General features: G+C 41.3%; 1 protein-coding gene across 8 annotated transcripts; it reads right to left on the bottom strand.

The window, feature by feature from the left end:
* Window positions 1-8,356: 8,356 nt before the first annotated feature.
* On the bottom strand, window positions 8,357-102,666 carry LOC132384801 (signal transducer and activator of transcription 1-like). Of its 8 annotated transcripts, none has more exons than XM_059956316.1 (25): window positions 102,453-102,666; window positions 92,387-92,521; window positions 89,342-89,486; window positions 83,401-83,499; window positions 74,755-74,841; window positions 69,574-69,652; window positions 68,471-68,553; window positions 62,536-62,687; window positions 58,284-58,442; window positions 57,751-57,843; window positions 50,312-50,374; window positions 48,989-49,009; window positions 42,900-42,993; window positions 42,753-42,800; window positions 41,428-41,511; window positions 37,586-37,684; window positions 36,337-36,472; window positions 33,536-33,588; window positions 31,021-31,115; window positions 29,346-29,485; window positions 22,479-22,673; window positions 21,109-21,166; window positions 20,311-20,375; window positions 19,896-20,000; window positions 8,357-12,630 (listed from the first exon to the last, which is right to left on the bottom strand). In XM_059956316.1, the coding sequence occupies exons 1-25, from the start codon at window positions 102,485-102,487 to the stop codon at window positions 12,611-12,613; spliced, it is 2,343 nt and encodes a 780-aa protein (XP_059812299.1). In that variant the 5' UTR covers window positions 102,488-102,666; the 3' UTR covers window positions 8,357-12,610. The 8 variants fall into 8 exon arrangements, with proteins under 8 accessions (XP_059812299.1, XP_059812300.1, XP_059812303.1 ...); XM_059956317.1 differs by having other exon boundaries at window positions 92,387-92,518; XM_059956320.1 differs by having other exon boundaries at window positions 102,458-102,666.
* Window positions 102,667-111,366: the final 8,700 nt, after the last annotated feature.

The following is a 111,366-nucleotide window of genomic DNA, read 5'->3' as shown; positions in this document are numbered from 1 at the left end:
TCCTCCTCATCTCTGTTCTAAAAGGATGCCCCTCTATTCTGAGACTGTGTCCTCTGGTCTTAGACCCCCTCCTCACCACAGGAAACATCCTCTCCCCATCCACTCTATCGAGGCCTTTCACCATTCGATAGGTTTCAATGAGGTCACCCCTCATTCTTCTGAATTTCATTGAATACAGGCCCAGAGCCATCAAATGCTCCTCATATGACAAGCCATTCAATCCTGGGATTATTTTCATGAACCTCCTTTGAACTCTCCACAGTTTTACTACATCTTAAGATAAAGGACCAAAAACTGTTCACAATACTCCAAGAGAGGCTCCACCAGTGCTTTATAAATTCTCAATGTTACATCCTTGCTTTTATATTCTAGTCCTCTCAAAATAAATACTAACATTGCATTGCCCAAGGACTCCTTTGCATCTCATTTTTTTGTATTTCCTCTCCATTTAGAAAAATAGTCAACCTTTTCATTTCTTCTACCAAAGTGCATGATCATACACTTTCTGACACTGTATTCCATCTGCCATTTCTTTGCCCGTTCTCCTAATCTAAGTCCTGCTGTAGCCTCTCTACTTCCTCAAAACTACCTGCCTCTCTATCTGTCTTCATATCGTCTGCAAGCTTTGCAACAAAGCCATCAGTTCCATCATCCAAATCATTAACATATAATGTAAAAAGAATTGGTCCCAACACAGACCCCTGTGGAACACCACTAGTCACTGGCAGCTAAACAGAAAAGGTTCCCTTTGTTCCCATTCTTTGCCTCCTTGCCAATCAGCCACTGCTTTATCCATGTTAGAGTCTTCCCTGTAATACCCTGGGCTCATAGCTTATTAAGCAGCCTCATGTGTGGCACCTTGTTTGTTTATTCATTTTATTTCTTATACCCAAGAGAATAAAAGTCTTTATGTTGCGTCTCTGTCACAATGTACAAGCAATAAGAAAGGGAAATGTGGGAGGACATTGCCCAAGCACTAAAATCGTATGCACAATTGTCCTGTATATATGTATGTACATTCGGACACAATGTACAGTCAGATATACAATCAGATCAATGTGTATTGATCAATCTGTTGGCCTGGTGAAAGAAGCTGTCCCATAGCCGATGTTGGTCCTGCCCTTAATGCTGTGATACTGTTTGCCAGATGGTAGCAGCTGAACCAGTTTGTGATTAGGTGGCTGGAGTCCCTGGTGATCCTCCGGGCCCTTTATACACACCTCCTGCTGTAAGCATCCTGAATAGAGGAATGTTCACATCCTCAGATGCGCTGGGCTGTCAGCACCACTCTCTGCAGTGCCCTGCGATTGAGTTCCCGTACCAGGCAATGACACAGTCAGTCAGAAGGCTCTTGCTGGTGCCCCTGTAGAAAGTCCTGAGGATCTGGGAACTCAAGCCGAACTTGTTCAGCTGTCTGAGGTGAAAGAGGTGCTGTTGTGCTTTTTTCACCACATGGCCAGTATGTACAGTCCAGGTGAGATCCTCAGTGATGTGTACACTGAGGAACTTGAAACTACTCACCCTCTCAACTACAGTCCCATTGACATCAATAGAGTGTAGACTGTCTCTGTTCCTCCTGTAATCCACGATCAATTCCTTCGTTTTCTCGTCATTGAGGGAGAGGTTGTTTCCTTGGCACCACTGTGTCTGGGTGTTGACACCTCTTTCATCATTGTTGGAAATAAGGCTTATCAAAGCCATGTCATCTACAAATTTGATCAGCAGATTGTCAAAGGCCATCTGAAAATCCAAGTACACATCAACTGATTCTCCTTTGTCTATTCTGTTTGTTGTTTCTTCCAAGAATTCCAACAGATTTGTCAGGCAAGATTTTCCCTTGAGGAAGCCATGCTGACAATGGCCCATTTTGTCCAAGTATCCCAAAACCACATCCCTAACAATTGACTCCAACATCTTCCCATCCTCTGAGGTCAGACGAACTGGCCTATAATTTCCTTTCTTCTGCCTCTCTCCCTTCTTGAAGAGTGGAGTGACACTTGCAATTTTCCAGTCCGCTGGAACCATTCCAGAATCTAGTGATTCTTCAAAGATCATTATTAATGCCTCCACGATCTCTTCAGCCACCTCTTTCAGGTGACTTAACTACCTTCAGACCTTTCAGTTTTGTCTAGTTATGGTAACTTCACACACTTCATGCCCCCTGACACCTGAAATTTCCACCATACTATTAGTGTCGTCCACAGTGAAGACTGATGTAAAATACCATTTCCTTATCCTCCATTACCACCTCTCCAGAATCATTTTCCAGCGGTCCAATATCTCCTCTTGCCTCTCTTTTATGCTTTTTGTATCTGAAGAAACTTTTGGTATCCTCTTTAATATTATTGGCTAACTTATTTTCATATTCCATTTTTTCCTTCTTTATGTACTTTTTTAGTTTCCTTCTGTTAGCGTTTAAAGCTTCCCAATCCTCTAACTTTTCACTAATTTTTGCTCTATTATATACACACCTTTGGCTTTTATGCTGGTTTTCTCATTAGCCGCAGTTGTGTCATCTTTTCTTAAGAATACTTTTCCCTCTTTGGGATGTATATATCTTGTTCCTTCTGAATTGCTTCCAAAAATTCCAGCCATTGCTGCTCTGTCATCATTCCTACCAGTGCTCTTTTCCAATCATTTCTAATGCCTCTATAATTGCTTTTGCTGCACTGTAATACATCTGACTTCAGCTTCTCCTTCTCAAATTTAGGGTGAATTCGATCATATTATGAACTATCTTAAGGTCACTAATCAATTTCAGTTCATTGCACAATAAAATCTAAAAAGCCATCTTGTAGGCACTTGAGTCTCCCTCCTGGGATCCAGCACCAACCTGATTTTCCCAATCTACCTGCCTATTGAAATCCCCCTTGACTATTGTCACATTGCCCTTTTGACATGTGTTTTTCTATTTCCTGTTGCAACTTGTAGTCAACATCCTTACTACTGTTTGAGGGTCTGTATGCAACTCCCACGAGGGTCCTTTTTACCCTTGCAGTTCCTTAGGTCTATCCACGATAATTCTACACCTTCCGACTCTCTGTCACCTCTTCCTAATGATCTGATTTCATTTTTTAAAAACAGAGCAACACCACCCCCTCTGCCTTCCTGCCGGTCCTTTATATACAATATGCCTCTTTGGACATCAAGTTTTAAACCACAATTCAGTGATGCCTACATCATACATGCCAATCTCTAGCTGTGCTACAAGTTCATTTACCTTATTCTGTATACTGCACACAAATACAGCACCTTCAGTCCTGTATTCACCCTTTTTGATTTTGTCCTCCTTTTACATTGCAACTCATTCTGTTGACTGTAATTTTGCCCTATCAACAGCATCTCTTCACTACACATTGCCTCTGTTTATAAACTAGCTGCAGTATACTTTATCTTTGGCACTATCGTCAGCCTTTCCTTTTTTCTTGTAATTTTTTTTATTGAAGTTCATCATCAAACAAAATTTCCATAAGATGTATTTCAGATACTGTACATATATATCATATAGTCATATTTGCCACAAATATCCACATAATATTTATCAGAGGTATACACTTATAGAAAAGAGAGGAAAGAAGAAACAAGCAAAAAGAGAAAGCTATGTACAAGTAGGGAGTGATCTTTTTTTTACACCATATTCATTGATTTGTGAGGATAAAATCAGGCCTATGAGGCATTATGTAGTTAAACCATTTTTCCCAGTATGAATCAAATTGTTCCAGCTTATGATTAACAGATGCTGTTATCTTCTCCATTTTGTAAATGTCCATTGTAATTTCCATCCATGTATTTAAAGTTGGGTTCTCCTGTGATAACCATTTCCTGATAAGAGTCTTTTTACCAGCCACCAACAGTATATTCATTAAATATTTATCTCTTTTCAACCATTCTTGAGGTATATATCCAAAATATATGGTCTTACTCTCTAAGGGTATTTCACATTTAAAGATGACTTGTAGGGTATTGTGCATCCCCCTCCAATAGTTCTTGATAACAGGGCTGTCCCAAAAAATATGATAATAATTTGCATTTTGATTTCCACAATTTCTCCAGCAGACAGGGAGGTTACTATCATAATGGGATTTCTGAGAGGTTGTAATTCCTATGATACTTTCGAGAGAATTTTCCCCATTCTGATATTTGGTCTGAACAACTGAACCCATTGCCCATGCCTGCATGGTTTTAGGCATTGAATCGCTGCCATATGATTGGCTGATCAGATAATTTCAAATTAATGGGTTGAAACCCTGGACAGGATGGGGATGAGCAGAATAAGACCATCTACTCAACTTTCCCTACAGAAATAAGCCTCTGTCTGATCCCATTTCCCAAAACAGTGACTTTAGAGATGACTCCATCTTGCCTGCTGTTCAGACTACACAGGTGCGAGAAAAGCCCATTTATGGATTTATTCCTTGCAAAAGGAATACAACTTTAGTGGTCACTTTATTAGGTACAGGAGTGGAACCTCAGGTGATCTTCTGCTGTAGCCCATCCACTTCAAGGTTCAATGTGTTGCATGTTCCGAGACGGTCTTCTGTGCACTGCTGTTGTAACTTGTGGTATTTGAGTTGCTGTCGACTTCCTGTCAGCTTGGACCAGTCTGGCCATTCTCTGACCTCTCTCATTAACAACGCATTTTCGCCCTCAGGACTGCCGTTCAACTGAATGTTCTTTTGTTTGTCGCACAGCTCTCCAGACTGTTGTGTGAGAAAATCCCAGGACATCAGCAGTTTCTACCAGACCATCTGACACAATCATTTCACAGTCAAAGTTACTTAGATCTCATTTCTTTGCCATGCTGATATTTGGGCTGAACAACAACTGTACCTGTTGGCCACATCTGCATGCTTTTTATGCATTGAGTAACTTCCATATGACTTGGATGGCTCAGGGGCAGGAATGGTTACTTCGAGAGCTAGGGTCAGGGAGGAAAAAGAGGTGGGGGCACGGCACTATTGATCAGAGATAATGTCACAGCTGCAGAAAAGGAGGAAGCCATGGAGGGATTGTCTACGGAGTCTCTATGGGTGGAAGTTAGGAACAGGATGGGGTCAATAACTCTACTGGGTGTTTTTTTATAGACCACCCAATAGTAACAGGGACATCGAGGAGCAGATAGGGAGACAGATTCTGGAAAGGTGTAATAACAACAGGGTTGTCATGGTGGGAGATTTTAATTTCCCAAATATTGATTGGCATGTCCCTAGAGCAAGGGGTTTAGATGGGGTGGAGTTTGTTAGGTGTGTTCAGGAAGGTTTCTTGACACAATATGTAGATAAGCCCAAGAGAAGAGGCTGTACTTGATCTGGTATTGGGGAATGAACCTGGTCAGGTGTCAGGTCTCAGTGGGAGAGCATTTTGGAGATAGTGATCACAATTCTATCTCCTTTACCATAGTATTGGAGAGGGATAGGTACATTCCAATGAGAAAGCGAAAGGATGGTAGGGTACAGGAATCTTGGTGTACAAAGGCTGTTATAAATCTAGTCAAGAAGAAAAGCTTACGAAAGGTTAAAAAAAACTAGACAATGATAGAGATCTAGAAGATTATAAGGCTAGCAGGAAGGAGCTTAAGAACGAAATTAGGAGAGCCAGAAGGGGCCATGAGAAGGCCTTGGCAGACAGGATTAAGGAAAACCCCAAGGCATTCTACAAGTATGTGAAGAGCAAGAGGATAAGATGTGAGAGAATAGAACCAATCAAGTGTGACAATGGAAAAGTACTGTATGTATGGAACCAGAGGAGATAGTGGAGGTACTTAATGAATACTTTACTTCAGTATTCACTATGGAAAAGGATCTTGGCGATTGTAGGGATGACTTACAGTGGACTGAAAAGCTAAGAAAAGCATCAAGTTGGATAAGTTACCAGGACCGGATGAGATGTACCCCAGGCTACTGTGGGAGGCGAGGGAGGAGATTGCTGAGCTTCTGGCAATGATCTTTTCTGCATCATCAATGAGGACAGGAGAGGTTCTGGAGGATTGGAGGGTTGTGGATGTTGTTCCCTTATTCAAGAAAGGGAGTAGAGATAGCCCAGGAAATTGTTGACCAGTGAGTCTTACTTCAGTAGTTGGTAAGTTGATGAAGATCCTGACAGGCAGGATTTATGAACATTTGGAAAGGCATAATCAAGTCAACTTTTATTGTCATTTCGACCATAACTGCTGGTACAGTGCATAGTAAAAATGAGACGTTTTTCAGGACCATGGTTTACATGACACAGTACAAAAAGTAGACTGAACTACATAATATAAAAAACACAGAGAAAGCTACACTAGACTACAGACCTATACTGGACTGCATAAAGTGCACAAAAACAGTGCAGGCATTACAATAAATAATAAACAGGGCAGTAGGGCAAGGTGTCAGTCCAGGCTTCGGGTATTGAGGAGTCTGATAGCTTGGGGGAAGAAACTGCTATATAGTCTGGTCGCGAGAGCCCGAATGCTTCGGAGCCTTTTCCCAGATGGCAGGAGGGAGAAGAGATTGTATGCAGGGTGCACTGTCCATTCATCATGCTGTTTCCTTTGCGGATGCAGCATGTGATGTAAATGTCCGTGATGGCGGGAAGAGAGACCCCGATGATCTTCTCAGCTAACCTCACTATCTGCTGCAGGGTCTTGCGATCCGAGATGGTGCAATTTCCGAACCAGGCAGTGATGCAGTTGCTCAGGATGCTCTCAATACAACCCCTGTAGAATGTGATGAGGATGGGGGGTGGGAGATGGACTTTCCTCAGCCTTTGCAAAAAGTAGAGACACTGCTGGGCTTTCTTTGCTATGGAGCTGGTGTTGAGGGACCAGGTGAGATTCTCCGTCAGGTGAACACCAAGAAATTTGATGCTCTTAATGATCTCTACCGAGGAGCCGTCAATGTTCAGCGGGGAATGGTCGCTCTGTGCCCCCCTGAAGTCAACAACCATCTCTTTTGTTTTGTTCACATTAAGAGACAGGTTGTTGGCTCTGCACCAGTCCGTTAGCCGCTGCACCTCCTCTCTGTAAGCTGACTCGTCGTTCTTGCTGATGAGACCCACCACGGTCGTGTCATCGGCCAACTTGATGATATGGTTCGAGCTGTGTTGCAGCAGTGATTAGGAGTAGTCAGCATGGCTTTGTAGAAGGCAGGTCGTGCCTTACGAGCCTGATTGAATTTTTTGAGGATGTGATTAAACACATTGATGAAGGTAGAGCAGTGGATGTTGCATATATGGATTTCAGCAAGGCATTTGACAAGGTACCCCATGCAAGGCTTATTGAGAAAGTAAGGTACCCCATGGGATCCAAGGGGACATTGCTTTGTGGATCCAGAACTGGCATGCCCACAGAAGGCAAAGAGTGGTTGTAGTCGGGTTATATTCTGCATGGAGGTCAGTGACCAGTGGTGTGCCTCGAGGATCTGTTCTGGGACCCCTATTCTTATAAATGACCTGGATGAGCAAGTGGAGGGATGGGTTAGTAAATTTGCTGATGACACAAAGGTTGGAGGTGTTGTGGATAGTGTGGAGGGCTGTCAGAGGTTACAGCTGGACATTGATAGGATGCAAAACTGGGCTGAGAAGTGGCAGCTGGAGTTCAACCCAGTTAAGTCTGAGATGGTTCACTTTGGTAGGTCGAATATGATGGCAGAATATAGTATTAATGGTAAGACTCTTGCCAGTGTTGAGGATCAGAGGGATCTTGGGGTCCGAGTCCATAGGACACTCAAAGCTGCTGCACAGGTTGACTCTGGTTAAGAAGGCATACGGTGTATTGGCCTTTATCAATCGTGGGATTGAATTCAGGAGCCGAGAGGTAATTGTTGCAGCTATATCGGACCCTGGTCCTTGGAGTACTGTGCGGAGTTCTGGTTGCCTCACTACAGGAAGTACATGGAAACCATAGAAAGGGTGCAGAGGAGATTTACCAGGATGTTGCCTGGATTGTAGAGCATGCCTTATGAGAATAGGTTGAGTGAACTCAACCTTTTCTCCTTGGAGCGATGGAGGACGAGAGGTGATCTGCTAGAGGTGTACAAGATGATGAGGCATTGATCATGTGGATAGTCAGAGGCTTTCTCCCAGGGTTGAAATAGCTCTAGCACGAGAGGGCACAGTTTTAAAAGATGCTTGGGATGGGCTGCCAGTGACGGTGGTGGAGGCAGATACGATAGGGTCTTTTAAGAGACTCCTGGACAGGTACATGGAGCTCAGGAAAACAGAGGGCTATGGGCAACCCTAGGTAATTTCTCAGTTAAGGACATGTTCAGCACAGCTTTTTGGGCTGAAGGGCCTGTATTGTGCTGTAGGGTTTCTGTGTCTATGTCTATATTTGCCATTTACTTTTAGTTTTGGTTCCAGTGATAAACGATACAAACAGCATTGAAATTGGTTTATTCTACGAATCAAATTGTGAAAAATACAGCAGTAGTATTCAATAAACCGAACAAAACAATAGAATCACAATACATGCAGGGACGTACTGCATAGCGTTGGTCAACTGATACTTTAAAATTATGACAGCTTTGCATTTGCCTTCATAAAGTCACACTTGCTCTGTGTTATTGGAAACATGGTGGACATTACTACTGAACATAATGAATTTAAGCTTAGAGGGTGAAAGAGGAGAGTCCTAAACTTTAGAATGCACTTCATTCTCCCCCACCCAACTTAAGATCGCAACTGAACTACTTGAGAAGCTCGACAGTGTATTAGGGAAGAATGCAAGTGGAATTCGGGTCTGCAAAGATCCCAAAATATTATGTCCTATAGAAGGTTAGCTGCGCAATCTGGATACAAAAACAACTTCTTGAATTGATCACCCAACAAGGTACAAACACCTTATGGAGCATTAACTATATAAAGCTCCGCTGAAACTGAAGGGAATTGTATAAATCAAAAAAATGAGTACATCAGTCATTTCCACAACAGCTTTCAATTACATTTAAGGTAACCTGCAATGAGGTCAGTGTACCAAGGTACATTCAGTTGCTTTAAGTATCCCATCTAATTTGCAATGTATTGAAAGTACAGAGTGAACCAAACTTCAAATATTCCAGTGAGCAACCCATGGAAATGTATGTTTATACTTTAGCTGTGCTCCATGAAGAGAGTTTAAAATTAAGCATCTGTTGTATCCAACCGATATCCTTGTAGTACTTACAGTGTACAATTTGTGGGCAGTGCCAGTGGTATTAACGGTTTTGCTGCTCTCTCAAATATCCTAAGAATTCTGATTCACAAACTCTTCCCTACATCCATTTCCACAAATAAGTCATATGTGCCAAGTGACCTCCCTATTCGTCCCACAATTGTATGACTTCACACTTATGTGCTGAACAGTTGCCAATAATTTGCCCATTTTGAAAGTTTATTAGTATCCAACAATTTTTTTGTCGTCCTCTTCATTAGTAACTGTTTTCTCAATATCACATATATTTCAAGTTGTATACTTTTGACTCCAGAATCTAAACCACTATTGTGAACAGTGGTGGCCCTAGCACCGATTCTGGTGGAATACACCACCACACATTTTCTTCCAATGCACTAAGATGCCCTTTATTTCTGCTCTTTGCATTCTGGTTTTAATCATTACTGTTACTCAGTACCTTAAGTGCCCTTTGAAAATAGAGATGAATCTAAATTTCAATCCAGTTAAATCTGTTTTGTATAGCATAAGGAATTAAGTGTTTAAACAATATCCACGGCTTCTAAAACAAGAATTTAATCCTTGTTTTCAGGATAATCAAAGGTTATTGCCCCAAAATTCTGGAGCAGAGAAACTATTGCACAATTATCAGCCATATTAAAAAGGTGACCAACTTAAAAGTGCTTTACAGACAGTAAAATACATTTGAAGCACAGGCACTGTTCAGATACAAGAGATGTGGTAGCCATTTTGTTCAGAGCAAGCTTCAGAAAGCTGTGCCATAATAATACTATACACCTTCTTCAGAAGAGTAGATTGTGAGAAAAATATCTGCCAGTACACCAATGATAATTCCAATGTTGTTCAAGGTAGTCTCATAAGATTTCTCACATCCATCTCAGACAGACAGAGCTGTGGTTTAACATCTCTTCCAAAAGGTGGCCACTGTCAATGCAGTACTCCTAGAGCACAGCAGTTGGAATGCCAGCCTGTTTTTTTTTTGGTGTGCAAATCTCTGGAGTAAGATGAAATCGACACAGAGCCGAGAGTACTACATATTCAGCCGTGGTTAGGACTTGGAGCTCCTTATTAATTAAAACTTCCTAACTCAGAGGTACAGCTCAAGGACTTTCCAACTCTTTCCTCTTGATCTCAAAATCCGAGCGCATAATTCCTGTACAGATCTGTTTCTAGGATTTCTTATAATCTATCATAAGACATGATAAAGTAATGAGTTTTAAAAAGGAACAGAAAATGTGGCCCTTACTTTTAGTATGAGAAGCTCATCAATGCTGCCTTACTGGGTTTTAATCTCCTAAAACAAGCCTTAGGGTTGAATATGTATAAGCAGTTCATAAAGTTCATGTCTAAAGACAAGCTCTCTTGTTTCTACACAGATATTTCCCCCTACTGTCATAGATGTACTAATGGAGTGGCCACACTAATTCATATGTTTTGGACATATCTAAGCCTTGAAAATTTTTGGGAAGACGTATTTCAAACCTTTTCTGTACTCTTCAATGTCAGTTTTAAGCCCAATCCCTTGACTACCATGTTTGGTATTCTTGAAGATAGTATTACAAAACTGAAGCCATCTAATTTGCCGGTATTGGCCTTTATGTCTCTTATGGCCAGCAGGGTAATCTTGCTCAAGTGGAAGGAGGCTGCCCCGCCCAATGGCTATCTGAAATTATGTTGTGCCTTGATCTAGAGAAGATTCATTGTTCGATTTCTAATTCTAAACATGATTTTCCAATGTTATGGGGACCCTTTGAGTTATTTACATAATCTTTGGACTGTTATTAAAGTATGGTTCTGAGCCTTTATTATTATGTGGTAAGGTTGTTTTTCCTGTTTTTTACCCCTCACCAACCAGCTCATTTTGGTAGTGGGGGTAGATTTTTAAAAAAAATAAAATAATCATTTTACTTTATTTCATAATTCAATCTTTTTCTATATGATTGATCTGGAATATGGGATACTGTGATTTAAATGTGATGTAATTCATATTACTTGTATCCTAATTAATTTTGTATTTATATCCATGCAATTTATATAATATTAATAAAAATATTGAAAGAGAATATGTATAAACAGCAGCAAAGGACACTACCTCTCTGATGGTACTATTAGCTTATGTGGAAAAGAGCTTTTAAAACACAGGTTTGTTGTGGAATATCTGTAACTATCCGTATAAGTTGAAGGAAACCTCTTCCAACACATGCAAAGAAAACTCTGTACTTCTGTCATGAGCCTAGTTAACCACCAGTGAACAAAACCTAGAACTACATTTGGTGGTAAATAAAGGAAATTTATGTTACTTAGACATATAAAGTCTTTTGAATTCCCTGCTTTCTTCTTCACTTACCCCCCCTTCACAAACAAACATCTTTGCATCCATCCATGGAGGCAAATGGGGCCTCAGGTTGTCATATCATCCAAAAGACAATATAATGTTCCCTTAGTCGAGGGTTAGTGCCCAAGTCCTGAACCAAGAAACAGTACAGTTGAGGCAACTGTGCATCAACCATAATGCACATGTAGGCACACTGGAGAAATGATGGCAAAAGTTAAAGTTAATGGTCAACAAAAGCTAGCAAACCCACAAAGCAGTGAAACCTGCAGTGACTGTAATAAAAAAGCATCATGTTTCCCTCTCCCCAAGACCGATCCTGAACCACGATAATTGTGGGCAAATGACATTCTCCACATCTAAAGTGTAGTGCAAAAACAAAACATACTGAATGCACCCAACCCAGACAAAGGTAAGTAACATTGTTTAACATTCACAATTATTCCTACGAATGTTTCTACAAATGCTATCGCCATATGGGGTACTTATTCATTCAGACAGTAATTAAAGTGTGGAATGAGCTGCCTGAAGAGGTGGATGTGGATGTATTGTAACAAAATTTAATAGAGTTTACATAGCCACATGGATGAGAAGGGCAAGGAGGGCCATGATCCAAATAAATGGGACTAGGCTGGGGATCAGGCTGGCATGGACTAGATGGGCTAAAGGGCCTGTTTCTGTGCTGTAGTGCTCTAAAGCAATGGGATCTGGGTGGGGAAGGACATTAAGTTTAGTGTTGGTTTTGATTGAGGGCAAGAGGAAAGCGGTAGGGGCCTGCACTCTTTCTTTGTTGTCAATACTTCAAGATTACACCAATCCAGATAAAACCTCCCACGTCATGAGAACCAGATAGTACTCCGCTGGAGGCAAAAACCCTCCTTTTGTGCATCATCAGTATTAGCTTGCTTTACATACAATATGGATTACGTACTTTAAAAGTTTGCTTACAGCAAGAACAATCTCAGAATTGAGCGCATATTGGAAAGAAGTTTTCTATAACATAAGAGCATTGAAATTCGAAGAGGTTCCACATCCTAACATCAGAAACCATTACACTGAAGACTTATTCTGCATCAGAAATAGATCTCTTGAATGCACTATGTCACCACTCAATCTTTCAGGAGTCAGTGTCAAATCCAATCCATGAAATCTGTTGGGACGGAAAAGAGAATAAAATGAGAAAGTGACAAGAAAGATGTTTCATTACTACTAGAAGCAGAATAGGGAGAAAACTATCCCTCTTAAGAGGAACCTGAGAAGATCAAAGTAGCAACTTGCCCTGGGAAGGAAAATTAATTTTGTGTTCTTGCTCATAGTATGCTGAAACAAATTTGACATAGTATCTCACTAAAATATTTCCAAGTCCCCATCTATCCCTGTCCTTCTTAAGGGATGTTCATTAAGGAAAAGGACATTATTATTAGTAAATACCTCGTTCTTATTCCAGGTCAGGTTAAGGATAGTTAAATGTGTAGTAAAGCACACTCAACTCCACTATGCTTCAGCAGCACCCCATCAATACACTGCAATGGTTTTCACTTTAGCCTCATTTTTATCTGTGCAAGGTTATCATACAGTACAAAATGAGCAATTTTTGATCAAAACATTTCACACTATCTGTACAATTCTCAGTAAAATTTCAGAAGATACAATTAAAGTGCTGTCAGATTTTTTTTTGAAAAGAAAAACAGCTAATGTTCCCTTTTTCCCCCATACCCCCACCCCAAACAAAACTACAACCAAAATTGGTTGAGCAGACTTGATGGGTCAAATCACCTAATTCTGTTATGTCTTATAAAAATTGACTGGACCACTTTAGTCACATTAACCGAGCTAAAATATGACTGAGGGAGATCATAATGACTTCCTAATCCCAATATACTGAATAAAAGCTACAATTCAACAAGCAAACCCAGTGAATCCAACTCTTATCGTCTGTATGCCCATGATGACCATGACTGTACAAGAATAACTTGCCATGAAGATGCAAATTATTACAAAAGAACAGATCTTCTATCAAACCCAGATCTGATTCTATACACTGATAGCTCCTCAATCTTAAGAGAGGAGCTCAATGGCTGGATGGGAACTGAAGTGCTGACATCAGGAAGCATGGCTCCTGATGCCTTTGTGTAACAGGCAGAAGGAAGATCAGTTAATATCTACGCCAATTCTTGTTATACTTCTAGAGTTGTTCATGACTTTGGATTCTTATGGAGACAAAGAGGATTTCTTACGGTTATAGGAACCCCAATCAAGAATGGCATAGTACAAGAGCTTGTGTATGGCATACAAGTGATATCAGAAGTTGCTGTATTCAAATGTAAAAGCTATCCCAAAATGCCTATAATGCAATGCCACAGAAACTGCAAAGAGGGCACCAGAGGAAGGAGTAAGAGAAATGAAAGTACCACGAAGAACATCTGCAGTGAACCCAACAACTGGAATTATGGAAATGAAGTTGAACTCCATCACAGATGGACATACAAGATTGGGCCATGCTACTAAGCGTGGGCTGGAGTTCAACTCTATTCGCAAGGAGTCTGTATGCCCTCCCCACAGAATGCGTTAGTTTCCTCCAGGTGTTCCAAAATTGTACTGGTTAGTAGGTTAATTAGTCATTATAAATTGTCCCACGATTAGGCTAGGAGCTAAAATCAGGGGCTGCTGGGTGGCACAGCTCGAAGGGTCTATTCCATGCTGTACCTCAATAAATATTCTAGAGATGCAAGCTCAATCCTCTAGCCAGGAGAAGTGGTTTAACTTCCTACGATTCTCCATCCAGAACCAGTGATGAAGCATGGAGACAAGGCATTAGTCATAGACTAGTAGCTCCAACTACATTGCTTCCTTATCTGCCATAGCAGATACACTCCCTAGGACACACTGGATTCCACTGCCATTAGGAAATCTGATCATCTTCTGCAATCCAAAGCTCAGTACACAAGCTTGACAAACATCTGAAAGATGCAATGACATGCCAGTAAACAAATCCTTGAACAGCAGAAAAGCTACCACGGTTAAATGCTCCTGCCCCGTATGGTCAGTTTTCAAGATGTGTGGAAGCTATTCCAGCAAGACAGCCATTGCCACACACACAACAAAAACTCTGGTGAAGAACTAAATTCCTAGATGGGGATTGCCATGTCACATTGACTCTGATCATTTCCCTGGAAAGAACTATGTCAACTGATGAAAAATGAATGTTTCTTTTGTCATTGCCTACATCATCCGGAGCATCAGAACAAGTTAAATATATGAATGTAACCAACATGAAAAATATCACGGCAGTGCTCACTCAGAACAGACTGAAGAATTTGTGCAGTGAGGCTTTATGGGATGAACTGAAGAATAAGAAAGGTATGACCATGTTAATCCAGCTATATTATAATCCACACAACAATGTGAGGGATTTAGAGGAACTAATTTGCAGAGAGATAGGACACTGTTTTAAGGAGCATTATAAGGTTGTTATAGTAGGCAATTTTAACTTTCCACATATCGAATGCAACTCCCATACTGAAAAAGGACTGGGTGGGATGAAGTTTGTCAAATATGTCAGGGAAGTTTACTTAATCAGTACGTAGAAGTCCCAATGAGAGGGTGTGCGATACTTGATTTGTTATTTGGGAATGAGACAGGGCAGGTGACAGAAATCTGTGGGGGAACACTTTGCATCCAGTGATCACAATGCCATTAGTTTCAAAGTAAATATGCAAGAAGATACATCTGATCCATGGGCTGAGATTCTAAATTGAAAAAGGCCAACTTTGATGGTATCAGAAAATACTTGGCAAGCGTGGATTGAGACAGGGTGTTTTTGGTCAAAAGTGTATTTGGTAAGTGGGAGGCCTTCAAAAGTGACATTTTGAGTGTACAAAGCTTGCATCTGCCTGTCAGAATAAAAGGTAAAGTAACAGGTGTATGGGGACTTGGTTTTCAATAGATATTGAAGCCCTGGTTTGGCGGGGGGGAGGGGAAGAAGAGAAGTGGTGCATAGCAGGTACTGGCAGGTAGGAACAAATGAGGTGCTTATGCAATACAAGAAATGCAAGAAAACATTCAAATCAGGAGGGCTAAAAGAAGGCAAGAGGTTGCCTTAGCACACAAGCTGAAGGGGAATCCCAAGGAATTCTACAGATGAGTTAAGAGCATAAAGATTGCAATTGGTCCTTTGGAAGATCAGAATGGTAATCCATGTGTGGAGCCAAGAGAGATGAGGGAGATCTTAAATAATTCTTTGCATCTGTATTTATTCAGGAGACACACACACAGGGTCTAGAGAAGTGAAGCAAAGCAGCATCAACATCAAAGGACTCTATATAGATTACAGAAAAGGTGTTGGCTGTCCTGAGACAAATTAGGGTGGTTAGGTCCCCAGGGCCTGACAAGGTAATCCCTTGGACCCTGCGAGAGGCTGGTGTAGAAATTGCTGGGTTCTAGCTGAGATACTTAAATCATCCTTAGCGACAGGTAAGATACCAGAGGATTGGAGGGTAGCCAATGTTGTTCCGCTGTTAAAAAGGCTCTAAAAATAAACCAGGAAAAATTACAGGCTGGTGAGCCTGACATCAGTTGTGGGAAAGTTATTGAAAGGTATTGTCAGGAATCTGCCATCCGATTCCTAAATGGACACTGAACCCGTGAACGCTTCCTCACTTTTTAAAAAAAAACAACTTTTTTTTCTGCACCATCTTTAATCTTTTCAATATACGTATATTGTATGAAGTATACTGAATAAGATTTACTTTATTTTTTTCTATATTATGTACTGCATTGAACTGCTGGTACTATGTTAACAAATTTCACATCACATGCCAGTGATTCTGATTCTATGGGACCAGACATGTGAGTATTTGGATAGACATGGACTAATTAGGGTGAAAGGTGAAAAGTTTAAGGGAAACATGAGGGGAAACTTCTTCACTCAGAGGGCTGTGACAATGTGGAATGAGCTGCCAGCACAAGTGGTATATGCAAGTTTGATTTCAACGTTTTAAGAGAAATTTGGAAAAGTATATGGATGGTAGGGGTATGGAGAGCTATGGTCCTGGTCCAGTTCGATGGGAGTAGACAGCTTAAATGGCTCAACACAGACTTGACGGGCTGGTTGCGAGTTGTATTTTTCTATGACTAAGTATCATGAGGAAGGCATACCTCTATGGCTCTTCCTACGGTCTTACATAGCATCAGAGCAACTCCAAGCAAGAAAACTTGAGGTGGTAACAGGGCTTCCTGTGTTACTGCTGGGAGCCCTCAATCTCAGAGAGGCTGACATACACATTGAGCTATTGAGGTCACACCCTGATTCCTGGGGAGTGGGTCCTGATTAGGACACCGCACAAGGAACTACTGGTAGCTGAACAGGAAGGTCCCCATCAAGTGTTTTTAAATACCAACTCAGCAGTGAAGGTAGAAGGTTAAAGCAAGTAGATATACACTGGCCACTGCAAGTGAGCTAAAGTGGTAGCCAATGACGACAACAATTACTATGGTTAACATTCTAGTAACCTTTTGACCAAGTGCTTACAGTGAACAAATCACTAACTAGCCAAAAGACTTCAAGCAAGTCAACAACGCCAGGACATCATGAAGCTTATTCTAATATATTATTTGTTCTTATTTTATTTTTGCCAATTTTCCCTACATACAATGAGTACTAATACGCCTTATTAGAATTTATGTAATTTTTACTTAAGGCGATCACCAATAGAATAGTTCAAACCCACATAGGTGCATCTTATCTGCATAACCATGACACAATCTTATGAATACTTTTAAGAATATATAGTATACAGTATACCCTTTGATATTTCCTCACAGGGTACTTTTTGATTTTATACTTAACATACATGAAAGTTTTTCTGCCTCTGAATTTTCAGATGTAATGATTCTAAATGTGATGAGGAATCAAAGGGAGGAGATTGTTAGATCCAACTGTTTAATTTTTAGATTACAATGTTTGTTATTTTCTTTGCAGTTTAACAATTGAATGGTTTATTGTACATAATTTTATTTTTGAATAAAGTATATTTTGTTTTAAAAAAAACAATTGTTTGCCAACACCTGGTGCTGCTGGCAGATCATCAACTCGGTGCCTGAAACTTGGTCTACCAGCACGTGGAGATGTCCGTGGGAGAATGCAGCCGACTGACACACTCTCGGCTGCAGGAGTACGTGCTGAGGGAAACTTGGTGCAGCCACCACAAGGGCCTGGTGGGGAAGGACCACGGTTTAGGGTTCCTCTCCCGCGGGAGTGGGAGGGGTCGGGTGGCAGGGAGTTTACTACTCAACAATGGTGCGTAAAGATGACCCAACATAGTACCATGTGAGTGGCTGTAAGTGTGGAAATGTACAGAATGTAGAGGAAACGTCTGTAACAGATTGAATGTCATTGAATAGTTCACTGTAATTTTATTTTTGAATAAAGTACATTTTGCTTTCAAAAAAAAACAATTGTTTGCTTGCATTTTATATAATTACTTGTATACAAGTAACCGCTCACTATGCTTCCTGGTGGTCATTGGTTAATACGTCCCCTGGTAGCTACACTGGTATATAAAACATAGAACAGTACAGCACGTGAACAGGCTCTTCAGCCCACGTTGTGCTGAGCCAGCTTAAAAAAAAGGTAAATCAAAACCACCCCCACCCCAAAAAATGAATCCCTCCTCCCTACGCAATGTCCATATCTTCTTCATATACATGTGCCTATCCAAAAGACTCTTAAAAGCCTCTATAATGTATTTGCTTCTACCACCATACCAGACAGTGCATTCCAGAGATCCACCAGAGTAACCCCTCACTCAAATACATGTCCTATGGTATTAGACATTTCAACACTGGGAAACAGATACTCCCCATCTACTCTATTTATACCGCTCAATCTTATAAACCTCCATCAGATCTCCCTTCAGCCTCCAACACTCCAGAGAAAACAACCCAAGATAATCCAGCTTCTCGATAGCTCATCCCCTCTAATCCAGGCAGCATCCTGGTGAACCTCTTCTCCACCCTCTCCAAATGGTCAACATCCTTCCTATAATGAGGCAAACAGAACTGCACCAGATGTGGCTGAACCAGAATTGTATAAAGTTGCAACACAACCTCCTGACTTTTGAACTCAGTGCCTCGACTAATAAAAGCAAGTATTCCGTGAGCCTTCTTAACCACCTTGTTGACCCGTGTAGCCACTTTCATGGAGCTGTGTACTTGGACCCCAAATTCTCTCTGCTCACCCCACTTATGGGTCTAGTCTCCTGGAAAATTCTGGATGCTTTCCTTGGTGCTGCATTATTTGAATAACAACTTTCTCACTGGCTTACTCTTACATACAAATTTGAATGGAATTTTCCTTATGTACAGGGTGTCCCCGCGTTACGAAAGAGTTTCGTTCCTACGTCTGTCTTTAAGTTGGATTTGAACATAAGTTGGAACAGGTACATATGGTATTATTTAGCGTCAGTTAGTCAAACATTTGTCTTTGTATATAGTACATATTTTACCTTTCTATGCAGATAAAACACTTAAGAAATGTATGTATTTCAGTAATTAAACCACTGCATTGCTTAGTAATAATTGTAGCTTTCATCAGGGCAGGGCCTTTCAAATGCTCCATTGTTCTTACTTTATCCTTTAAAATTGTTCCGATCATTGACCGACTGTAGCCTAATGGTTTTCCAATGACCGATGGCATTTCACCTCTTTCCAATCTCTATTATTTCCACTTTATTTTCAATCATGATCTTTTTCCCTCAAGGGAACAGCGGGTGGTGGGTCCAGAGCTCCCCTGGGTCCTAAAGTCCACCCACACTGAGATAGGTTAAATGGGAAAATAAGCGGTGCTGACTGGAAAGGGGGGGGGGGGCATCAGGGTGAATCTTACTAAGAAAAAATTAAGCCAAATACAAAGTTACACACTCACAGTGTTAACAGCAATGCAATCCCATTTAAAATGGTGGACGAATTTTTAATAGGCTTTCTGTCAGGCCGTTCGGAAGTACGAGTTGTTCCTAAGTTGGGCGTTCGTAACTCGGGGACATGCTATAATATAAAAGAGCTGATTGAGGCCAGCACCATCTTAGTTCTTATATCTTTTGAATCTCCTTCCCTTCAACTTGTAAACCTTTATCACTCAAAATGCTGGAGGAACTCAGCAGGCCAGGCAGCATCTATGGAAAAGGGTACAGTTGACATCAGACCAAAACAGATGCTTTTTTGGTCTTTTCCACAAAAAGAAAAGACCATAGATGCTTTTCCATAGATGCAGCCTGGTTCTGCTGAGTTACTCCAGCATTGTTTCTTGGATTTCCAGCATCTGCAGATTTTCTCTTGTTTGAGACCTGTATCACTGTCCATTTTCAACTCCTTTTGTTCTACAAATGCTTAACAATTATGAAGCAAAAGGTATTGCACCTCTCTCCTGACTTCTGAAAGAACCCTGGATTGAAACATCAGGATCAATTGACAATAGAGAAACAAGATTGGGGTCTATTGTATTTCTCTGTTCCCTGTAAATGCCTGCAAGAAAAAAAATCTCGAGGTAGTAAAATGGTAACACATATGCACTTTAATAAATTTACATTGAACTTTAAAGCAAATTCTGTATCATCCAAGTACACAAAATATTTCCAGTCTACAGTGACATGATGTATCTAGAATTAAATTGTCTAATTTCAACTTAAAGGATAAAAGGGGCATTGGAAGAGTAGGGAAAGACAAAAAGGTAGAAAATCATGTCACTATAGTCTCAGCAAACATTACATGGCTTAAAAGAAAAACTCAACAAGAATGAGAACATTTAGCAAGGAAGAAACAAGTGATATTTTACCTGGCATTGAGAACTCCTCCTGAAGACATTCATCCATCATTCCAAGAGAAACATCACTAGGTGGCCTACAAAATGGCATGGAGAACAAATGACTGAAAAAACTCTGGTTACATTTTCTTTGTAATTTGAATGCATCTGCTTTCATTCCCAATGCTGCCCGCAAGGAGCTTGCACGCTCTCCCCATGACCACGTGGGTTTCTTCTGGTCTCCTACCATGGTCCATAGACATACTGTACCGGTTGGTAGGTTAATTGCTCATTGTAAATTGTCCTGTGATTAAACTCGGATTAAATTGGGGAATTGCTAGATAGGGACCGATTCTGCACTGTGTCGCAATAAATACACATATAAATAGACAACTAATAGCAATTGAAAGCAATCTGAAAGATTTCCTTCCTTCACTGTGGAATGCAGTGACCAACAATTAGTAGGTGGTGGGTTCAAGTCCCAATCCAAGATCTAAACTTAATTGTATGCAGTGATTAGATGGTATGTTAAACGGGAGCCACCTACCCATTTTGGTGGATTCCAATGTACAATTCTAATGAGGACAATGGAGTTTGTTTGATGTCCTTACCAACATATTTTCCTCAAACAGTAAAAACTACCAAGTTAAATAGCCAATCCATCGCAGTTTGTGGGGCATCAATACAGCATTTAATGGCAGTTCCATTTTCGGATCGTAACGTTGTCACACAGAGCCTTTCCCTTCCCCCAAGCATCCTTTCAATGATCTACCAAGGACTTGCAATCACATAGATGCCTTAGTCAGTCATCAGAAATGTTTTTTTTCTTACCTTTCCGATACCACAATTAATCGGGTTCTCAAGTATTTGTTGTGCTTTAACTGCAGCTCTGAAAAACAAGACACATTATTGCAACAATTGCAACCAGAAATGCAAGAACTCTTGATTCTGTAAAATTAAGAGAATTTGGTAAAATTATTTCTCCCCCACTCCACAGTCCCACACAATTCAAATTATTATAAAACATACATTATTGTGTATACTTAGTTTCCACTGCCTCTCCCTTAGCCAATTCCATTACTTTCAACTTGCTATTGTAAGAAGTTCCACCCATGCATTGTGCAAGTCCTAGCCTTTGTACTCCTTGTAAAACACATCTCCAACTAATTTCTATCTGCCATTGCTCTGCTCAATTTACCAGCTGATCAATGTTGTCCTGCAGTCCTAGGATACCCAATCAAAGACCAGAGTTGAGGAAATATTCCCCAGGCAAACCAGGAAGGGTTTTGTGATGAGCAAACCAAGCTAAGATGGGGTCCAGAGTTGACTCCCTGTGCACTGTGCTGCTAATGAGAGAGAGAGAGAGAGAGAGAAGGGGGGGGGGGGGGGAAGAGAGGCATCCCGCACAGATATGAGAGAGAGAGTGACATGATTTACTATTATGGCTCCTTGGCTGATTGTTTAGCTTTGCTCCAAGGACACTTTTGCCTGCTTGTAAGATTCTTGCAGAGACAGTGAGGTGGAGCCGGTTTGATGGGACAGCCGGTGTCCAGCAAGTGATGATAAAAAGCAGGTCTGCTAAGACACAGGCAGACACACCACGGGACACTGAAAGAGCATAGTGCACCCATGTGAAGGTGGGAGTTTGGAGGATCGATTCAGGGGGAGTCGATCAGAGGCTCACAGTGTGTGAAGGCAGACCGGTGGAGGGCTTGTTTGTGTGTCCACCCTTGCCTGAAGAACAGTCATAGTCACAGTCGGTGACCGCAACGGGAAGACAACGGGAAGATCAACGGCAACAGCATCACCTCTCGCTCTCTCTCCCCCCAATGGTACACCAGCAACTACCTCGACCTAAACTGAACTGAACTCTTCACTATCGTAAGACTATCCATTTACCCTAGACTTTGAAAAAGCTTGGTTCTTGATTCCTATTTTCACACTTCCGTATATATCATTGCTAACCTGTTTTATATATATTTGCATTTTATAGTACTGTATTACTTAGTTTACTAATAAACACTATTAGTTACAGTAATACCAGACTCCAAGGTGTATTCCATTTCTGCTGGTTCGGTAACCCGGTCACGAGGTACGTGACAGTTTTTAAAAATATTATGTTTCAGACAATCAAAATAGTCTTTGCTATGGTTTCATTTGATTATGGTATCAAAACTATTGTTGCTCATGAACCAACATACCTGAACCTGCTTCAGGCTCCAGATAATATTTCCCAAATGCCTCATCCTTGGGAATATTTGGGTACAGATACAGCAGAGGGTGCTCAGGGACATTCTCATCTGCTATTACTTTGTAAAATCGAACAATTTCAGATAGAGAAATGTTATTCAGGTGTGCCTTAGTGTATGGTTGAACAGATCGAATCTTGGATTCCCCTGCAAAAGATATAGAATAGACCTCTGCATTAACAAGCAGAACAAAAATGGTTTCAGAAGTTGCATGAACCACATAAGACCACAAGAAGTAGGAGCAAGATTAGGCCATTTCACCATTTTCTTTAAACCTGAACAACTTGTAAAATCCCTCAACTTCTACAAATCTATTGATCTCACTCAGTGACCGAACCTCCTGCATAAAGAACTCCAAAATTCCCCACCCTCGGGATGAAGATCTCCAGATCTCTCTGCCCTGAACAACCTACCCCTTATTCCAAGACTGGTTATTCCCCAGATTGTAGACTCCTCAGCCAGGGAATGATTCTCCCCACATCAAGACCATTAGATCACAGCTCATTCTTGTGAACTCCAGCAAGCACAGTCCTTGACTGTCCAAGCTTTCATCCAATAGCAAACTCCACTCCACATTCCAGTAATCAATCTGGTGAACCTTCACCGCACTTCCCACAGTACAAGTACATCCTTCAGGTTCAGGAAAGGAAAAAGGATGCAAGAATCGTGGCCATGGGCCATCTTCTCAGGAGAAGTGCTTCAGGAAAACAAACCCAGGAAGAGGTTTTGCACAATTTGACAAAAAGCAAACATAAAATAATAATAAACAGTAAATATAAATGTAATTCTATCAAGACAATGTTGGAATCTTCAGTGAGACAGGAGCCATTTATGAGAGAACCTGAGTTACTGCCTGTTTTATTATCTGACAGATATTACACTACAAATTGCTCATTGTATTTATTGATTTCAAAATTGATAAATGCAAATACAATAGATAAGGAACAGAGTGATTAGTATCAGTAAAGTTCATTATGTAAGGCCTCAGGGTGAAGGTGGTTAGATTACGAGGGGCAAGAAGTAAACTGAGAAAAAGTTGGAAGGGGATGTTATAGGTGAGATGTAGGAAAGGGAGGGGAGAAGAGAAAATAAATAAATAAAGGCAAATCGATTTTAAAAAATGGAAGCAGGGAAGAATGCTACAGCTTTGACACCCTGGGACAGAATGAAAAGAATAGACCAAGGAGTCTATTAGACCACTGACCACAGAACATGGAGAGGAGTAGTAACATTAGGACAGCAAAATGAAAGGAACAAAAAAAATTGCAAAGCAGTAACCATAGTAACAACAGCCAATAAAGGGCAGTAGTGACACACTAAAGCAATTAAGATAAAAAGAACATCTGCAGGACTCAGGATGTAAATTAATCTCATTGACTCACTCAACTGTTTTGTACGCTGCTTCCATGTAATTCATCACAATCTATATAATCATCATATAATCAAGTATAATAAAAGCTAAGCCAATGTGAAATTTAAATTAGATCTACCTCAGTACAATGGGTACCTGCACACCATAAGTTCTAACTGTGCTTCACAGATGGAATAGAAAGGATTATTAAAAGTTCACCCAATCTTCACCTCAATTCTCCAAATAGAGTTAACTGATAGTGGGGATATAATTAGTGGGGCTAAGGAACATCTAACAAGCTATTTGTAGTTTTTTTTTAAAAAAAAGTTGTATCACTGTAATTGAATAGCAGAGTGTTTATCAACACTGGGATAAGATGTTCAAAGTAAATTTATCAAAGTACATGTATGTCACCATATACAACCCTGAGATTCATTTATTCATTGAGATACAGCATGGAATGGGCCCTACCTACCGTTCAGCAATCCTGATTCGATCCTAGCCTAATCATGGGGCAACTTACAATGACCAACTGACCTACCAACTGGTACATCTTTGGAATGTAGGAGGAAACTGGAGCACCCAGAGGAAACCCATGCAGTCATGGGGAGAAGGTACAAGCTCCTTAAAGGCAGCAGCAGAAATACTCGTGGGAATACTCAATAAATCTATAGAATAATAACCATAAATAGAATCAGTGAAAGACTGCCCAACTTGGGCGTTCAGCCAGAGTGCAGAAGACAAATGCACAAATACAAAAAGAAACACTAAAAATAAAGAAGTAACAATAAATATTGAGAAGATGAAGAGTCCTTGAAAACAAGTCCATACGTTGTGGAAACATTTCACTGATAGGGCAAGTAAAGACGAGTGAGGTTATCCCCTTTGGTTCAGGAGCCTGATGTTTAAGGGGTAATAACTGTTGCTGAACCTGGTGGCGTGGGTTGTGAGACTCCTGTACCACTGTGGTGAACTACATGTGCCTGTCTGGACACGCCCCCTGCTGACTGCTCCTGTGGCTCCTCCCACAGGCCCCGGTATAAAGGCGATTGAGGTCTGATGCTCGGCCTCAGTCTCCAGGATGTAGTATGATGGTCACTCACTGCTGGTTCCTTCTTCCAGTCAATAAAAGCCGATATCTCCCCTTTACGTCTCAGAGTGAGTTACTGATGGTGCATCAACCACCTTCTTGATGGCAGCAGCAAGAAAAGAGTACATCCTAGATGGTAGGGATCCTCAATGATAGATACAGCTTTCCTGCGACAGCATTTCATGTATACGTGTACAATGGTTGGGAGTGCTTTACCCATGACAGACTGGGCTGCATCCACTCCTTCGTGTAGAAATTTCTGTTCAAGGGCATTGGTGTTTCCATACCAGGCTGTGATGCAGCCAGTCACCACCACACATCTATAGAAGTTTATCAAAGTTTTAGATGTCATGCTGAGTCTCCGCAAATTCCTAAGAGAGGCGTTGTCATGCTTTCTTCGTAATTGCACCTGTGTGCTGGGCCCAGGACAGATCCTCTGAAATGATAACGCTGAGGAATTTAAAGTTGCTGACCCTCTACGACTCTGATCCTCCGATGAGGACTGGATCACAGACTTCTGGTTTCCTCCCCATAGAGTCAATAATCAGGAGCTAGGTCTTCCTGACATTGAGTGACAGGTTGTTGTTATGACACCCCTCAGCCAGATTTTCAGTCTTCCTCCTGTATGCTGATTCATCACCACCTTTGATTCAGCCTCCGACAGTGATGTTGTCCCCAAACTTAAATATGGCATTGGAGCTGTGCTTAGCCACACAGTTGTAAGTGTAAAGCGAGTAGAGCAGGGGGCTAAGCACACAGCCTTGTGGTGAAACTGTGCTGATGGAGATCATGGAGGAGATGTTGTCGTCAATCCAAACTGACTGTGGTCTGCAAGTGAGGAAATCCAGGATCCAATTGCACAAGGGGGCACTGAGGCTAGGGTCTTGGAACTTACTGATTAGTTTGGAGGGGACGACTGTATTGAATGCCAAGCTGTAATCAATAAAGAACATCCTGATGTATGCATCTTTGCTGTTTAGATGCTCTAGGGTTGAGGAAAGAGCCAATGAGATGGCATCTACTATGGAGCTATTGCTCCAGTAGGCAAACTGGAACAAATCCAAGTTGCTTCTCAGGCAAGAGTTGATATGCTTCATCACCGATCTCTCAAAACACCATCACTGTGGATCTAAGTGCTACTGGATGATAGTCATTGAGGCAGGTTACCATTTTCTTCTTGGGCACTGGTATAATTGAAGCCTGCGTGAAGCAGGTGGGTACATCAGTCTGCAGAAGCTAGAGGTTAAAGATCTCAGTGAACACTCCAACCAGGTGATCAGTACAGATATCCCATCAAGACTAGATGCTTCTCAAGGGTTCACACTCCTGAAGGATGCTTGCACGTTGCCCTCAGAATCTGAAATCACAAGATAATTGGGGGCTGTGGGAGTTCACGATGGTTCCTCAATATTTTGACAGTCAAAGCGAGCATAGAAGACATTGAGCTCATCTGGAAGCGAAGCCCTGTTGTCTCTCATGTTGCTCAAGAAATGATTGTATTCAAGTCCTGTCATAGCTGTCCAGCAGGGTGGACAAAGGCCAGGCAGTGGAGGTCATTTACTCGGATTTTCAGAAGGCGTTTGATAAAGTGCCTCACATGAGGCTGCTTAGCAAGATAAAATCCTATGGCACTACAGGAAAAATACTGGCATGGATAGAGGAATGACTGACAGGCAGGGGGCAGCGAGTGGTAATAAAGGGGGCCTTTTCTGGTTGGATGCCAGTGACTAGTGGTGTTCCTCAGGGGTCAGTATTGGGACTGCTACTTTTCACATTGTTTGTCAATGATTTAGATAATGGAATTGATGGCTTTATGGCAGAGTCTGCAGATGATACAAAGATAGGTGGCAGAGTAGGTAGTGTTGAGAAACAATGTGGTTGCAGCAGGACTTAAGACAAATTGGAAGAATGGGCAAAAAAGTAGCAGATGGAATAGTGTTGGGAAATGTACAATTCTGCATTTCTGTAAATGGAACAACAGTGTGGACTGTTATCTAAATGTGGAGAAAATTCAACCATCAGAGGTGCAGAGGGACTTGGGAGTCCTCGTGCAAAACTCCCAGGAGGTTAATTCAAAGGCTGAGTCTGTGGTAAAGGCAGCAAATGCAATGTTGGCATTTATTTCAAGGGGAATAGAATATAAAAGCAAGGAGATAATGCTGAGTCTTTATAGGACACTAGTCAGGCTGCACTTGGAGTATTGTCAACAGTTTTGGGCCCCGTATCTCAGAAAGGATGTGTTGTCACTGGAGACAGTTCAGAGGAGGTTCACAAGGATGATTCTGGAAATGAAGGGGTTAACACACGAGGAGCATTTGCAGCTTTGGGCCTGTACTCACTGGAATTTAGAAGAATGTGGGGGTTCTCAATGAAACCTACTGAATGTTGAAAGGACTAGATAGGGTGGATGTGGAGAAGATGTTTCCTATGGTGGGGGTATCCAGAACGAGAGGGCACAGCCTCAAAATTGAGGGATGAATCTTTAGAATAGACTCAAGGAGGATTTGTTTTTAAGAAGTCAGAGAGTGGTGAATCTGTGGAATAGTCTGCCACAGACTGCGGTGGAGGTCAAGTCTGAGCGTATATTTAAGGGAGAAGTTGATCGCTTCTTGATCGGTCAGGGCATCAAAGGATATGGCAAGAAGGAAGGTGTATGGGGTTGAGTGGGATCTAGGTTCAGCCATGATAGAATGGCAGAGCAGACTCGATGGGCTGAATGGCCCAATTCTACTCCTATGTCTTATGGTCTTAAGACCAAATGATTTTGTGGAGCCACACTCGTCTACAACTGCTTTAATAAAGTCTGTGACAACCATTCTGTACTTATTCAGATCCACAGACAAGTTCTTGAACTTGGCCCAGTCCACTGACTAGAAGGAAACCTATAGCCACTCCTCTGCCTCCTGCGACAACCTTTGTTGTTCTAATCTTTGGCAATTTTCTGTTTAACCTCTGCCTGTATGCAGGTAGAAAGCCAGTCAAGCGATCTGATTTACTGAAATGTGATTTGGGCAAGGAACAGTAGGCATGCCTTATCTTAGTATAACAGTGGCCTTGTGTGTTGGGACCTCTGGTGCTTCAGGTTATATGCTAATAGTTTTCTTCCAACAAGCATAGTTGAAGTGCCCACTATAATTTGAAATGCATCTGGATGGACTGTTTCTTGTTTGGAAACAGCATCATGTAGTATCACAAGCACTTGATACTCCTTGGCCTCTGGTGGTATATAAACCGCATTCAGGATTATGGAGGAGAACTCCCTAGGTAAATAGAATGGATGGCATTTGACTGTTAGGTGTTCAAGGTCAGGGGGACACTGGTTTGACAAAACCACCACATTGGAGCACCAACGAGAGTTCATCATGAAACACACACCTCCACCTTTTGCCTTTTCTGATCCAGCAGTTCAGTCTGTTTGGTAAATCGAGAAGCTTTCCAGTTTGATTGCTGCATTTAGCATGCTGGGAGACAGCCAAATTATTCTATGGGTAAAGTGTACAAACACATAATTGTCTGCCAACTAGAGAATGTCATACTAACATTGAACTTGTACAATGGGGAATAGGCTTCTAGAGTGATGTTGAATAGACATGGATAAAGATGGAACTATGACCTACATAAACCTCAAAGCCCTAATTGCTTGTCTTTTAATTTTAAAACAAGCCTTTTCTTTCGAAGACATGACACCAGATAAATCTGATGTGAAATGATGACCTCAAAAGAAACAGCCCTCCCTCATTTACCTCAAGAGACAAGGACTCTCCTTGTCCCACTCCCTGAAGTTTTCTTGCTTTTCTTTTTAAATCTTTTTATTAATTTTTAAACAAACATAAATGAAACATGAATACAGAGAGCTTGAGAGTACTTAGTTAATAGTTTAAATAAACATTCAAATAGATGATAATCCATATATAACCTCCCAAACTCATAGTAATTACGAACAAAGGAAGTAAAAAAATAACCCCCCCAAAAAAAGAGAAAAAACACTAACCAACATGGGCCATTGCATAATGCCAGATATATATAGTAGTGCCAATAACTCCGAACCTCCATCCAAATAATTAAGGACAATAAAAGTGAGGTTTAGGAAAAGACAGTTTAACTCATATGAAAATGTTGAATAAATGGTCTCCAAGTTTCTTCAAATTTAACTGAAGGATCAAAGACAACACTTCTAATTTTTTCTAAGCTCAAACAAGAGATAGTTTGAGAAAACCACTGAAATATAGTTGGAGGATTAATTTCTTTCCAATTCAATAAAATAGATCTTCTAGCCATTAATGTAACAAATGCAATCATCCGTCGAGCTGAGGGGGATAAACGACTATTATCCGCCATTGGTAAACCGAAAATTGCAAGACGTTTTGATATTATTTACCATTGGGTAAATGCTCCACCCATGAGAAGGTGATACCGCCGTCCCTGCAGCTCTCGCTGAAGCGAAGCAGGAAAGTGCCTGTCGGCTTGTGTTTCAATAAACTGCGCTCTCTCTTCTTACTCAAAAACCCAATAATGTTCCTGGAAGACAAAATATACAAACTGGTATCAGCTACTTCAGAACAGACTTCTCAGAGTTCTGGGCAGGATGGAGGTGACCAATTATGATGTCATACATCTTGCCGCTTTGCAAATAAAATTACCTGATCAAAACTGCCCAGTCAGTATAATGAAATATATGGATTATTTTCCACTTAACTAAGTGAGTTATTTTAAGCCTGAACCACAAGCCAACACACTGAAGCATTGTTAAGTACTTTGACAGCACCGTTCTTTCCTTTGGTGGATTTTGTCTAGAAAGCTGAATCTGCAGTAACACTCAAGAGAACAGGACCGTGGACCTACTCAACAACAAGCGTCTCCCTTTAAAACCTCAGTCCAATTCAAAACTACTCAATAGGCAAGATAGCATATTACCATAAGTAAAGCAGTGGACGGCTATTTGGCTTCCTTTTCCCTGCTCAGCTACTCATGAACAGGGCTGATACTTCCCTCTTTGCCGTTTTCCTGCACCGTCCCATTCCCGCGATTCCCTTCACACAGAACAATCAGGTTATCCACATGCCTGGAAACCTAGGATTTGAATAGCTTTCAAATCCTACAGAAAGCAGGCTACAAAAAGTGATGGACACAGCCAGATTCAGAAACAGTTATTACCTTACAACCATCAAACCTCTGTCCTGGCGTGGTAATTCTATTCACTGTTACTCTGAACTGATTCTAAGACCCAGAGACTCACTTTCAAAGACTCCTTACAACTCATGTCTCATCATTATTTTTATTTGCAGTTTGTCTTCTTTTACACATTAGTTGTTTTATCAGTCTTCAGATGTTTTTGTATAGTTTTTTTGTAAAAAAAAATTGTAATTTTTTTCTGTAAACACCTGGAAGATAAAGAGTTTTCTATTTTGATAACAAACTTACTTTGAACCATTCCTCTGAAGGAGCATTCAGTATTTGACTGTAACCAAGCTACCAGGCATTACTGAACTCCTTTTTACCATCTGATAGAGTATTACAGCACAGAAACAGGCCCTTTGGCCCATCTAGTCTGTGCTGAACTATTATTCTGCCTAGACCCAATGACCCACACCTGGGCCATAGCCCTCCATACCCCTGGTATCTCCCCCATGTTTTGCAAATTGTCAAAATCAGCTGATACAGGAGGCACTCAAGAGCTTCTGCTGGGCTTCTTCACAAACATGTTAACCTACTTCTTGCTGGCTTCACTGGCCACCCATCTGCCCCACCACAGGCAAGAAATGTTATTAAGTTCTAGCTGCCTTTACACCTGGATGACCAATCTAAACCAGTGTTTCAACTTCGCACCAGTCCAATTCACAACATCAGTGCAGCAGATCAAAATGTCTTGCCTAAAGGCACAAATTATCTATTCCCCAAGCTGCCTAAAATATAGCAGTCCCCTAGCCGGTGTTAAGTTACAAGACCACTTCAGCTCATCAACCACAGGCATATAAACCTATTTTAATGCTTTGAAGTAAAAGACATCGTAAATATCAAAGTTATGAGAACACTATACTGGGAGTGAATATTACCCATCGTTCCAAATATCCTCCAGGCATTTCTTAATAAGGTCCAGGATCCCTTGCAACCAGAGCCAGAAGGAGAAGTTCTGATTTGGTAAATTCTCCTATGATGGAAGACATCAAAAAGTGTTTAAAATGCTAAGAATAAAACCATAGAATGATACAGTATACAACATTAATTTATATAATTATTTGTCACATGTACATCCAAACACTGAAATATGCTATTTTACATCAAATCAACAAGAACTGTACTGCGTAGCTCACAAATGTCACCATATTTCTACGTCCACAACTCGCTAACCCTACCCACAAGTCTATGGACTGTGGGAGGAAACCCACACAGTCACAGGGAAGAATGCACAAACTCCTCATGGACAATGGCGGAATTTGAACCCCAGCTGGCGCTGTAAGGGGTTGCGCTAACCACTACTGCACCGACCAATTTTATACAAACTTAGTGAATGCTTCCACTGGTGTGGAAATCTAGGTCTTGGGGTGGGGGAGGTCTCCATTATCCTGAAACTTGGGACAGAGACAAAGAAACCTTTCTAATCTTTGTTCGTGGTGAGACTTGGAATTCTCTGCTCCAAAGAGCTGTGCTGACTTGGTCATTGAATATATTCCAGTCTGAAGATTTCGGACTTTTGGGGAATTGAGGGTCACCTGAATCAGACAGGAAAATGGGCCAAGGTCAACAATCAGATCAGCCAGGCGGAGATGTGTGGACTGTTTCTACTCCATTACGTTCTTAATGCAATAACTGATCATTTGGTCCTCTGTGCCTGTAGCAGCTTTTTGAAAGTGCTGTCTAATGAGCCCAACTCTTCCTTCTTTACCCCATTGCTCTGACAATTTTATTCTCAGGTTTGATGACAGAACTATCCGGATGCCATTCATTTGTATTGTCTATTTGACTGTGAATGGGGCAATGTTATACACAGCATACTACACACCCCTGCTCATAAATCACCAAATTTAATTGTTCTGCTACTGGCTGCTGCGCTTCCACATACCATGGCCTTGAGCTCTGAACTCCATCCCAAAACTTCTCCACCCCACTCCTTTGAGGTGCTGTGCCCTTGACCACCCCAGAGTCACCAGCCCCAATAAGCATTTCAGTGTCAAGTTTTATTTGGTAACACTTCTGCAAGCATTCACTACACATGAGCAGCCAAGGAACCGAGGGAGCTTTCAAGGGCTCTTCAACTTGTGTATTCAATATTTATTACATTTATTATCATTCTTTCTTTCCTTTTATATTTGCACAGTTTGTTGTGTTTTGCACACTGATTGAACACCCAGTTGGTGCAGTCTTTCATTGATTCTATTATGGTTATTATTCTATTATGGATTTATTGAGTATGCGTGCAAAAAAAATTTCAGGGTTGCCTATGGTGACACACATGTACTTTGATAATAAATTTACTTTTAACTATCATCCCCTCAAAACTAATTAATAAAACCAAAACCTAGGCTCAGTATCTCCTTGTGCAATTTGATCCTCAATTTCCTCACTTGCCGACAGCTCCAATGCCATATTCAAGTTTGCTGACAACACCATTGTCAATAGTCAAATCAAAGGTGGTGATGAAACAGCATATTGGAGGGTTGTATATGGTGACATACATTTACTTAAGATAATAAACTTATTTTGAACTTTGAGCAACATTGTGGGCTGTTCCTGAGCTGTTCTGTACTGTTCTATACAGTCTGCCCAAACCAATGCTTACTGCTCTTTAGGCTGGGGTATCAAGAACTAGTGGCTATTTCAAAATAAAGACTTTAGTTTATTGGTCATGTACACAAAGATGCAATGAACCTCATACTAGGTTCACATAGTAAATAGTATACATGGTGTTGGAGTGGGGTGTAGAATTGTTACTTTTCTTGTAGCTTAACTTTCCTATGTTTGCTTATAATCTTTATGCAATCACCTGTAGAATTATTAGGTTTTTTTCCTAGTAATAGTAGTATAGCTAATTTTTTTATTTTTGTTTAGAAGCTTGGGCTGTCCCAAGCCAGTGGGTGCTGGGATCAGATGTCCATACAAGGAGATATGAGGGCTGGTGAGTCAGTAAGCCTAGAGTTTGGGATCCCGTCATCAGCTAGTCCAGCGGTCAATACCCAAAAGGTCTATCCCAAAGGTTTATCAGAAGTCCGTAAGTCAAGGGTTGTGGAAGCTCAGATGCTGAGTATATTCAAGATCAAAATTGATTTGACTTTTATATGTCAAGAGAATAAAGGAATGTTGGGTTAATCCTGGAGTGTTCTGAGGTGAAAGGTGATCTTATTGAACAGTGCAACATACTTCTTGCTTTTATGTCTCATGGTCCTTTGTTGAAATTAAGATAATAATCAATTAAAAACCCTATCAAGAATAGAGATGGGCTGATGAGTTGTTATTGTAAAGGTCCAGAAAAGTGAAGAAATTGAATATTACTTGCTTTAATTGCTGAGTCTGGAGTGCTGGCATTGGCAAGTTTGGGTATAAACAGTTCAGAGGTAAATTAGAGACACCTACCTTTGAAAACTTTGCCCATGTAATGCAACAATCTGCATAGTTTTCTTGAACCCCTAAACAATCCAAGGAAAACATAACACAAAACTGAAAACAGAATGGAACGCCCCTTCAAACCGCTGAACAATGGCATATTTTGTCATTTTAGCTGAAGTTTCACCATGGAACAATCTTATAAGAAAGCCACCCATTGGTCATCTCTCCAATGCCCTCTGTCCTGCTCTTTCCCCAGAGTCCTGTACATTTTTCCCTTGTAACATTTATCCAAATCCACGGAAATTGTTTTATACAGCTGTAATTTATCCAACCATGTGCAACTCTGACCAGCACACTGGACGAAGGATGTGGAGGCTTTTCAGAGGCCGCAAAAGAGGTCCACCAAGATGCTGTCTGGGTGTGAGTAAAATAGCCAGGAGAGATTACACAAACTTGGGCTGTTTACTCTGGAACATCAGCGGTGGGGGAACAGCTTGATAGGAGTACATAGATAGGGTAGATAGAGAGGGTATAGGCACAAGGCAAGAAGTGGGGGGGGAGGAGAGAATGTTACAAGAGATTTACAAGGCATGCTCTTTTATATATTGACAGTAGTAGGTGGTTGGAAAATGCTTAGAATAATAGTCCCACCAAAATGAATAGTTTTGTGAAGTCAGAGTCAGGATCTGGACATCAGTGCAAGTTCAGGATTTATTCACAATCTCTTGTTGCTCCAACAAAGGTAATATTGAACATTTTTAAAAGTTTGTTACAACCAAGTAGCTTGCTGGGTCACTTTAGAGGGAAGTAACTGAGAGACTGGAGCATTACAGTAAAAATCTGATAATCTACTGTCTGATTGTTTGGAAATCTCAATGGATCCACATCTGGCAAACTGGATGCTTCTGGTTCACTGACTCAACAACCATCACCTAGTGACACTCACATCTACTGTGATGAGGTTCTTTGAAAGGTTAGTCATGGCTAGAATCAACACCTGCGTAAGCAATACCTACGTCAGACTGCTGTTTATTGATTACAGCTCAGCATTCAACACCATCATATCCTCAGTACTAACCAATAAGCTCCAAAACCTGGGCCTTGTAGTGTATTCAATATTTCAGTAATAATTGATTAATCTTGTAAATATATTGTTTGATTAAGCACCCTTTGTTGCTAACACAATTCATTGTGGTTTATATGTAATAAATATGTAAATGGCATATATCATTGCACCATCACGTCATAAGTGAATGTGTCACTAAAAAAGGAAAAGAAAAACTAAGTAGACAATTATCCCAACTCCCATATTTTTCTTCCAATTAGTTTCTGGAGTTACAACACATAATAGGCCTCTGTACATCCCACTGCAACTGGATCCTTCACTTCCTCACCAGGAGACCAATCAGTGCGGATCGGAAATAGTATCCCCTCCTTGCTGATTATCAACACTGGCACATCAAGGATGCATGCTTGGCCTGCTGCTCTACTCTCTCTACACCCGTGACTGTGTGGCTAGATAATTCTAACATCTATAAATATGCCCTCAACACAACTGTTGCTGGCAGAATTTCAGATGGTGACGACAAAGCATAGAGGTGCAAAATAAATCAGCTGTTTGAGTGGTGTTGCAACCACTACCCTGCTCTCAACATCAGTAAGACCAAGGAATTGACTTGACTTCAGGAATGAGAAGGCGAGGGAACATACACCTGTCCTCCAAGGGACCAGCAGTTTCAGGTTCTTGGGTCTCAACATCTCTGAAGATCCAAGCTGGGTGCAACACATCGATGCAGTTACAAAGTTATGACAGCAGCTATATTTCATTAGGAGCTCGAGGAGACTTGGTACGTCGCCAAAGACTCTAGCAAATTTCTACAGATGTATTGTGGAAAGCATTCCAACTGGTTGCTTCACCGTCTGGTATGGAGAGGCCACTGCACAGGATCAGAACAAGCTGCAGAAATTTGTAACCTCAGCCAGCTCCATCATCGACACTATCCTCCCAGCACAGAGGACATCTTTAAAAGACCATGCCTCAAAAAGGTGATATCCACATTAAGGACCCTCAATACCCAGGACATTACCTCTTCTCATTGCTACCAAAAGGAAAGTACAGGAGCCTGAAGAGACACACTCAGCGTTGCAGAAACAGCTTCTTCCCCTTCACCATCAGACTTCTGAATTGACAATGAACCCATGAACAGTATCTCACCAAATTAAATTTAAAACAGAGGGAAAACTCTATTTTAACATATACTATTTATAATGTACAGCTTTTTTTTATTATACATTGCAAATATACTGCAGATCCATAACAAAATTCATGACATATGCCAGTGATATTAAACCCAATTCTGGAAAAAAGAATCCAGATTAGAGCAACAGAGACACCAGAGTTTATTAAGAGTTGGAGAAGATGACAGAGATATGGAGAGACAAGGTTATGGAAAAGTCAAAGCTTTGCTCAGCCAAGGAGCCATTGTAAGTCAGCAGGTACAGGACTGATGAGTGAAAGGGACATGGTGAGAGTTTGTATTTGGGCCAGCAAAGTTTAGGATGACCTCAAGTTGATGATGAGGAAACTCGGGAGACCAGTTGTCAGGCCACAGAGTGAGGTGCAAGCAATTGCTTTTTCTTCCCCCTCCCCCCCAAACAATCCAGCACCTTTAACGATCATAATTCTTTGATTACCAAATTCTCAGATCATCATGGTTTGTTCAGAGATCTCATTCAATGGATTATTAACTCAAGCCTTCCAATTACTTGTCCAGAAACACAACCACTATCTACAACCCTTATCCTAATAAAATTAACTGTCAACTCACCGAATAATTTTTCTGCCAACATGTTAAGCTGTTCAGAGTCCAAATGTCTCTTGGTGTTTGAAGAAAACTGCCAGCTCAGTGCCTCTGAGAGCTGACTCCATGGTGCCAATGGAGGTTTCGAAAAGAATGTAATATTCTATGAGAGACAGGAACAAATTTCAACTCTCAAATTCTTCCTACGGAGCTTGCAGTCTTTGCAGAAAAGGACAAGCATTGGTATTTTATACTTGCAACATGTGAAATGGAGGCTGATCAGCTATTTAACCCTTCACACCCAATCTACTGCTTCAATTCCTCTTTCATGCTCAATCTCCCAATCCCCTAGGTTGATTTGCAGAAACTATTCTATCTTTCAATTTTCTCAATGATCGAGTGCAGCCGTCAGATTCATTTACATCAACACATAGTGAAATGTGTTCATAAACGACACAACCCAAGGTCGTGCTGGGGGCAGCCCACATTCATCATCACACATTCTAACAATTCACAATCCCCAAGTGAGGTCCTAACATCCCTATCCTGATACTCCAGCCAGCCAGAGGAAAAATAACATTGCAAATTTCAACAACAAAAAAAAATGGGAGCATCTTTACCAAGTGGACAATATTTTCCTGATTTGATTCCTGAAGTCATAAGCTCCATTTCTAAGGTTGCATATCCTGACTGTGGGTGTAACAGGGAATAATGAAACTGCTCTGCAGCCCTGTGAAGAATAGGGGATGTTCTTGTAGCAAAGTTATAAAGGTTAACTCTGCAGTGTGGGCATTAAGCAAGGATACAAACTGACTCAAGTCACAAATTGCAAGTTAAATTGAACTATAGTAAACTTAGTTACCAGTCAAGTAACCATCTCGAACCCAAAGGCAAACTTTTCCCATTGTACACAAGATGGAACTGTACAGAGCTTAAGAACCATGAGGCAGTGAAGGTTGGCATCACGAAGGCTCATCTCATACATGTGGGAGAAACAGAGAGATAGAGACTTGCAGTCCCCTCCAGAAGTATTCTCTCTTTTACTACTTCATTAACCTTTCATTCTTGCTTCCTACAATATATTCTTTTATGTAATTCTAATAAAATAATTTTTATAACCTTTAACATGTATACAGTGCCTTTCTTGTTTGTGAATACCTCTCACTGTCAAATCAAAAAAGAACAAGGAACAAATTTTAAAATACTTTCATTACACCACCCCAGTTGCTTCTCCCACCCCCAACTTGGTTGAGAAAACATTGTAAAAAATCCTTACCTGAAGATCACTGCACAGCATGTTGTACCAAACCACTGAAGCCCAGCCGTTAAGGAGTTGGCTGGCATTTGAGATGACAACAACAGGTAAAGTGCAAGTCTGTCAAAAACAAGGTAGATTTTAATGTAATTGCAGAGAAGATAAAACTACTTAACCTTTACTGCCGTGAAAGAAAGGTAAATAAATTGCAATTATAAAGTGCCAATCACATCCTGTGTATGTTCCAAAACTTTTGTAGTCAGTAATGTAGAAAACAGAGCAACCTTTTTTTTTGTAGATAAGGTCCCCCATTCGGCAAGCTAATAAAATACAAGCAAACAAAACACGTAAGGTGCCACAATCCCAGTGATGCAGTAGATGGAGCCACTACCTCACAGGGCTTGTGTGTCACTGTAAACTGCCCTGCTGGGTAGGAGCATCTGGGGAGAAGGTGTGCAGGGGGAAGGAAGTGAACGGGAAAGAGGGAAGAATGAAAATGCAGGATTAATGTAGGGTTATTTACATACGTGGTTGGACAGTAATCATGGGGAGCTGAACCAGAATCCATACACGACTCAAACCACTCGCAAGTACATTGCCCTTTGGAAGTTCTGTTACTTGTAGATTAATCGTTGATTCTTGTTCAGCCCAAAAACAAGCTCCTGTTGTTTTTTTATTTAAAAAAGAGCCACACATACAGAGTACTGGAGGAACTCAGGAGGTCAGGAAGCATCTATGGGTGGGGTGTGGGGGGAATGAAAGAAGTCAACATTTCAGCCATTCACTAGGACTGGAATGGAAAAGGGCTTATGGCTTCTGTCTCTTGCCTTTCCAGTCCTGTTGAAGGGTCTGAGTCTGAAATGTCAACCATTTATTCCCTTCCATAGATGCTGCCTGACGTGCTGAGATCATCCAGTACTCTGTATATATTGAAAGTTTACAGCACCTACAGAACCACTTCTGTTTATTCTTTTTTTTTTTAAAACTGACTAGTGTAGATCAGAAACAAAAATCAGCTGTTCCAGGCAGATAACAAGAAGTGAAATAACGTCAACCTCACGGGCAGGCATTCTGTGCACTTTTGCTGATGGTAAGGAAGAATCTGATGTAGACAATCTACATTGTTTTGCACAGAACTGTTAGAGTGGACTTGGCCAAAATCTTATTGAAGTAATTCTGCCAACAAAGTCCAATTTCAACAGGCAAGATCAGGTCCCACAACAAAAGTAACTTGCTGGATCACAACACTTTCTCCCCCATTACACCGTCATAAAGCCAGTTGAAGCACTGAGTATCAGGCAGGTGTGAGGGAAGTAGCTAGGCAGCTGGATGGATAGCTCACTACAGCTATGGCAGGACAAAACTGAAAAGAACAACTTCAGCAACTCTTTGTACCTCAACTGAATGGAAAAAAATCATGACAAGTTGTCAGCAAACAATGAACTTAGTTCTCAATGTTAACTGAAGAACGAACATAACCAAGGTAAAATATGGGAGGCATCGTGACTAAAGCCACTGCCTCACAGTGCTAGAGACGCAGGTTCAATCCTGACCTCAGGCTCTATCTGTGGGGAGTTTGCACATTCTCTGAAACCACACTCCCACATCTCAAATTGCCTGCAAATCATCTGATAGAATCTGCTGGACAAGGTTTTGATGGGAACGTGGGGGTAATGGAATGGGAACAGCGGGTGATGGTCAGTGGGAACAGATGGTCGGTTTCCCTATTGCACATCTCCATGAATGCCTGAAATTTGTACAGTCAAATCACCAACTGTTTCTGTCTTTTCAAAATTCCTTCCTCTTTTGTGCTCCTGGCACTGCTGTCAAGGCCAGCATTTACGACCCATCTCTAGGTTAAGGAGAATATGAATTACTGCAGTCCCTCACAACGCAGTGTCACAGAGCCAGTCACAGGATTAGGAGCCAGTGACAAGGTACATTTCCAAGTGAGGGCAGTGCACAGCAGAGTGAAACCTGAGGTGATGGTACTCCCATGCACCTGCTGCCCTCATCCTTCTTAACAATACAGGGGAGAGGTTTGGGAAGTGCTATGGAGTAACTTGGGAGCATAGTCCATTTTGCAGAAGACACACACTGTATGCCAGAGGCTGTATGTCAGAAGAAGCATTAGGGTGGTTGATTAAGCATCAATCAGGCAGGTTGCTTCATACTGGGTAGCACGAAGCTTCTTCAGCATCATTAGAGCGGCACTCATTCAGACAAGTACAGAGCTTCCCCTGATACACTTCTGGCTTGTGCCTTGTTGATGATGGAGAATAGGCCAGTGTACAGTAATTAATCTGATTGGATTTGCCTTGTATTTTGTGGACAGGAGATACCTGGGCAATGTTCCATAGTTGTGTAGATGCCGGTTGTCGTACGGCTAGAGCCATAGCTAGTTCTGGAGCACAGGTTTTCAGTAATGTGACAGGGATGTTGTGTAGTCCCATTACCTTTGCCACACCGGTGCTCTTGGTGTGGCTACACTGGCTTTAGTGATGCTGAGGGTTTCAAGAGAATGCCAAGATGGGTCAACCACACAGGACCTCTGCCTCAACACAGCTGAACATGGGAAAGTCCTTCAGGCCTCCTTTTCTCATGAAGAATTTCAAAGATTCAAAGTACATTTATTATCAAAGAGTGTATAAATGATACAACCTTGATATTTTTTGCTTACAGGTAGCTACAAAGCAGGAAACCCAAAAGAACCCAATTAAAGAAAATAAAAGACCAACACTTGATGCGCAAGAGAAAGAAAAAAAAAACACAAATCATGCAAACAATTGAACAGAGCAACAATGTTCCAAACCAAATCGAGTCCTCAGGCCTGAACACTGGAGTAGGACTGAAGCCTTGCTTATATTAGCATATTATCATATTGGTAGGCACGGAGCACAGCAGCCAGGTCAGTCTTCATAGCCTCAGCACCATGGAAAGAAGAGTTGCTGAGAGCAAGCAAAAAAAAAAAATCATCGGCTCTCACCTTGGATTCCGACACCCTGAATTTTCAGTCGACCTGGGCCAGTGCTTAAATTGACCAAACAATGCCCCAACTTCTCGGCACCCAGAGCTATTCAGTCTCACAGCTGGGTCAGTTGTATGGGCATTGGAACTCCTCTGCCCCACAATTACAAGGTCCACCATAAGCTACGAGTTACACCTGAACATGGTGGGACTGCACAACTACAATCCAATAACTACAAGGTCCAGTTAGCCCCATCTATTTCATGCTGCTTTCACTGCTCAGTATGCACAGCCTTGTCGCAGCTTTACCAGAACCTTGCTTCATTTTTAGGGACACAGGCCACTGTTCCCAGCATGTCATTCTGCATTCCTCATTGAACCATGGTTAATTCTTCTGTCTCAACTGCAATCACAGATTAAGGAGTGTTACAAGTTAGGGTGGTGTATGTTTCCATCTATGCCCATGGCCCACAGCATCTTGTAGATGCCCATCTTCAATCTGACAATTCTATTCCTCGCCCATTTAATTTAGGGCAACCACATTGCCTTCCACTCCCCCCACCTCCCCAGATGGCACTGCAATGCTTTACAGAGCCAGGGATAACCAATTAGGGTTCAATTCCCTGTGACCATGTGGGTTTCCTCTGGATGCTCTGGTTCCCTCCCATGTTATAAAGATGGATGGGCATACTGTGTCGGTGCTGGAAATGTTGCGACACTTGCGGGCTGCCTTCAGCACATTCCTGGATTGTGTTGGTTATGGGCACAAATGACACATTTCACTGTATGTTTCGATATACGTGGCAAATACAGCTAATCTCGGAGTAAAGGCTCAACTCTTCACTGACAGGATTTATGGCAAATCTCCCACAGGTACAGTTAAAGGGAAAACTTACCTCAAGTTTGATGTTCAGATCTTGGTAAACCAGTTCAGTCTCAAAGCTAATGAGATGGAGCTCCTCTGTTACAATAAGTGAAGCCTGTAAAGTATGTTGACATGGTGAGGAGGGGTGGGAGTAGGCGAAAGAGGGAGAAAGAACATCAACAGAAGGACAAATAGAACAGTCACAGAAACTGCAGCAGCTCCTAAACAGAACCAAAGCTCTACAAGTTAGTTATAAAGCTTACAAGAATTAAAAAGTTTTTTAAACCCGAGTATATACACAAAATGTTTTAACAGAATTGCAAAACGTTTACTGGTATGAAATGAAACAACTTCATTCACGCCTAACCGTTTAATGTGCTGACACTGGAGAGGATCCAGAGGAGATTCACAAGAATTACCCTGGGAATGAAAGGATTAATACGAGGAGTTTGATGGCCCTGGGGGCCTGTACGCACTGGAGATTGGAAGAGTTGTGGGGGTGGGGGGGGGAATCTCATTGAAAACCAACAAATATTCAAAGCTGTAGATAGAATGGATTTGAAGAGGATGTTTCTGATAGTAGGAGAGTCTAGGGCACATCATCAGAATAGAGGGACATCCCTTCAGAACAGGAAGAAATTCCTTCAGCCAGAGGGTGGTGAATCTGTGGAATTCATTGCCACAGACAGCTGTGGAGGCCAAGTCATTGGGTATATTTAAAGTGGAGGTTGATAGGTTCTTGATTAGTCAGGGTGTCAAAGGTTATGGGAAGGAGGCAGAAGAATGGGGTTGAGAGGGATAATAAATCAGCCATGATGGAACGGTGAGACAGATTCGATGTGCTAAATGGCCTAATTCTCTCATGTCTTATACACCTTACCTCCAAGCAGAAACTAACAATGCCTCAGCAGCCAAAGGCAAAAATAGTGAAACCCACACAACTTCCCAGAATTTGTAAGAAAACCAGAAGAGATTGGTGTTATACGCCATCTGTCAAGAGTACATAGTCAATCAACATTCCTAGTATCAACTCCCTTTATGACCAAAAGATACTGTAGCAACCAAATCATCAACAAACTAGTGCTCTTGCTTTAGAGACATTGTACCTGTTGCAAGAACTTGCAGTTCCTGATTTTGTTTGAAGGTTTCCAGCATGGTTAGTATTTTAGTTTTTGCTCCCAGTCTTAGCTTCCTATTTTCTTTTCCCCTGCAGTTATACCCTATTCAATATTTGATCTAAGTTTTTGTAAATTCTGATAATCTCAGCATATTAAAATACTACTAACAGTAAATTGGGGGATTAACTTCAGGGTCTAACTGATGAGTAACAAGGTAGAAATCTCTCTAAGTGTTTACCTCATTATTTCCTTTGCCTCCAGTAATACACTTCTGCTCCTTAAGTTGCTGCAAATAGAAGAATTGTTTTGAAATGTGGTTTCACCATGCAAATTACACAAAAAAAACTTTTCAGCCACAGCTGCAAAAATATAGCCACACCCTTACCAAATGTCTGAAGTCAACACACAAGCCACCAAATCTGAAATCCATCATGTTCATTGCCTTTTCAAATGTGCCGAGAATATTAAATTTACGATACCTGGTGAGTGAAGTATTAACAATTAACTTTGCAGGTAATAACTATCTAATTAAAAAGTACATATGCATTTCAAAGTCCCTCTCCTTGTAAATGGAATATACTCGGGCAAGAGAGTGGCAGAGCTTATAGAGCCACTGTCTCATAGTAGCAGAGACCCAGGTTAGATTCCGTCTGTGTGGAATCTGTATGTTCCCCCAATGACAATGAGCGTTTCCCTTGGGTGCTCCCACATTCCAAAAACATGCAGGCTGTCAGGTTAATTGGCTGTAGAGTCTGAAAGGAGTTTAAGAAAATGTAGGGAGAATAAACTGGGATTTGTGCTGGATTAGTGCAAATGGGTATTTGATGTCTGGCAGAGACCTGTGGGCTGAAGAGCCTGTTTCAATGCTGTATCTCTCAGAAGCTATTGCAACTAATCATTTTAGAGGATTTCCTCTTCTGGTTTTTGGCTGACAGGCCACTTCAAGAATACCAAAACTAAGTTCTTGCCTTTTCAAGCCCACTACTATAACATAACAAATACAGCTTGAACAAGGGCAGAAACTGAACAGCAGCTAGGAGTGACCAAGGGTGCAGCTTGGGAAGGCAACAAGCAGAGCATTGAAGAAATTGTGAAACGGGGACACCTCTTTTTCCTTATTAAGGAGACAGAGAGCCTGTAGTATGTCCAGTACCGGGTGAACGAATAGTCCTTGGATTGGAAAGAGGTGTTTTTCAGCAGGTTCACATGTGGATGGACAAGGATTGTAAGGTAAGAGAACCTTGGATTGTTGAGAGAGCAGATGAATTTAGTCAAGAAAAGGAAACATGTAAATCTTAGGAAGCTAGAATAAAACAAAGCCCTGGAGGACTATGAAGAAGCCAAAAAAGAACACAACAATGGAATTAGGAAAGCCAGAAAGGGCCATGAAAAAGTACTTGGCAAGCAGCATTAAACAGAACCTTAAAGCATTCTATACATATATTCTATTCCCAAGTTACATTACTTTCGTATCTTTTCTTCACAAGTTATCATGTGCTATATGTAATTTACACTCGTTTGGAGAAATGTTGTCTCATTTCTATACAGTTAATGACAATAAACCGACTTACATCAGGAGCAACAGGATGACTAAGGAAAGGGTAGAATCACTCAAGAATAAAAGGGGGAAACATTTGTTTGGCTATAGAGGATGTGGATGAGGTCCTTAATGAGTACTTTACATCACCATTTCCCAAAGAGGACGTGGAGGATAGGGAGATCAGTCCCGAGTGTATTGATGTGCTCAGGCATTTTGAAGTAAAAGAGGAGATTGTGTTGGGTCTGTTAAAGAGCATTAATGTAAATAAATCCCCAGGGCATGATGGGATGGGATATACCCCAGGTTATTGAGAGAGGAAAAAGAGATGGCTGGGGTTTTGACCAATATCTTTATATCCTCTCTCACCACAGACACCTGAAAGACTAACAAGCAGCTAATATGGTTCCTTTATTGAATAATGGAACCATGGATAATCCTGTAAACAGTAGACTGGTGAGTCGCTCGCCAGTGGTAGGGAAGTTACAGGAGAGAATTCTTAGGGATAGGATTTATGAGCATTTGGAAAACCACTGTCTAAATTATGGAGAGCCAGCATGGCTTTGTATGATGCAAGTTCCATTTTACTAACTTGAGTTTTTTGACAAGGGTCATTGATGAGGCTGGACTACATCCACAGCTCTACATGGATTTGAGTAAAGAGTTCGACAAGGCCCCTCATGCAAAGCTCATCCAGAAGATTAAGATGCATGGGATCCATGGTGAATTGGCCGTTTGGATTCAGAACTGGCTTGCCAATAGAAGACAGAGGGTAGTGGTTGAAGGGACTGGAGGTCTGTCATTAGTGGTGATCCACAGGGATCTGCACTGGGACCTCAGCTGTTTGTGATGGATATGAATGACCTGGATGGAATTGTAATAGGTGGATTAGTAAATTTGTCAATGATATAAAAATTGGTGGTGTTGTGGGTAGTGTAGAAGACTGGCAAAGAATAGAAAGGGATAGAGATCAGTTACAGATAGGGGCAGAGAAATAGCAGATGGAGTTTAACCCAGACAAATGTGAAGTGTTGCACCTTGGAAGGTGTCCTTATTTTGATTGTCCAAAGTCGCTTCTGTTGTGATTAGTTAGTTTAGAAACTGCAGCTGCTTTTCCCATTGGATAGATGCCTGGTGTCCAGTTTCAAATATGCTAGGTATACAAAATAGCACGTGGAAGGGGCTTGCTCTCTTCTTCCTTTGACGATCGGGAAGGTATGTTCTGCATGTACTTTTAACTAAGTATGTTTGTTGAATATATGTATTTTTGTTGAATATTCAGCTTTGAGGTGTTTCTAACTTGGGGAAACAGGAATGCTTGGTTGATATTTAAATATTTGTAAATAAATGATCAATATTCCTATTCAAAGTCAATGCATTTCCTGTCTCACTTACTGGACCCATGAACCTGTTTCAACATTACATTTGATGCTCTGAGCAGTGTATGGCTTTTTGAGCAAAATGCATTTCTTTAAGGGGTTATTTAAAAGAGTGGCCCCTCCGTATGAGAGATGCCAAGCCCCAGGGTGGACAGATAACAGTGAGGGCTTTAGAAGTCTCACTAACCTACTGATGGGTTATGGGATACCAGTAGATTAGTCAGACCAGTTAGATGTCACTGGGGTTAACATGGAACATCACATTGTTTCCATACTTAAATCATTGGGTTTTCTCAGCCGGAAAGAGAGCCAATGGCTTTCTGGCTTTTTGCAGCAATTGTAAGATATCAGTAATAAATGGTAGTGAGTCTTAAGAATGAACTGAGAGATCTCAGTCAGCACTGCATTATTCTAAGCAAATCACTATTGACAGCTCAGGGTAGGGCTATGAAATTAGAAGATAAGAATAAACAGATAGCCTGTCAGCTAATGAAAGAACACGATTTAGAGGCCCCCTCAAAAGGACAATTGAGAACCTGATCCCGTTAAGGTTCAAGCCATGTTGAGACGGAGCAATGATCCTACTGTGGGGCTGGGAGATAGGGATATCTGGCTGGATGATGAAAATGAAGAGAGAGTGGAGTGAAATCCTCGGTTTAATCCTCAAAATGATCGCTTTCTCCCTTGTGTGTCCAGAACAGTACAGGCCAGTCCAGTGATTACACAGTCCCACACTTGCCGTGAGGGGCATTGGTCTGCAGATTCATCGTGCCTGGGGGGGTCGGGGAGAAGAGAGGAGGGCAGGAATGTATAGGGGTGGTGTAATGAACACCTTCGAGCCAACAGCGCTCAGAGAATTCTCCATTAAAGAGTTAGTGAGGTTAGGGGATAGGTACAGACAAATGGCTGTGGAGTCTTTGACCGCACGGTTATTGAGGATATGGGACATGGGGCGGGGGGGGGTACTGGAGTAGTAGGTAGTGTTGTCTTTAACAGCACCAGCTTTTGGTCATGCTACAAGTACAGCAATTCAATCATTACAAGGTTTAAGAGTACATAGAAGACGACGCCTGTAGCAAAGTACAGAAGTTAGATAAGCAGATGGGAGTGGGGGGGTCCCACATGTCCCGTAAAGAAATGCTTTTAGCGTTGCTTCAATCTGGGGTTCCGGAGAAGCAGGTAAATGGGGTCCCTACCCTCACCTTCTACACAACGTGGAAATACTGTCAGGAGGAGCAGAAACAAAAAGAAGGGTCATTCTGCAAGTCCTCTCCCGATAAAGGTTCCTTTCGTCCTCTGCCAGATTCCTCATATTCCATTCAGGGTTCCCTGCAAAGGATATCGGCTGAAATACACCAGCAGTGGGATTCAGGGGGTGGTTAGTACATTCATTCATCATTGTGATAGGAAGGGAGCCATTCGACCTGCATCCTCTTCCCTGTAAAAACAATGTGAATGATTTGAATGCAGAGAAATGTGAGAAACAGCCTTAAGGGACTTGTGCCCCTGGTGAAGTGAGTGCTTTAAGGGCTTGTATTTCTTTACATACCATTTGTATAATTGGAATGTTCTGACTCTTAAAATGATTTCCCCACCTGACAGAGTGTTGGTGTAGGTGGTCTGGTGAGTACAGGTAGCTAAGTGAACAGGAACATTATCCTGGGATGGCTGTGTCTATGCCAAATGGTGTTGAGAGGCTGGACACTTGGATGCTGAATGGCATTTACTGGATATGCAGTTCCCAGGCCCACATGCGGTTCCCACAGGGTGGTGCTGTACATATGCCACCCCAGTGCCCTGGATGACCTTGCCCATGCTGGTTGGTAAGAGGGCTATTACAAAGTCAGAAGGTTTTGAATGATAGCCTTTCTCAGCATGGTATGACCAGACTGGGCCGGGAACTGATTTTGATGGCCTTAGTTTACCTGTTCACAGAGTGGCACTTGTACTGTTACCGGTTAAGAATGCTGCACTTACATTCCTCATGGGTTGGGTAACATCACTCACCTAGATGATCACATCTCAGTGTACAAGAGTAAGTGGGGGACCAGTTCATTAGCTATTACACTCTGGGGTGGGGCTGGTGGACTACTGGGAGATGATTATTGGGTTTATAGTACTGCATAATGTACTCTTGTGATTTACGTACAATTTGGTTGAGGGGGTCATGAGAGTCCTACTAGTCTAAAGGTTGGATCATCACATCCACAACTTTTGAGGGGTGGAGTATCCTGTGGGGGCTGATGGTTGAAAGTTGCTTCTGTTGTGACTGGCCAGTTTAGAAACTGCAGCTGCTTTTCCCATTGGATAACTGCCCTGAATAGTTTCAAATATCCTGGGTGCATAAAATTGCACATGGAAGAGGCTTGCTCTCTTCCTTTAAGGCAAGATGAGGAACATATGCTCTGCGTGCACTTCTAAGAATGCTTGTTGGATATTCAGGTTTGTAGTGTTTGAAACACGGATTTCTCATTGAAATTTTCCCGTTTGTAAATAAATGATTAAGATACCTATTTGATGTCAGTGCATTTCCTGTCTTACTTGCCAGACCCACCAATCTGATTCAGCATTACTGTAGGTCAATGTTGATGAGCAGAGTCCAATTTCACAGCTCCCTTAAAGTGGCTACACAGATTGATAGGGTGGTTAAGAAAGCATTTGGCACACTTGCCTTTATTAGGCTGCATCCGGAGTACTGCATACAGTTCTGATTGCCCTATTATAGAAAGGATGTCAAAGTTTTGGAGAGGGTGCACAGAATAGGTTTACCAAGATACTGGCCGGATTAGAGAGCATGAGCTACAACGAGGGGTTGAACAAACTTGGGTTGTTTTATCTGGACCGGCAAAGGCTGAGGGGAGACCAGACAGAGGTTCTTCAGATTATGAAGCAGACGGTATTCCACACTCCACCCCAGGGTTGAAGTGTCTTAAATCAGATGGCATACCGACAAGGTGAGAGGGGGTAACTTAAAAGGAGATGTGAGCGGCAAGACACACACTCCTGGAATGTGCTGTCTGGAGTGGTGGTAGAGGAGTATACATTAGATATTTTTAAAGAAGAGTTTAGATAGGCAAATGAATGTGAGGAAAATGGAAGGATCTGGACATTACCTAGGCAGAAACGATCAGTTTAGTTAGCCATTCGGTTACTGATTTATTTGGTTTTGCACAATGGGTGGGCCAAATGGCCGTTCGTGTGCTGTTCTTCATTCCTTTGCTCCCTGCTCAACCGAACAGTGATCAATTCAGTCTTGAATCCTTCAAGCAGTTCCATAATCATTGACATGGAAAATAGATCCAATTATGAAGCAATATCATTTATCTTGGGTTCTGCAGCTTATCAATAAATTGTTTGGTTCACAACCTTGATTGATTCGAGGGACTAAAAATAAACTAAGTAGGAAACTACCAGCCAATCCTCTTGGCCAGATTAAGTCATCAAGGACAGTAACAAATGGTTCACAGTGGAGTCGTTTATCACTTATTACACCCATGACAGAAAAACAGATAACTGAAAAATATTTATATGAACAATTTAGTTTTTAAAAAAACTTACCCTTTTCCATTTGGTGAATTCCTGCAAGTTAAAAGAATAGAATTGATAAATGTTTCAAGATTTTCTTAGTCCATATCAGCAGAACAAAAATGACATTCAAAGCAGTAAAAGATACTTTTTATAGATATCATCACTAATTGGAACCAATTTAATAATTTAAACGAGCATTCCATCACACCAACCTGTCAAAAATCACAAATGTTCCTGGTAAATATTTTTAAATGATTTTACATAGACTGTGCTGCAAACAAAGATGACACCTCCAATCAGGGAGGAAGCTATGTACCATCCACATCAGGACCAGACTCCAAAAAAGTTATTTTCCCCAAGCAGTAAGGCCAATAAACGCCTCCACCCATTAACCCAACCCTCCCTACACCCAAACACCACTACTTATCATTTCCTGTTAGAGTCACCTTATGTATAGACATTCCTGTGCCTTGCATTAGTTCATGGACAGAGAACATATAAGCAAATCTTACGCATTTATATTTTTTTGTGTTTTATCTTATTGTTTTTTTGTGCTACATCAGATTCAGAGTAACAATCATTTCATTCCCCTTTACACTTATGTACTCCGGACTTCCTTTTCCAGAAATCCACCATCACTTCCTTAGTATCACTGACGTCGAGTGCAAAGTTGTTTTTGCAATGCCACTCAACCAGCCTCTCTATCTCACTCCTCTCACCTCCTCACTACCACCTGAGATTCTGACAACAGTTGCATCATTGGCAAATTTATAGATGACATTCCAACCTCCAGTTCCTCAAAAGTTCGAAGAGGGCACCTGCCTAAAAGTCAATCAAGATCATTCAAATCAATCGATTTCTAGGTACTAAAAGAATTCGGGGACATGGGAAGAGGGTAAGAAATGCTATTGAGAAAGATCAGCAATAATCTTGCTGAATGGCAGGGCAGCATCAAGGTCCTGAAATTAGTGTTTGCCTATTTGCACATGTTTTGGAAATTGCAGCACTGAACCCAACAAATGTATTGTGCTGTGTTTTCAGTTTTCTTAAAATAATGCTGAAGTGAAAAAAAAACAGGAACTACAACAGTATTTTGATCACAGTGAGAAAGCTGTCTCATCACTGGTTTGTAGCTCCCACTTTCAAACCTATCAAAACATTTTGGTGAAATCCTGCCGCCTCAGCTCAATACCAATCCCAAATAGTTTTTCCTTGCCAAAACACAGAAAGAAAAAGTAATAAAGAATCACAAAATCAATTGTGTGCATAGCCCACCATTCTTAATCACAAAGGAAGAAGCAGGTGAATTATAGTAATTTTTCATAGTAAGATGTATTACCAATAAACACTTACTTATCAATGCAAGCCTTCACTTTCATTAGATGATTGCCCACCTCTGGCAGTTTCACCAACAGGCTGAAAGAGGACAGAACACAATTTAAAAATGGGAACTACAAGAATCGACATTTCAAGCCTAATTCAAACAAAGCTTGGTCGGCCAATGTTTTGTCAGTTTATCGAAGGGTCACCACTTCACTGTTAGGAAATGGGGGAGCGGTTGGTGCACAGATTTTCACCGCCTGCTCTCTTGGTACAAAGATACAAGGAGTTGTTAAGCATGCACCATCACAAATATAGACTTGAATAGGCAAAGCACAGGATATGGTCCTAATGCAGGCAAATGAGATTAGTGTAGATGGGCAAAAATGTCTGCACGGATGTGGGAGGACTACAAGACCTGCTCATGTACAGTACAATTCTAATATAGGAAACAAAATGAGGGCCACAGGTACAAGTGCTGGTATGAAAGATTACTGTGTACTGACACTTAATAAGTCAGCATGGACACGGCCAGCTGAAAGACTGGTTTCTGTGCTGTACAATAATGAGACCATAAAAACCCATCTGCTATCAAGACACTGGAGCACAGGAGAATGAAGGGAGATTTGATAGAGGCACACAAAATTTTGAGGGGTATAGATAGGGTAAATGCAAGCAGGGTTTTTCCACTGAGGTTGGGTGAGACTAGAACCGGAGGTCCTAAGATTATGGTTGAAAGGTGAAACATTTGAGCGGAACCCGAAGGGGAATTCTTCACTCAGAAGGTGGTGCAAGTTTGGAATGAGCTGTCAGTGGAAATAGTGGATTTGCATTTCATTGAAACACTTAAGAGAAATTTGGATAGGTACATAGATGAGAGGAGTATGGAAGGCTGTGGTTCAGGTGTAGGTCAGTGGCAATAGGCAGAATAACAGATCAGCACAGACTAGACGGGCCAAAGGACCCACTTCTAGGCTGTACTGGTCTATGACTCTACACTGCAACAGCCTGAATATTCAGTGTTCTGCCTAATAGACATTCCTATCACCTTATTCTACATGTATTGTGGATTCTGGTGGTTTTAAAAACCAAATATTTCTCATCATTGAAAATAAATTTAGTAATACTAACACAAGTATGTGCAAGTGGGACAGCATCTCCCCATCCAGAGTCGTCGATTTAAAAAAGCGTAGCACAAGCACCTAGGACCTCTCGAAGTGCAAAATAATTTGAATCACAGCAACACACACAAAATGCCGGAGGAACTCAGCAGGGCAGGCAGTGTCTATGGAGGGGAATAAAACAGTCGACATTTCGGGCCGAGCCCCTTCATCAGGACTGGAAAGGAATACAAGCTGGCAGCTGATAGGTGAAATCAGATGAGAGGAAATTTGGGGTAAGGGGGATGAAGTAAGAAGCTGGGTGGAAGAGGTAAAGGGCTGACTGAAGGAGGAGAAATCTGAAGAAGACGACCAATTTAAATGTTTTTCATTTGTCTGATGGTGAAACAATTTTACTTAAGTGTATGAAAATCCAATTTAGATGTTATAAATAACCATGGTTCTTTACAAGATTTTTCAGTTCTACCTTTCTATCTGAGGGCTTCAAAATCTCAGCCAGCATTTTAGACCCATTCCTAGTTGCCCTTGAGAAGGTCGTGGTGAACTGCCTTCTTGAACCGCTGCAGTCTTTGAAGTGTGGGTGTAACCACAGTGCTGTTTGGGGAAAAGTTCCAGGATTTTAACCCAGCGAGTGTAAAGGAATGGAGATAATATTTTCCAGTCAGGTGTACGACTTGGCAACTTGCAGGCAGGTGTTTGCTGCCCAAGTCCTTTCAACTGGTAGGGCTAGTGGGTTTGGAAAGTGCTGTCCAAAGACTCTTGGCAAGTTGCTGCATTGCATCCTGTAGATTGTATGCATTGCTGCTGCCGTGTGCCTGTGGTGGAGTGAGAGAATAGTTGTGAATGGGATGTCTGTAGCTTGCCACATCCTGCGTGCTGTCAAGCTTCTTGAGTGTTGTCGAAGTTGTACTTGCCCAGGCAAATGGAGTGTTCCACACTCCTGGCTTGAGTCTTGTAGACAGTGGATAAGCTTTAGGGAGTTCGGAGGAAAATTATTTGCTGCCGGATTCCTAGTTAATACACTAACATTCAGAAAATCACTTTAAAAAAAATGGGCTATGCCAGATTTATCATCTCAGAAAAGAGCCAGAACAGGTTAGGACACCATACAGAATTTATCTGTTCAAATAGTGTTATGGGATCTTTTATCCAAACTTCATTTAACATCTCAAGACAGTCCTCTCTCTGCACAAGTCTTCTCATTGTACAAGCCTCCATCGTCCTTGTGCTTCAACCAACTTTCCTCAAGGATAATCAAGTCAACAGCAACTTACTCTGCACAAATTGGCACCACATTTTGCATGTCGTAACAGAATCTACACTTCTAAACCACTTAATCGGTTAGATAGTGCTCTGGAATATCCTGAGATCCTGAAAGGAGCTCTAATTCAGCTCATATCTGTTTCATGAGGAACATAAACTTAGATTACATTCCAAAGGAGGGCTAGAACCTTAAAAACTGATGCCAGAGGAAGAAGTTGTACAAGTGACATATCCTTCTTTTCTTTCTTTGTTTTTAAATCTCTTTATTAATTTTTAAGCAAACATAAATGAAACATGAATACAAAGAGTTTGAGAGTACATAGTTAATAGTTTAAGCAGGCATTCAAATATATAATAATCAATATATATAACCTCCCAAACTCACAGTATTTATGAACAAAAGAAATATATTTTTTTTAAAAAAACCCCAAAAAAAAAGAGAAAAAAACACTAACCAACATGGGCCATTGCATAATGCCAGATATATATAGTAGTGCCAATAACTCCAAACCTCCATCCAAATAATTAAGGACAATAAAAGTGAGGTTTAGGAAAAGACAGTTTAACTCATATGAAAATGTTGAATAAATGGTCTCCAAGTTTCTTCAAATTTAACTGAAGGATCAAAAAAAAACACTTCTAATTTTTTCTAAGCTCAAACAAGAGATAGTTTGAGAAAACCACTGAAATATAGTTGGAGGATTAATTTCTTTCCAATTCAATAAAATAGATCTTCTAGCCATTAATGTAACAAATGCAATCATCCGTCGAGCTGAGGGGGATAAATGACTATTATCCGCCATTGGTAAACCGAAAATTGCAGTAATAGGATGCGGTTGGAAATTGATATTCAGAACTATTGAAATAATACTGAAATATCTTTCCAATAATTTTGCAAACAAGGGCAAGACCAAAACATATGGGCCAATGAAGCAACATCAGAATGACATCTGTCACAGGTTGGATTAACATAAGAATAAAATCGAGCCAGTTTATCCTTAGACATACGAGCTCTATGTACAACCTTAAATTGTATCAGGGCATGTTTAGCACAAATAGAAGACAAATTGACTAATAGTAAAATTTTCTCCCACTGCTCAGTGGATATGAGACAATGAAGTTCTTTTTCCCATTCCTTCTTAATTTTTTCTGATACTTCTGGCTGTATTTTCATGATCATATTATAAATGCCAGCTACTAAACCCTTTTGACAAGGATTCAGAGATAAAATTCTTTTCGTAATGTCCAATGGACATAGTTTCAGAAAAGACTAACTCATTATACAAAAAATTTCTAACTTGCAAATATCTAAAAAAATGAGTTCCCCTGCTGATCTACAAATCAAACTTAACACTGGGAAATACAAATGGTTTAAGTCAGCCAAGGAAGCTGAAGCATTTGTGGCAAGTCTTCCGGCTATCCAGTCATCTTCGGAACCCGATCAGACCTCCTAAAATGGTGGATAAGTACTTCTCGTAGTAAAATTACTTTTTCTGGACTCAGACTTTACTTGAATCATTCAGACATTATTCATCGAAACTCTAAGGGCTGTTGACAATCTCTCCCTGGATTTGATGTGTGTGTAATCTATCTTTTATTGTTGTACAACTTTATCTACAGAGTTCTACAACTGACTTTAACTTGTTTTGGAGGTTTGAAGTCTTCAGTGAAGGCCTTCCTGTTTGTTGGTTCACAGTTTAATTGCCGATCTATTTTTCCTTCTTTTTATATTTATTTATTTTATTATACTTTTTTCTTTTCTTCACCCCCTTTTTTCTAATTTCTGAATTTTTTTCTCTCTTCTCTGTAAATGGTTGATAAATACTCGTCTTGAAGGATGCACATTCAATAGGGCCTTGATCTTTTTTAAGAATTAAAGAAATAGAGGCTTCGTAAAAAGATTGTGGCAATTTGCCTATAATTAACGCATCTTTAAGAATTTTACAAAGCCAAGGAGAAAGTATAGAGGAAAAGGATTTTTAAAATTCTGCAGTATAACCATCTGGACCAGAAGCTTTACCGGAATTCTTTGGAAAAAAATAGCCTTTTTTATTTCAGTTTGCGTAATAGGTGTATCTAAGAATACACTATCCTCTACTGTTAATTTTGGAATATTCAATTTCCTTAAAAATTCACCTATTATAGAAGAATCCTCAACAAATTCTGATTGATACAAGGAATTATAAAAATCTTGAAAGGCTTTATTTATCTCTTTATGGTCGATCATCAGAGTGCCATCTTGTTTACAAATCCCAGTAATCTGTCGTTTAACCGAAGCAGTTTTCAATTGATTAGCCAATAATTTGCCAGACTTATCTCCATGTACATAAAACTGGGTTCTAGATTTAATTAACTGATTTTCAATCGAAGAGGATAATAACAAACTATGCTCCATTTGAAGTTCCACTCTTTCTTTATAAAGTTCTTTGCTGGGGGTCACTGAATAAATCTTATCAATTGCTTTGATTTTATTAACCAATGTTAATATTTTAGAATTAGTTAGTTTCCTAACTCCAGCAGAGTATGAAATAATCTGTCCATGAATAAATGCTTTAAAAGTGTCCCATAAAATTCCACTAGAGATTTCTGCTGTAGAATTTGTTGAGAAAAACAAATCAATTTGTTGTTTAATAAAATTAACAAAGTCTAAGTCCTGCAATAAAATAGAGTTGAACCTCCAAGATTTAGCATTAATAGATGAATCCATTATCTTAATAGATAGCTTCAAAGGTGCATGGTTAGAAATGGTAATAGAGTCATATTTACAATCGATAACATGTATAAGTAAACGGTGATCAATGAAAAAGTAATCAATTCTTGAATAATTATGATAAACATGAGAAAAGTATGAAAACTCTTTGTCATTGGGGTGTAAAAAAACGCCAAATTTCGGAAATTGCAGAATCAGTTATAAAGGAATTAATAAGAGGAGGTTATAAAGGAGGTTGAATATAAAGGAGGTTGAAGAATCTATAAAAATGGAAACGCCTCTTACTTTGGCTTGGGAATTCGAGTGATATTGTTGTCCCTTCTAAAACCTAAAAAAGCGTTGACTATCCACCTTCCTCACATGAGTCTCTTGTACAAAGATAACATTAGCATTCATTCTATGGAATACTTTGAATATTTTTTTTCCGTTTAATCGGATGATTTAAACCATTAGTATTCCAAGAAACAAAATTAATAATCTTATCCATACTGACAATATTTACAACAATTAACACACAAGGTTAAAAAAAGATGAACTCATGAATCCGGAAGAGGGAAGTAAGTTCAAGGAGAAACTGGAAGTCACGACACTGCAAGCATTTTTGTAGTTTCATATGAGCCCATGAAGTAAAACTAAGCATAAAGCAAGCAAAAAGAAAAGAAAAAAGAAAAATCCCCCTCCCTCCACCCTCAAAACCCCAGGAAAAAAGCCAAAAAGAGGCAAGCAAGCAATCTAACACTAAAATTACCCCCATGTCTCAAGACGGCAACTCAAACAAAAAAAAAGTTGAATAAAAGATACAAACCACCCATATTATAAGAAAGGGTTGGTACAACAAAAATTAAAATATAAAATTAGTATTATATATACTAATATATATGGGTTTTTATATTTATATATATATAAAAAACAAGGATTTTTTTTAAATTAAAACGATAAAACCCATAATTGGATAATATTGTATTAGTGTTTTAAAAGAAAGTCCTTAAACTTATTCAGACACATCAAAACAGATGTGACTTTCCAAGCACTAAGGTCTTTCGGAAAGAAGAAACGACATTTTATTTTTTAAAAAATCTTAATATTTAAACGTTAAAAATATAAAAAAGTGTATACGAACTTAAAAGAAAACCCTAATGAATTACTTTCAAAACAGATTAATAACATGAAAAAAACAAACTCAGGATAAACCAAAAACGGATTATAAGAAATACGTGTAAGCCATCACGTTAAAAAAAATCATCTTATAAAAGATCCAAAACTATAAACTAATTATTACATTAGTCAACCCGTAGAAACAATAAAACGTTATTCTTCAAGGAATCTTTGAGCATCCACTGGAGATTTGAACAGCCGATAAGTTCCATCATTGAGAGTAACTCTCAAATGTGCTGGAAATAACAGCGCTTGCTTGCAGCCTTTCTGATGAATTTCCGACATAACCAATTTAAAACTTCTGGACTGTAGTCTTCCAGAATACAGAATTTAAAATCTTGAAAGCTGATCATACCCTTTTTCTGGGCAGCCCGAATCAAACGCTCTTTGGTATGAGGATAATGGACCCGGAGAATTACTTGTTGTGGTTTCAAACTTGAATCTGAATGAAAACGAGAAATGCGATGTGCACGGTCGATTATTAGAGGGGAATCCAGTATTTCTGAGCCGAAGACATCCATTAAAAATTTGGAGAAAAAGAACAGTGAGATCGCCATTCTCAAATTTTTCCAGAATCCCAATTAACCGAAGATTTTGTCTTCTAGAGCGGTTTTCAAGATCAGTGATTTTAAATTTATAACGATTCATCTGTTGAGAAGTCCAAGCTTGCTGTTGTTGCAAAGTTTCAATTATACGATCTCTCTGGCGAGCGGCTTCTTCAAAAACTAAAATACTTGCTTGTTGTTTTTGTGACTCCAGTGTAAGTGCTTGAAGTTTTGTGTCAAATGTCTTTAAAATTTCATTGAAAGTAGAAAGCTTCGCGGTTAATTTACTCTCCAGTTTTCCAAGTCTGTCGTCCATAAGATTTGCAATTGCTTTTAAAGTTAACGGTTCTTTCGTCTGTTTCGATTCCTTTGGTCTAGACATTTCAGCGAGTTGAAAATGATTCAAACGATTGAAAAAAATTTCATATGTTTAAACCCCTTTAGAATAGGTATAAAAAGATCAATTAGGGGGTGTTTGTAGGTTAAAAAAAGTAAAAGGATTGGAGCAAAGCCTAAAACTGCTTCACTCCATACCCTTCTTTTGCCTTGGTATTTTCTCCTTTGCTATACTTGCACCGCATATATAAAAAAAATCAGCACATATCTTCACAATAGTGTCAATTGTTTTAAACACAGTTCTGCTACCACATTGAAAGGTTAGGTGACATGTGTACTTACCGTGCCTTAACAGCAAACTGTGAGCTTGTTCTCAAAACCAGAGGCATCTTACTTTGAAGAGGCATACAAGGCTGATTCTCCACAACGAAAGCACTACATTTTAAAAGTTTAAAAACAATTTCTTTCAATTTAAAGAAAGCAACACAATATTTTGAAAATTATTTCCAGTTAGCAACAGCTCAATCGCCTGCTTTTCTTCAAATTAAGCATTTTTCAACATGTTTCTAACTCCATACCTCTCATTCAATTTTATTTGAAATAGTCATCATTAGAATGTTATTCCCATATGATCAAATTCCAGGCCATTTTATGTGGAATGAAAAAAAGCAAAATGCTGAATAATAGGTGACACTGTTTCAGCACATAGACAGCTCATCTGGGCAAACTAACCAAACTATTAATATTGAATAAAAGTATTGCAACACTCCAGCTGCCACAGGGCAAGCTTTCATATGAAGCAAGCACCATGAAAGGCCCCAAATTAAATGTACTCTAAGAATTCACCTCCCAAAACAAATAAAACTGTCTCGCACCTTTTAATGACTTTGGTTAGCAGAATTTTAGCATGCTTCTCCAAAACAGGCCTTTGTATTTTAAAAGGATCCTTATCGTAGGTCACTTTCTCTCCCAGTTCCTCCAGTTTTTTCAGCAGCCTTTTCACTTGAAACAAACACACTGCATATGCAGTAAACCTTGGAAATAAGAATATAACCAGAGTTGAGGTTAGCAGGCAAATCTTTGCCAGGGTTTAACTCAGACAAATCCTTCTCTTTTCACTTCACGTGAAACATTTTACTGGACAACTAGGCAGGTGGAATGGAACTCCCTTAAAAAAGTAGTGACGATGAGCATTTATATAAGTTTCAAAGTTATCAGTTAAGTGCCTTTATTTTAGGCAGAAGATACACTCATGCACTAATTTGGATGACATGAAGATTAAAATTGTCACTCCACCAAGCCACAGTGGAGTGTTAAGGTTGTACACAGTAATAAGGTTGTGTCAAGTAAAGCTTTTACACGTAAAGCCACAAAACATAGGAGCAGAATTAGGCCATTCAGCCCATTGTGTTTGCTCCACCTTTCCATCATGGCTGATTTATGTCCCCTCTGTACCCCATTCTCCTGCCTTCTCCCTATAATCTTTGACCCTCTTACTAATCAGCAACCTGTGCTGTAAATGTACACAATGACTTGGCCTCCACAGTGATCCATGGCTATGAATTCCAAAGATTCACCACGCTCTGGCTAGCATGAGCTTTGGCTTTGTTTGCAGTCGCTATTTTACACAGTTAATAAATTAGCTGTTTTTAGTTTTGCTTAATTATGTTTATAACAGGCATTTTTGAAGTCACATTAAAAGTTCCGATGGCTGAACCAACAATTAGTTGGACTTTAAAACAATAGCAAGGATTCTGAAGAATTTTTAATGTAACAGCATGTTGGGCAATACATGAATCATGCCAAATTAAAAGCAGAGGAACTTCCATTGTTTGGAGAATCAAAGTCTGAAACATCTGTTGTCCAGAATGAACTTCGGTCTGCAAATCAGTGAATTGTGGAAGCAGAGAGAACAACTGTCTTTGTTCTTGCCATGAGGGAGGAGATGGGGGGCTGCCATTTTATGACAGTAGTTCCAAGATTAAGGAGGCATTAAGTTAAAAGCAAGGTGCACAGGAACTTTTTCTGGCAGAGGGAGACAAATCGCTAGAATTCTCAGCCAGAGGGTCATGGCACTGAGGATGATGATTTAAAGAGGAAGGAGATAAGGTCTAAAATTGAGGGCAGTGAGGAACTGGAACAGAAGAGGAAATGAGGCCTGCAATAGATCAGCTGTGTTTGTCTTCAGTGGTGGTTAGGTACGAGGGGCCAAACGGACTACTCCTATTCCTAATTGGTCTTCTCATATTGCATTTAGTTTCCAAACACATCCAGGGAGGGGTAGCAACTCTGGTAAAGGGACTTGTTGTGTCCAGCCCAGGGTGGCTCGCACACCTTTGGTCCACAGCTCTCACCTGTGGCTCCAACTAGCTGTTTGCATGCCACAGTGGCCACAACCCGGTACACCGCTTCAACAGGCGGGCTAAAGCAGGTGAGGGTAGCCGGTAGCCTTATACCCCAGTGAGATATGGGCATGCCTAGCACGTGAAGTCAGCTCCGAGGGATCCTGGGAGTGTGTGGTGGGACAGTGTGGAGGGAGATTCACTCTGTGTCTGACCCTGGGAGTGTGTGATGGGACAGTGTGGAGAGAGATTCACTCTGTGTCTGACCCCGGGAGTGTGTGATGGGACGGTGTGGAGGGAGATTCACTCTGTGTCTGACCCTGGGAGTGTGTGATGGGAGAGTGTGGAGGGAGATTTACTCTGTGTCTGACCCTGGGAGTGAGTAATGTGACGGTGTGGAGGGAGATTCACTCTGTGTCTGACCCTGGGAGTGTGTGATGGGAGAGTGTGGAGGGAGATGCACTCTGTGTCTGACCCTGGGAGTGTGTGATGGGACAGTGTGGAGGGAGATTCACTCTCTGTCTGACCCTGGGAGTGTGTGATGGGAGTGTGTGGAGGGAGATGCACTCTGTGTCTGACCCTGGGAGTGTGTGATGGGAGAGTGTGGAGGGAGATTTACTCTGTGTCTGACCCTGGGAGTGAGTGATGTGACGGTGTGGAGGGAGATTCACTCTGTGTCTGACCCTGGGAGTGTGTGATGGGAGAGTGTGGAGGGAGATGCACTCTGTGTCTGACCCTGGGAGTGTGTGATGGGACAGTGTGGAGGGAGATTCACTCTCTGTCTGACCCTGGGAGTGTGTGATGGGAGTGTGTGGAGGGAGATGCACTCTGTGTCTGACCCTGGGAGTGTGTGATGGGAGAGTGTGGAGGGAGATGCACTCTGTGTCTGACCCTGGGAGTGTCTGATGGGACAGTGTAGAGGGAGATTCACTCTGTGTCTGACCCTGGGAGTGTGTGATGGGACAGTGTGGAGGGAGATTCACTGTGTCTGAGCCCTCCTCACCCAGAGAGCAGCCTAGCATGGTTGTGTATCTTATCAGCCCACAGAGCTCCAGCAACATAACAGGCCCTTTAGCCCTTCTATTCCATGCTGTCAGAATCCTAGACCAGTACAAGTACAGCACCAGAACAAGCCCTTCGGTCTATGTTTGGGCCGACCATGATCCAATTAACTTTTCCCTTCTGCCAATATTTTTGCATTCTCTGCATGCTCACGTGCCCATTCCAATGCCTCAAACACATCTGCCCCCCCAGCAGCACATCCCAGGCACTCACCACTGTGCAAAAGAAATTTGCCCTGCACATTTAAGCATTCCCAAACAAAAGAACTGGTCAATGACTTCAGAATAGAGAGTGGTACACGTACTCCTGCCTACATCAATGGTGCCGAGGTCGAGAGGGTAGAGAGCTTCAAGTTCCAGGACAGAAACATCACCAATAGCCTGTCCTGGTCCAACCACAAAGATGCCATGGCCAAGAAAACTCAGTAACATTTCTACTTCCCCAGGAAGCTAAAGAAATTTGGCATGTCTCTGATGACCCTCTCCGCCTTTACCAATTTTTAACCGATGTACCATATTAAGCATTCTATCTGGCTGCTTGAGAGCTTGGTATAGCAACTCTTCTGCTTGTGACAAGAAACTGCAAAGTTGTAGACACAGCTCAGCACATCATGGAAACCAGCCTCCCCTCCACAGACTCTAAACTACACTTCCAGCTACCTCAGTAAAGCAGCCAACAAAATTAAGGACCCCTCCCACCCCAGACACACTCTCTTCTTCCCCCCGCTCCCATTTTCTTGGGGGGCATGGCTTACCTGGCCAGTTGAAAGCTGCTTCTATCAAGTGCTACACCTGCCCTTACACTTCCTCCCTCACCACCATTCAGGGCCCCAGACAGTCCTTCCAGGTGAGGCGACACTTCATCTGTGAGTCGGCTGGTGTGGTATACTGTGTCCGGTGCTCCTGGTGTGGCCTTTTATATATTGGTGAGACCCGACTCAGACTGGGAGACCGTTTCACTGAACACCTACGCTCGGTCCGCCAGAAAAAGCAGGATCTCCCAGTGGCCACACATTTTAATTCCACGTCCCATTCCCATTCTGATATGTCTGTCCATGTCCTCCTCTATTGTCAAAATGAATCCAAATTCAGGTTGGAGGAACAACACCTTATATACAGCTGGGTAGCCTCCAACCTGATGGCATGAACATTGACTTCTCTAACTTATGTTAATGCCCCTCCTCCCCTTCTTACCCCATTCCCTGACATACTTAGTTGTTAGCCTGTTCTCCATCTCCCTCTGGTGCTCCCACCCCTTTCTTTCTCCTGAGACCTTTGTAAATAAATGATTAATATACCTCCTCATTGTCCGTGTTTTCTGTCTCACTCATCAAACCCATGAACCTGCTTCCATGTTACACCCATCAGGCAGAAGATACAAAAGCCTGAAAACACACACCACCAGGCTCAAGGACAGCTTCTACCCCACTGTTATCACACTCTCGAACAGACCTCGTCCAATAAAATGGACTCAACCTCACAATCTACCTTATGATCTTGCTTCTTATTGTTCACCTGCACTGCACGTTCCCTGCAGCTGTTACACTTTATTCTGCATTGTTATTGTTTTACCTTATTCTACCTCAATGCACTGTGTAATGATTTGATCTGTATGAACGGTATAAAAGACAAGCTTTTCACTGTGTCTTTGTACATGTGACATAATAAACCAATTCCAAACTGCAAGACCTCCCTCAGTCAGCACAACACATCATTCTACATACCAGCTCTCCAGTTGGTCCAAGCAAATGTTCAAAGGGGCACCAATACAGGCCTTCTGTTGCCGCCTCTTCCAGTCTGCCAGCTCCTCTTTCACCAGTGTACTGAGGAGCATCTCAGCTTCACCTAGAAACTCTCCAAATTTTTCAAGGACTTGCTGCCAAAGACAAAACAAAACTCTCAAAACACTTAAAAGGAAATGTTATACAAGTCTAGGATCAAATTCTAGGTACGATGTGAAAAAAAAAGGATGTACGTCTTGTACAGTTGGTAAAATTCCATCTTCCCGGAACATCCTGGCGCAATTCTACACCGTCATCATAGAGAGCATCCTCACATGAGCCATTACTGTCTGATTTGATGCAGCATCCGCTCTCAATAAATAAAAACTATAGTGAACTATGGGGCCAGCTGAAAAAGTCATTGGCTGCAGTTTACAGTCCCTGCAGGGCTTGTAAGGGCAAACTGCCTTTTCCAAAAGCTCCTTTCTGGAAAGCACTACAAGGCCATTAAAAAAAAACTTTAAAAGTTTCTTCCCTATTCTAGTCAGTTCTACCCCCCCCCCCAATCACCTGCTCCATCTACTGCCCTTGTCACTGCATTATAAACACTTTAAACTACTTTTTAGAATGCTGTTTACATTGTAAATACACATGCTGGTATTTATGTGTTTATGCACATTTTATTCAATTCCCATATTGTAACCAAGTTTATTTTGTATAGTTCTTTATTCTTATAATTGAATGCTTTTTGTTTCATATTGTACCAACACGCCACAGCAAATTACTCATACGTGTAAATGTATATAGTGAATAAAGTTGATCTCCGATCTGCTCTTTACACACTGGGAACTCTGATAGATTATTTGGGCCTAAATCATCCCCTAGACACAAGAAAAAGTAATTGAACCAATTTTATAGAGTCTCTCCAAGACCCAACAAAGGAGAATTTGGGGGTTGGGGTGGAATGGAATGGAAAGGATGGTTTTCAGAGGTGAAGAATAAAAACCACACACTTAAAATTAACATCAATGGGATGATACCCGTCAGTCTACTTGCCATATGGATTTTTGCCATTAGAGATTTTGTTTATTTGCTATTTTTACAATTATGAAATGCTTGATATGGCATCAGAATGGTTGCATGGGAGTCATTATGGAGTTTGATTGCGAGACGTGCAAATTACTAACAGATAATAACTAATGAAGGACTAAACAAGACGACATATTGCACAGCTGGAATGACTATTCAGTCAGAATAACTAAAATTGCAACTGTCACTCCACTCTTTAAGGAGGGAGGGAAGTAAGAAACAAGAAATTATAGGCCTGGTAGCCTGACTTCAGATAGGAAGATATTGGAGTCTATTATTAATAATGAGGTTTTGGGGTACTAGAGGCACATAGTAAAATAGGCCAAAGTCAGTGTGGTTTCTTTAAGGGAAAATCTTGCCTGACAAATTTGTTGGAATTCTTTGAAGAAATAACAGATAGAACAGACAAAGGAATCAGTGGATGTTACTTGTTTGGATTTTCAGGTGGCCTTTTGAAAATCTGCCACACATGAGGCTGCTAAACAAGATTTAAACCTATGGTATTACAGGAAAAATACTAGCATGGATAGAAGATTGACTGACTGGCAGGCAGGAGACAAAGTGGGAATAAAGGGTGATTTTTCTGATCGACTGCCAGTAATTAGTGATGCTCCGCAGGGGTCAGTGTTGGGAGCACTTCACGTACGAGGGATTGAGTAGGCTAGGCCACTGTTTCTCAGAGTTTAGAAGAATGAAAGGCAATCTCTTAAAAGAGCTCAACAGGCTGGATGTTTCCTCAAAGATGTCCAGGACCAGGGGTCAGTTTCAGAATAAGCAGTCTGTCATTTAAGATGAGGGGAGAAGTTTCTTCATGAATCTTCTGAATTCTCTATCCCGGGAGCCTAATGGATCACAATCAGTCATTGATCACAATCAAAAAAGTGATTGATGGATTGCAAGATATTAAAAGGAATGAAGGAATAAGTGGGGATTTTTTTTTTTAAAATAAGTGGGGATAGGACAGAAAAATTGTATTGAGGTAGAAGGAGTTAGAACACATTGAATGGTGGAGCAGGCTTGAGGGACCAAATTGTATTCGTCTCTTGTTTGAGGTTCTTAAATAGATGTACTGAAATATTTCTTGCATCAAGAGTGGTACATTATATTCCTAAGTTTTCATAAAAATGTAGGTAAAAAGACCATCTATTTCCTCATGTATTTTCACCCCCACAGGAAACTATCCCTTCCTCCCCCCCACCCTCCTGTGCAGAGCACAACTGGAAGTAACTGACAGTTAATGAATATTGAGAATTGAAAAATATGAAATATAAATAAACTCAACACCCAAAGTGTCTAAGTTTAGCTATTAAGAAATGAAAGATAAGCATGGGTGGTCTACAGTTGATCAAGGTCTTGATTGATCTAATCTAGACCTTATCACTAGATTCTCGCTTATCGCATACTCCTTAAAGCCTTGAATAGATGTGGTGCACTGCCTCCAGTGCATCATTCCTCCTTAAAATAGCAAGAAAACTGAACATAATACAAACCTCATCTTACACTTCACACCCCTTACAATATAGTGAACATGGTCAGGGACATTAAAATTGAAATGTGGAGGATGTTTAGGGAGCACTTGCATGGGTTTCTGGGTGGGTTTGTCCCATTGAGGCAGGGAAAGGACGGTAGGGTGAAGAAACCATGGTTGATGAGAAATGTGTTGGAAGAAAGAAGCTCAGTTAAGGTTTAGGAAGCAAGGATAAGAGAGATTTTGAGAGTTAGAAGGTAGACATGAAAAACCTTAAGAACAGACTTGAAAGAACTAGAAGGGGGCATGAGAAGTCCTTGGCCAGTGGGATTAAGGAAAACTCCAAGGTGTTCTACACACATGAAGACCATGAGGATGACAAGAGTTAGGATAGGACTACTCAGGGAAAAAGCAGGAAACAGGACTGGAGTTAAAGGAGGTAGGGGAGTCGCTAATGAACACTTTGCCTCAGTATTCACCAGTGAAAGGGACTTTGACATGTTCCAGCATATCAGCCTGAACTATGTTGACCTCTCATTTGTTAATGTTTAGAAAGAGGATGTGCTGGAACTTTTGATTTATCAGCATTTTGAGAATCATAACCTGATTAGGGATAGTCAGCATGGCTTAGTGACAGGCAGGTCACATGCCTGATTGAATTTATAGTCAGAGTCATAGAAAACTAGAGGCACAGAAACAGGCCCTTCAGCCCATCCAGTCCGTGCCTAACAATTTAAACTGCCTGGTCCCATTGACCTGCACCTGGACCATATCCCTCCATATTCATCCCATCCATGTACCTATCCCAACTTCTCTTCAATGTTGAAATCTAAAATCGCATCCACCACTTGCGCTGAAAGCTCATTCCACACTCTAACAGCTGAGTGAAGAGGTTTACTCTCACGTTTCCCTTAAGCTTCTCACCTTTCACCCTTAACCTCTAGTTCTAGTCTCACCCAACCTCAGTTGAAAAAGCCTGCTCGCATTTACCCTATCTATACCTCTAACAAATCTCTACTCAATCCTCTATGTTCTAGGGAATAAAGTTCTAACCAATTCATTCTTTCCTTATAAATCAGGTCCTCCAGACCCAGCAACATCCTTGTAAATTTCTCTGTACTCTTTCAACCTTATTTACATCTTTTCTGTAGTTAGGTGATCAAAACTGCACACAATACTCCAAATTGGCGCTCACCAATGTCTTATACAACTTCGACATGACATCCCAACTACTGTACTCAACACATTGATTTCTGAAGGCCAAAGTGCTAAAAGCTTTCTTTACAACCCCATGTACCTGTGACACCACTTTTAATGTATTATGGATCTGTATTCCCAGATCCCTCTGTTCTACCACACTCCTCAGTGCCCTATCGTTCACTGTGTAAAACCTACCCTGATTGGTCCTACTGAAGTGCAAAACCTCACTTGTCTGTATTAAATTCCATCTGCCATTTTTCAGCCCACTTTCCCAGCTGGTGCAGATTCCACTGCACACTCTGATGATCTTCCTTGCTGTTCACTACACCCCCAAACTTGGCGACATCTGCAAATTTGCTGATCCAGTTAACCAGATTATCATCTGAGATAAGTGACGAACAAATTATTTGAGGAAGCGACAAAACAAATTGATGAAAGTAGAGCAGTGGATGTGATGTATATGGATTTTTAGTCAGGCATTTGATAAAGTTCCCCATTCGAAAATTCAGGAGGCATGGGATCCAGGGAAACTTGGTTGTGTGGATTCAGAATTGGATTGTCCATAGAAGGCAGAGGGTGGTAGTAGATGAAGCATTTCCTGTCTGGGGGTTGGTGACCAGTGGTGTTCTGCAGGGATCTGCTCTGAGATCCCTGCTATGTGATTTTTGTGAATGACTTGGATGAGAAAGTACAAGGGTGGATTAGTAAGTTTACAGATGACATGAAGATTAGTGGTATTATGGATAGTGTTGTTGTTCCTTTTTACGCCTTGTGGTACATCAAGCAGCATTTGTTGCCACTTCCTTAGCATTTGTCTGTCTTTTTTTTTTACAAGGCCGAATTGCTAGCTTGATGCTCAAACCAGAACAGATAGAAAGCGTGCAAGGGGCTCGGCAAACTCAAACCCAGGACCATTTGCCTCCAAGTCTGGCCGGCCAGCATTGTGGATAGCATCGAAGGTTGTAATAGGTTACAACAGGACATTGATGAGATACAGAGCTGGGCTGAGAAATGGTATGAAGTTCCCTCCAGAAAAGTGTGAAGATCAAATGCGAAGGCAGAATACAGGGCTAATGGCAGGATTTTTAGCAGTGTGGAGGAACAGAGGGATCTTGGGGTCCATCTGTATAGACCCTTCAAATTGACAGTGCAAGATGATAGGGTGGTTAAGATGGCACATGGTGTGTTGGCCTTCATTAGTTAGGGAATGGAGTTCAAGAATAAGGTAACGTTGCAGCTTCATAAAATCCCTAGTGAGACTATACTTAGAACATTGTCTTCAGTTCTGTGGAAGCATTAGAGGGAGCAAAGGAGATTTACTGGGATGATCCTGGATTAGACAGCATGTCTTACGAGGACAGGTTGAGTGAGCTGGGGCTTTTCTCTTTGGGGAGGAGGATGAGGAGAGATGATTTGAGTGGTGGGTGCTTAGAATGTACTGCCGGGGGAGGGGGGAATAGAGGAAAATACATTAGGGAGATTTAAGAGATTCTTATATAAGCAAATTGATGAAAAAAAAATGGATTATGTGGGAGGGAAGAGTTAGATTGATCTTGGAGCAGGTTAAAGATTGGCACAATACCATGGGCCAAATAGCCCGTATTATTCTATGGCAAATATCCAATTAACCCTAATTACCTACTGTACACACATGCTAATTTTTGTGTGTTTTGTGAACTAAAATTGATAGGTGCCTTTGTACAACATACATCGCTGTTTAAATGATAATTCCATTTTTTATTTTTGTCTAAAGTAGATAACTCTATTATACTTCAGTATTCCAATTCACTTAACCTTTCTATAGCCTTTTTAGGAACCGTGCGTTTTCAACTTGCTAACCTGTTATTCTTTGCACTTCTTTTAATCTCTGGCTACAGCACACAGCTCCTTCATCCAGTGCATTCTGAAGAAAAGTCCCTGTCTGAAATGTCAACTTTATTCTTTTCTGTAGATACTATCTGACCTATTGAGTTCCTCCAGCATTTTGTCTGTGTTGCTCTGGATTTTCAGCATCTGCACAATCTTGTGTTTAACAAAAATTATAAGTAGTTATGTACACAATCCAGAATCAAGCATGTGGCACATTAGTTGGCAATATGGAGGGAACACCAAAACCTCCTTCAATGCCCCAAGTTTCAGTGACACACTTCCTGCACCCAGGCCATAATCCACAGAACTTACTTTTCTATTGTTGTCCAGAATATTTAGCATATTCTGTAGCACCTTTAATTCTTCTTCTTTCTGCTTCTCAGAATTGTTTGATTCTAAAATACAATCAAATTATCGTTAAGTACATAGTACAGATTTCTGCAGGATGCAATAGGAATTCACAACCAGTGCATTCCACCAACATTGAGTAGAAACTGTGAAGTCCCATTAATTATATATATATTTTTATATATTATATAAATAAAAACATCCTTTTGCCATAGTGAGGTGGAGTATATCGACCCATCTTTAGTCCATCACTGACAAAAGCATTGCCAATTGCATCGGGGGGGGGGGGGGGGTAATAGCAAAAATCTTTCCCTTGGTAGGGGTGACTACAAAGGGCATAGGCGAAGGTGAAAGGTAGGAGATTTAAGAGGGGATCTTAAGAGGGAATTTCAACTACAATCACCCCCCCCCCCAAAACACACAAAGTGGTTGGAATCTGTAATGCACTGCCTGAAGGGGTGCAGGAGGTAGACACTCATAACATTTTAGTACCTAGACAAGCACTTGAAAGGCACGGATGGTTGCAGACTGGATGTTGGAAAATAGGACTAGTGTGGATAGTACAATGATCAGCATGGACATGGTGTACCAAAGGGCTTGTTTCTATGCTGTACCATTCTATGCCTCCTTCTACCTACACCCACCCCCAATATTTAAAGCTCTCACTTCCTGTCCTTTTCTCTGCCCTTGGAAACGCTTGCAGGGATAAGACAGTACAAGGCATGCATGAGTATCAAAGCTAGCAAGAGAGCTGGAATAAGCCACACTACATACATCTATACTACTACAAAAGGAATCACTGTTCTGGGAACGTAGAGAAGTGCAGGTCTCCAGGCAATTCCAGAAATCAGAAACTGGAGAAGACAGTAAACAATGACCTATATGCGACAAAGTTGCCAGAAATACCAATAAATGAACAGTGACAAACCGTTCAAAGAGCAGAATATACCCTGCCCTATTGAAGGAGTCACCTTAGCATTAACTTCAGAAATTAGAAAGCAGTAAAACCCCTTCTCATCTACTTATTGCCAAGTCTGGGGACCTACAGGGACAAGAAAAATACTCACCTTGAACTTTGAAAGTCTTGAACTTGAAATCAAATTCATCTTGTTGTTCTTCTAGGAATTTCAACTTCTGCTCACATGCCTATACGCAAGTTTGAAATACATTTATCAGAGACAAGAGGACTCATACATTAAAAATAAGTTCTATGATTATTCTGACTACAAAATGCATCTCTGGAAATTTCCACATTCTTTGATTTGTCCCCAACATCTATTGGTATATTGCTGTCACATGTACTGATATACAGTGAGTAACTTATTTTGCATGCCATCCACACGGATATTTCAAAACACACATACATTTGAATTCATTCATAAGGAGAAAGCAGAATAGATTTACAGTTAAAGAGAAAGTGTAGTGCAGGTAAACACCAAGGTGCAGGGGCCAGGACAACTAGGATGTTGATCCATAGACACAAGTTTGAATCCCACCACAGCAGCTTGAAAATTAAAATCAAGCAATTCAATAAATGGGAATTACAGCTAGTCTCAGTAAAAGCGACTTCAAACGTACTGCATTGTCACAAAACACTACCTGGTGCACAATGACCTTCAGGGAAGGAAAGCTGGCATTTTTACCCAGACTTACATACAGCTCCAGATTCAATATGGTTGATTTTGAACTACTTCCTCAATCAAATCTGGGGAAATTAGGGTTAGATAATAAATTCAATTGTGGCCAATGACATCTACCTCCAGAGAGGGGATGGATAGACAAACATAAATTTGTCTATCAAGGGTGCTCCCTGTCAGAGGACATAACATAGAAACATAGAAAATAGGTGCAGGAGTAGGCCATTTGGCCCTTCAAGCCTGCACCACCATTCAGTATGATCATGGCTGATCATCCAACTCAGAACCCTGTACCTGCTTTCTCTCCATACCCCCTGATCCCTTTTGCCACAAGGGCCATATCTAACTTCCTCTTAAATATAGCCAATGAACCGGCCTCAACTGTTTCCTGTGGCACAGAATTCCACAGATTCACCACTCTGTGTGAAGAAGTTTGTCCTCATCTCGGTCCTAAAAGGCTTCCCCTTTATCCTTAAACTGTGACCCCTCGTTCTGGATTTCCCCAACATCGGAAACAATCTTCCTGCATCTAGCCTGTCCAATCCTTTAGAATTTTATATGTTTCAATAAGATCCCCCCTCAATCTTCTAAATTCCAGTGAGTATAAGCCTAGTCGATCCAGTCTTTCTTCATTTTTAAGTCCTGCCATCCCAGGAATCAATCTGGTGAACCTTCTCTGTACTACAGTAGAACCTCCCTGCTCCTGTACTCAAATTCTTTTGCTATGAATGCCAACATACCATTTGCTTTTTTCACCGCCTGCTGTACCTACATGCCCACCTTCAATGACTGGTGTACAATGACACCCAGGTCTCGTTGAATCTCCCCTTTTCCTAATAGGCCACCGTTCAGATAATAATCTGTTTTCCTGTTCTTGCAACCAAAGTGGATAACCTCACATTTATCCACATTAAATTGCATCTGCCATGAATTTGCCCACTCACCTAACTTATCCAAGTCACCCTGCATCCTCTTAGCATCCTCCTCACAGCTAACACCGCCGCCCAGCTTTGTGTCATCTGCAAACTTGGAGATGCTGCATTTAATTCCCCCGTCTAAATCATTAATATATATTGTAAACAACTGGGGTCCCAGCACTGAGCCTTGCGGTACCCCACTAGTCACTGCCTGCCATTCTGAAAAGGTCCCGTTTACTCCCACTCTTTGCTTCCTGTCTGCCAACCAATTCTCTATCCACATCAATACCATACCCCCAATACTGTGTGCTTTAAGTTTGCACACTAATCTCCTGTGTGGGACCTTGTCAAAAGCCTTTTGAAAATCTAAATATACCACATCCACTGGCTCTCCCCTATCCACTCTACTAGTTACATCTTCAAAAAATTCTGTAAGATTCATCAGACATGATTTTCCTTTCACAAATCCATGCTGACTTTGTCCGATGATTTCACCTCTTTCCAAATGTGCTGGTATCACATCTTTGATAACCGACTCTAGCATTTTCCCCACCACCGATGTCAGACTAACCAGTCTATAATTCCCCGGTTTCTCTCTCCCTCCTTTTTTAAAAAGTGGGGTTACATTAGCCACCCTCTAATCCTCAGGAACTAATCCAGAATCTAAGGAGTTTTGAAAAATTATCACTAATGCATCCACTATTTCTTGGGCTACTTCCCTAAGCACTCTGGGATGCAGACCATCCGGCCTGGGGATTTATCTGCCTTTAATCCCTTCAATTTACCTAACACCACTTCCCTACTAACATGCATTTCCCTCAGTTCCTCCATCTCACTAGACCTTCGATCCCTTACTATTCCGGAAGATTATTTATGTCCTCCTTAGTGAAGACAGAACCAAAGTAGTTATACAATTGGTCTGCCATGTCTTTGTTCCCTATGATCAATTCACCTGTTTCTGACTGTAAAGGACCTACATTTGTCTTGACCAATCTTTTTCTTTTCATGTATCTATAAAAGCTTTTACAGTCAGTTTTTATGTTCCCTTTCCTAATTAAGCCCTTTGTCCTCCTCTGCTGGTCTCTGAATTTCTCCCAGTCCTCTGGTGTGCTGCTTTTTTTTGTTAATTTATATGTTTCTTCTTTGGACTTGATACTATCCCGAATTTCCCTTGTCAGCCACGGGTGCACTACCTTCCCTGATTTATTCTTTTGCCAAACTGGGATGAACAATTGTTGTAGTTCATCCATGCGATCTTTAAATGCTTGTCATTGCATATCCACCGTCAATCCTTTAAGTAGTATTTGCCAGTCTATCTTAGCTAATTCACGTCTCATACCTTCAAGGTTACCCTTCTTTAAGTTCAGAACCTTTGTTTCTAAATTAACTATGTCACTCTCCATCTTAATGAACAATTCCACCATATTATGGTCACTCTTACCCAAGGGGCCTCGCACGACAAGATTGCTAACTAACCCTTCCTCATTGTTCAATACCCAATCTAGAATGGCCTGCTCTCTAGTTGGTTCCTCGACATGTTGGTTCAGAAAACCATCCCGCATACATTCCAAGAAATCCTCTTCCTCAGCACCCTTACCAATTTGGTTCACCCAATCTATACGTAGATTGAAGTCACCCATTATAACTACTGTTCCTTTATTGCACGCATTTCTAATTTCCTGTTTAATGCCATCCCCAACCTCACTACTACTGTTAGGTGGCCTGTACACAACTCCCACCAGCGTTTTCTGCCCCTTAGTGTTACGCAGCTCTACCCATATCGATTCCACATCCTCCAGGCTAATGTCCTTCCTTTCTGTTGCGTTAATCTCCTCTCTGACCAGCAATGCTACCCGACCTCCTTTTCTTTCCTGTCTATCTCTCCTGAATATTGAATATCCCTGGATGTTGAGCTCCCATCCTTGGTCACCCTGGAGCCATGTCTCTGTGATCCCAACTATATCATATTCATTAATAACTATCTGCACATTCAATTCATCCACCTTGTTACGAATGCTCCTTGCATTGACACACAAAGCCTTCAGGCTTGTTTTTCCGACACTCTTAGCCCTTATACAATTATGTTGAAAAGTGGCCCTTTTTGCTTTTTGCCCTGGATTTGTCTGCCTGTCACTTTTACTTTTCACCTTACTACTTTTTGCTTCTACCCTCATTTTACACCCCTCTGTCTCTCTGCACTTGTTCCCATCCCCCTGCCATATTAGTTTAAAGCCTCCTGAACAGCAGTAGCAAATGCTCCCCCTAGGACATTGGTTCCAGTCCAGCCCAGGTGTAGACCGTCCTGTTTATACCAGTCCCACCTCCCCCAGAACTGGTTCCAATGCCCCAGAAATTTGAATCCCTCCCCCTTGCACCATTTTTCAAGCCACGTATTCATCTGAAATATCCTCCTATTTCTACTCTGACTAGCACGTGGCACTGGTAGTAATCCGGAGATTATTACCTTTGTGGTCCTACTTTTTAGTTTATCTCCTAACTCCCTAAATTCACCTTGTAGGAGCTCATCCCGTTTTTTTACCTATATCGTTGGTACCAATGTGCACCACGACCACTGGCTGTTCACCCTCCCATTCCAGAATGTCCTGTAGCCGCTCAGAGACATCCTTGACCCTTGCACCAGGGAGGCAACATACCATCCTGGAGTCTCGTTTGCAGCCGCAGAAACGCCTATCTATTCCCCTTACAATCGAATCCCCTATCACTGTAGCTCTCCCACTCCTTTTCTTTCCCTCCTGTGCCGCAGAGCCACCCATGGTGCAATGAACTCGGCTGCTGCTGCCTTCCCCTGATGAGACATCTCCCCCAACAGTATCCAAAACAGTATATCTGTTTAGGAGGGAGATGACCTCAGGGGACTCCTGCGCTACCTGCCTACTGCTACGCTGTCTAGTGGCCACCCCTTCCCTTTCTGCCTGTGTAGCCTTTACCTGCGGTGTGGCCAACTCACTGAACGCGCTATTCACAACTTTCTCAGCGTCGCGGATGCTCCAGTATGAATCCAATTCCAGCTCCAGGCGCTCAATGTGGTCCGCCAGAAGCTGCAGTTGGACACACTTCCTGTACACACAGTCGTCAGGGACTGGAAGTATCCGATTTCCCACATGCTGCAGGATGAACAAACCAGGGGGCCGATCTCAGCTGCCATGACCTACCCAATACTTGCCTCAACTTTTGAAACTTTCTCCTTTGAAAGGAACTTACCCGGCCTTACCTCACTTGGAGTGAAGCTCGTCCTCAGCCTCTTCTCATCAAAGCCTCCCGAGTCAAAGCCTCAAATCACCACTCCTTCACTGGCCGCTTTCCGCTTGAGGTAATCCTCTATTTATTTGTTTGAGCTTTTCAAACTGCTTGGTCACCTGACCTCGATTGCCCAATCAGCTGCTTTCTGCTGAGTCTGAGCTATTCATATCTTGATTGTCTAATCAACGGCTTTCTGCTGAGCTATTCAAATCTTGACCGACTTGATTGTACAGTCCAACTGCCAAAACTGCCAGAATCTCTCGAGTCAAAGCCTCAAATCTCCACTCCTTCACTGGCCCACTCACTCACTGGCCGCTTTTAACCAACAAGTCTGCGTTTACAAGGAGCTCCCAAGGTGCAAAAAAAAACTGATGACTCAACCCAAGTATCTGAATGGATTTGCAAAACCAGCATTAAACAATGAGGCACTCACCTGCACACTCATTTTCAGTGCAGTTATTTTTTGTTCTACGTTCTGGTGCCTTTCAAAGTCCACAGGTTGCGACTGCCCCATGACAGCCTAGAATAAGAAAGCAATTGACTCAGTGATGAAAATAAAGTTCTAGGACTCAGCTTTCAACACTTGGTACAACTATCCACTGTATTACAACACGAAAGCACTTCAATGGACAGTGATAGTACATTTAAAAGAAAAGGTTAAGCATTATTCAATCACTCCTCCACTGATGTAAATAGATAATAATTGCAATCTTCTTTGAATAATTCAGCACACAGATTGACAGGAACAAAACTCTTCCAATGAAGAAAACCAGTGAAGAGAGACTTAGTAACACGTTAACCTTTGATATAGAAGAGTTGAAGTTCCACAAACAGTATGATTTTGTTAAGTGCAGAAGCTTAACCTCTATCCAAATAACATACATCACCTGTCCAAACTATGGCTTCCAGAACCTTTCTACTTGATGATAAATGAGGAAGCCATATTATCTTTGTATTAGGCAAAGATACAGGTACAACTTTCTTTCTCTACTGCCCAAGAGTTACATGGTACATCTTGACCCCAAAACTGGAAGTGGCAGACAACAGGCATTTAAGCTGCTGCTCCTTACCATCGAGGGATGCAAGACTGGCAGGAACTATTTGTTCAAATAAAAGCATTGTTTTTGTATTCCTCACAATAAAGGCAGCTTCACAGACTTATCTGAGCCGTATATCAGACTTTTTCCCAAAAGGTGCAATTCCTGTTCTTGGTCTGCAAACCTAGGTCAACTTGACCAAAATGGCTCAAGAAACAACAGGATGGTGAAAATTGAGAAGTGAAAAGAAAATGTGGGAAATTCTTGTTAGACAGCATCTTGGGAGGGAGAAACAAGGTTCAGCATTTCAGATTTTTCCACCAACCCAAACCCTTTGGCCTGACTCATTCATACCAACTGAGACACCTATCCATGCAATTCCATTTTTCTATCATTTCTCTATTCCTTTCCACTTACTTGTGCAAGTGTTTTGTTGCTGAAAGCACTGATTGTACCTGCCTTTACCATCGCCTCTAGCAGCTCATTCCATATTCCCACTTACCCATCAGATCTTAAATGCTTCCCCATGTGGTAAACCGTGTATATGTCTGGACACGCCCCTCTGCTGACTGCTCCTGTGGCTCCTCCCACAGACCCCTGGATAAAGGTGATGGTGTCACTGCTCCTCCCACAGTCCAGGGCGGTCATCCAGCATGGACGTGCTCTGTTTTACTGTTAATTAAAGCCTTTCAGTATTTACTCTACTTCCAGTCTTTTGGAGTTATTGATAGTGCATCACCCCATCACCTTAAATTTACATCTTTTAGTTTTAAATGCCCCTAACCTTCTTTGTGTCTCTCATAATTTTATGAAACTCTAAGGTCACCTCCCAGCCTCCTGTAGTCCCACTGAGAACAATCCCAGACTATCCAATCTCTCCTTGTAACTAAATTCTTCATTCTCGATGACATCTCTTATGCAATTTTTGTAGCACTACCACATCCTTTCCATGTGACCAGAACTTAACTCACTCTTCTGAGTGACCAAACCAATGTCTTGTACAGTTCCAACATGATGGCTCAACTCTTGTATGCAGTGACTCTATCCATAAAGGGATGCAAACTGAACACCATTCTCCACCCATATAGCCGTTTTCAGGGAGATGTCTACTTGCACCCTCGAGGTCATCCTATACAATAATACTTAAAGGTCTCTATTGTTTAATGCATATGCCCCACCACCACCAAATCATTTCCTGCTAGGTCACCTCATAATACCTAGCATCACTTTATGTATATACAATCTGTAGATAAGCTAATCGTAAGTATTTATTTTAATTGTGCATTTTCATGTGTTCTTTATACTTGGTGTGTGTGTTTTTTTTTTAAATGCTGCATGAGATCCAGAGTAACAATCATTTCACTCTCCTTTACACCCGTGTCCTGACAAATAACAACAAACATTCTTGAATCTTCCCAATCATTCTCTCCATCTAATCTCCAATCTACATGTCATCCAATTTACTTGTAACTAGGACATTCACTTGTATATAAAAAATGTCCTAGCACCATTCCCTGAAGTACAGACTTTCAGAAAGCTGTTACGAAAGACTATAGAAAATTAAGACATTCAGCTCAAGTCTGCTTCACCATTCTAATTTTCCCTTCCCTCTCAACCCTATTCTCCTGCCTTCTACCATCAGCTTTGACACCCTATCTATCAGAACTCATCAACCCAATAACTTGGCCTCTACAGCTATGAATTCCAGATTCACCACACTTTAGTGATAAATTCCTCCTCACCTCTATTCTAAAGGGACATCCTTCTATTCCAAGGCTGTGCCTTTCAGTCCCAGACACTCCCGTAATTGGGAACATTTTCGCCATGTCCACTCTGTCTAGGCCTTTCAATATTTGGCAAGTTTCAATGAGATTACCAGCCTCCTCCCCCATTTCTCCTGAATTCGGGTGAGTACAGGCCCAAAGCCATCAAATGTTCCTCATATGTTTAACCCTCAATCCCAGGATCATTCTTGTAAACTCCTCCTGTCCAATGTCAATACATCCTTTCTTAAGAGAGAGAAATCTGACCAATACTTTAGAAAGACTCAGCTTTAGCCCCTTACTTTTATATTCTTGTCCTTTTTAAATGAATGCTAACATTGTAATTTCCTTACCACTGACTCAACCTGCAAGTTAGCCTTAAGGGAATTATGCACTAGAATTGAGTCACCTTGCACCCCCACTTCCTGAATTTGCTAACAATTTCAGGAAGTCTTGTCCTTCAATCTTCTATTGCTTTATTCTAATCTATTCTTTTATTGCTCTACTTGTTCTTATACCTATGACTGTGTGGTTAATTACAGCTCCAAAGCCATATTCAAATTTGCTGAAGACACCACTGCTGTTGGCCAATTCAAAGGTGATAATGAATTAGCATATTGGAGGAAGATTGAAGATCTGGTTACAATATCCTCTCACTTAACATCAAAACCAAGGAGCTGATTATTGAGTACAGGAGGATGAAACCTATGTTCCTTGAGCCAATCCTCATTAAGGGATCAGCGTTGGAGAGGGACCATAACTTTAAATTCCTTGGCATTCTCTTATGAGAGGATCTGTCCTGGGACCAGCACGCAAGTGTCATCACAAAGACACAATGGCCTCTACTTTCTTAGAAATTTGTGCAGATTCAGTACGTCATAGAAGTTTTTCAAGCATGTAGATAGACATACAGTGAAAAGTATCCGGACTGGTTGCATCATGACCTGCTATGGAAACACCAATGCCTAGGAATAGAAAAGCCTGCAAGAAGTGGTGGATACAGCCCAGTCCATCACAGGAAACCCCTCCCACCACTGAGCGCATATGCAAATAATGCAGCCACATGAAAGCAGCATCCATCAAGGATCTCTTCTCACTACTGCTATCAAGATAGTTAATGTAACGTGCAGTGAGATTATTGGCTGGAGTTTAAAGCAAGGATTTAACTATCCTCTAGAATTGGCATTTATATGATGTACAACTAAATATTTGTGCTTCAGTAATATTTTGGTCAAGTTTGAAAGGCAAGTCTGTGTAATTATATAAATGTGATTCTGTGGTAAGTGATTTAGTCCATAAAATTTGGGTTCACACTGTAGAAGACCATTTATTAAAATTGTGGCAGAACATTTACTCACATCCCTTAATGTTTCAAAATGCATGTCTGAATCCTGAAACTAGCTAGACTAACACAAATCCTACAACGGCTGTAATCATGAACAGCTCCAAGCAGGTATTAAAATGCTGTGCCCTTTGTCTTTTCCCAAAGTCACAAACAGTTTGCTCATACAATAATAGTTTTAATTTCCAAATACAACTTCAACTCAAATTTCTCTGTAATGCAGAGTTTGAATGCAGTTTTCTTTGGGGGGGGGGGTGCCCAATAAGGCCAATAAGGTTTCACCCCAGTGATTGCTATGCACTTGCACGCTATGCTGCATCACAGAATGGTATACCTCATCCAGAATGCTGACAGGAGGCACACATCCAAACAGCTGTGTTTTGCTTTCATGCAGGTATCTGATCCTTAAAATACAAGCAAGCAGAGGAAGAATTCATTCAACAAAAGACAGTAGTACTAAGAAATAAAAAGAATCTTTGGACTATAGTGCAAAATGTTATATTACAATTTCCCATGCAAAGAAATTAAGTTTAAATTTAAAGCACATGGCAACTGTAAGTCAGTGGATTGCCTCAGTAGATCCTATTTGGAAACATCTAGTGCGCCCATTTGGCCCATTGGTGGTAACTTACAAAAACAGCATTTTCGCACGTAATGCAGACATGGGAGCATATACTGGATTCCGATTAATTGGGCCATCGGTTAAACTGGGCAGCCACTTATTTGGGACAACTCTTGAAACACAAAGAAAATAACCTCTCATTTATTTCGGACAGTATGTCACTTTGGACAGGAGTCTGTTGCTTAACATAACTCTTGCCGGTTATGTGCACATTGTGTAGCTAAGAACAAACTACTTTTAAATAGCGCCAGTTGCATGTGTTTGTGTTCAAAAAGCACTGATTTGCGTCACTGATAATGAGCAGCAAGACAATTTGGGACATTTTGCTCACTGTAGTTTCAAGCATTCTGACTTGAAAATGCCAGAAACAACTGAGTGAAAATGAAACTATTTCACTACTTCAACAAGTTAGGAACTATGAAGCATTTTAAGGTAACGACAATCAACTTGAATGTTACCTTTGGTCCCCACTGGACACTCGGCTCTCAGCTGTGGCTCCAAGCAGCGGCCACACCCCATTTTGACAGGTGGGCTAAACCAGGTGAGGATAGCTAACGGATCTCATACCCCAGTGAGATAAGGGTATATCTGTCCTAACATGCAAAGTCAGCTCTGACAGACCAGGTGGATCAGTGTGAGATCCAATGGACAGGAAGGCAGTTCTGCAATGCTACATGGAGAGCAAAGGGCATGACGTGGCACAGAAGTCATGGTCAGCCATTGCAACCAAGGAAGACCCCAAATGTGACAACTACTCGTCGAACTGGACCCCTCCTCCCACCCCCCGTGCAACGGGTTTTCCACTTTGAAAACTCCCTGCATAGGTTTCCTGTCATCGTCGGATATGACAGACAGCCAGTCACCAGTAAAATAGGTAACGTTGCAAGTTGATCTGTATTTTATTTAAATACATAATTTGTTACTCAGTTAAACAACAGTCTGTCCTTTTTAATTGTATCCATGAAACTTCAGCAAATTGGGCCAGATCCCTAATTGGGCCAGCTCCCTAATTGGGCCAAAATGTACTGGCTCCGATGAATCCCATTTAGCCAGAATCCACTGAACTTGCATCACAATAGAGGACAAAGTTAATGGTTTAATTTAAATTTTTACCTTACAAAATAGTATGCAAATCAAGTAGGTAGGCCAGTGGGAACTGGTTAATTAATATCAGATGACAAACTGATAGATAAAAACAGAAATTCAAGGGCCCTGGCTAAAAATATAATATCTATAAAGTGTAGACTTTGATGTAAAGTGTCCAAGTTATAAAGACATTCATGGCAGCTGATGTTTAAAGGAAATGCTGGTAATAGTAGGTCAAGCAACAACAGTGAAAAGAAACAAGAGTTAACATTTTGATTAATGACTTTTCATCAGAACTGGAGAAATGAGGAAGTTGTCGAAAGGGATCTCTGATAATTAGTGGTGGTGATAGTGATGTACTATTCATGGAACTGTTTGGAGAATGAGAGTGTGTGAGAGAGATTAAAGATGAGAGGCTTAAAGATCAGGCTTTACATATCCTGTATTTGCATAAGGAAGTGCGCGAGAAGAGGAGATGAAAAACCAGACAAGTAAAGGGACTTGATCAAAGTACTTTCCCCAAGTGATCACAGAAGACAGAACTGGATCTTTAATTTTACCCTTTCTTAGCATCCAAGGATCCAACCTTTTGGTTTCATTCTCCACCAATCGCTTGGACCTGCACTCACAGATTTTACACATCCCATCAGTGAGTCTATAAGCAAAAATCACAGCCTCAGAACACAAGGTCAGCCACTCAAGACTGAGGTGAGAAGGAATTTCTTTACCCAGAAGATGGTAAATATTTTGAATTCTCTACCCAAGGAGGCTGTTGTCAAGAATATTCAGGACAGATCAATACATTTTGGGGTATTATTAAAGGAATTGAGCAAAATTTAGTTACAACCAGAGGGTGGTACTACAGAAGATGAGCCATGATTGCATTGCACAGCAGGCAGAAGAAGCTGCATGGTCTACTGTTGTTTGTTTCTTGTATTGTGATGTAAACCTTCACAAATTGGTTACTCTAATAAAGCAAACTTTAATTTGTGTCTTAAAAATGTATCCTGCTGTAGAGGAGAACCGACAATGGGAAAATGCATTATAGCAGTCTTTTAACAGCCATTTAATGAACTATTCCTGCTCTGGAAATGGATCACAGTTGTGGCCTAGCTTCTTTGCCAAATAGCATCATCTGTGTGTAGGGTTTATTGGACCACACCCACCAGTGGATGTCTTGCTGTCTACAGAAATGATGGTATAAAGATGAAGTCTTACTAGGTGGCTGCAGATACAATTGTGCACATCTTACATTGTGTCTCAGATGACCAGATAAATACTTAAAACAGAATACAAAAGCAAATTCTCAGTGGCCACTTTATTAGGTGCACCTGCTCGTTAATGCAAATATCTAATCAGCCAATCATGGGGCAGCAACTCAATGCATAAAGCATGCAGACATGGTCAAGAGGTTCAGTTGTTGTTCGGACCAGACATCAAATGGGGAAGAGATGTGATCGAAGTGACTTTGATTGTGGAATAGTTGTTGGTGCCAGATGGGGTAGTTTGAGTATCTCAGAAACTGATCTCCTGGGATTGTTACGCACATCTCCAGAGAATGGTGAGAGAAGCTAAAAACATCCAGTGAGCAGCAGGTCTGTGGGTGAAAAGGCCTTGTCAATGAGAGGTCAGAGGAGAATGGCCAGACTGGTTCGAGCTGACAGGAAGGCGACAGCACCTCAAATACCCACATGTTGCAACAGCAGTGTGCAGAAGAGCATCTCTGAATGCACACCATGTTAAATTTTGAAGTGACTGGGCAACAGTTCTGAAGACCACAAGCATATACTCAGTGGCCACTTTACAGGAGGCCATTGTGTAGACTCTGTCTGTGCTGCTTTACTTGGCCAACTGAAAATGAAGAGAATCACAAGTTTTTTTTGGCTTTTACCTTTCAACTATATTCTCATATCCCCACCAAAAAAAAACATCATTGTCAAAAAACTTTGTTGATGTCATTTACATGAGAAGTGGGGAAATAGGGAAAAAAAGCTCTGATTAAAGTTGCTGTTCAGTTTTGGGAATGCATGAGAAAATTTAAGCAAAGCGATAAAGAACTGGTAGTATGAGGGGTGATTGATAAGTTTGTGGCCTAAGGTAGGAGTCAATTTTAGAGAACTTAGCACATTTATTTTTCAACATAGTCCCCTCCTACATTTACACACTTAGTCCAGCGGTTGTGGAGCATACAGATCTTGGACCTGCAGAAAGTGTCCACAGATGGGTGATTGATAAGTTCGTGGCCTAAGGTAGAAGGAGATGAGTTGTCCAGCTCTCACTACATTTATTTTAAGACTTAACAGGGCTGAATTAGCAAAGAAAATCCCTTGACTCTCAATTCCTTTTTAGGAATCTAGAAGCGTCAGAACCTGCTCCTTACCAGGAGGCATAGATCCCAGACTCTGATGATCTACCACATTCACCCTTCAGATCCTGGACTCCTTCAAGTTCCTTCTCATTGCAAACAGATAACAGAATGGTTGGAAAGAGCGTGCATCAGAATTTACTAGAGTCCATAAACATGTAGCACACTACAAGTCAATTTGCTGTGTGTTTATTCAGGGTGCAATACAAATTCTCTAGTTAAAGACAGGCACATTTGTATATTTTTAAATGGTATCAAAAGGCTGCTAAGGTGGTTATTTTTCCTGACACACCAAAACTGAAAGTACCTTGGATGGCAGTGTTATGAAATGAAGCAACATGATAATATTTCCAAAGAAACATCAAATCTTTTCATCTTCTCTCAGATGAGAAGAGTATTCACTCTTTCATCTCCAAAATGGTGGATTCTCCTCACAACAGCTTGTTCTACCTCTAACAATGCCTCACAAAGCTAAATCATTCTATCATTTGCGCTTGCTGCAGACATTGCTTCCCTTAGTCTAGAGTAGGACAACTTCAGACCATCCAGGTGCCCTCAAGGAACCACTTGGCTACTGGACGCATCATTATTGCAGCATTTCATGCGCATTCACCAAAAGCACAAGGAGATTTATTTGAAAGGAGCATGACGTGATACTAATGCAATAAAACAAGGCCACCAGTCTAAGACTAGATTAAATCAGCTCCACACCACGACTGAACAGCCCCACATTGCGAATGGTCAGTGTACTGGAGAGATCCAGGTTCGTCTGACAGCCTAGGCTCCTGAAGAACTACCAAAAAGAAAAGATTAGCGGATTAATAAATAAATACATACTTTGGCCCTCATTTGCATTCTTCATACCTGCTGATCCTCTGCAGCATTGCTTAGGATCATCTTCTCCTTATTCAGGTAAGAAGCGACATTCTTTGCCAATAGAACAGGGTCCTCTCCATAATAAGCCTAATGAAAGAGAAGCCAAAGTATTAACATGCTATACAGAGCAGCTTACTGTGATGACTGTAGGTTCCTTCTTGTAGTACACAGGTGATATAACTATGCCCCCACTGGTTCTTCTAAAGGGCTTTCCAATTGCTTATTCAGAATCAAGCAATTAATCTCTCCCTTTAAGTAGTTATTTGATTTCCTTTATCACTGAATATGTCCCCACAATCCTTTCTGATAGTAAACGCACATTACAACACTAACACGTTAATATTGCTATTTATACTGTAGCCAGCCCGCAACTGCTTTTTAGTTATCTTAACAAACAGTAACCAGGGCATTTGGTTTAAAGCTTCCCTTTTGTCCTCTTCTGCCCAAGGCCCTGCAGGTAAAGTAGAAAGGCAATGGTTGTTAGTATAGAAATTCTCTCCATTCTACTACATTCGATAACTATGATTAACATTTTACTGGGGTGAAAGTCCGAGACAAGCTGATGAGAGTTTAATGCTGAGAAGTGTGAGGTTCTACATTTTGGCAGGAATAATCCAAATAGAACATACAGGGTAAATGGTAGGGCATTGAGGAATGCAGAGGAACAGAGAGATCTAGGAATAACAGTGCATAGTTCCCTGAAGGTGGAGTCTCATGTAGATAGGGTGGTGAAGAGGGCTTTTGGAACGCTGGCCTTTATAAATCAAAGCATTGAGTACAGAAGTTGGGATGTAATGTTAAAATTGTACAAGGCATTGTTAAGGCCAAATTTAGAATATTGTGTGCAGTTCTGGTCACCGAATTATAGGAAAGATATCAGTAAATTAGAGAGAGTGCAGAGACGATCTACTCGGATGTTACCTGGGTTTCAGCACTTAAGTTACAGAGAAAGGTTGAACAAGTTAGGTCTCTATTCATTGGAGCGTAGAAGGTTGAGGGGGGATTTGATCGAGGTATTTAAAATTTTGAGAGGGATAGATAGAGTTGACGTGAATAGGCTGTTTCCATTGAGAGTGGGCGAGATTCAAACGAGAGGACATGATTTGAGAGTTAGGGGGCAGAAGTTTAAGGGAAACACGAGGGGGTATTTCTTTACTCAGAGAGTGATAGCTGTGTGGAATGAGCTTCCTGTAGAAGTAGTAGAGGCCAGTTCAGTTGTGTCATTTAAGGTAAAATTGGATAGGTATATGGACAGGAAAGGAGTGGAGGGTTATGGGCTGAGTGCGGGTAGGTGGGACTAGGTGAGATTAAGACTTCGGCACGGACTAGGAGGGCCGAGATGGCTTGCTTCCATGCTGTGATTGTTATATGGTTAAAGACTGATCAACTCAAAATAGTGAGGACAGATTTCCATTTCCCAGCTATCATGAGCTACAAAATGATTACAAGACTATTGAAAAGGTTTAGTCCCACTTCAAACACACTGCCTGTTGCAACATAAACCCATTTACTCAGAATCTAGATCATAAAATTTCTGCAACTTTGGTGTCATTTTTAGTTTACTGAGCCAAACCAGAGTTGGATTGCTGCAGGGATACAAAATTTCAGAAGTACTCATGCTCTTTAATCTAAGATTCAATGAAAAGGACTACGAATTTAGAAAATCTTGGTTTCAGACAACATATTTGAGAGTCACATTATGACAGTCAAGTAAAGCAGCTACAACTGGCAATGATCATTTCACTCTTGCAATAAAGAAAGCAGGCATTTAACCTTAAAGGTAGAATCAATAGTCATACTTTATTAAACTAGTAGAATGGGAATTCTAAATTGCAGCCATATTGCTCTATTATTCTCGCATTCCTTCATTCAAAGCTTAGACACTCAAATTTTGCGCTTGTTCTGCTTATTCATTGGATGCATTTCCACATTTCATAGCTGGAGATATTGTTTGGAAATGATATTGCAAAAAAAAAATTGGTACAACATTAAGGGTTTGAAAATGCAGCCAATGCTTGAGAAAGAAAGCTCCTTCAGTCAATTACTTTGAACTGCAGCAAATCTTTGTAGACAAATTTTGCAGCAATGTTGCGCACATGATTCAAATCACAGTAAGCATTTAGCAAGTTGTAATGACAAGAGGAAGCCAGCTGAAACACTGGGAGAATCCTATCCTTGGAAGAGTGCAACATTCCCTCAGTACTTACATGAAATGGCAGCCAACATTACACGTACTGAAGTGAGACTATTGGAAGGAAATCGCTTCTCTTTTGCTCCCCTTTCACAAACACATCATGACTGCAAAACTTACTCTATGAATTTGTGCCTTTGGTTTCTATGACCACCATGGAAAGAGTTAGAAATACCAGCAATCTGGCCAATTAAAAGTAGCAAACAAGCTGGAGGGAACAGAAATCTCAGATCTTATTTTCACCTCTGCTGGTCCCAACAACGTCAGGGTGCTTGAGGCAATTCAGTAACCGCAACTAACACAAAAGACAGAGTAAAGTACAGTTGATGAAATACAGCCAAACAAAATAACTTATTTGAAATCATTTACTTATTAAAAAACATGAATTGCCAAACCAGTCCTAAAGCAAAACAATCCAGTTTAGTCAAAAACAAGTGTAAAAAATGTGCATAAAAAATTTCTGCAATACAAGTTTTGCACATGCTACTTCTGTATTTGATTTCACAGGTGTAACACAACTAACAATTTCTATGCAAAACATGTATCAACAGTACAAATCAAGTTACGTCATTAAAGCACGAAAAAGTTTAACATTGCTAAAATTAGAATGCAGACTACCTCACCCGTTATGATTCATTGGTATGCACAGTTTGCAACATATTCATATAATTAATATATCTGGGAGCTGAAAGCTACAGAATACTCAAATTCACTGTTGGTCTCCAATGTCACATTACAGATTCTGGTCATCTGAACCACAGGGAATATGGAAATACAAGGTAGGATGGTATTGATGCACCATGAATGTCTCTTTCACTTGGTTCTTGCACTGGGCTCCATTGACTCGAAATGTTTTTGGAAGGGAAGCAAAGGCCAAAAGATGGGAGGCTTATTACTACCAGCAGCCAGATAGTACCAGCAACATGCATTGACTTGGCAGGGTACAGAACAGCTGAAAAATTGAGCAGAGAAATGGCAGATAAGAGTTCAATTCAGGAAAGTGTGAAGTGATTTATTTTGGGAGGTCACATACAGGTGGAAAGTATACAGTAGACAAAACAGCCCTTGGGAGCATTTACAGAGGGATCTTGGGGTGCAAGTCCATAGCTCCCTAAAAGTGGCAATACAAGTGATCAGCATACTTGCCATCATGGATAAGGCACAGAGTACAAAAGTTAGGAAGTCACGTTGCAGCTGTGACTATGTTAGCAGTCCAAACACAAATGGACTAGAACAAATCTGGAGTATTCTGTGCAGCTCTGATCACATTACATGAAGAATATGGAGTCTGCAGAGAAGATACTGATGAAATTTACCAAGAGGTGTACTAGCTACAATGAGAGTTTGGACAAACTCAAGACTGTTTTCTCTGAAACATTGGAGGCCAAGGGCATCCTGATAGAAGTGTATAAAATTAAAAGTGGCATATATAGGATAGTCAGTCATTTTCCCAGGATGAAAATGTCAAATTCTAAGAAGCATGGATTTGGGATGAGAGGGGAAGAGTTTAAAGGAGATATGCAAGGCAAGTTATATACTGTAACTAACACACACAGACTGTGTGATAGATTCCTGGAATGTGCTGTGAGCAAAGGTAGTGAAAGCAGGTACCATAGCAATGATTTAGTATTTAAACAGGGAAAGAAGAGGGGGATGTAGGCAGATAGGATTAATTAAATTGATTGGCCTATTCCTGTGGTGTACCACTCAAAAAAATTGAATATCCTTTCATAACTGAAGCTTGACTTTAAAAATCCCAGGTGTCACAGAATGTTCTCCAGTGACCCTGCTAAGATATTCACACATTTCGGGGCAGAGGTCCACATGACTATAGGCTGACCTGCTTTGAGTTTTGCACTCAAGTTGGGGAAGTAGAGGTTAAAAAAAAAAAACAAGAAAAACCATGATGCATTACATGGCATTTTAAAATCAAAACAAATCAAAATTCTTTAACATTCACTTCCCACTTGAGGGAATTGGTCTCCAATTGTAACTGTAATGAAGCAAATCAAGAACTTTCCATTTCCCCAAATGCAAGTTTTACCCAGAAGCAATCAAAGAATTTTTAATTTTTAAATTCACTTAATTTGCCTACTTGAAAGCAAGATAAAAGGAACTACATGAGGTACAGTGGAATGCTCCACTTCATCAGATTCACCTCCCATCTGCCATCAGATTTCTGAACAGTCCATGAACACTTCCTCACCATTTGGATCTTTTCTTTTTGCACCATTTCCTATTGTTTTAACGTATAGTAATTTTATGCATTGCCCCACAGAATACTGCTGCTGTTGGCATCAACGACCAGCACCGTTTGAGGATGTGCTGGGGGCAGCCCACAAGTGTTGCTACACTTCTGGTACCAATGCAGCATTCCCAAAATATACTAACCCTAACCTGCACGTCTTTGGAATGTGGAAGGAAACTGGATGTGCAGCCAGTTTAAGTTCCCAGTGTGTGGCTATGCTATAGAGATCACTGAGATTGCAGGTTTGATTTCAGATCTCAGCTGTGATTAAAGTTGCAACCTCATTGTTGTCAAGGATGCTCTAATTGGAGTAATTCACTCTGGACCAAGAGAGGGAGAGGTCATTCAAGATTAATACTTTTGACAACTATTTTCCCAGGACCATTCTGTAACATTTGTACTGCCTCTAAGGAAAAGCTTTCTAAGATGTGGGATTCAGAACTGTTCAGAGTGCTCCAGATGCAGGTTAACTGGGACTTTATAGCTGCAGTGCAACTTTCAATCTCTTATTCTAGCCCTATTTATGTGAAGGGCTGGCATTCTGTGAGCACTCTGGATTGTTAGATCACTGTGATATTTTGATGATCCCATACATGGGCCTCGATCTCATTGGATCTCCCTTGTTTATAGATTTTTAATATTTAGAAAGTTATTGGCTCTTTTAAGAAATTGGATCCAGCAAAAAGCAAACTGCTAGAAGAACCCAACACATAGGCATCCATCTGTGGGTCCACAGAATTCCTCCAGCAATTTGTGTTTTGCTCCAGATTGCATCCATAGTCCCTCGCCTCCAAATTGGAGGATAATGCACTTGATAGCAATTAAATTCACTTGCATACTTTTAATATCCACTGGCATAATCTATAAATCATCATTATCATTTGCTTGCAGTGCTGCCCGATGTGTTTGGATATATTGGTTTCTGTTCTACCATCCAAGTCATTTATAAACCTAGTCAATAAAGCGTGCCCCCCCCCCAAAAAAAACACATTTCCTAATGTTAATTAAACATGTAAAAATGTGAGTTTGTGGGGGGGGGGGGGGGGGAAGGGTGGAATAGAGAAGAGAAGAAATACCTGACAAGTACATACATGGAAGAACAGCATCAGTTCTGCCAATATGCCAACTGTAACAGCCATACAAAGCAGACAAACGAGGTTTAATTCCAGCTGTACAGCATTAGCTGATGACAGCCCAAATGACAAATCAGCCTCCGGGTAATCATTCTTGGTGTGCAGCTTCAAACAAAGAATGGAAGTCAACTAATACAAATGAAAGCATACCTTTGGAGAAGAGCCGGGGGGTGGGGAGGGGGGGATGAATCAACTGGAGACAAATAATTCAATTCGGGAGCCAAAATATCATGGTTTCCTTCTATCCCAGCACTTCAGCTCAAAGTAATATCTCTATACACTATTCCAGGCTACAAGTCGACAGCAGCCAGTTTAAACAGTAAACAGCAACGATTTAGGATTTAGACTGCACAATACCTGTATATTATGCTTGTATCTCTTGAAATTGTGCTGGCAAACAAACAACTTGTCCTGTATAAAGCGGCTGTATTGATTGTTGATTTGGTCCAACAGATTCTGGTAGTGAATGGTGGCCAGTGAGTAATTGGTTATGGCTTTATCCCTGGAAAGAGAATAGGACGACATACTTCATTCTGTTTTGAAACTGCGTACACTGCTTTATCTCGCTCCTTATATTTAACTGTCCAAAAGAAACAGAAGTAGAATTAGGCCATTCAGCCCATCAAATTTTCTCCATGTTATATAATGCCACAGACACCTTGCCACTTCTGAGCAACTAGAGCCAACTTTTAAAATCTCAAATACAAGTCCCTCTACTTCAAAGTAGATGTTAGAACTTCACAAAATTATGCTCCACTGTTAAGACCTTTTGCAAAACAAAAACCTCTGAACTTCTCTTTACCCATCTCCTATCTATGGTATTGAAAAAACTTATCAATAGATCTTACTTGCAAGCTCAAAGTAAGTAATCACTGCAAAGGATACAAGGAACTAAAATGAATCACTGACTGAATTTAAATGTAAAAAAGGGCTGTGGCATCCATAGGACCCAACAACTATGAGTCAGCATGTGCAAGAGAGGCAAGATCAGGAAAAGAAAAACAAGGAACAAAGATGGTGAACTCAATCTTTCTACATTCCTTAGCAATGCAATCAGCTTGGCGTGTTTAAACCAATATCCAATTTTAACTATTTTGTCAATTTTTTTTTAAATTGACTGACTCATGCATTTCCAAACATTCTTTGGTCTCATGGATTCCATTAGTCACTTAGCATCACTCATCCTCTAGATTTCCCTCAGCTTAGTTCCGGAAGGATCTGGACAAGTTGTAAAACAAAATATATGGAGAATATCCAAGCAATCTGGTGTCACATGGGACTGACGTGCACTAAATAGGCCATTCTCCACAAGTTCAGGCAAACAGTACAATTCAAAACATATCTGGGCATCATCTTACACATTTCAGTGGTTCATGATCTTGAAAATCACAACACATAGATTAGTATGGATGCAAACGTCATGCCACTAGCTCTACTATGCTTTGTAAGGCCTGGTGCCTGATGGGAAGAGGGGAGGGGGATAAGAGCAGACCAATTAGGATTAAGTCACCCAGACCTTCAAATCTGCACCACCATTTAGTAAAATATGGCTGATCCAACTGGTACCTCAACTCCACCCACATTCCCATTGCCAGAAACTTTTCAAACCCTTAATAAGCCAGCAATCTATCTCTGCCTTTAAAATATTCAGATTCTATCATAACTGGCCTTGGAGGGAAAGAGTTCACCGAGGGGGGAAAAAACTCCACCTTAGTCTTAAACAGGCAACCCTTTATCTGAAAGTGATGACCTAGTTCCAGATTTCCCACACGAGGAAACATCTTCCACATTCACCCAATTTCCCTCATGATCCAGTATGTTTCAATAAAATCGCACCCCCCCCCGCAGTGTCTCTCTCTCTCTCTCTCTCTCTCTCTTCTGTGAACTCCACAATACAGCCACAACCTGTCCAATTTTCCCCTCATGAGACAAACCACCCATTCCAGGGATCAGATGAGAAATAAAACAAGATTCTACAGATACTGAAAATCTAGAGCAACACACATAACCTTCTCAGAACTGTTCCCAAGATGTTAATATCGGTCCTTAAAACAGTGTACAGTACTCCAGATGTGGTCTCATCAATGACTTGGATGAATGCAGGAAAATATTTAAAACATGACCCAAATGATGAGAGATTAGAGTTATTAGATGTAGAGAGATCTGAATGGCCTCATGCAGTATTCACAAGAGACTAGTAATACAGGCAAAGCAATTAATTAGGGAAGTTAATAGAATGTTATCATTTATGGCAAGGTAAATTGAATACAAAGACATGGATTTGACCATCAATACACAGTGCTTTGTGTATTGCTCTTGGAATGGTGGGTTGGTTTATAAGGTTGGACAGGCTAAGCTAGTCTCTGCTGGAGTTTTAGAAAAAAAGATGGGGAAACTTCTGGAACAGATAAGATCCCAAGGAACCTTGACATGATGGATATGAAGAAATCATTTCCTCTTGGGGGTGGAAGAATTCAAAATCAGGTTCCCCATTCAAAGAAAACCCTCATTTCTGAGTCATGAGATGTCCTAATAGGATAGTGGAAGCAGGGCATTTCAAGTATTGTTTGAGGTAGCACAGATCCTTCAGTAAAAAGGGGAGGATTAAAAGGTTTGTAGGTAGGTCACAGATCAACTATTCGGTTACTGAATAGTAGAGAAGGGTTGAGGGGCCAAAGTGTCTAAACCTTCCTAATTTGCCTGTTCGTATTACCTCCTGAAGACTGGATTCAGTCACCAGGACTGTGTTACCTTTGCATTTAGTCTCTGATGTAGCTATACATTTCAGGTATTGGCTAAAGATTTCAGCCACTATTTCATCCCATCACATGAACTTCAGGAACTAATCAAGCTGATCAAACACCAATAATAATATTTTCCATCCTGCCAGTACCTGGGACATGGAAATTGTGCAATTTACTCGTATTCACCTAGTTCTGGTCAGGTCAAAGTGGTTACTTAGCCAACTTAATCACAACTTTCCACAGGACCAATAATACACAAACTTTGAATGCTTATCTGAACCAACAAGCAAAAATTAAAAAATTAGTTTCTGCATTCAGTATCACTCAGGCCTCAGTGAAGAACTCCAACATGTGACATCCCGAATTAAGAATACAATGCAACAATTCAATCACTTAATTAAAAAACAGAAACATTCTTCTTGTAGAAAACTTAGATTTCTACATGTCACCCCTGTTGCAAGAATACTCGAACCAGAGCAGGAGGCAGGCATATTTACAGAAAGGATAAAAGAGAAGAAAAACCTCCTCAATCATTGTCTCTTTACCTCTAAGATGATAGAAGTACTTATAAAAAAGGTAGTGAATGAAGCATTTAATACAAGGAATGCAGCACTTTTATTTAAGTAGAAATGGGTTCTTCCTTCACATCTTAACATACCAGTCCTGACTTTCAATCCAATGAGCAAGATACTCCCGAATATCCATGGGAAAGTTTTCATCCTGGTACAGATGGTGCAACTGCTCCAAGTACTTTGTATCCAGTTGTTTGAGCTTCTCCCACTGACTCATGCTGCTAGGAACAAAGGTAATATTGCATTAACAAAGGATCAATGGACTATGTATACAATGGAGGTTAGCAGCACCATAACACTGTCCTATCTTAGCCAGGGTAAGTAGCAGTAATGTTGCAATCAGTAGCACCAAACATCAGCATTAAGAATGCTCTGATTAACGTACAGCAAGGGTCAGATACCAAAATAAAATTTCTACACTGCCCTAATTTACTTATCCCACTGCCCTCATCTGTCTGATGTTTCCTCTTTATGGGTTGTGTGTGACTGGCAATGTAGTACTGAACATTGAGCAAATTATCCATTGGACTAGAATTGCCTAACATTAGTTTCACAGAGGATAGCTGAAGATAATTGCAAGTCATTCTTAAATTTGGAGTGGATTCAGATTCCAGTCTGAAGTAAGTTGATCTTTCTAGATAAATTCTGCACAGCCATCACAATTCAATCATGAGTACAACAATCAAAAGGAAGGGAACCCAGAACCATTTTTTGGGGGGGGGGGGGGAAGAGAGAAAGCAGGGAGACTCTGTAACCATGCACTTTATATAGAACACTACAGCACAGTACAGGCCCTTTAGCCTACAATGTTGTACTGACCCTTTAACCTACTCTAAGTTCAGTCTGACACTTCCCTCCTACATAAATTTCCATTTATCTTTCACCCATGTGCTCATCCAAGTTTCTCAAGTGTCCCTAATGTACGTCTCTACCACCATCATTTCACGCACCTAGCACTGATTAAAAACCTACCCAATAACCCCCCCCCCCATACTTTCCTCCACTCACCTTAAAATTATGCCCCCTGGTTTGAAGGCAAAATCTTAGTAGTTGTGAAAAGGTGTAAAGAAAAAGGTAAAATACCGAAAAAAAACTCATCACATTCAGACCTCATTACTGAGCAATCACTAGTTGAGCTCAAGAACTCAGCCAGCCAATTTCATTAGGGCTAGTGTACTGATAGTATCAAACCTGGCTGCAATGCATCCTATGGTTAAACAGCCCACTGAAAAATGCCTACTTTAATTGTTCTGGCATCTGCATCTTTGGCATTTGGGATGTGATCATCTTAAGGGAACAGATTTTAAAGCTATTTTTTTTTCCTTGGAGGACCAATCTTTCAGGACCACATTCCAAAAAAAAAATGGCTCCATAATCACTGGGTTAGATCACACCAGGGAACACTGCACTGTCACTCTAAGTACAGGAATCATTGAAAAATTGATACAGGAATTTGAGAGCAAGGGTTAAAAACAAAAATACCAAACTGAAGTGAGGTGCAGGAACTCAATACTGTGACATTTAGTCCAGCATGTGCAAAGCTGATCAAATGGAGTGATTCTTTTTCTGATAAGGTATTCATCATTGAGTACTGTTGAAGGTTTAATAAGCATTTATGACCTGATGAGTTAACTTTTGAGAATCTTGGAGTTTATGGAAGCATAGTCATTTTACTTCTCTGCAGTTACAATGAACTTTCATGGAAATAGTTAAAAAAGGCATTTTTTTTTAAAAAAAGCTACCATTTTACCAAGTAACAAATTTATTTAAATGAAATACAAAAAAATTGTTCAGCAATAGTCCCGTCCCCAATAATCGGCATATTGCCCCAAATAAACAAAGGGAATCCTGGCAATTTTTTCCAATTAGTTTTTGTTCTTCAAGGGTTATCCCAAATAGGTGACTGCCCTGGTTAACCAATGGCCCAATTATCCAGAATCCACTGTACTAGGAAACAAAGAAATATTTAAAAAAATAATTCTTTTCCACTCCAGGTCATCTAAGGAATGCCACTACAAGGAAACAATTGACAGGACAATACATTGCCAAGTGATTAATGTATGTGTTGCTAATGGACCACAATATATAAAATCTACAGTATCCTTTTGTATTGAAGAAAATGTTTTCAATGTAAACAAGCAATCAAGAAATTGGAAGGAAGCGATTAAACTAGGAAGTTAACTGTTGAAGGTCAAGGCATATTACTTCTGTTGTCAGCTCTGGGCCTGGACGAAAGGAGCAAAAAAAAACAAACAAGCAGCTTATAGGATGGGGTAAGAGGCAGAACAAGCCTCTTGTTGGATTTGGAGTAGGCGAAAGGAGGGAAGCTGGAAGCCAGGAGCAGATGGGCAGTGATCTGGCCATCTCTGCTGGCCCACCAGCTGGAGAGTGTCGTGGTTAGGGGTCGAAACACTCTGAAGGTTGGGAACCACCTGATGACATCTGCTCCTGGCTGAAGGCTACAGCTACCTCATAAGGTATCTGGAGAATGTACCCTAACAGGTGTATGTAACAAGTAGATTTAAAAAATGTGCAAGGAGAGGTTACTGGAAAGTTGGAAAAATACCAATGTCACCCAAGATAGGAGTAGTCTCTCAAAACTATCCTACTATTCAATGAATGATCCTGCACCATTTGTGCCAGGCCTCATCTCTTTGTCCCTGCAACCCTCAAATTCCTCACTCTTTCAAAACTCTGCCTCCTTTTTAAACATCTTTATTTCCCCTCCCACCATAACCCTGCCTCTTGAAACTTAAATCCTTAATTTTCTTTTCTATCTCCGATGTCAACCAGTTCTCCCTCCATCCACTGAACATTCCCAGCAGTTTCATGTTTCATTTCAGATTATTTCAGCACAATATTTTGGTCTTGTGTTGTTATTCAATGTCTGACGTCATGCATGTAGATTCACCATTTAAATTGGAGGGTCAATAGCTATTGATATCTGTGAGCCTTATCCCACAGAGGAGGAAGTAAAAATAAAAACTGAAGGCAAGTCAGGTTCAGAATCAGGTTTAATATGTCATGAAATTTGTTAACCTAGCGGCAGCACTACAATGAAATAAATAATAATGTAATTGTTACTTATTCTTTCCTATATCAAGTATATATTAAATAATTTAATTAAAAATAGTGCAAAAACAGAAGTAATATTTAAAAAGTGAAGTAGTATTCATGGGTTCAATGTCCATTCAGATGGCGGGGGAGGGTGTAAGAGGAAGAAGCTGTTCCTGAATTGCTGAGTGTGTGCCTTCAGGCTTCTGTATCTCCTACCTGATGATTACAGTGGAAAAAAGGCATGCTCTGGGTGCTGGAGGTCCTTAAGACACACACTCAGCGATTCAGGAACAGCTTCTTCTCCTCTGCCATCCAATTCCTAAATGGACACTACCTCACTTTCTTTTAAATATACAGTATTTCTATTTTTGGCACAATTTTTAATCTATTCAATATACATATACTGTAATCAATTGACAATAGACTGTAGGTGCAGGAGTAGGCCATTCGGCCCTTCTAGCCAGCACCACCACTCACTGTGATCATGGCTGATCATACACAATCAGTACCCCGTTCCTGCCCTGTCCCCATATCCCTTGACCCCGCTATCTATAAGAGCTCTATCTAACTCTCTCTTGATTGCATCCAGAGACTTGGCCTCCATTGCCTTCTGGGGCAGAGCATTCCACATATCCACCACTCTCTGGGTGAAAAAGTTTTTCCGCATCTCTGTTCTAAATGGCCTACCCCTTATTCTTAAACTGTGGCCTCTAGTTCTGGACTCACCCATCAGCAGGAACATGCTTCCTGTCTCCAGCGTATCCAATCCCTTAATAATCTTATGTTTCAATCAGATCCCCTCTCATCCTTCTAAATTCCAGTGTATACAAGCCCAGTCACTCCAATCTTTCAACGTATGACAGTCCCGCCATTCCGGGAATTAACCTTGTGAACCTACGCTGCACTCCCTCAATAGCAAGAATGTCCTTCCTCAAATTTGGAGACCAAAACTGCACACAATACTCCAGGTGGGGTCTCACCAGAGCCCTGTACAGCTGCAGAAGGACCTCTTTACTCCTATACTCAATTCCTCTTGTTATAAAAGCCAGCATGCCATTAGCTTTCTTCACTACCTGCTGTACCTGCATGCTTGCTTTCATTGACTGATGTACAAGAACACCTAGATCTCGTTGGACTTCCCCTTTTCCTAACTTAACTCCATTTAGATAGTAATCTGCCTTCCTGTTCTTGCCACCAAAGTGGATAACCTCACATTTATCCACATTAAACTGCATCTGCCATACATTTGCCTACTCACCCAACCTGTCCAAGTCACCCTGCATTCTCACAACATCCTCCTGACATTTCACACTGCCACACAGCTTTGTGTCATCAGCAAATTTGCTAATGTTACTTTTAATCCCTTCATCTAAATCATTAATGTATATTGTAAACAGCTGCGATCCCAGCACCGAACCTTGCGGTACCCCACTGGTCACAGCCTGCCATTCCAAAAGGGACCCGTTAATCACTACTCTTTGTTTCCTGTCAGCCAGCCAATTTTCAATCTATATCAGTACTCTGCCCCCAATACCATGTGCCCTAATTTTGCCCACTAATCTCCTATGTGGGAATTTATCAAAAGCTTTCTGGAAGTCCAGGTACACTACATCCACTGGCTCTCCCTTGTCCATTTTCATAGTTACATCCTCAAAAAACTCCAGAAGATTAGTCAAGCATGATTTTCCCTTCATAAATCCATGCTGACTCGGACTGATCCTTCTCCTGCTATACAAATGTGTCGTAATTTCCTCTTTTATAATTGACACCAGCATCTTTCCCACCACTGACGTCAGGCTAACCGGTCTATAATTCCCTGTTTTCTCTCTCCCTCCTTTCTTGAAAAGTGGGACATTAGCCACCCTCCAATCAGCAGGAACTGTTCCTGAATCTATAGAACATTGGAAAATGATTACCAATGCATCCATGATTTCTAGAGCCACCTCCTTAAGTACCCTGGGATGCAGACCATCAGATCCCGGGGACTTATCAGCCTTCGGACTCAACAGTCTATCCAACACTGTTTCTTGCCTAATATAAATTTCCTTCAGTTCATCCTTTACCCTAGTTCCTTTGGCCACTATTACATCTGGGAGATTGTTTGTGTCTTCCCTAGTGAAGACAGATCCAAAGTACCTGTTCAACTTGTCTGCCATTTCCTTGTTCCCCATAATAAATTCACCCATTTCTGTCTTCAATGACCCAATTTTGGTCTTAACTATTTTTTTGCTATTCACATACCTAAAGAAGCTTTTACTATCCTCCTTTATATTCTTGGCTAGTTTTCCTTTGTAGCTCATTTTTTCTTAGCGTATTGCCTTTTTTGTTATCTTCTGTTGCTCTTTAAAAGCTTCCCAGTCCTCCAGTTTCCTGCTCATCTTTGCTATGTTATACCTCTTCTCTTTTATTTTTATACTGCCCTTTACTTCCCTTGTCAGCCATGGCTGCCCCTTACTCCCCTTAGGATCTTTCTTCCTCTTTGGAATGAACTGATCCTGCACCTTCTGCATTATTCCCAGAAATACCTGCCATTTTTGTACCACTGTCTTCCCTGCTAGGGTATTGTTCCATTGAACTTTGGCCAGCTCCCCCCTCATAGCTCCATAGTTCCCTTTGTTCAACTGTAATACTGACAACTTATTTATATTTTTGGTTTTTTCTTCTACATTATGTATTGAACTGCTGCTGCTAAGTTAACAAATTTCACAACACATGCTGGTGATAATAAACCTGATTCTGACACTACAGAGGCTGGTTTTGACTAATTTTACAACTTTCTGTAGCTTCTTTCAATCCTGCACCACACACACACACTCACTCACTCTCTGGAAGGTGATGCAGTCAGAATGCTCTCCATGGTACATCTGTACAAGTTTGTGTGTTTTAGGTGACAAACCAAATCTCAAACTCCTAATGAAATATAGCCACTATCTTGCCTTCTTAATAGCTGCATCGATATGTGGGGACCAGGTTAGGTTGAAGTTGACCTCTTATGACAGGCAACACTGAATGTGGAGTTCTACTTCCTTCTTGCATATTCTAGATCCTAACTGCTTCACTTCTCAGCAAATGGTAAAAAAAAATTAGACCTTCCATCTCATGGATATGGAACATTCAAGCACAATTCCTTTGCAGCGTAATCCATCAAAACAACACAGATTGGTACTTCTATCAGTGCTGAGAATACATTTGCAGGAACAAGTCACTCCAGACTGACTGTGCTACTGTGTTGAGAAGCAGACAACTCTCCAAAGCTGACCGTGGAGAAACTGGGCTGGAGCAAGCGGTGCAGACACTCAGCACTGAGATGTGTGGTTCAGAGCTACAGTCGGCCCTCCTTATCTGCAGATTCAACCAACCGCGGATCGGGAAAACCCGGAATTTCTCTCTCCAGCACTCGTTGTTTGAGCATGTACAGACTATTTTTTCTTGTCATTATTCCCTAAACAATACAGTATAACAACATTTACATTTTATTAGGTATTATAAGTAATCTAGAAAGGACTTAAAAGTACAGGCAGTCCCCGAGTTATGAATGAGTTCCATTCTTGAGTCCATCTTTAAGTCGGATTTGAAGTCGGAACAGGTACATCCGGTATTACTTAGCGTCAGTCAAACGTTTTTCTTAATATATGGTACATAGTTTACCTTTCTATACATATAAAACACTTAAGAAACATATGTATTTCAATAATTAAACCACTGCATTGCTTAGTAATAATCGTAGCTTTCATCGGGGCAGGGCCTTTCAAATGCTCCATTAAAATTGTTCCAATCGTTGACCGACTGTAGCCTAACACTTTTCCAATGACCGATGGCGTTTCACCTCTTTCCGATCACTTTATTACTTCCACCTTATTTTCAATCGCGATCGTGATTATTTTCATGAACAGAAACACCACGGATTCAGAGCTACGCCAGGTCCTAATGCCCACCGCACTGAACATGTTAAATAAAGTCCAGGGTTCCGCTGGATCCTAAAGACCACCGCACTGATTCCGGTTAAATAAGGGATTTGAGCATCCGCGATTTTTGGTATCCGCAGGGGGTCTCGGAACCAATCCCCCGCGGATAAGGAGGGCCGACTGTACACCCTTGCCATTTCTGTGGATTGATTGGTTGCACCTACTCCACATGTTGGCCCCTGCTCCTGTTAGATAAAATGGAATCTATTGCCTCCCCTCCTCCTGTTTTGCCCAACCACCATCATTGAGCTTATTACAATACAGATATCTTAAGTTTCATGTATTAATCCCATCAAAACATAAACTGAAACATGTTGTTTGTATTAACAACCAACACCTTCAGCATGTGCTTGCAGGTATCACTACGCCAACATAGCAGAACAAAACAAGCCCCCTGCATCTCTCCCGCACACCCAGACAGGCCATGTCCAGACCTCACAAACCTTAGGCCTCAATCTTGGGATTTGCTGACCTCTGTATCAACTCGCTGAATGTGGAACCAAACTCCAGACCTGCACAGACTGCCGAACCCAGGACTTGCCAAGCTGAGGGGTCACTGGCTCTCCCTGCCGAACCCAGGACCTGGCAAGCTGAGGGACTTGCTGACTCGCTGAATTGGGAGTCATCAGCTCTCATCCATGGAGCTCACCAGCCTCCGTCACTGACCATGAGAGATTGCTGGTCTTTGTGCACAGTGCCTGCTGATAAATCAAATCTGTCCACAGGGATCACTAGCCTTCAACCGAAGAGTGGTCCCACCTGTACTCCGACCACCAGCTCTACCCCTGACCTCCAACTCTCCCTCACCCGTCCTTAAATCCTAACCAGACCCCTCACCATCCTTACGAATCTTAAGAAACAACCAAGTCTGAGTTACCAATTTGATATCACAACTTGGCAACATTTTGGCCTGAAGATCTCCAGGATGGGGAGAGGCATGCAGCTAAACAAGGAGAGACAGGAGAAACTGAAGGATCTGTGTGGTCTGTCAACACCAGGCAAAGGTGCCGTCATTCTTGAGCAACTGTCCCAGCCAGGATGCAGCCTATCGCAGTGGCAAGTGTCTGCACAGCTTATCCCAACCCACCCAACACCAACTCTCACAGGCAGCCTCTATACTGAGCTGTGAGGCTCTATACCACTGTGAAAGCACCATATTCCCAATGCAGCAGCATGCTGTAATGGGGAGAGCAGCACAAAACCAGAGCAGCTCATCTTTTATAGAATGGGAGAGATGCATACCTGCATTCGAACACTACAATTCAAAGCCATAGTGTCTTAAGGCACTGTATTGGCCCTTTGTGAAGGCTTTGCAAGCTCTTAATACAAGTGAAAATAGTTAAGAGGAAATTCGAGCCTGTATAAATAACATAGAACTGGTTTTGCAAAACATAGATCACAAGGTTGAATTGCATCATCATATATTGAGAGATTTAATTCCATGAATAGAAACATTTGTTAGTCAGCATGGCCACAAGAACTTTCAAATTGTGGCTAAACCCTAATACAGACAGGCCCTTCAGCCCATCTAGTCTGTGCCAAACTGTTTTCTACCTACATGACACAAGGGAGTATATTTCCTCTTTTGTGACACTGTCCTGCAACTCTTAGTTTGCAACGTCAATGGAACATCACCAATTTATGCTTGGCTATTATAGTTTCTCCTTCCTTTTTTTAAAAAAAAAGGCAGTCTCACAACTTTGAGGGCTGCTAATATTCAGTTGAATATTGTACAGAACTTGGGTTTTGCACAAGACAATGGCACATAGAACTAAAATTCACCTCATGTTAGCACAAAGGAAGGAAAATAGAGGCACATTTTAAATATAAATGCCAAGATATTCCAAAAAAAGTTTACTTCTATTGACCAAAGTCACTGTATGACTTTCTGGAGATAGTAGAATTGCTCATGAATGTGCATAAATTAGGGAATTTTCACTTTCAGCTCATCCATGGCCGATTTATTTTTCCTCTCCTGTCTTCTTCTCCCCTAATCTTTGATACCCTTGTTAACCAAGACTTATCAACCTCTAATTCACCACTAATCTCCAGCAGCCAGCAAAAAACCTTTTTTATTCCCACTCTTTGCCTCCTGCCAAACAATCTACTAACCATGCATTTTTCATTTATTATCTTGTTCAGCAGCTGCCTCATGTGCAGCACCTTGTCAAACCCCTTCTGAAAATCCAAGTAAACAACATACACTGATTCTCCTTTGTCCTATCCTGCCTGTTATTTCCTCAAAGAATTCCCAGGAGACCATGCTGACTTTGCCCTATTTTATAAAGTGAAGTACCCCAAACCCTCATCCTCCTTTGACCAGACATAAACCAAGTTTTCAAAGCAATAAAGTAATTTGAAAAGCTCAAGCTGTTTTGTATTCTCATTCACATTTTCTGGAACAGCAGCACAGACGTTGCACAGGCTGATTAACAGTCACACCTCAACTTCAATGCTCATTCCACACTATGTTTACACCAACCTAATCATGAACCTTCTGACTAATCAGGAGAGTGCAGCCACACAACCGCTGGAGAAACTCAGCAGGTCCAGTATCATGGGAGGCGGGGGATAGGAATTGTTACTGAATTCATCTAGCAGTTTGTTAAAGCAAAAGTACCAAATCCCTCACCACTTATCCAATTACCCATAGATACAGTGACCGGGAATATTTTAGATTTCAGTTGAAGTTGGAAAATTTTAAAAGATGGTTGGAAACCAGCGAAATATCAAGACAATAATACCCCAAACCATTGATACTACACACTCAAACACCACTCTCGACCTAGACACCCGAAAGTTTTTATTGACATCATCAATCGATGCTCTTCTGAGTCAGAGGTTGCAGGGCAGCAAAGAGCTAAAACAGCGTCGATGTTATTGTTAATATGTACGGCGGTTAAGGTCAAGGGAGATAGATCATTTGACACGATCGAAGATGCCGTGCGCTTTGACAGATACTAAATAAACTCAACATCTTATCAGAAAAGGACCCTAGAATCATTACCAACACCAGGGAGCTCAGACAATGTTTCCCCATTCTAAGTTTCCTCTCTGTTCATTTAACAATTAACAATTGAGAAATTTAAGAGGTTACAAAGTTAAAAAAAAATGTCTGCCGAATTATTACCTTACCCGAACTTCCTGGCTGAGACCTAGAATCATGCAACATGTATGTTACTGTTGCAGATTTTTTTGTGTAGCGGCTGTTCGTGTGGTTACTTCTGTTAGGAAATTTACATTGCAGTCGTCAAATACTGTATATAAAAAATCTCACAGTATTAGAAGCAAAACTCATTCAGCTGTTCCAACAATTCAACAAACCACCCACCGTAAACAGGCGAGTTCAGTTTGACCCAGCCCTCCCCTACGATTAAACGTTAGCATCTATAATCTAACAATCAATTGGTTCGTGTTCGATCAATCACCCCATTCTAATCCCGCCTCTTCCGCTGTTCTCTCGGATATTAAATAAGTCAGCCTCGGCTCGCCTCCTAATTGGATACATAAATCATCCGGCGGGAGGGAGCGCTCACGGGAAGAACAGCAGCCCTGAAGCCTGAGCTCAAGCAGATGATTTCGAAGAAATTGCGTCAGACGCAAACCATGCGTGTGACGTCGAGGAGCATGAGTCGATGCGTGCAAGGAGTCCGTAAAATTATTCCGTAGTGCTGTGAGGTGTTATGAGGGATCAAAAATCTTTGTAAAATTCCACCCAAGGGTTTAACAACATTGGCCTTGCTCACTCATCCTTATGCAGCTGAGGATGCTACCATCATCCTCAGCCACAAAACAATAATATTTGGTTTCCTCTTCTTGATGCGCCTTCAAGTCTAGTTGCTCAGTCATCCCCTGATCTTCATTCCTCCACCATTGACAACTATACCTTAAGCTGTTTGAATCCCAAACTCGGTTCCAGAGGCTGGGATCCAAAACTGCCTAATTCTCTTCTTTAAATGTTTCTGAAAATCTATTTGTTGACCAGTAACTATCCCAACAACCTTGTTGGTCCATTAATTGCTCCTATGCAGCACCTTGGAGGGCCAGCTAGTGGTGTAGTGGCATCAGCACTGGACTTCAAGACAGATGGTCCTGAGTTCAAACCAGCTGGGTCCCAACTGAGCAGCAGCAGTATCTGCATGGAAGAAAGGCCTGGCAATGTACTTCCATATCTTGCCAGTTATTTAGTTATTAGGCATCTATTATTTAGATGGGGAGATAATTCAAAATGCAGAGATGCAAAGGGACTTGGGAGTCCTTGTGCAGGATACCCTAAAGGTTAACCTGCAGTGGTGAAGAAGGTGAATGCAATTTTGGCCTTCATTTCTATTGGTATAGAATATAAGAGCAGGGATGTGATGTTGAAGCTCCATAAGGCACTCGTGAGACCACACTTAGAGTATTGTGTGCAGTTTTGGGCTCCTTATTTTAGAAAGGATATACTGACATTGGAGAGGGTTCAGAGAAGATTCACAAGAATGATTCCAGGAATGAAAGGGTTACCATATGAAAAACAGCTGGCAGCTTTTGGGCTGTATTCCCTGGAGTCTAGGACAAGAGGGCATCACTTCAGGATTGAAGGGTGTCCATTTAGAACAGAGATGTGGAGAAATTACTTTAGTCAGAGGGTGGTAAATCTATGGAATTTATTGCCACGAGTGGCTGTGGAGGCCAAGTCATTGAGTGTACTTAAGGCAGAGATAGATAGGTTCTTGATTAGCCAGGGCATCAAAGGGTATGGGGAGAAGGCAGGGGAGTGGGGATGACTGGAAGAATTGGATCAGCCCATGATTGAAGGGTGGAGCAGGCTCAATGGGCCGAATGGCCTACTCCTGCTCCTATATTTTATGGTCTAAGCAAGGTACTGGGGGATTGATGGGAAGATGGGAAATAGGGATAATTCTGAAAACTATAGACTGATAAGTTTCACATCAGTGGTAAGGGAGTTACCAGAGAAGGTTCCAAGGGATAGGGTTAATGAGAACTTGAAAAACCATGGCCTAATTAAGGAAATCAGTATAGCTTTGTGTGGGGCAAATTCTGTCATACTGCTTTGATTGAGTTTTTCAGATAGGTGACGAAGGTGATTAATTAGTAGTAAAGAAGGCATACAGTATGCTCACCTTTGTTAGTTGAAGAATTGCAGTCAAGAACCGGGGAGTTATGTTACAGCTGTATAAAACTCTGGCCCGGCTGCATCTGGACTATTGCTTTCAGTTCTGGTTGCCCCTTTACAGAAAGGGCATGGAGGCAACGAAAAACATGCAGAAGAGGTTCACAAGGATGCTGCCTGGTTTAGAGGGCATGAGCTACGAGGAGAGGCTGGACAAGAATGGATTGATTTCTTTAGAGCAGCAGAGGCTGAGGGGAGACCTGATCGAGGTTTATAAGATTATGAGAGTCATAGATAGAGTAGACAATCATTATATTTTCCCCAGGGTTGGAATATCTGATACCAGAGGGCATGCATTTAAGGTGAGAGTGAAGTAAATTCGAAGGAGATGAGAGGGGCAAGATTTTTTATATGTTCATCATTTGTGTCTTTTGTGCGTCACAAGACACTGCTGGATATTGAGAACATCAAGTTTTGAAGGTCTGTTCCATTGGCAAGTTGCTCGATAGCGCTGGAGCTGGACTTGTTGCGTTCTGTGTTGCCGACAGCTGCAGCCACCCAAGGAGGAAGGCGTCAGAGGTGGTGCATGGTCCAACAAACCATGCAAATGATCATCTTGGGCGTTTTGTTGTGATTGCAAGACCCTGGTGGATATTGGTAATGTGGAATATGCAAATCTGGTTCACTGGTTCATTGGTGAGACCGATATCGGGGGAAACTGCATGGACTCAGTTGTTGTGGGGACCAGGCCCTCATGCCGTGGGTTGCCTGTTGCAGCTGCCCAGGGAAGGAGACGCTGTGGGAGAGAGCAGGAGTCCGTGCTGCTCTCCAGTGTTCACTCAGTAGAAGACATTGGAGTGCATTTGCAGCTGCGCTGCTGCATGCTTGCTCCAGGACAATATCCCATGCACCATTAATCATCAGGTCATGACACTCCAGGATCTTGGGCTAATTTTTTTTGCAACTGTTTTGCAACTCTGCGATTGGATTTACAGCTTCCTGACCAACAGAAGTCATCAGGTAAGGATGGGTCAGGTCACCTCGGATACTCGAATCACCAACACCGGTGCCCCCCAGGGGTGTGTTCTCTCTCCACTGCTGTTCTCCCTCTACACCAAGGACTGCACCTCCTCCAACCCCTATGTGAAGCTTTTGAAGTTTGCAGACGACACCACCGTCATCGGACTCATCCAGAACAGTGATGAGTCTGCATATCGACAGCAGGTGGACCAACTGGCGCTCTGGTGCAGTCGGAACAATCTGGAGCTGAACACGCTCAAGACAAAGGAGATGATAGTGGATTTCAGGAGACATCCCCCCATTATGTCCCCCCTCACAGTCCTCGGCAGCCCTGTGTCCACCGTGGAGAACTTCATGTTCCTGGGAACCACCATCGCTCAGGATCTGAAGTGGGAGCAGAACATCAGCTCCATCCTGAAGAAGGCCCAGCAGCGGATGTACTTCCTGCGGCTCTTGAGGAAATATGGTCTGCCTCAGGAATTGCTGCTGCAGTTCTACACTGCAGTCATTGAGTCTGTCCTGTGCACCTCCATCACTGTGTGGTTTGGAGCCGCCACCAAGCAGGATAGAACCAGACTACAGTGCACAGTGATGACTGCCGAGCGCATCATTGGAGCCTCCCTGCCCTCTATTGTGGACCTGTACTCTTCCAGGTTGAAGAAGAGGGTGGGGAACATCATAAAGGACTCCTTCCATCCTGCGCACGGACTGTTTGAACTGCTTTCGTCTGGTAGGCGCTTCAGATCCCTCCAGACTAAGACTAATAGGCACTGGAGAAGTTTTTTCCCTACTGCAGTCACTTTGCTGAACAGTTAACTGCCGGTTAACTGTCGGCTAACTATTACTTGGATTGCACTACCTGTATGTATAATCTATATTTTCATTTATATTTATCATTATTATTGTTATGAGCAGAGAGACAACATCTGCCGGAAGTAAATTCCTTGTATGTGCACAGGTACTTGGCGATTAAAGTCTGATTCTGATTCTGATTCTATCCTATCTATGTGTGCTGAGTGTGATTGTTTGTACTGTATTTTGTACCTTGGCCTCGGAGGAATGCTATTTTGTTTGGCTGTACACATATGTATGGTTAAATGACAATTAAACTTGAACTTGAATTTGGAATGTGCTGCCAGGGGTGGTGGTGAAGGTAAACATGATAGAGGTGTTCAAGAGGCTCATGAATGTGCAAGAAATGGAAAGGTGTGGCATTATAAGGGATTAGTTGGGTATTTAATTACTAATGTACTTAGTTTGGCACGGTATTTTGTGCCAACAGGCCTGTAGTTATAATGTACTGTTCTACGTTCTTTGTAAGAGGAGGATATGCCAGGAGACTTCATGCACCATAATTGTAAATATTTCCAAGAAAAGAGATAAATCTGATTTCAGTAGCTACAGAGGGAGCTCACTGCTGTCTTCTAGGGAAAGCCATCATGAGTGTCCTCCTCATCTGCCTCTGTACACTGGTTAGAACTGTTTCCTGAGTCAGTGTGGATTTTGTCCATCTAGTGATACCATGGACGTGATCTTGTAACAACTCCAAGAGATGAAGTAGCAGCGACCATCTCACATGACCTTACAAGATCCTTTGACTCTATCAACCAAGAGGGACTTTGGGAGAATCCAAGTTAAATGTGGCTGCTATCAGAAATTCATCTCTATTCTACCTCTGCTACACGATGGTTTGCAGCCACATTTCCAACAAACAGACTCAATCCCAGTGCAGACAAGGAACAAGAGAGGCTGTGTTAATGCTTTGATGCTTCAAGTTAAGTAGAGTTTATTGCAATGTGCGCAAGTGCAATGGTATAATGAAAAATTTGCATCACAAGCACATGAGTTAGTCAATACACAGTACATAAATTATACATGACTGAAGAGAGCGAAAAAATACTTTTTTTGCACAACCAGAAAAAAGTCCATGGTAATGCAAGAGATGGTCTGTAGTATTCCATTATTGGAGTAGGATTAGAATTATGCCAGTTGATTCTGTCCACTTCTGACCCACCAATAACTGGCACATGGCCTCACAGCTTCTCCTTTCTGAAGTCAACAGTTACCTCCTTGGTGTTGTTGATGTTGAGTGTGGGGTTGTTATTGCGGCACCACTCAACCAGATGTTCTATCTCACTCCTGTATGCTGACTCATCACCACACAGTATTCAACCAACAGAAGTGATGTTCATTGGTGAATTTGTGTATGGCATTGGAGCTGTGCTTAGCCACACCATCATGGGTGTAAAAAGAGTAGAGCAGGGATCTAAGCATGCAGCCTTGTTGATGGTCAGTGAAGAGGAGGTGTTGTTCCCAATCCTGAGGAAATGTCTTGACCTGAAATATTGACTGTCCATTTCCCTCTATAAATGCTGCCTGATCCTCTGAGTTCTCCTAGCATTTTGTGTGATGTTACCAATCTGTACTGATTCAGGTCTGCTGATGAGGAAGTCAAGGATCCAGTTGTTGAGGGAGGTGCAGATGCCCAGGACTTGGAGCTCAATGATCAGTTTGGAGGGGGTGATAGTATCAAACGCCAAGCTATAGATGATAAACAGCTGCCTGATATATGTATTACTGTTATCCAGATGTTCCAGAACAGAGTGGAGAACCAGTAAAATAGCATACATAAAAGGAGATGGTCCATTGCAACTTATACTACTTAATTTTGCCTTGTAGGAAATGTTACTATGCAAGCCCTGCCTCTGCTGTTGAGCATTTGCCTGTGACTCCAATTAAGCCAAACTTCCAGCAAGAACATATTTATCTTCAGACAATGCTGAACATTAAAGATAGCTAACTGTAAGGCATTGTGGCCATGCAGAAAATTGCTGAAGCTTTCCATTCCAGCATGATTTTAGGAACCAGTGGGCTTTTTAAATGAACTGTTACGTCAGACTTTGAGATGAAGGAAATTAATTGTTCCTTCTCTGAATCCCTTTGGACTGACTATCCACAAGACTTACAAATCCACAGTTTTAACCAAGTTGTTCCACCTACTCTAGATTCACCCCTAAAAGCCTTTGATCTGGCATAGAACTGATGGGCTGAATGATCTTCAATGTGAGAAAATATAAATATGAAAAATATTAATGTGTAAATTGATGCTGCAGTGAATCCTGTACATCAGCTTATACATATAAATTTAGAAAATAGGAGTAGGATTTCACTCTTTGAGGCTGCTCTGCTATCCAATAGAATCATGACTAGCAAGTTGGCCTCTACTGCCCTCTGTTGGTAGTGATTTCCACAGCTTCACCACCCTGAGTTAAAAAATGTATCCTTATCTTACTCCCTCTAAGGACGTAGAGGCAGTGCCGTGCTTTCTTTCTTCTTAATTGTACTTACATGCTTGGCCCAGTACAGGTCCTCAGAAATGATAACACCCAGGAATTTAAAGTTGCTGACCCTCTCCATCTTTGCAACACACAGAAAATGCTGGAGGAGCTCAGCAGACCAGGCAGCATCCATGGAAAAGAGTACACTCGACATTTTGGGCCAAAACACTTTGGCAGGACAGACCTCTGATCCCCTGATGAGGACTGGCTCATGGACCTCTGGTTTTCTCCTCCTGAAGTCAATAATCAGCTCCTTGGTCTTGCTGACATTGAGTGACAGGTTGTTGTTAAGACACCACTCAGCCAGATTTGCAATCTTCCTCCTATATGCTGAATTGTCACCACCTTTGATTTGGCCTACAACAGTGGTGTCATCAGCAAACTTAAATATGGCTTTGGAGCTGTGCTTAGCCTCACAGTCATAGGTGTAACATGAGTAGAGCAGGGGTCTAAGCACATAGCCTGGTGGTGCCAAGTCAAATCACTTTTTATTGTCATTTCAACCATAACTGCTGGGTACAGTACACAGTAAAAATGAGACAACATTTTTCTGGATCATGGTGCTACATGACACAGTACAAAAACTACACTGAGGTATGTGAAAACAACACAGAGAAAAAAAAAGCTACACTAGACTACAGACCTACCCAGGACTGCATAAAGTGCACAGAACAGTGCAGGCATTACAATAAATAATAAACACGACAATAGGCACAATAGAGGGCAGTAAGTTGGTGTCAGTCCAGTCTCTGGGTATTGAGGAGTCTGATAGCTCGGGGGAAGAAACTGTTACATAGTCTGGTCGTGAGAACCCAAATCCTTTTCCCAGATGGCAGGAGGGAGAAGAGTTTGTATGAGGGGTGCATGAGGTCCTTCATAATGCTGTTTGCCTTGCGGATGCAGCGTATGGTGTAAATGTCCATAATGGCGGGAAGAGAGACCCCAATGATCTTCTCAGCTGACCTCACTATCCACTGCAGGGTCTTACGATCCGAGATGATACAATTTCCATACCAGTCAGTGATGCAGTTGCTCAGGATGCTCTCAATACAACCCCTGTAGAATGAGATGAGGATTTGGGGTGGGAGATGGACTTTCCTCAGCCTTCACAGAAAGTAGAGACGCTGCTGGGCTTTCTTTGCTATGGAGCTGGTGTTGAGGGACCAGATGAGATTCTCCACCAGGTGAACACCAAGAAATTTGGTGCTCTTAATGATCTCTACTGAGGAGCCGTCAATGTTCAGCGGGGAGTGGATGCTCCGTGCCCCCCTGAAGTCAACAACTATCTCTTTTGTTTTGTTCACATTCAGAGACAGGTTGTTGGCTTTGCACCAGTCCGTTAGCCACTGCACCTCCTCTCTGTAAACTGACTCATCGTTCTTGCTGATGAGACCCAAAACCCAATAGTGTGATTGTGCTGGACATGCTGACTCCGATCCGGACTGACTGAGGTCCCCCAGTCAGGAAATCTAGTATCCAGTTGCAGAGGGAGGTTTTTCAGACCCAGTAGGCTCAGCTTTCCAATCAGTTTCTGAGGGATGATTGTGTTGAATGCTGAACTGAAGTCTATAAACAGCATTCGAACATGCGTGTCTTTTTTGTCCAGGTGGGTTAGGGGCAGGTGCAGGTTGATGGCAATGGCATCGTCTGTTGAGCAGTTGGAATGGTACGCAAACTGCAGAGGGTCCAGTGAGGGGGGCAGCAGGGTCTTGATATGCCTCATGACTCGCCTCTCGAAACACTTCATGATGATGGATGTGAGCGCAATGGAACGGTAGTCATTGAGGCAGGACACTAAAGACTTCTTCGGCACGGGGATGATGGTGACGGCCTTGAAGCACGTTGGAACTGTGGCGTTGCTCAGGGAGATGTTGAAGATGTCAGTGAGAACATCTGCCAGCTGGTCTGCACATCCTCTGAGCACTCTACCAGGGATGTTGTCTGGTCCAGCAGCCTTCCGTGGGCTGACCCTGCACAGGGTTCTTCTCACATCGGCCACGGTGAGACACAGCACCTGGTCATTTGGAAGAGGGGTGGATTTCCTCACCGCCACATCATTTTCCACCTCAAAATGAGCGTAGAAGTTATTCTATTCACCTGTGTTGATGGAGATTGTGGAGGAGATGTTGTTGCCAATCCAAACTTACTGGGGTCTGCAAGTGAGGAAATCAAGAATCCAATTGCACAAGGAGTTATTGAGGCCTAGGTCTTGAAGCTTATTGATTAATTTTAAGGGGATGATAGTATTAAGTGCCAAGCTGTAGTCAATAAAGAGCTTGATGTATGGATCTTTGCTGTCCAGATATTCTATGGTTGAGCGAAGAACCAATAGGATGGCATCTGCTAAGGACCTGTTGTGCTGGTAGGCAAATTGGAGTGGATCCAAATTGCTTCTCAAGTGAGAGTTGATATGTTTCACCATCATCCTTTCAAAACACTACCACTGCGGATGTAAGTGCTACCGGGCAATAGGCATTGAGACAGAGTGGAAGTGAAACTAACAGGCAGTTGGAAGTTCAAAATTACCTTTGCAGACACTGAATAGAACTGTTTTGCAAAGTAGTCATTCAATC

This window comes from Hypanus sabinus, chromosome X1 (assembly GCF_030144855.1).
Source record: "Hypanus sabinus isolate sHypSab1 chromosome X1, sHypSab1.hap1, whole genome shotgun sequence".
Taxonomy (NCBI): domain Eukaryota; kingdom Metazoa; phylum Chordata; class Chondrichthyes; order Myliobatiformes; family Dasyatidae; genus Hypanus; species Hypanus sabinus.
Note: the sequence above shows the minus strand (reverse complement) of the source record. Positions and strands in the feature narration are given on the sequence as shown.

Coding starts and splice junctions, on each gene's coding strand:
- LOC132384801 (XM_059956316.1), bottom strand. CDS start 102,487: ATGATTCTAGGTCTCAGCCAGGAAGTTCGGGTAAG. Junction 74,842..83,400: donor ATGCTGCAGAGGATCAGCAG/GTATGAAGAATG, acceptor TTCTTATTCTAG/GCTGTCATGGGGCAGTCGCA. Junction 69,653..74,754: donor CACTGAAAATGAGTGTGCAG/GTGAGTGCCTCA, acceptor ACTTGCGTATAG/GCATGTGAGCAGAAGTTGAA.